This window comes from Chroicocephalus ridibundus, chromosome 1 (assembly GCF_963924245.1).
Source record: "Chroicocephalus ridibundus chromosome 1, bChrRid1.1, whole genome shotgun sequence".
Lineage (NCBI taxonomy): Eukaryota > Metazoa > Chordata > Aves > Charadriiformes > Laridae > Chroicocephalus > Chroicocephalus ridibundus.
In genome coordinates, this window is record NC_086284.1 from 64,687,312 (window position 1) to 64,831,490 (window position 144,179).

Genomic DNA, 144,179 nt, shown 5'->3' on the forward strand with positions numbered 1-144,179 from the left:
AGGTAATGTAATTCCAAACACACCCTTTAGAACACTTACACTACCACTGCGTTTAACAGCGATGTATGATTTCGATTGCCCTTACTTCGTGTAACCATCCTGAATTTAAAAGGCTTTATTTTTAAAGGATGGAGCTGAGGCATTTGAAACCACTAATTCAAAAATCTCAGTTTTCTAGCATATACAGCTATACCTTAAAAAAGTAAAGTTCTGCCGTCAGTTATCTGAGACTGCTTCCTAATTATCTCACTATTCCTAGGATATGGCTGCTCAGAAGTGAGTTCCCTGAAGCACAGAGCTACCTGGACTAACTTAACCTAGTTAGCTCAGACATCATTACCACTCCAATGGCAGCAGTCCGAGCTAATTTCTCTTCCTCAACAGAGCAAATTGCTCTTAACTTCAGCGGAGATAGTCATAGAATAAGAAATTGCCGGTTTCCATAGACATGGTGTACAACCTCTTCTTAAAGTTAGCTTTTAATGTGGCCGCAGTAAATCATCATTAGCATTTGTATAATATACTGGGGATTTTTCAAGTGGTGACAGGTTTTCAGGTACGCAATAAAACTTTTTTTTTTTTTTTTGCCTGTGCAGGGATGAAATGGTGAAGCAAAACTGAACATTTACAAATTATATCATTCATGGTACTGAAAGATCAAGTAGCAGAACTAAAGAGACAAGCAGATGCACTTAGAAAAAAATCAATGCATATGAGATATTTCTTTGATGACACATGCCTAGTTTTAGACTCCAAAGAGGTGACAGGAGAGGGAGGCCAGCTGCAGGGATGGAAAAGATGAGTGAAACAGAGATAAGGCACAAGAGAAACAGGATAATATAAAAGATAATGATTGAGTAATTGTGAAGACGGTTATTAAGAGAGGAAGGAAGCATGGCAAAAACAGTGAATGCAGCAACAGTTTCTAATATATCAACTATTGGATATCATAGATGGTGAATCAGAAGTTTTAATACAACACTTGAAAATAAATAAGAAGTGACAAAACAATGTAATCCAGGCTACAATATTTTTCACTAGTAGCAAAATGAAAACAGAGAACACTGAGAGAGAGGTATTTCAAGGCAGAAAAAATATGGAAGCAAAAACCCTGTGAATTTTTCCCTTTAATTAAATCTCATCTTTGTTCTTTTGTCTCAGTCAGGAATAGTTGCTGCTTATTACTGAATTTTATTTTCTTTATTGTATTGTTTTATCATTATTATTATTATTATTATTACAAAGCTGTGTTCAATTAATAGCTGGGTTTTTTTGCGGGCATATTGCTGCTAGGAAGCATTTCATAGAGAATACCTTTGTCAGCAGGTACCCTCAGTACCAAATTTAGCCCTCGGGTATTGGCCTCCCATAGATGGATAGAACCACACAACCTCAGTGAAGGACAAGTCTGACCAGGTAAACACTCCACGGTGTCACACACAGCCACATACCCATCAAGACACCAGGACATACAGCACACCTTCATGGCAGAACTGTGTCACTGAAAGCGAAAGGGGAAGTACTCAAGAAGAATAAGTAGAAGGCACATGATGGAGGAGGGCCAGTTCCACAAAGCCATAGCCAGGGAATATGTCTTCTAGTGGGAATCCTGTTCACATGGAGCCTGATGAGAACACATGTTCCACCTGTATTTGCACCCAACATCACTAACTCTCAGCGCCTCCAGGATGACAGCACAACTGCTGTGGTGTCATTGCAGCAGCTACAAATTGCAGAGCGTAATTGAAGGGTTTGCTCAAAACAAGAGATGTGAAAGATGCACCAAGACTTTTTTTCCTATTATACCTCTTAATGAACTTACAAGGATAAAAAAAAAATAAATAAATCTTTATGGATGTGATAAGCCTTGCATTGCAGGGGAAGGAGGGTGGCCCACAAGAAAAGTTCTACTTCCAGCTTAAGGTCCAATAAAAGACTTTGTCTCCAGCACAGATCCCGACTTTATCGTTATGGAAAGAGCTGTAATTAAATGCATCAGAAACCATGGCCCTCTATATAGAATTAAATCAAAAATATCATATCATCCATGAATCAATCTTATTGAATTTTTGACTGATATAGAACAGAAATTGTCAACATGTGCTATGAGAATGTTTGGTTTTCCAGCAGAAAAGTTGATTGTTGGCTGAAAGCAAAAAAAAATGTTAGACTTATGCAAGTCTTTTTTGTCTTACTCTTTTCCCTTCCTCTCTAAAGTAAAAAAATAAACAATTTTTTTAAAAGGAAATTATTTTCTTGATCTAATTCAAACTACACCTAGCATGGAGTTATTAATCTACAAAAATAGGAAAGCAAGCAGTGAAAGTAGCTCATTCTTTTTCATATTATTATAATCACTTTCTTGGCTTCTCACAGTTAATTCAGCTGTAGATAATACCAAGCATGCAGGTGTCGGTTGATTTTTCTGAAATTTCTAAATGTTCATTGTATCGCTCATACTGAAACTACTGGATAATTTGGTCCCCCACACCATTCTGAAACTCTGTAACAGCCATTGTTTGTCTTTCATACAAATGAAGCTTAAGCATCACATTACCATGGGCTTCACACACTGCAAGTTGCATTTATAGTAAAGGAGACTGAAAGTTTAAATTGTTTGAAAGTACAGCTAAAGCTGCAAGTTTTCCAGCTGAAGAGAACTTTATCTTAATAGTTAAAACTCACACCTGTTCAGAGGGCCACGCCAGGTCCTTAAAATGAATTTAAGCCCTCATAATATTGCTGTAAATTTAAGCAATAACTTATCATATGAGCCTTGATCTGGCTCTAGACCCAGGAATGAATTTCACCTGTGGTGAGTGTTGTGTGAAGGGAAAAAAATGTATGAGAAAGATTCTGCAGAACTAAGCAAGCTGATAAGTTAAACAAGAGGATTGGCAGAAAGCCTGCTATGATTGGTCATATTGGATAAACAACGTGAGAGGAGTAATCTGAGATATTTTAAAAGCCATTCTAAATCCTTACCTAGAAACAAAGGAGAGATATACTACACTTTCTTTGTGTTAGCCAAGAAGAAGGAGTGAGGATATCGTTCTTCCATTCATGCCTTTGTCGAGGCTCTGAATTTTCAAACATACTGAATTAAAGCCAGAGGAAAATCTGAGCTCTAGAGATACAAAACAAACCAGTGATAAAGGAAAAGACTGTATAATAGGATAGCTATTAAATACTATTTTCCAGCAATTAATATCATAACAGATACAGCTCTAATAGGATTAGAAAAATATAGTTTGACATGGTATCTCTGTGATATAGAGTACAAAAAACCAAGGGCTATAGCTGAAGAAAACTAAAAATGTTGAGTTTTATAAGCCAACCAAATAGATTAATAACTATCAAAACAACAAATATTTAATGCAGGCAGTAAAAATCTAGTAGCAGATATCTAAAACCAAGTTTAAAAGGCTTCATTGATCTAGTATTCAAGCTGCAAGGCTGCTATTTCACACCTTGTCTGTGCTGCCAACTTCTGCAGGGATTTATCTGCTTACATGACATGAGTACTTCATGTCTTTACGCGCCTCATCACACAAACTACGCATCCGCATGCAGGTTGTACATTCATTTTCAAGGTTTTACACGTGATTGGTGCCTGTAACAAATAAGTGGATTTGAAGTAAAGGTTAAATGAATTATCATATTTATCTGGGCCTCTGAGCTGTTACCAGACCTTCCATAGGCTAGCACTATGCCTAGAAATGCATATTTCGAAGTAAAAGGTTAAGAGGTTTATAGAGAGAGAAATAATCCAGTAATCAACCAAGTTATTTGATAAGTGAGGCGATAAAGACACTTTATCCTTAAAAGTCAGGATAGAGGTAACATGGTTTGTAAAATCCTTTATGAAACTTGGGAATGTTGAGGGTTTTCTTTAAAACTTCAACTCTCAGTGGGAAATGCAATTTAACTTAACAAGGTAATATATATGCTTTTGAATGACCTTCCTTTTGTTTTACGGTGACATCAGATATTCTGACATAAGACTAGAGCCAAGTGGAATAGAAAGCAGACGGGAACTCTTGGTAGAAATTCAGCAGATTTTGGAATTTAGGTTCACGTTTGCAGGTACTCAAATATGGATTTCACTCCAGGAAATACAGCATACAATTACAATATAACTGTCCAAACATTACTCCCGTATGGCAACCATATTTCATTCCCTTATTATGCATGATTTCTGAAACTAGTTTCAAAGCTGCACTCTAGAAATGGCTTCATTCCAAGTCATTGTGTGTTGGATATTACTGAATATAATAAAGCCCAGTTACTGCTGAATATGAAATGGCTGTTATTCATGTATTTGCTGTGCTAGTGACAGGCTTCCCCTAAATTTGTGGTTAACCAAAGCAAAACTTGGTGTGTGATGCAAGAAAAACGTGAAGTAATTAATTACCTAAAGCTTATGTGCTATCAGCAGTGATAATAAAATGCCTTGATTCACACTTATAGAGGCTCCATCTTGTTGCTTAAATTTAAAGCCATATTTTGAGGGCGTAATTGTAGTAGTGTTCATTAGATAGAACCAGAGTCATCCTTCATCCTGCTGTACCTGAGCAAAGCTTGGAAAAATGAGCTCTAACTAGAAAAAAAGTGTTGCAACCTATCATAGACTAACTGTACGGACCTTTTGCAGAGTGTGAATGCATAACATGAAAAAATTATAATAAGCTACCCGTTTTTGCTTGATTTTAAATATTCTGCATGCTTTTTTATAAATGGCTATTGTCCTGAAAGGGAAAAGTTGTGACATATTGTCCTCCTTTTCCCCCAAGTATTTCTTCAATAAGTTTTAATTAAATACAAGCATATGAAAATTACAGGAGCATGGGCATGAAAGCACATACAAGTTTACACACTATTTTTTAGGAGAGGCTCAGTACACCTGCAAGTGAATGATAAGGTCTAATTTGAGTGTTCTAATTTCCATCTAATTTGAGGCTAAACCAATAAATAAATGAAACATCAGTCGAAGTAAAATTACATACACACTTCCTGGACCAAGCTGTCTTTTCCTCTTCAGCAAGCGATAATGCTCCACAGGGATAACAGTAGTTAACTATTTCAGCCATGCACAATGGGTAAAAATGACTGAATTGATATTTCTGAATGTTAGTGTTTAACTTGATTTCACCATACGCCACAGGATCTTATTGGATTTAATTATGACTTTGCATCAGAAAAATTAAAGATTTTAAATCTTCCAAGTAAAACTTTCCAGAGTTCCCCTAAGGGAATCCCATCGTCATTATTATTGTTTTTTGACAGGCCCACTGTGTGAAACAGACTTATCATGTCATTACTCCAGGACATTAAATTGCTCAGCGGAGTGAGCGCATTCCCCTCTCGGTGTGTTGAGTCATGCAGCGTCTATGCAGGGCTTGCAAAATTCCTTTATCTCCGGTAACCTCTGTGACCCACCCCGGTGACTGACTGGCACCTTCGCTGTGTGGGGTTAGGATACCTCCGGGCTTTCACTTTGAGGAGCTTTTGTAAACTGTTCTTTTAAAAGCTGAACAAAGCCTTCACAATTATGAAGTAATCCAGAAACCTTTTCTGCCTTTCTAAGTTCTTGCACAAGAGCCTAGCGTCAAGGAACCCATGTGCCTAAATGAGCTCTATTACAAAAAGAGATAAAGATTACAATTGTAGTGTTTAAGCTGACCTGTGATTATCTGAATTGAATCTGACACAGATATGCTCCATGCTAAAGGTTGCAGTGGCCATTGGTAGATTACTAAACCCTGGCAACTCAACAAACATTTTCATTTTAATTGTATCAAAATGATGACCCGGTACAAATCTTCCCATTTTCATCATCTGGGCTGGAAACAGCGGCTGATAATGTTGTCAGTGAAATCAGCTGTCCTAGCCACAAAACTGGTAGCCCTGGGCAATGGTGGCTTCTTCCAATTAGCACTTTGCTTTGCAAAGTTGGGCCATGCATAAGTTGGCACAAACACCGATTGAGCTAAATCAGATGAGACTGAACAGCCAAACACGTGAGAAGAGATGGTATTTATCCTGACTCGTTCATAAACTGAAAAAAAATGGCTTTTTTTTTATTTTTAATAAAACAGCAATACAACAATCTGCCTAATAATTATGCCTCAGGGAATGGGTATATGCACGAAGGTGTGGATTTGATTAGTTTGGACTTCATTTTTTGAAATAAGTGTTCAAATACAAACCTAAAGAGGAAAGAATTATACACCATTGCCTAATTTTTGGCTGTGCATGAAAGATACAAATTTAAAGTATGAGACATATGTGAAGTTACTTATTTTTCAATCCATTCTTTCATTTATATCCTTCCGAAATTACACAATATTTTACTGTGTGAGCACACCTGAAAAATTAAGAGACAAAGGGAAGATAGTGGTTCCGTGCCTATCCACGATAGTTGCATATTGCCTTAAGAAAAAGAAGAGATATTGCACAAAACAAATTAACAAAAAACAGCAGCCACAATCCTCCTGTAAGAGTAAGGTAACGTCAGCCTCCAGCCACACAGCACTGAAGGGCTTTTGAATCACATGATTAGTCTTGTGGTAATGTACATTTGTTTCCTTGAAACAAGGTGGCACTAATATATACTACTGTGACATTTTTGGTACCAAAAAAAAAAGAAAATATTTTTGGAAAAGTTAATAACAAAAATGTAATAGAATAACCAAAAAAAAAATATATATATTGATCTGTTCTATACCAGGTGTATAAGCTACTGCAAAATGAGTAAGGAATCAAATATATCCAATAGAAAAGGACTACTTTCCACCTTCCCAGCACCCCAGATCTTAGTAGTCAAAAGCTTCAGGATATTTTCTATTAGCCGAGACCAGATTTTAATATCTTTGTGCCGCACCCTGTCAACAGCCACACTGATTTCAAGCCGCCTGTACAGGGAATAAGGAACTAGGAGGACATGAGGTGGATTTCCTCAGAGAAATTGCTCCCTGCCTACCAACATTTCCCTCTGCATTTGTCCTGCTGGATCTGTACAGCATCGTCCTCACGTACCGAACCCATCCCACCCTGCACCCCAGTCTCCCTGCCCATCCTTCTCCGGGAATACCTTCCCCTCGGCACTCCCAGCTCTTCAAACTCCTAATCTCTTGATGAAACTGTTCCTTGCCGCAGCATTGCACTATGATAACTAATGATGAAACAGTTGTCAGGCGTGACGGTTTTTCTGGATTCTGTTTCCCTTCCTGAGGCCAGCATTGGTGGAAAAAGCAAAGTGATTGTCATGACATTTCTTATTACTTATAAATACAAATTATCAGATCTAAGATTAATAGAAAGTTATATTTTATATATGATTTCACTGCAAAGGATGATTTTGGGGTTTGGTGATATTGTTAGGTTTTTTCCAAATGGCAAGCAAAAGGAAATTTAGAGCATGGACATCTTCCTTAGCTACTCTGTAGCATTTTGCATTGGTATTTCCAAAAATACATTTACACTTAAAATGGCACAGTGTTTTTCCTTATTTTATTAGTCATTATACTCCTGGCATTTTCCTTCTGAACTTTCTTGTCTAAAAGTTTCCTCAAAGGCAGCCAAGTATGCAAGTTCCCTTTCATTTCTTAATTCCAAAAGGGAATATGGTAAGTGCCTGCTCTGCTTTTTATTAATGCATAGTTTACAGTGGAGATAATCCACATGATCCAAGGAACAAAAACACCCACTTCATGCAGGTGTGTGGGCATGGCTGAGTTTCACTGCAATGCCAGAAATATAACACAGGCCTTGAGATTTATGCTCACTGGATAAATATGCAATCCTGCAAATGATTTTGCATCCAATATATCACTAATTTATGAAAGTAAATAAACAAACAAAAAGCTGGCACTTGCCACTTAGTACAGTCTTTGAAAAGCCTTGGTACAAAAATGATTTATCTTGCTTAACAAGGGGGAAATAATTCCTAGTATGCAGTTGTTAACACTTCTTATAAACCTCTAAAACAATTTTTTTTTGCTCAGTGGCAGAAGAAATCTTCACAGGTTTTCACACAAAATCTCTAAGCAGCTATCCAAGATCTGCAGGTTTTTTCCTCCAGCATTCTTCCTCCTTCTGTTTGCTATTCTACTTGGCTTTGCTCTTATGTGTTAATACGCGGTGCCATACTACAACAAAAAGTTTAATCAAAAGCATATAAATTTGCTGATGTGACTGTCTATCAAACACAAAGGAGGCTAGAGCGGTCTTTGAAGAAAACCCACAACATTCTGTAGTACCTCAAGCATATACTGCACTGGAGGACGTGCATACTTCGTTATTGCATCTCAGAAACAAATTCTCCATATCCTGACATAACGAGAGAATAAGAATGGGGAGAAGAAGAAAAAAAAAAAGAGAAAGAGTAATAACTGCTTGTTTCCTGATCTGACCTGGTTCCTGCATGGTACTGTCTCTCCATCTACTCCTGGGCACCTGCTGCTCTGGGAGGGGTTATTTGCTCAGGTGCAGTGGTGTGTGAGCACAGGGAGACAGCCCAGGCCGCAAGATACTGTGGCTTTTTTTTTTCACCTGCACCCATGCCCTACCTAGTGAGCCTTCTTATAACTAGAAATACTAGAATATTAACCTTGGGTAAAGGCTGTTTGAATGCAGCTTTATTGTTTCTGGACAATGGCTCCAAGTATTCATGCCACGCAATACCCGATATAATAAGTATGGCCAGATCTATGTTGCTTTTGTGGAGTCGTACCTGCCTTTACATCACATTTGACTGTACCTACTGAGGTCTCAAACCAAGGTTTCCTTTCACCTCACCAGACCTTGCATGTGCATGGCACAGGGGAAGAAGGAGAGGCTGGTGATTGCCAGCAGCCAGTACAGTTAATAGAAACCTTATTGCCTGATTTACAGAGCAGCATAGTAGTCTTTTGACACTGCTCTCTCTCATCTTCAAATGAAAGTGTTGGAAAGACAACTTCTACTCATTCCTTTTAATACATTTTAACCTTGTGCCTTACTTTGCCACGCTTATTTAAACTTACTCCGCAAGTCCTCCTATTGATGCTATTAAAATGTCAGCATACAGTGATTAGGCTACTTTGAAGATCCTTCCTGAAAAAAGATGGAGCAATTTCATTTCTATACAGACAAAAAGCCTCTTCAAACAAATGCCCAATAGAACAGGTATCATAAGAAATTATGTGGGCAGATAATTATGTTAATTTATTATTATTGTTGCCTTTTCCTGTTCCTAAACTGTTGCTTATTATGACAGACAAATAATTTCCCCCTTAACAAACATCAAATAATCTTCATGTTAATAGATTTCTAAATTAGAGGTGCTCACAATACAAGAAGCGTTGCAAACAATGCATGACCGTGTGTTTTGGCTTACAACTGAAGCAAGTATCTGGATGTCACAAGGACTGACTGCAGAAGAGCAGGCCTTGCGATGTGTGGGAGCACATCAGACAACTGGGGAAAGGTTTTTTACATAACGTATGTGGGTAAGAGTGTATAACCACATGATGGTTTTGTTAAGTCTCCTCCATCTTTTATTGTTTACAATTCTCCAGTGCTATATCACATTTCTGATCAGACTGCAGTACTTCTGAGGCAGGGTTTGCGTCTAGCTGATCCATCTCCAAGGCATCTAGGATACTACAGGGGTGTCGTAAGTACATAATTTTAATCCTTTCTTCTCCCTAGTCACATTCTCATCTCTGTTTATTAACTGCCACTCTTTAGAAATCCTGGTCTTGAAGATTTGCCACGTCCCTGTTTCTCTGTGGTGTTATACGCTGCCTTCAATTCAAGCAACTAAATTAAGTCAATGGCACCCAGCTTCTCTCTCTAGGCTTTCACCTGCTGCTTCAAGGCAGAAAAAAGAGCAGTTCTCCCCAGACTGCAGCTGTAGGCTAATTATCTCTGGTCTGTCAGCAGAAAATTTAAAGAAATACACACTTTTACTCTTTTTTTCTTTTCTTTCAAGTAAACCACAGGCCAAGTGTTCTCCATTTAATTTTCAATTTAACCCCACTGACTTCAGAGCCTGTGCATAATAGCTGAATTTAGTTGGGTAGATTATGATTCACTTATTTCTTCTCCCCAGGCACTAGATGGGGAATTCACGCACCGCATTTGGGTCCCTGGATTCCACTACAGAAGTCAGACGCCTAAAATCGAGGTTTGAGCATTGCCGTGCCTACAACTCTTCCTGCATCTGGGGCACGGAGACCTACATCAGCTGTGCCTAAGGCTGCTTTTCCCTCCCACACCCCGTCAGACTGAGGTTTCCTGCCCCACCTTAGCAAATAAATGGATGAAGGGCATTAAAGACACAGAGTCTCTCTTTCCCTCTTTCAGATTACAAACATTTGAGATGGTGCCTCTGATTTTAGGGGAAATTCAGCCTCCTTTCAAGGGACTCAGAGTTTTTCTAAAAACAGGAGTTTGATAAGAACTCTAGATGTATTAGCAAGATAAGAAGTTTATTATTGCTTTTTACAGCAGCAGGAAGGAATTTTAAAAAAAACATTAGTTCAGTAGGTGACAGCTTCCTTTAATGACCCACTTAAATATGAAACAATAATGTGACCCAAAGTTTACACCTGTACTATTTGAACACCACTAAAAGAAGCATATGGAGCAACGCTGAGTTCTCTGTTGACCTGGCAGTAATTTTATTCGTGTTGCCATGGGGAATATACTACTCATTAATTAGTTTACTCATCCTTAATATTTTTTTGCATTAGCTTGTAAATAGATATTTCTAGGTTAAATCAATCATTTGTCAAGGATCTGATGGGTTGGCCATGTCCTTGTCGGAGAAAATGGTTAACACTGCATTAAGCAGCTAAAAATTGTCATCTCTGCTAATGGAAAAGAGATAGGAATCTGTCCAAATCTCGTGGAACTAATTCTAAAATAACAAGACAAGCCAGGGAGGCTTTCATACACTTCTTTTCCACCTTGTAGTGGAGAACTGAAAGCAGTTGTAGACACCTAAGCAACTGAAGCCCCTGGAAAAGACATATGGCATAGGATACATCATGCGACTGCCTGGATGCAAAATACAGAAGACATCTGAAAATGTCATCTGTGAATCTTGACTGTTGGTGGGAACATCTCTCACCCAGAGCTAAGCTTTTTGAAGTGTAAGGCCTCAGCTGTTTCCTCGGCACTTCCTGCTGACATCCTTGTCTTTGATGCCAGCACCAGCTCTGCCTCTTTTAGAATAAAGTATGTGTCTTTAACATAAGGATAGATTTTATTTATTGAACCTTAAACAATGTTTTTTTCTCTTGCTCTGTTTTTCCAACTGTTTGTAATGTCATTTGGTTTAATAAATTTGGGGTCGTGACTGTTTTAAAATAAAGTCCTCCAAATGCTCCAGTGGGATAGTATTTTCTTCAGTTATTGGACACTTTGCAAAATTGTCCCTGCTGCCTGACTGTTCAGCTCATTCTGGCTCTTAGAGGTAGAAAATGCACAAGTTGAATTCATAAGATATATTTACAGCAGTCTTCCTTTCTGCCTTTACTCTTGTTGAGAAAAAGAAGGCTATTGATTTCCTATTACTTATTTTCCACTGTTCTAATTTTAAGCCCTTTGTAGTTATATGAACCTCAGAGGATCTAAACCCACAGTGCTGAAGGGGTTAAGCAGGTTTTTAAGCAAAGACAATATGTGTCCAGACTTGTTGAAGCTTTTAAAATTCCATCTAAAAATCAGTATACAGGAGTCAGCACCGGCTCAGCCACTGAACATAGAAAGCAGTGCTTTGAAAAGTGCACTTTATTGTTCGGGTACTCTAAAAGTGTATTTTTAAACATCTGGAGGTCCGAAAGCTGTACGGCTGAGACTGTTCATTACGGGAGGAGGCAAGGGATGACAAGCAGCCGTGGGATCAACAACGTAACACCTGGTTTCTGACCTAAAGTGACTAAGAAACTGAAGATCTCATCATTGGCAGCCACAGCTCCCCTGCAACTTGATCTCCTCTCTGATATATTTGTCTAATGCTCTTTTTAGGCCTCCTGTAGGCTCTCGCTCCAGAAAAAAAAATCCCTCTGAGTTCTTTCTGTCCTTGTAGGAACTGGCAGATAGATGAAAAACAAAATATGAAAGACGGCAAATGGATCTCGGCGGGGGGAGCCCCTTTCCCCATGTAATGACCAGCCAGCATGCCTGTTGCTCCAGTGCAGAAATTCGTCTTCAAAATCACCAGGCGTCTCCTAGACCTCATGGATTCCCTAATTTTTCCTCTGCCTTATAGCATTCACGCTTCCTGCTACAGCGGTCTAACGGCATCAAATGTTTCTCGGTCTGCCAGAAGGATTGCTTGCAAGCACCGTACATTTGTTCCAGTCCTACGCACTTCCGTACATTTTTTGGTGTAGACGTGTACAAAGTCAGTGGGAATTATGCCTGCGCGTGCGAGAGCCGAATATGGCCCTAGATTTACTGTGTCATCCAGCATCTGTAACACAATAGCCTTTGTCACAGTGCCAGTGTGAAGTGCAAGTGGATTTCAAACAGCTGTAGCGCTGCCATATGCTGCCCTTTGGTTAAGCCATGACTTAAAGTTCAGCTTCCCATTTAGAGCAAAAATTGACAGATTCATCTTTTTGGGATCTTCAGAAGCAGTCAGGCCCTCCGCTGTCCCTTTCCTCATCTAAATCCTTCCGATGGGCGCTGATGACGCCTCCCCTTGATGTTGGACCCAGTGGATGCCTTGATTTCTGAAAAAAAACCCAAACAAACTCCTGATGGAGTTCACTGTCCACCATTAATGAAGTGTGTGGGATCTCAGCCCAAGCCAAAAGCTCAGAGGAGAGTTTACAAACAGGCACGTTGCCAGTAAGTCCCAATCTCCCACTTAGGACACGTGCCAAATTGGGACAATGTAAGGATCAGAGCCCTCAGACAAGATTTAGGCTGTGTAGATGGGCTTGCAGTCCCTTCTGCAACATAAGCCATGCCCTCCTCGTTAAAGGGGAATTCCCTAAATGTCAGGTTTTGTGATATCCTTGATCCGCCTCTCTTATTGAGCAGTGAAAGGATAATGCCACTACACATAACTGGTGAGGCTGGGTGAGCAGGGCTAGAGCCTGACTCCCTAGACCACAGGCTCATGAATTTTAGTGCATTAGAGGCTCTTCTGAGCAGTAGCTGTTCAGCTACCAAAAGTGATAAAACTCCAACAGAAGAGAACAACAGACTGAAAATACCTGACAGGGCGCTAACCTGAAATCATATATCCATATGTCTGTTCTGTGTCATGCTGGCCATGTATTTAAACCCGGGACTCCTACCCCCCTGCTGTATGACGTAAACTGGAAGGCAAATGCTTGTTTTAAGAGGCTATGGACTTGGTGACAGTCCGGCTGCTAGCAGGGACCCTAAGTACGCGGGAAAGGACCCAGCCTTTGCTCAAAGTGTGGTCCGTCTACAAAAGCTGGATTGAGAAATAAAGCAAATTGTTAGTACAGGGGTGATTCACGTTGTCTGGGAGGAAAAAAAAGGATTAAGATGCCTATGCGAAAAAGGCATTATATGCAGCAAGTTGGAAGATGCAATGACAGAGCAGTCAGAGATATATTTCCCATTAATGTATTACAAAAGAAACATCCTGATTTTGCTGTAGAGAAACATAGGTAGAAACCTCTTAAGCTTTGTGACTGCACACAAAAAATACAATCCTCTCTTTCTGGATAGGATGCCTAAGAGATGCTCAGCAGTTTCAAATCCTACTACTATTAATGGAAGCTTAAAGTGCTTATCACCAGCCAAGATGTTTTACAGGAGCAATTTCCCACAATGCTGTGGACACAATAATTGGCCATGATGGCATCCAAACCGTTTCACATGCAGCTCCTCATCAGCTCTTCTGAGATTACACTATAGGAAAAAGCCACACAATCTCCACTGGCAAACTATATCTATTCTCCTTCTCTTTGTTTTTAAAGGATAAAGCAGAACTAAGGGAGAGTTCAAAGTACAGTGAAAAAAATTGTTTGGGGCATGGAAAATATGCTAAATGGAAATATACTGTGGAGCACGGGCACTGTAAGAATGAGAATGAGGTGAATGAATTATTTTTTTAAGGTAGAAATATGCTAAGGAGTGATAGAACTTAGGAGCTGATTTCTCTGTCTCAGAATAAATGAGTAGAGAGAGTTTCAAAGGTGGAAAGCTAAAAATTGATCAAAGAAAACACTCTTTTATATGATGTGTGACTGAACTATAAAACTCACCTCCACAGAAAGCCACTCAGGCCTAGAATTTAGGAATATTTAAAAAAATCAGAATTTGAACACCAGTTAAGAGTGCTCAGAGATCTGATTTTCAGTGTTTTTAAAGAAAAAGAACTTGGTACACTCAACAATTTTGTTTATCTTAAAAAAGCTGGCAATAGGTAGGATTTTTGCAAGAGCCATTATTTCTAAGAGACTTGATCATTTGATGAAATAGGTCTTATATTTTGCAGTGATTGAATTCCCAGCTGATTTATGGCTGTCAATTGGTTAGTAACCAGGGGCCAAATTCTTCAGGGCACTGAAATCAGTCACCTGCATCAGTGAAAAACTCCACTTCAGGTTTAAGAAATCGCGTTTGGGTCAAACGCTGTTCTAGGAGCTGGTAGTAATGTTAAGTGGAGCCGTCAAATAATAGTGTAAGCCTTCCCAGACCTCTCTCTACAACCCAGAAACAGCCTCTCCTGAGAAGCCAGAGCCCACCTCCGGGTCTGCAGAAGATGCTGCTGTGATAGTTGCAGCCGTTTCTCCCTGCCTCCATGATTCTCACCACCTGTGCAGCTTCCAAGGGTTTAATTAAACCAGACCCTCCTCATTGTTCGTTTCTTGCAAAGCACAGCTGGCGGAGCGCTCAGCGGCGGTACGGCACACCAAAAGCCCTGGATCAGCCCCCACGTGCCTTCCTTACACCGTCAGCCAACTTCCAAGAAATCTTTTGATTTCCAAACTGTTGCTGTCACAGCCGTGTGCAGAAAGCTGAACGACTGAGCACCATCGCTCAGAGCTTCGGCCCTGGATTTATCACAGGCTCGGTGCCGCTGCGAGGGCTGTGCGAAACTCCCGTCTTGTGCAACACAGAGCAGCTCTTCCCTTTGAGAAGGAACGATCAAAGCGCCAGGGACTGAGGCCTCGCCACCTCCTCTCCGCCTCCCTGCAAAAGCATGAACAGCCCAGGGTAATCCCTCACTGCTGGTGACTGAAAGAGAGAAAATACAATCAGCCCTTATAACTTTTGCGAGCAGGGATGAGGCCTTTCCGGACCAAGGTGTATTGGCGTTTTGATCTCTCAGTAACGTGCCACAAGTAAAAGGTGACAGTATTGCTCAAAGAAACTCATGCAAAAATAAGTCTGCCCAGTCTCTTCTGCATGTTCGTAGGCACTGGTCTGTTAATGGTGTCTTGAGTGAAGGGATGCTGTGGAAGCGCTTCAAGTAGCCAGCTACACAGAAAAACAAAAGTGTTGTATAACTTGATAAATATAGTTCTGATGCTATCTTTGAAATATTTAGGCTGGGTGAAAAATCTGAAGGAAAAGCGTCTGCTGTTTTAAAATGCAGCACTAGAAGGGGGTGGAGGGGAGCTGGCAAAAGGGATTTATGTTTCTCCTGCAGGAACAATGTCTTAGTATAAATCCCTTGTATTGTGTGTAATCACATAGGTTACACCTACCGGTGGCCAAAGCATCCAGACTTTAGTTTTATCACTGCTCGTCATAAGAGACTGAAAGGACAAAGCTACATAAATAAGCCCCAGGCTGGCTGCCACCAGGCTGGTGCACCGACACTAAAACCAGCAGCACTTTCTGCTTCTCAGTGTTGAGCTGACTTAAGGAAATAAAACAAAACCAAAGATTGGTTATTGCCAGAAGTTATCCATTTCAAATATGCTTACTCAATTTTGAGTGGCACACCAATCAGTGTTTCTTAATTCTGCTCAAATGGTGTCTTCCAAAGAGAACTGTTTACACTTTTCCGAAAAGAGATTTTAATAGATTTAATATTTATTTTAAAATTGCAAGAAACAAGACAAAATAATCTGAGATATTCTTAGCTTAATGTATTGATGAATGGAGATGTAAAAACAACTGGATTGAATTAAGCTATATTTAAATTGTATTTAGGAATTTTACTGCATGCTATTTTCCTTCAGATGCAATTGAATAAATACAAAAGGAAGAGATAAAGCTGCATAAAAAATCAAACTAAAGATGATTGGAAAATAAGGGGCTTAGAAGAAAACATACTCCTGGTACAAGGATCGCCCCTGTTTTCCATCAGAACACTTTTTTTTTTTTTTCATGAAATAGTTGTCACCAGCTGAAATCCAGAGCCGGTCATACAAAAGGAGGAAAGACCAGGGCAACATTTGAAAAGAAACTCACAGTGAGCAACAAAAGCTTTGTCCAGAAGTGAAAGCTTATCTGGGAAGATACGAAGGCCCAGAAAGGGCTTTGGGAGTGACAGGGCTGGCGTACTGAGCAGGTGATCGGGGCATGGCATCAGGTTTGTGATGAACAGGCTGAAGGAAAGCAGCCACCATTTTCCCAATAGTGGAAATTTGAGAGAAGAGCTTCAGACCCAGCAGCATGAACCTCTACAGCCTGAACACTGTTTTGAGGCCTGGAAAATTCACATGCGCTTTGTTGGTTATGTACAAAAAAACCCCATAGCACATCATGAAGGAAAGAGTGTGAAGCAAAGGCAACACATGCAACTATTTTAAACTCTTGCATCATCATTTCGGCTTCCCCAAATCATGAGATTTTTCACAGTGACAGACAAAGGCTTCCTTTGCATCTTCTTCTGCCTTCCGGTCTCACATCTTCCAGTATTCCTCATGATGATGAAGGCTAAAATGCTATTGCTTCTGAGTAATTACTAAATTGTTCCTGTGATCATATACATCCAACAGCTGAGTTTAAAGAAAGCCAAAATTTCGCAACTTGAATTACGAGATTTGGAAACACTGGGAACGTGGTGTGTGGGGATGAAGAGATAACGTAATAATGTCAGACAGCTGACCTGCAGGTTATGCGTATGGAATAGAACTGAATGCAGGAGTAGGAAGGAATGACTTTATATGTTAGAAGAGAGGACAAAAAGACACATTAAGATGTGAACAATTTTTATTACATATTTGCTAGTAATCCAACCTACTTTCAATGAACAGATACAGCAAATTGCTGAAGATGTTCGATAAAATACAAATTACAATTTCTATGGCATTTAATAGCAGTCTCTTATAAAAGCATGTCATTGTTGGCATGTTTTTGAGTACAGTCTTCATAATATTCAGGGCAACACTCTTATAAAGCACTTTCTCATAGCTAAGAGGTATAATAAAATCTGTGTGAGTATTGCTTATGCATGTGCAATTCTGAACTGTGATAAGTAGGATCAGATATCAAACTGAACTATGTTAATTTACATCCACTGAAGGTCTGATCTAGAAGCAACCATTCTCCCACCCTCAGTGGATTCCCCATACTATTAAATTAATTGCACTTCTTCAGCAGCCTAAGCACATGAGGCTCTGTCAATGCACTTATGAAAACACAAGTCCTGTTCCAGAGGTTAGGACAACTATGCACAAGGTTCTCTGCTGTTTAGACTTTTAATAGTCCTACAGCTATTCAATTCTTTGATCTCTTCTTCACAGCATCCCAGCTTGCAGAAAACACTGAGTTCTGTTCTCTGTTCTCCATCCCACGTAGGCTCTTTCTCCTCTCAATGTCTAGCAGAACAACCTGGCCTGATCTCCCCACCTGCTCGAAACAACAGCCAACACTTATCAAATACTACACTTATTTGCCTTTCATCTGTCAACATTTTTCTTCTGCTTGCAACAGAAAATTGCTTGTTACCTGTTCTTTACCAAAGCCTTTACCAGAGCTGTAAAGGCCCTGGCTCTCTGACTGTCTCCATAGCTGGGACTGTCATCTTGGTCTGATTTCTCCCCAGGATTTTGTCATTACAGATATCCCCAAGCCTTCTCCTCAGGAAGTCACTGCCCTCTCACACATCTTCCCTCTCCTCACCTCCTTCCTCTGCTCCACAGGCCTTTCTCCAGGAGCAGCCACATGCAGCTCCCCTTCCTCATCCTCACTGTGCATGGGCAGGCTCTTGCCCCTGTTTCTCAAGAGTCACCAGCCCCCCTTTGCCAGCACCTCACCCATCATCGGCAGAGCCAGGCACCGGCAGGGATATCATCTACGCATTACGTACAATAGGAACTCCAGTTCCACCATCAGCCCCATGATTTTATCTGTAGGGTGGCTCTTATGGGTTGCATTATGCCTTAATTAAGCATCAAAGTATTTCCATGAGTCATGTGAAAGACAGATATTATTTTATTTCATAGATGATAGCTCAGTCAGCTGAATCTAGCACCATTCGGATTATGAATGGCACAATCATAAATACAATGTGGTATATCCTCCAACACTCTTCTTTTTCCAAAACAAATATTACTTGATTTCTGATCAGATGCTTCATGTAATGACATGCCAACTGTATAATGAGTATTTTTTGGTGTTTGTAAACCCTGGGCTTTTTCCCCACCAAAATTTCTATTGTGGCTATGGGGATGGAGAGTGTCTCTTAGAAAGACTGAGCTTTCATTTTCCTTTATTTTGTTAACCACTACACAATTTTAAGCTTTTCTGCAAAAAAAAAATTTATGGCGCCCATAGAATCAAAACAAGCGTGCTGCTGACTGAGTGAGCATTTGATCAATGCATTGCAGCAAAGTTAAAGGGAAAGGCTAAAGAAAGAGGTATAACGTTTTAAACATAGGCAGTAACATTGTTATGCTTACTTTGTGAGGCACTATTTTATGTAACAGATCCTTATTCTGCTCTAGATGGATAACAACTGTGAATTATAATTTTATTTTCCACTTAGCGGAGCCTATTGACTTGGACTTAGTTCTTGCCAGGGAACCAGTTTCATAATAAAGGCAGTAAATTCTGATTTTGTGCTTGTTTGATAATTAATGGTGCAGCGTCAGCAGCAGTACAAAATACAAGTATGATTATTTTTTCCTCTGCAAGTTATAAAAGATGGGTTATAAGTCAATGGCTTTATGCTGAGTGTCTAAGGCACGTATCATTTACTAAAATGAGTTTAGCAGACTCCGTGGAGGTTCTGCTATGTTTGTGGAGATATGTGTGCAAGGCCCTCCCATTAACCCAGCATCCTTGTCCCCAAGCCTAACTATACAGATACAGTTACACTGGCAATCATTTTTCTCCCCCAGTGAAGACATTGTTTATAGCAAGACTGTTTTTCCCTTATTGCTAAAACAGTGACAAAAATAGGTGTGGGGGGGTGTCAGTATACATGCTAGTTATAAATATAATATATTTATAATTATAGAATAAAATATGTTCATCATAGATGAAAAAAAGAGGCACAGAAATGAAAATGCCACGTAAACTTGACACTATCAAATTATTCCTCTTATCCCCAGGTTCCAGAATTTACCAAGGACTAAAATAAAAACAATAGCCTTAGCCTTTATTAAGCTAGAGTCACAGCTCTAACAGATGTCTGTATCAGACAAGCTTTTAGAGGAGTCCAGACCTGACCACCTCACAGCCATTAACGATGTGGGGACCCTCTTGACAAGGCACCGAGATCAGCAACTGAAATCCCCCATGTGCAGCACGAAGCAGGGAGTGAAGTCTCTCCAGCATGTGCCTCTGAGTACACAGGACTACCTCCTTTGAAGTGACTTACAGCTGTAAATGCAGGATTAGGCCCAAGTGATTTACTGAGAAGTCAGAGGATGCTCACCACGGGCACTTACGCTTTCTGATGGACCAAGTAACTCTCCCAAGGACACCTGTGTCAGAGTCAGGGGATGAACCAAAGTGCCACTGTGTGACTTTTCCTCTAAGGTCAACTTCCAGCACAGATTCTGTAAACTGGACCTGTAAAATGAGCTCCATCAGCAAGAAGCCATGCTAACCCTACCGTTCCACAGGCTCCAGGGCTTTCTGTACGTCTGGTTTCAGAATGCTTGTGCCATTGCAACCTACAAAGTGCCTTTGCCATACAGTAATTTCTTTTCCCTGATTATTCAGAAAAGAAAAAATAATTTGACAAATGGGAATTGCGTGGCCAATACTACGAATAACTAACTGCCTTTCTTCAATGACAATTCTATGACAAATTGGCATTTGCTGTTGAAGTGACAAATGCATCTTTCCCCTCTGTAGATCTTCCCACCTGTTACTCCATGGATGATCACGCCATTTGTACGCTGATCACGCCATTCATACGCTGCGAACAAACTGAAAGGCGCTTCACTTTCGGCGTTACTGGGCTTTGTCAAAAAAATGAAGGTATTATTTATTAAATGAGAGAATCATTTATCTTATCTTAGAGCAGTGCAACCACAGATCTTCTATTAAGGCTTCTGTCACCTGCACGTTGGCCCCCATCTCCCTTAATTTAAGGCACAGTAAAGCAGGGACGGGATGATGCACGGGCCCACTGAAAGAACCATGCAGAGATGTTCTGACTTTGCAGCATTTCTAACCCTTTGCCATTCTCCCAACATCTTCCATCCCGTCGCTTCTTGCCCAGCCCCTCCACCCCAGGCTTGCCATTCCCCCTCCTCAGGAGCAGCAGTGACAGCACCAGTGCCCAGAAGGCTTCCAGTATATTTTTTTCTCTGGCTCTGCCCAGAGTATAAATCCCCTCCATAATGTCTGGGCATTACTTGTATGGTTGCAACCTCACCTCCCAGATCATCCAGGCAACCTGGCTACTGCACCTGACTGAAGCTCACTGCCTTCCAAGAGCATAAGACCCGCCCTGTGTTTTTTAAAATCTGATGATATAGGTAAGGGAAAATCTGGGAAGTCGGTTAACAGAAGCCAGTGTATTATAAGGAGCTTTCTTTCCTATAAATCACTAGCAATCAGGGTGGAGAGATGGGGAGGGAGGAGACAGAGAGAGAAGAAAGGAGGGAGGAGCAGAGGAAAGCAGGCTTGGTGGCTTTCTGATTTATTTTCATCTTTTAAAACAGAAAAAAAAAAAAAGGCAACACAAAAGAAGAAAATACTTAGAAGGCAAGGTTTCCATAGGAAAAAAATATTTTATTTTTTTAAGAACAAATTCATTTTGAAACAGATGTGGAATGTGATTTTCATAATTTTCATTTTCTGGGAACTAATTGCAATGTGGAACTAAAGCAGATTTCAAACTTATGACCGGCTAGTTTTAAAACAGAACAAAACAAATAAACAAACAAACAAATAATAAAAAAAAAAACAAACAAAAAAAAGAAAGAAGAAATTATTTATAACTCAACCATAATACTGTGTTACTTACAAACTGGACAAAGAAATTCTTAAATAAATATTCATGGTACACAATTTCAGCACAAATATGCGGCAATTTGGCAACCTTTTATACCATTTTTTTCCTCAATACAGTGCAAAGGGGAATGACACTGCCTTTAAACAAGCTGTAGCTAAATACATTGCAAAATTCAAATTTTATACAAAACATCTTGCTCGGACTTTATAAAAAACCAACATTGCTCTATATACACAATCTGGTTAAGAAAAGCCTTTTTTTTTTCTTGTTTCCATGTGGTTTTTTTTTTATTATTATTTAAAAAGGTGAATAAGGCTACTGTAACACCCCAAATCCATATACAGTAAATCTGAACCTATTTACAGCATCTTCACTTAGACATGATGGTGCAAATTCCAAGTCGGGTGACTAGGGATGATCATACAAGCAAGGCATTTACAGTAACTTTTCAAAGCTGGACCAACGTCAAATAAAGGAACAGTTGGTAGATTGTCATATTTCTGCACCAGACACAAAACAGACGCACAGTACATTTTTATTTTTTTCAATTGGTTGCAGGTTGCTCTTGAGCAAATCATCTGATTATTTTTTTTTTCACAGTTTAGTACATAACTAGAATGTAGCCAACCGATGAAGCGTAGATTTGATTTAATAAAAATCAGGATCAGTAAGCCCATCTTTTCCCTTCCTCCCCCTCCCCCAAAATAAAATCTTAATGACTTACAAGAGAACCTTGTATGGATGGATTCACAGAAAGGAAGGGTTGTTGAAAAGAATTACATATGTACTGTAGTTAGTCACCATGGTAACCTTCCACAGAACCATGGGTTGGGATTTTTTTTTTTTTGTTTTGTTTCTCTCTTTTGGACCAACATCCCAACATCATTTTCAGGTTCAGGAAACAGAGAGAGTGATCATTTCTATGACAGATTTTTTTCTTTTTTTTTTCCTTTTTTTTTTTCTTGCAGGTGCTCACCAGAGGTCTGAGAACCCCAAAATGCTGTTGCTACATTTTCTTTCCAAATCAGAAAGCAAAGTGTTACCATAGTAACATGACTATGTTAGAAATGTCTATTTGCATAGCACATATAAAAGTAGAGGTTTTTTTATTTCCTCCCCAGGGTGGGAGCTTCAGGGGAATAGCCATGCTAAAGAGAAAACTTTAACCTGAACCCCCCCCGCTTCCATGAACCTCAACGAAATCTACAGAACACATCAGCCCATAAGGCAAGGGAAAACACAACACAGAAAATAAATGCCGGCACACCTTGTCATTGTTAAATACATGATGCAGTAACGCTGATTTCCTGATATTTTGGGCCTTATATTTCCTAGTTTTATCTCATGAGATGCTTTGGATATTTTTATTTTTTTTTTAATATGCTCCCATTCTTTTTTTTGGATGGCTCATGTTTTTCCCAGAAGCAGTTTCTTTTTTTAAAAAAAAAAGTGTGTATATATATGCATATAAATGCATATATAAACATATGTATGTGTGCATATACATACATACACACACATATATATGTAAAATGATGACAAGTTAAGACTATTTAATTGCCGCAAATGAATTTCACATCTTCTGGTGTAGATTCTGTGCAATCTCAAAATATATATTAGTAAAAAAGCAAATCAAAACAAAAAGAAAGTAAGAAAGAACGAATGAAAGAAAAACTCTCACTTTATATCCCTTGTGTTCTATACACCTATTATAAATAAGACATATCTTCCTTCTCCATCTCAGTGTCATAATTTATTTTATTCTTACGAACTGCAAGAGGTTTGCCATATGTGCTTTAACTTTGCAACAGAGCACCAATGAACTGCTGTGTCAGTCACAGTACCGACACTCACTGTGCAGGGACAGCACTACAAGAAACCAAAGTGTCAAAAGGCTCAGTCAGAAAGAAATTCGGTTTTACTTTTAGAGATGAGAAAGGTCTTTTTCACAACTTTACCAGTGATAGAATTACAGCTCATTTGACCCGTTGGCTTATAATCATCTTGGTCAGATTTGGCTCTCTGCTATTTTCTTAAATGCTTTCCCTGTGTTTAGTATAATGTGATAGTATAGCAGCTGAGTCTGCTTAAAAGTCATCCAACGCAGACTACGTTTTCGCTACAGCTTCAAAGCTGTATATTTTATTGCCAGTACCGCAACAGCCCTGCCCTAATATATCCTCAGCGGCCTGCTATTGTCTTGTCTTCTCCAAGCCTGTTCACTTACTAACAATACCCCTTTGTTCTACTGTATTGAAGGTACTACATTTTTTTTCTGCACACTGGTATTTGATAACCATGAATTCCTTCAAACGCAGCCCTAATCCACTGCGCGTGTTATTGTGTCTCCTACTTGCCTCTTAAAACTTAGCATACCAAAGTGCTGTGCTACCTAAATGTGATTGTTTTTTTTTTCCTTTTTTCTTCCCAGCTTCTATTTTTGAGGCAGCAGTATTCAGTTGCAACTGCAGTCAGCCCTTCCCTCCACCACCCAGTCCTGCTCTTGACTTTGTTGACAGCCTAACTTTTTTGGCTGGAAGGCTCCTTACTATCAAACACAATTTCTATAAACGCATTACCCATTCAAGTGAGGCTGCTGTAGCAGATGGATGGAGCGTGGATCTCCAAACATTAATGTTCCATTAGTGATTCAGGAGGTGGAGTGAAAGGAAATTTTATGTGAAGGATGGCAGAGCCTCGGATAACAGAAACAAATGGAACAGTGACGGACTAAAAGCAAGAGAAATTTAACAAGTCTTACTTAGACACCAAGGTCTGTGTGACAAATCCAGTACGCACTGAGAGAGACACACAAAAGTCAGAAGATTGCATTTCAAGCTTGATATATCCTAGAGCACCTTCCCAGGATGCCTAGAGCTATTAACATCCATGGATCACTCCATCTTCCCTTGGCTTTTGTACATGCCTGAACGCCTGCAGCACATGGCTTTGAGGATGATGAATGTAACAAGAGTACAGCAATCAGAATGGGCATCTTCTACATAAAAGTCTTCCAGCTTTTAGTGAATACTTTATTCACCGAGATAGGAATTCTACAGACTAGGTAAGCTGTCCAGCTCGCGTCGGCTCCCGGAGAAAGAGCTGTCGCCTTTTCCCCCCCTGTGCTTGAGTCAATGCTAGCGCACAAGGCGTCATCACAAACCCCAACAGAAAGCATTTGACCAGTGAGTTTCCTCTCCGACTGAACTGTACCACAGAGTTGGTTGTGTGTTTCTCAGACCTTGTAATAAATGTTTGCTGGGCTCTGAGGAGGCATCTCTTGAACTATGTACACTGGATGTCCATAGTCGCCGCTGACCTTTTCATAGTGGGGGCAAAAGACACTGTCTGCAGTCCTTAGAGGAATGATAATGTCACTGGGCTCAGAACCATTGTTGTTGCCACTGCGTTTTGGGGTGGCTAACGTACTAAGTGAGAGAGTTGTCGTGTGTTGCGGGGAATGCTTCCTGTGTCTTCTCCGGTACTTCAACAAAAGAACGACCAAAGTGATGATGATGACGATGAAAATGATGCACCCTGATGCAATCCCTGCAAATAAGGCCACCTCTGAACCCAGTATACTGGAATGCCCAGCCTTACTGCCATCTGTGCTAGATCCTGGAAAGAACGGAAACACAACAGACAAAAGTTATTGCCATCCCGCGACCCATTTACGCTGCTTAAAAATGTGTGGAGTAAGCAAGACTGGAAGAATTAACTGACAGCTAAACTTTGACAAACCAATTACCCTGTTAGATAGCTAAATGCAAACAGCCGAAGTCAGCAATCAATATTAAACAAGACTTTGTGTCTGTTGGTCTCACTTTTGTGCTGCTCCCAAACCACCCTGTTTCATACATCATCATCCATCAGCGGCGAGGACTGGCACTGACAAGGCAGCCTTTGATGCAGACCGCATCTTTTAACAGATGCCGGCCAGCCCCGGGCAGCAGAGAGGGGTGGGATAGGACTGCGAGGGGAAAATAACACAGGGAAATGAGAATTCTCAGGACAACTGGTACTGTTCAGTGTCACACCATTCTTCTGCTATTTTATCTTTCGCATATTGATTTGAGCTAAACCGTCCTTAGTGCCTCATTATGTGGACTCCTCTTGCTTGCGCATGAAGCAAAGGAGCTTGAGGCAGTGTAGGAGATAGGTAAAATGGCTATGGCATATATCTGTTTGTATTAACTTACATTCACTTAAAAGAAAACAACACCATTTGGTAGTTTGGTAGTCAGGAAAGCTCACGTGCTGAACAGCCTGTTGAATATTTGGTGCCACTACACTGTCATGTTATTGGTCACGAAAATTAAATGAGTGCTCACTTGACACTTTCTCACTTGAAAATTTGAACTGACTTCCCTCTCTTGGTGCTCACTCACAGGTGGAAGAGCGCTGCAGATGCTACGTCCACATAACTGTGAACTTTTTCCTACTGGAACCCTCATAGGAAATGGCTGAAGCCTGCCCAGTGACTGCCATATCAAACATCCATTAGCCCAGTAACTAATGACAGAGCTAGCAAGGAAAACTTGCAGCCATTTTCGGGAACCCCAGAATCAACTAACAGGAAGTTTTGCTTTGCAGCATTCCCAATTCAACAAATTTTCTTCCAGAGACCTTGGGTCTTGATAGTTATTTTTTTTCTTGTTCACCTAATGTCTGAAATGCATCCTGAAGATATTTGTTTGGAGCTATCTGTTTGTCTTAATTAGGTAATTATTAAAAAAAAATAAATCTTTAAATTTAGTGAAAGACCATCCATTCATATGTAGACTTTATATGGTCAGTTAAAAGATCAGGACATTAATTATAGATGCCTTGAAATAAACTTTATAAATGGCTGTCGAGAACCACTTGATAATGTATTATACGGGAAGAGAAAGACAGAAAGACTCGTTCATCTGCCAGAGTACTAAATGCAAGGCAGCATTTACCATCGTAAAGCTGCTTAGCGAATGTCCGATCCAAAAACTTTCCTGTAAATGAGTGATATTCTCACAAGATGTAATTAACTTCTACCGCAGAGTGGAAGAGGGGAGAGAGCAGCCGTTGCCAAAATTTACAGCTCCCAGACACTACCCACCAGAGCATGAGAACTGGCTTTTGCTTCATCTCAGTACGAAAACATTCATTTTTCTAGCACTTTAACGGTAAAACAAAATGTGGTTGGGGACAAAGGAGAAGACTCCACTAGAGCCCCGTCCCAGGCACGAGCCCTGCCGCACCCACCTGAGTGGTCCTTCACAAAGGGGCTGGTGGTGGAACTCTTCCCGTTGGTGCCAGCTTCCTGCTCGGGGCGCTTGGTGGGATCCGTGTGCCGGGGCAGCCCCGCTGAGTTGGGATCTGGGGGAGAGAAAGAAGACTCATGCAGCTTCGGCACTTGACGGTACAGAGCCTTGTAAGCCAGCTCTAGGTACCTCGTGAGACAGGAATGGCTTTGAACAGAAGAATCTTTATGCAAAGGTCTGGGAGATATAAGTACGTAATTTTCCTTTTAAAGCAAAATGGTTATTAGTTATTTCAGAGGTTTAAATTGTGAGGCCATCTGCAGAAACTATAGGGACTCCTGTAATTGGCAAGAAAAGCTTTGCAGATGACATTTCAGTTTAACTGAGGAAGTTGATTGACTACTAAACCAACTTCTACTCAGAAGAATAATTCTTTCTTCCTGCACAATAGGTTATCTATATGTGAAAAGAGACAATGAACAAAAACCTCTCTGTAATCAGAATTCATAACAAGCAAACTATAGAAATATTAGCTTCCCTCCTTTCATGTATTTTAAATAATTTTGAACAGCAGAGTTGTGGCTTTTGTTTTTAAAATAAAAATAAAAATGACTGAAACACACTACTCCCAGGTGACCTTTCCTTCTAGGGATCTCTCCAGTGAAGAGATCTTATTACGCTAACCCTCCTCCTGTAGAAATCTGTCAGTAGCCGAGGAAGAGAAAACAGGCTTTGCTTTCAGACTCTAAGGGAGGAATGACCACACTAGGCTCGGTCGGCTCTCTGCTCTACACTGCTAAAAGAAACCCAAAAACTATAAGGACACTGAGACTGATCAAAGTGATTTCATGAAACAGCAGATGGTCTTTACCTTGTCCAACTTTCATGAGGATCTTCATGGTTTTTGTCTGGCACACCCCTCCCTCCTGGTTATCCAGGCCCTCCAAAGACCCATTAGATGTTGCTGATTAAAAAATAAAAGAAAATAAATAAATAAATAAAAATAAATAAAAATCAGGAAATCAACAGGCAAAGTGATGTGAACATGAGTGTCTGAAAGCAGAAATCTTTCAGTCTACCAGGACCTGTTCTTGTTGCTCGGGCTGACCTATGGAAAGTTGTGAAATGTTGAAAGCCAAAGGAATGAATACATCGGTAAGCCATACAATATATACAAATGGAGGAATGTGTTATCGAGGTTTCAAATTTACCCAGCAACCTTTTTTTTTCTACGCACAATTGACTGACTGACTTGGACAAAAACACGGCACCTTGCTAAAAGGTGATGGAGTCAGCTGAAAAGCAAGCCCTGGCAGGCTGAGAGGAGCAGAGCACTGAAAATTCACCCTTTTTCTTTTTTTTTTTTTTTTTTCCCCCAACAATATCTTTATAATCACCACGTTACACCTGCTTCCTCTATTACAAATCTCCTGCTGGAAGAAATGAACGCATACAAAAGACCCAGGTGAAAGCTGAGATTCTGCCCTGATTGGAAAACCATTTAATATTTTAAAGTACAATCTCACTTTTCTCAGCATTGAGGAGCCTTGGTGGGGGCGGGTGGCGGGGGGGGAATACGCTCTATTCTCACAGAAACCTTTTAGCTCGTACAAACAAACGGGTGCTTTCCCCTGCGTTTATATTGTTCTCCCTTATCTAGGCGCTGGCTGGAACCGGGCGTCCCCGCCGCCAGCTGACGTTGCAATGCGATTTGAAGGCGAAGCACAACTCCCCTGGAGAATCCAAAACGTTGAGTCACAGTCTAGGGGTGCCGCCCGAGCCAGCTGTTGGTTGCAAACCCCCAACAGCTGCTGGAGAACTATTTGGTAGCTCCTCAGCCCCGGGCATCGCAGCCACTCCACACCGCGCCACCTCGGCGTGTGCGTTGGATGCCCCGGCCACGGTGGCAAAGCAGGCGCGTCCGCCAACGGTGGGCTCCAGCTTCGCTATTTAGGGAACCCACCGGGGGTTTTCCTACCCCGGTTGTCCCGGGGGTGCACATTCCACCGTCGTTTTTTGGAGCTGTTTATCCAAGGCCCCAAAAAATGCACGTAGGAGCGGGTGCGCGCACACGCGCTGGCAGCCAGCCACCAGCTGGAGAAAACAAATAGAAAATGGGAGATGCCGGCGCTCGTTGCTCGCCGTGGCCGCGGTGAACTGCTTAAGCAGCACTTTCCTGCCTCTGCCCCTCTCCTTTCAGCTCAGGATCTAATTCAATCAGGGCTTCACACTGTTCAGATCTTTGTTTTTAATTCTCACTCCTTCTCTTTCGCCTTCCTTGGGGATTTCCTTTCAAACGCAGCCTATGTATATTTCCTTTTTCCTTCACAATGTCTTCCTAGCCCCATGGCACTGTTTTTCTTGCTCTAATCTTCTCTCTAGCCGTAAAGATATAAACCCCATACCGCTGAACCCTGCTTCCTAGCCTTTGATCTACTTCTTGTTTTTGTTCCACTTCTGCCTCTTTTGTGACTAACTCGAATTACGGCCACCATACAAACTTCCCAAATTGTGCTTTCTTTTCCTAAAATTCCCTTCTCCTCATACGTGGTCCCTCCCAGTTCCTCCCCTTGTTCCCTCCCCCCTGTAAAAACATAACAATGGCTGTCTGTGAAACTACGTCTTTTTTTTTCCCAACTTGCAAAAAAGACTTTTTAAAATATAAAAGAGCGCAATGAGTAATTTAAGATAAAAGCCGATCTGAAATGTGCCACTGCATTGCCAGGCTCAGAAAATAATGGAGACATATAGTTTTGTTTTCTTTTGTTTTTTTCCAGAGGGAAAAAAAATCAATACTAAGAACCAGTTCTGGACATAAATCAAATGTGTCTTTGCTGAAAGTGTTTTTTATGACCTATTTGCCAATGTACCAGCACAAGGACAAGGCAAAAAAAGCAGTAAATAGAAATACCAAAGCTGAGCATCAACTGAAAGTACAACTAATAAACACTGACTTTGACTTGCGTTTTTCGTTATTCTTCGTTTGTTTTTTAATTGAGGCGATGGGGGCGCTCATCTCCTTAAACACCTTCTACTTGATTTTAATTGAATAGAATGCTGCTTCTTCTGAACATCAATGCCTTTTTATTCTTTAAAGGCCCAGCCGTTTAACCCATAGAGCAGGAGACCTCAATAAGGTGCAGAGGAAGCAGTCTGACCTCAGTACAGAATAAGAAAGTAAGACGGCAAAAAAAGAATGCAAAATTACTTCAAATACAGTCTCCAAACGGGAAGGCCCAGATGTACAATGAGTCTGGTTGTGTGCCTACGCGAGCGCAATCTGCCTTGCTTGCTCGCTAAAAGAATGCTTTCATAGCTTTGATGTCAGATGAATGAATTTGCAGAAGTATTCACTTTTTCCACAGTTCTTCAAGGGGTTTTCGGAAAGCCTACGTTATAGCTCAGAGTACAGACTGCTATGTCCCAGGGAACGGGGAATTTTCAAAGAGGAGCATTTCAGTGACAAAGGAAAGTTTCCATCTCAGCTTCTCCCTGTAATTAAACCGACAATTACCCAAGGCCACTGGAGGAAATTATTTTTCAAAATTCATTAAGACTATCGAAACATAACCTCGCATATCCCTAGTGTACCGGGAAGAAAGTGGGTAGTTTTAAACACATCATTTCAAGCTTTGAAAAGCTGCGCGGAGAAAAAGAAGTAATCTGGGACATCAGAGAAAACACAGTTTCATATTGCTAATGCCCCTTGACAGTTGAGTGTGCAGAAGTCAAACAAGGGAGCGAGTACAAAATATTCCTCAAACACTCGCCGCTGCCTTCCTATATTGATCTCCAAATGAAAATTATACCCCCTATCATGTAAGCTCCTCCACCGTGCTCACTCTTCTGCAGCAAAGTGACCCTGCACCTGGAGCTCTGCTCATTCGGAAAAGATAAGACCAAAAAAAAAAAGTGTCTGTGATAGGAGTTTTGGGTATAAACACAGAAACGTAACACAAGCTTCTTGTGTCTGAAACGGAAATGCTACTCTCTGGTGTGATTACATGATCAAATTGTAGACCTTCCATCCAGTTTATTTTTATATACATATACATCAATAAGAAAACGTTTGAGTTGTTTTTTAATATTTAGGTCTAAATATGGATATATTTTAGAGGCAATTGCTCACACATGAACTGCCATACATGGCCCTGTGCTAAGACGACTAGATACTACTTAAATATTAACATTAATAAACATAATTAATGATTAATATAAAGTTTCTCATGAGTATTAAATGTTCTCAGGATCCCACACCGCTTTATATTAATACAGCAAGACATAGGAAACTAAAAGTAATCTTGCTAAACAGGCAGCAAAATATTTTTAAATCTTTGTGATGGACAGGTACCTGTGATGTTCTGAGACCTGTCCTGTTCCTCTGGTGTCAATCACAAAACTAATAATTACAGTCAAAAACGCACTAAATTATTCAGTTTATCCACATCTACAAATAAACACATACAATTGCCCTAAAATCTATTAATTTTAAGACTTTCTGACAAAATCATAATAATTTATAGGCAGTGTTTACAGCAGACAGTCAAAAATTATGTTCGAGCTCCATATAAACGCTGTGTGTCTGCATTCCTTGAATATAACAGCAGCTGCCATTTTATAAGGAATATTAAGTTTGGGTTTTCAACTTTCAGAAAAACTGACCTCTTACAAAATTATAGTTAAGAGTGCTGATACACACTCGCTTTGGAGAAACTAGAATACATTTTCAGTTTCATAAAACACTGCCTAACATATCATCTCACTTACACGAGAGGAAATGAAATGATTCAGACCAAAGAATTTCATTCCATCTCTGCCCTTCCCTTCTTTGAAATATAGAAATTATTTTAAAAAAAAACTCAACCAACTGAAAAAAAAAAAAAACAACAACCAAACACCCAACCTGTAACTCAATGTAAATCAATGTATGATGATGATTTACATTTATTTGCTTTTAAAACTTCACAAGTGTTGTTTATTGTACAAAATGCATTAGTCATAAATGCAGAGGCAGGGAATCAGTGAGCGAAACAGAGTCAGCTGACAAGAATAGTTCCTGGCTATGATTCTTATACAGTCCCCATGGAGAGGAAGTAATATTGCATTTTAATATGTCTTCATTTGATTGTTATTACTCTGCCTCCCAGGAGGCCAAGTCACTGCATGGATCTTGGCTGTTTTCAACCTATCAGGTTGGTAACATTGCTCTAATCAGATGGAGAATTAAGCTGCTGGATTTGTGCCTGTATATAGCTTTTCATTCACAAAGAGATTAGAAATGAAGGCACAGTCACAAAAATTCAACTTCCTTCACTCCTAGAAACACACATTACAAAATGAAAAAATGCCATCGCAATTGCTTAAAAGAAAACACCAGCAGACAAAACCCTCAGCCTCTTAATTCTGCCACAATTATTACCCATACTTTTATGTTTTAGTATTATGAAAAACATTACCTACTCGCAAATTAAATGTCATATCCTTTGAACCAACACAAGTTTATAGCACGTTTATTTCTAGAGCTTGAATATGAAATGGACTACATAGCTGAAGACAGAAATTATGATCGTCGTACTTAATTTTCCTGTGAAAACTAAATGGACCTTAAACCACAGACTATAAGAATGAATGAGTGATGTCAACTGATGGGTGAGAGCAAAATTGGTTTTGTCCCCCCTTAGTGTGGTGGACAATACAAGCCATTTGGCAATGCATCAAAGACACATAATTGATGAGGTCATCAAGGATTAATTGCTGCCGGTTTGGATCTGTTAATAGAAAAATAAGAATTACAGGTTTCTTTGGGGTTGATCAGTACTGTCCAATAGTAGTGATTTGCACCATTTTTTTTCTTAAATGCTGCTTGAATTCAGCATCAAAGCATACGTTTCTCAAAATCAGCGCTAAATAATATCAAATAATCATACCCATCTCTACTTTTCTCCAGCTGTGCTTAGAAACAGAATGGAAAAGCCTAAACAGCAGCAAAAAATCAACAAAAGCTTTAGATCCAACAGTAGGATGAAGTTATTCTTAAAGCAAAGCTGCACTTGATCACATATGCACTCACAGGATTACTAAGTGCATGTAAAGCTTTTGAGGGTTTTTTATTTTATTAAGTAATAGAACACTATTTTGGCCAGGCATCGTGTGTTTGTGCTCTCACTGCTTTCATCTGCTTTTGGTCCTTTTAATGACTCTTTTAGTAAAGCACTGAATAAATAATTCTTCTTTCCCATAAATTATCTAAATTTATGGGACAAGTTTAAGAACACCAGAAATCACACACTGCGAAACCACAAATCACAGATCACAACACGGAGGTTGTTTCTAGACCAGCCAGGGATGCAGTACAAGGCAGCTGAGGTAATAGAAAGAGTGTTTTAATTAAATGAAATTAAATTCCTTTTTTTTTTTTTTCTTCTTAGTAGCAATGCCAGATCTGCATGGAGATCTGAAACAACCAAAAAAAATTGTTCAGGCCACTCACCAAAGAACAGGTAGCTTGGCAAACACTACGTTGAGTGAGCTGCAGAGAGTTTATAGAGAAGACAAATATACTAATTTCAACTACTAGCAACTAACGGTTTGCCCTTGCTTGTAGTGACAAAAAATGAGACTGGCACTGAAACCTTCACTTTTTTAAAAAATTAAATTGTCTTCCAAAATTTAGCTATCAGCAGTCCCAAACCTGGACGACAAGCGCTAAAACTTAAATGCATTATGAATAGTTGGACAGAGTACTGTGATTGTGTTGTCTGTGCTTCTATGGACAGACTGAAGGCCTCCTCTCTTTAACTCTCTGTGCTTGAACAATAAAATCACATCCTAACTTTTCTACTGATCTTACAGAGATGAAGAAAGGATCTTTCATAAAAAAAGATAAAAACCTGCTGAATTTGCTCAATTAACATAGTGTAGGACACCGAGACAATCATGAAAAATGTATTAAAATGGTTTACCAATAATTTCCTGCTTTTCTAACATGTCTCGTTTTTTATTTGTCCTACTTACAAAACCAAGGTGGCAGCAGAATTTTAAGGAGTTTCTCAACCTAAAGACCATTCAGAAATTCTCATTAAACTAAAGCTTATGGAGCGTTTATAAAGTCTCTTGAAGGCAGCCTTTTTTCCCTCTATCCACACATGCAGCAAAACTTCTATCTGAAGGAAAGGAACAGAATTCTCCCTTCTTCTTTTCCACTTCTCATCCTTGTTGTTTTTTAAATTAAGCCCTATGTTGTACGTCTCAGGATTCATATCTAAACAGGATCCACAAATTATATTCTGCACAGAAAGTAAGCAGCAATGCCCTCCCCAGTCAAGCTAAAACCAGAACAAAATGAAGTAAAATAAAAAACAGGCCTCTTCTTGCCTGGAAGAAGGCAAAGGCTCTGCCGTGAAACTTTGTGATTCACTTTTCTAACCACTGCTCTAAAATGTGTCTTGTCCAAATGTGAATGGCGTGTCTTGTGGTACTTGGATGGGACTCGTGATATAGGGGCCTTTATATAATTCCCCATAAAATTCTCCACTTGATTTCATATGGCACGAAAGGGACAGATTTTATTACTGTTCCAATATTTTTTTGGGGGGGTGCAACATGGAGGACACAAGCAAGACAGAGCCAACGAGTTCTGTACTGTGATATACCTTGGTATATAACAACAACACAAAATAGGGAGAGAGTTCTTGTAAAGTTTCCCCCCTTTCCTACATTTAGAATTTTTCTCTGAATTCCAGGGAGACATGGCATCTCACAACAAGAATACAGGTGGCAAAAAAAAGCCCTTTATGTCAACAAAGTCTTTCCATCGAGGGAAAAAGAGACAGCGAGCAAGACGGAATTGGAAAGTATCAAAAAAGCCATGAGCTCCAACTGGTTTCTGCTGCCTATCATTTTAAAAACGGCACCACTTTATCTCTGGGTTAAGGAATACCACAGCTGAAGTCTACTAAACTGTAAACTATTTGCTGAATTATTATCCATTACAGAAGGTCACAGCATCCACCCACCCACAACAAAATCCTACTTGCTTCACTGCTGGCAAGCGTCCCTTTTCCAAATTCTCTTGGAATGATTTAGAGATCATAAAAATAAAAAATAAAAGCATCTCAATAGTGTATCACTATGAATGACAATTTAAGTCTTTCCTTATATTTAAGCATTTCTAAAAGTATTTCAGTTCTATATTTCACATACTTTGAGACATGTTGTCAGATAATGATCTACTGCACACATGGTTGCTTCTAGTTTACATAAACAAATTATATATTTGTGAGCGCTGAAGTAACTGTGGCAGATGTAAGCCCACTAATTATGATGTATTCAGCGTATATCAGAAAGTATGCATCTAAAACAGATTACTAGCTAGTTAACTTCAACAACCACAAACAAGTATTTTACGTAAGCTCATCCTTTCTCCCAGCACACTACTGGCAAAAGCCTCTCGTGGATGGGGAGAAATATCTCCCCACCACCACAGCAAGCTTTGCTTAACAGTTCAGCTGAACAGAACTAATAGAATTAGTTAGCATTGAAGTTACACTGATTGTTGCTAATGACAAGCGGCCTCACTGGAAACAAAAGCAGGTTTAACGTTAAATGAGGACCTATTTTCGGTATCATACAATCTCAACACTACTCTTCAAGGACGTTGCATCTGCCTTGAAAATCTCTCTGGTTTCTGTCTGTAGCACTTGGATAAGAAAGGGTTATAGTGAAAGTTCATATTAAATAAATAACAAACCTCTTGCTCATTCTACTGTCACTAATTGCATGCAATGATATTAATGACCCAGTAATTGCTATACGAGTAGCACTGAAGTGGAAAACATCATTTTGAGGCAGAGTTCATCTCTAGGTGGTAGGGCTTCACCAGTGACTGAGTTAATGCCTAGTGACAGTTTAGAATATAACACTATAGATGAGAAAATGTGCCAGTCTCATGGTTATAACAGTTTAGATGGACATGACGTTATTTGCTTTGACCACACAGAGTCCAGAAGTAAACCCAATAAAGTGGCACAGTCAGAGTTTGCCCTATAGATGAACCTCATTCCTTTCAGGGGAGATGCTCTGTACTATAACAATCTAGAGCAATTTTCCACATGTTTGCTTCAATAAAAGAATACCTTCATCTCCTGCTTTTACATCAAGCACAACAAAAGTGTGCTTTATTGCGAAACACAAAAAGCTATTTACATCATCTAACTATCCTTCAGCAACACAGAGTTTGGCACCTTAGTACTGAGATCAATTATGATACTATTGGATGACGGTGCACTTGGCAAAGATGATCAGAAGTTAAACACTGTTTTGATTGCAGTATTCTTAAGTTTGTGTTTGGAACTTTAAAACACCCATGGAGTAAAACTTAATGAGGGAACATTGCTGAAATAAAGCAATCCGGATTTCCAAGGTGCTACAGGACCTCTAGTTCAAATACTTGCTCTAAGAAATTAAGGGGTTTAGCTGCTTTGGAAATTATCACATAGGCACATCTTGATCCATTTTAAGAAACTCTGATGGGATGGGTATGTTAATCCTCCAGTGCCTGGAATTGTGAAAAGTCCTAACTAGACAAGAGAACCAATACTTTTAATAATGACGTTCTTACAGTTTTTACTATTTCACTACTGTTTTAATAGTATAACATTATTAAGTTGTTAGGGTTTTTTTTATTATTATTTTGCAACACAAATTATTAAATTAATGTCTTGATTCTGCTACTAAATCTGCTGTGGCAGCCTCTGGACAGCAGGTGGAATCAAGTTTCAGCACAGGCTGGGGCCAAACACCTGGAAAGCAGCTTTGCAGAAACGGCACTGTGGGTCCTGGTGGTTAACAAGTTGACCATGAGCCAGCACAGCAAACGTGCCCTTGCAGCAAAGGTGGCCAACAGCCTCCTGGGCTGCATTTGGCAGAGCACTGCCAGCAGGCAGAGGGAGGTGATCCTTCCCCTCTGCTCTGCTCTGGTGAAGCCACAGCTGGGGTTCTGGGTGCAGTCGTGGGCTCCCTAGTGCAAGACACACATGGACTTACAGGAGCAAATCCAGTAAATACCCATGGAGATGATTAAGGAACTGGAGCACCTGTGTAAAAGTAGTGGCCGAGGACCTGGGAAGAGAAGGTTTAGGGGGATCTTGTCGATGTGTATGAACACCTGGGGGACGTGGGGTAAAGAAGAACGAGCTGGATTCTTCTCAGTGGTGCCTAGTGACAGGACTAGAAGCAATGGACACAAACTGGAATACAGAGTTTCTGTTTAAACCTCAGAAAACCTTTTTGAATTTGAGGGTGACTGAGCACTGGAACAGGCTGTCCAGGCAGGCTGTGGGGTCTCCATTCTTGCAGATATTCAAAGCCCAGCTGGACACAGTCCTGGGCAACTGGCTGCAGCTGAGCTTAATCGAGCAGGGGCTTGAGCAGGGGACTAGACCATCTCCAGAGGTGCCGCCCAAACTCAACCATTCCGTGTTGTGCAATCAACTGCACCGTTGTGGTCTAATGCATTTACGTGCTAAGGTGAAATACTTGAAAAACAAATCCGTCTCAGTTTCCCTGGCGGGATTTGGATTCAGACTCCTGTTTCTCTCACAGCAGCTCAGTGAGCACATAAGGGTAAGTCTGCTGCTGGGGTTTAGTTATTTTTGCTGTCTTCATCTACTGAACAGAAAACAGATAAATCATGCTAACAAAGATCCGAACATGCTTCTTAAAACCAGCCTTATCAGCTTAGTACGGACTCTTCTCCAAGAACTGCTAAGACTACCTTAAGCCTAATCCTGCTTTTACTCACAGAAATATTTGCATGATTTCCTTGCGACTGAAAAAAAGCAACTGGAAGACTGCCCATTAGGGCTTAGTTTTATAGCCTGATTTATCAGAAATAAATCCTGAAATATTCTTCCTCCAAAGTTTCCAGGATTGACTGAAGTCAGGAAAGAAAGTCCAAACTGACATTTAACCCTGTTTTTCAACCATTTCAACCCTGTGTTTTAGCTAATGCACTTCTCAGACAAATGTACACTTCCCTCCAATCCAACTATGTAAACACTTTAATGAGGCAAACAATTTCAAGTATTTAAAATCAATTTCATTAAAGTCTTCATAAACGCCTATGCAGTTCCTGGACTTTTATTTTGGGACTTAAAATACTGTAATACGTAACCAGATATAATACAAGCAACTGCATGAAATAAAGACTGATCATCCCACTTGATGAGATAAATGCTAATCACCAAACTTAGGTACAAAATGCAAGTTAAACGTCTTTCAGTATGCTAGCGCGCTTCTAAGTTTCAGTTTAGACAGATGCTTTCCTCATAGCGTGGCATGTCTCCCCAATACACACCCCCTTGATTTAAACAGTTACTCATAGCCTGCATATAAAGTATAAAATACACACTCAACCCAACCCTCTTCTTCAGGTAGTCCTAATAAGGATGTATACGTAAATCTAACAACACATAAAACTTGTAAAAGATCCGTGTTTCAGCTGTTTTTTGCAAAGCTCTTCAAGTGTCCCTTATTGTTGATATTTATACTACAAAGACTTCTAAGTGACACTATTGTGTCTTTCTTTGTGAATGTACTGTCTTTCCAGTATTTATAAATTGTTTATGAGGAACTAAAAAAAAATGGGAAATACAAATGTTCACTAAAAATATTAAACAGCTTCCTATGAAATTTTAAAACCTGTTTAATTCATGAGTATTTCCTGAATAATTCTTTCTTCCAGTCTGAATAATCATTCTTCATTTTCATCTGATTTCATATCTATTTGCAATACTTGGGGGGTGTCGGGGAGGATAAATGTATTTTTTCACAAGATGCCATCAATTAACAAACTGAGCATTCCTATCTTTCATTTCCTTCCCTTAGGAATAGAGAAATGATAACAGATTTCCTGCTGAATTATCTCTGTCTACTTTAAAGGAGATAAACGGTCGGTATTGCCTAGGTAATGGCACCGAATATGAACAAAGTCCATCAATCTAAAATAGCCTTATTCTCTTACAAGACCTGTGTGGTCTGGGACAAAACCCCAAAGGACCATGACTCCATTAATCCTGTAGGTCTTACACTCAGTCAGAAATCTGAAGCTGCACAGCCACTGATTTTTTTCTCCAATAATATTATTTGTATGAGCTGTATTTATATTTAATTCAACAAGAGCTAAGTGGTATTGCCGAGATATCCCTTAAAAGACTCTCAGCAAAGTCAAAGACTGACCTCTGGATATCATTTTACACTAAGAAGAAATCATTTATCTAATTTTCCGAGGAAGGAGGAGGAGAAAGGAAAGAAAAAAAAAAAGTGATCTTTGTACAACTGGAATCGTGGTGGCGGCTATTATCACATACGCTTTCATTAACCTCACCACCACCAAAAAATAAATAACAATACATTCCTGCACCACAGTGTCTTTAACAAAAAGCATGGAAAACGTCTTTGTTGCAAAAGAAATGGAATTGAAATTCTGATGTTTTGGCTAGTTCGGAATTAACGCCTAAACAAAGGAAAACCTACTGTTTCCTTCGGGTGGCTCTCGCTGGGTGTTCGGGAGGTTGTAGGGGGCTGCGGACTGAAACCTGCCTCAGAGAGGTGTCAGAATGCCCAGCCAGACAGATTAGCCAGCGCTTAAACTGTTTGGTCAGAGTACGAAAATAACATTTTAATGTAAATCTATTTGGCCACGCAAAGAGATTTATTCTTCCCAGCTGGGCCGTATTTCAGGGCACAATCTATATTGTCCTTTAATATGTTCTTCCTCAGACAGTTATTGCCCTTTAATTGTAACAGAATGACAAAGTGAAAACATAAAAAGCCTTGTGATTTTTTCAAACCCAGCTAATGCTAAAGTTTCAGAATGACTGTTTGGATTTTAAAAGCCACAGTACTATTAAAGCAGTTATCCAAAATGTAGTGCTACTAGCCAGTATAAACCTTTAAATCAGTCAGGGATCAAATATATATGTATGTTTTTTAATATAAGCCAGAGGCCAATTATGTAAGTGGGTCACTTGAAAAAAGTTGACAAAAAAAACATGTAAGGAAAGCTGCATATTCCATTTTGCCAATGTCAAAGCCAATGAGCGTCATTAGCTCGGCAAGCCTGGTTAATGAGGTTGCAGGCAGAGCAAGCATTTTAGAGGAAACCTTTCTAGGACCATTCTGTAGCCCCTTCCCAAGCCTCAAGCCGCTCTTTTACAAATTTCAAACAGGTGAAGGCTTCATTGCAGGTGACTTATTTTCTAATGCTGATGATGGCAGCCCATAATCTTCATTTTGCTTATGCAAAAGAAGAGATGAAGCGAGCAGAGTATGTGCTTGCTTGGCCAAACTACCTCAGGAGCGTGACGGTGGCTGGAAGACAAGAGGCACTGCTCCCTTCCCCCCGGCGTGGCTGCCCGCAGGCTTCCCCAGGGCGCTCCCTCGGTGCGAACCCAGGGTACCACAGTGCTCTCCATGCCCTCTGACTAAAGGCCAAGTTTGTTGGGAAGGGTTCAGGACAACTCCTGTTCAGCAAAAGTAAACAACTTTGACGTATTAGATATGCTTGTACTACACCAACACATCTCCCTCCCGTACAAGAAACGCTGCATCTGAGAGCTACTGAAGCAGTTACACCATGACCCAAGTACTTGCAATCAGTCCCCTACTATTGAGAAGATGCTCATTGCTTGTTCGGAGCAATCCATAGCAGCAGAAAATTATACTTCATTCCCTAACCATGCAAAGACATAAAAAGACTCTTGAATGCAAACATCAGAGTTACAAATCTGCACACCCTTCTTCTGCTTAACTTTGCCCTTCACACAGGTATTTATGTTGTTGGGCATGATGTGTCTTCCTTCATGCATATGATTAAGGATTTCCTTAGAGACTTATGATATGTTAGCTAAATGGTCGCATATTTTAGGATAATCTAACATTAATACTTCTGAGATCTCAAGTACATTTGACCTTCTCCAGTTCTGCTTAAAAGAAATCAGGTAGCTGTAGGAAAACGAATCTATTATTTTCCTGGGAACGAAAAATTGATGATAGCAAAGAAGAGAAAAGCAAGGACACTCCGTTACATCATTTATTCACTTTCCAATACCACTCAGTATCACCTTTCCAAGTACTGCTGTTCACAGAATTAACTCTTTGGATCCCAATATTCATACTGAGGAATATCTTGCCAAGAAATGGATTCAATTATTTTTGGATTAAAGTACCATTAAATGTGAAAAGAGGTATCAGAAACTCAACTACATTTTTATTTTTTAAAAAAATTGTGAATTGTGGAATAAGAAAAGTTTCATCTTTTATATGCTTACACCTAGGGAAGTAGTAAGTAGAAAAGATCTCCTTCTGCTATAGCCATCATGAATACATCTGGATGATATAAAAATTATGGCTTGAAAAATTCCTGTACAATCACATTTCCCTAAAGGTACAGAGGGTTCAGGAAGCTGCTTCATCCTGTGTCATAACTCCACATCCCAAAATTACTAACCCCCTAATCTGAATGGAGATTTTACTGTTTAATACAGCTCCACAAACCACATCCTATTGCCTTAGAAAAACAAACCGTGTTTTCAAATAATGGCAAGACGATAAAGGTACATGACAATGCACAAAACATTTAAAGGGATGACAACAGCCAGCCAGCATAAACAGCGTGAGATTAGGCTGCAGACGCAGCCATAGCGAGCACTGCAAAGATGCTGGGCTCAGAAAACTCTTGTCTCAGGTTTGTTTCATGCCCCTTAGTCAAGGGAAATACAAGATCTTAAAATAATTCAAAATCAAAAGCTGGCACATAAAACGCATCACTGCCTTCACTTCATAGGACTCCCATTCCCCCCCAAAAAAAACAAAACAAAACAAAACAACAAATCAAAACAAAACTCCAAACTCCCAAATAAACAGGGAGGGAAGAAGGAAGGGAGGGAGGGAGGGAGAGAGAGAGAGAAAGAGAGAGAAAGAGAGAGAGAGGGGAAAGGAAGGAAGAAAGGAAGGAAGGAAGAAAAGAAAGGAAGAAAAGGAAGGAAGGAAGGAAGGAAGGAAGGAAGGAAGGAAGGAAGGAAGGAAGGAAGGAAGGAAGGGAGGGAGGGAGGGAGGGAGGGAGGAAGGAAGGAAGGAAGGAAGGAAGGAAGGAAGGAAGGAAGGAAGGAAGGAAGGAAGGAAGGAAGGAAGGAAGGAAGGGAGGGAGGAAGGAAGGAAGGGAGGGAGGGAGGGAGGAAGGAAGGAAGGAAGGGAGGGAGGGAGGGAGGGAGGAAGGGAGGAAGAAAGGGAGGAAGAAAGGGAGAAAGAAAGGGAGAAAGAGAGAAAGAGAGAAAGGGAGAAAGAGAGAAAGGGAGAAAGAAAGGGAGAAAGAAAGAGAGAAAGAGAGAAAGAGAAAGAGAAAGAAAGAGAGAAAGAGAAAGAGAGAAAGGAAGAGAGAAAGGAAGAGAGAAAGAGAAAGAAAGAGAAAGAGAAAGAGAAAGAAAGAGAGAAAGAGAGAGAAAGAGAGAAAGAGAGAGAGAAAGAGAGAAAGAGAGAAAGAGAGAAAGAGAGAAAGAGAGAAAGAGAGAAAGAGAGAAAGAGAGAAAGAGAGAAAGGAAGAAAGAAAGAAAGAAAGAAAGAAAGAAAGAAAGAAAGAAAGAAAGAAAGAAAGAAAGAAAGAAAGAAAGAAAGAGAGAAAGAGAGAAAGAGAAAGAAAGGAAGGGAGCAGTATCGGAGTCAGTGGGAGACCCAGTGCGTTCCCCTTTCAGGCCTGAGCACACCAGTCAAATTACAGGTCAGGGAACAGGGATGTATGCAAACTATTTATGGCCTGATTTGCGTACATGATTAAGACGTATTATATTACTTATAAAAATGACAGTAAACATTTTGACTACCAGAACTTATATCTGACAAGGCTGTGTCAGGTCATGAGCTTTTGAGCACAAACTGTTAAAATCCTATCTAGCTCCAGTATCTCCGTAAAATGGTGTCCTAGCTGAGCCCTGGCCTAGTTTTCTACCCCCTCTTAGTGTTTCTGAGACCGACATCACTGAGTTCATTGTTTTCTCCCTGAATGATAGAAAAGCGAGAGTTTTAGCTTCAGGATGACTGGGTTTTCAGGGTGGTTTTTGGTTTCTTTTTGTCTGATCTATTAAAATGTATGGGTACCCCTGCTGCAGCTCGGTTAGTATGCTAGCAATATAGTGATAAATTAGCCATTTGTTTATGCCAGAATGAGCAGGGAAAGTAATATCCTAAGGCTCTCCAGTATTACTGCAAGGCCAGTGTGATTTTTTTGAGGCATTAGGCTGAAAGCTGAGCAAGTTCTTTCAACCAAACTGTACTGTAATCTTCCAGGAAATGCAACGTCTATTATGTCTTATTGCTATAATGAAATAATTATACAAACCTAATGAAAATGAGACATATTTAATAATTCTCTAGGTAAATCCATGACACAGATATGACAGAACTGACAGGGTATCAGAAAACTCCATTTGTGCCCATAATTTTCAGGTAATAATTGTAACAGTGCCATTTGTTCCACTACCGCTAGTCCGCTGTGGATGTTTTTAAAAGCAGCACTAAATACTGAACATATTTCATCATTAAAGCCAACTATTTGAGCATGGTCATTTTTATGCTGCACATTTTCACTGGAGTCACTGACAACTATCTCTCAACATCTGATCTTCCAGCTTTTACCCTGGTAAATCTCACTGGATTTCAGCAGGAAGTTAGTCAAAGTTAATGCTGTCTAAGTGGGATCAGGTTTTTGTATACCCCCTGACTAAACAGAGAAAGCACCTAAATTAAGTGATCATTTTGTCAAACCTTAAAAACAAAAAAATGGTGTTTTATATCCCCACAACTGCTATTTACTAATTTCTACATTTAATATTTAATACAGTGAATTCTTTCTTAGTTTCTGTGACATACAACCTGGTTTGTACACAGTGTGTACCATTATGGATATATCTGGGAAGTGAGCATTAATTCATATTAAATGCATTTCCATTTTAAAAGTACTTGCTCAGAGCACTTGTAAAATTACAAATATTTTTAACTAAGAAATGACGAAACATTCAGTGCCAGACGTTATATGAAATAGTTATCAGCCCTTCAGTTTTCAAGGAGGTGGCAGAAGTAAGAAACACCAGTATCTAACTTCATTGTGACTGCAGGAAAGCCAAAGCACAGAATTTGTCCATCTCCTACTAACTGGTGATCCTTGCTCAAGACATCAAAAGTCCCCATGGGGCTAAATGAGATCCACAGGCCGTAGTACTACAATGACAAAACCTAAGCTAATGAAAATTGCTGTTGTACTGCCGAGGTCTCAGCTTATGTTAACTCCTGATTCACATCATTAACTTTACACATCATAAGTAATTTGAATCACTAAACACAGCGGTTACCTCCAGACTTGCTTTCAGCCATAAGTCCCTTATCAGACTAAAACTCACACAAAGTTTATATTGTTGGACACAGGCCTGTGTCATGCACATTCTTTTTACAAGTCCAGGACCACAAAAAAGGAGGAAACTCAAGATCATGCTAGTCTAGGGTTTGCCCAAGAACCCTCCTAGCTAACGTATGGACAGAGTAGGTGTGTATTGCAGCTATGCATGCTCAACTAGAGCCCCACCAGTAACCCTTGTGGGGAAATTACACTGTCAAAGTTGGCACCAAAATGGCCAAAAGGTCACTGCAATAATCCCTGCACTACTTGGAGCAATGGCCAGCCATTTCACATAGGATGCCTCAGCTCAGAATGGCTGGGCCACCTTACTCTTACTCGTGGCATAAGGGCACCCACGGGCAAGGCCAATAGCGTGGCACATCACCAGAGCTGTGAGCAGGAAACACATCACGGTTTAGCTGCACACAACCTTTAATGTGAACACAGGACACGATATTGTGCACAAAAGGAGAAGCCCTTTACAGGCACAGAAGTACAATCTAATCTGGTTTACACAAACCAAGGAAAAAAGAGATAGAGGCACCAGAGCGGTCAGGAATAATGTTTAAAATGTGCTAGCAAGAGAATATTTTCAGGGAAAAAATACAAACCCATTCGCATTTTTCTTCGTTTGCTTGTAATGTACAAGACAACATACAAAAGAATGAACAATCATATTTAAAAGAATGAAAAATTGATATTTTGAACTTACATATGACGTAATAATCTTTGTTCTTCTGAAATTCCAGGCCCCAGAGATTAGGACTGAACTCTTGAAACTTGATGGTAAACTTAACATCTTGATCTGGCTTGGCACAGTTGAGGAGAGGTGTATTGTCCTTTTTAATAGCACAGCTGTCTGCTTGGTCTTTATCAACCATGTAGACCTTATAATATTCATACTGGCCAACAGTTTTAGAGTCCACCTTTGGGCATATAATATCCAGTTTGTCTCCTATCTGTGGATATAGTACCAACCCTTGTCCAGGAAGGAATCTAAAACAGAAACAATAAGGAGGGGAGAAAAAAAAAAAAGGAGAGAAAAAAAAGGGAAAATGTGAGACACTTTGTAAAATCTCATCCAGAAAAGTAGCAATTGCAGTGGACAGAAAGGAACAAACACACAATTTCCAAAACCAAAATGACAGACTGAGCAAACCAGATCTTAATAGCTTGGGCCTGACTCAATTTAGTATCAACAAAATGTTTACTTAGAACTTGGAAATTACAGATGGATTGCGTTTTATAGTCCTTATCCCAGTTTTGGGAACTCTAGTAGGTTTTACGTCTCTGGCAGGCACTGTTGTTTCTTCCACATTTGGCCACTTACAACAGCTAGTACAACGTCTGATGGGCTACAATCCTGGTTTTTCCGCTTTTGTAACATTTCTACTATTCTTGCACATATTTTGCTAATTTTGGACATGGGAGAATGACAAGAATAATCTTTCAAACCCCTCTGAGCAGCTACGTGGGAAAGGAAACATCTTAAAGAGTTAACAACACACTAGGATTCTGATCGATGTTACCAGTATAACACAAAGGAGCATCAGTCACTCACCAGGATCACACTTACAGACCTGGGGTGGACGGACATCTACCTGACCCAAGGACCACGCATGCTTCTGATAAAACACTTTTCCAAGACGGTGTGACCGCTACACTACAACGATTTCTTCTCCTCATAAACTCCACCATGACTGTCATTACTTTAGCTCTTTTTTCCTTTCTTGTGCTACAAGTGAAGCACGGATGTGCTTTCTGCCTTAGCAGAGGTGAAGGCTTCGTGCACAAACCGGCCGTGAGCCAGCGCTTGGGGTTAGACTCGATATTGTATCTTTCCTACTTGTATTAACTAATAGGCAAACTTCACCATTTCTTCACCAAAGAAAAATATAAATAATTACTTATACTATTGATTCGTCCACAAAATGAGGAGCCTTGTTCTCACAAGGACAAAAGCCACAGCAGGTCTGTTTCTTGTTTTTCTCCATAAGATATGTTGGTCCCAATTAAGGCCAAGAAGTGTGTGGTTTAGAACGACAGCCAATGACATGACGTCCTCGAATGCACAGACCTAAAAGCCTGACTTTCCTTCCTCTTTCTCCTGCCTGCCAGCCTTTTCCAAATATCTTCCTTAATGGAGAATCGGCCTGAAAAAACGACTGAAACAATTGCCGCCTAATGAACACCGTTCTCCAAGTGCTAGCATTTAAATAGCACACATAGTAAATCCAGCTTATTTACAGGCAGCCTTCTTGGAAACTAAATTAGAGTATTAAGGCCCAAGTAGAACAAAGCTGTAGGCGTCGGTGACCTCCAGCCTCTGGCTTGGCTGAAGGAGCCCACCAGCACACAGCAGTATTGGGGCAGAACTTACTAGCTTAGAGAAAAGGATGACGCAACGCCCCAAATTTCGAATCCATCGTTTATAACCGCTTGCTCCCACACAATGCAAGTTTACGATCTGTGCTAATTGAACGGGATTATTTTCACTCACAAAGCCTGTGCAAGAATTTTATTTGTTGTGAAGCAGCACATAGCAGGACAAAGACATGTAATTACAGATTTAGGGAAAAAGAACAATGAAATGTTATGGCAAGAAAAGCGACTGTTGATGTATAAATCACTGCGCTCTTTTGTGTCATGCAGTGTAATTTCCAGACTGCAGAAACTAGGCTTGGCCATGGCTGTTCAAACTGAGAAGCACTGGAGACAGGGCGAAGCTGCACCTCCTCCTCCAGTTTTCGGACATGCCAAAGGAATGCAGTGACTACCACCTCCCGAAAGCCGAAATGGTGAAACAAATGGAAAGGTGGAAATGCATTCTCTTCGGAGTGACCGGCCTGGTGAGGGAGGACGGAGGGAGAGGCCAGCTCTGCAAGGGCCACGAGGAAATGGTGGGAGGAAGACCCCAGCCAGCAAACGTTCCCGAGGGAGCAGCACGGATCCTGACTCAGGCTCTCCTCTGGGATCGACTCCGACCAGGCAAAGGCAAAGGGACAGAGTTTCTGAGCTAACCTCCGCCACCTGCGACTGACTTTACCACCTTGTCTGACCACAGCCCCATTTAACTTTGCTCCTGTGCAGCAGTGTTGTACCACAAAGATAAAAATTACTTGTATTCCCATCTGCATGCCAGGACAAAGGCTGGTCACACTGTGGGATCCCACCCCTGCAAATATTTCTTCTTGCTAGTGATCCTTCTTCATGTAACAGGAATGTGTAATAAGAAACACATGAGATTTCTGATCTTTGTTTTTGAATTCATCAATTTATATTCCCATGCATAATAAATATGAAATTCATAAGGTTAGAAACATGCACCTGTCTGTCATTATCAATAATATGACCTAAAAGCTGCCCTGAAAAACAAGAAACACTGATTATAATTTTAGATTTTGTGTGTGTACGTATATATGCGTGTGTGTAAGGAAGCAGCGGCGGTATATGTTCTCCATGCAAACCCTGAGCGCAAACAGGATGGGCTGAGAGACGGCGTGCCAGGCAATCCTCGGAAACAGCGACCGGAGAGAAAGCACGCTTGTGTGCCTTGGTTAAGTAGCCAGGAATTGCCTCATAAAAGGTAGAGGACACAACCACCCCCAACAGACAGCTAAAACACATTTTACAAGAGCTTTAAAGCGACGCACTTGACGCACTCGTTAGACTTTATGGCAGGGGAATATTCTCACTATGGCTCTGAAGTCTGTACAGTTTGAGAACTAAACTCAGTAAATCTCCTTCCACTTGAGTTTCTGAACTTGTAGGATCTAACGCTGATGGGATTAGGAAAGAAAAAAGGCTGGAAATGAAAGGATTAATCTGAGAACTTGATTGTATGGAAATTTTTTCCACCGTTTGCAGTTTCGATCATGACCTTTGCGAGAAAGATGTTTTTCCAATTTGCTTTCCTTATTTTCTTTCAACAATAAAGAAAGTATGGACGAAGGGAATTCACCTCATGCATTTCAGTTCAACCACAAAATTTACAGTGGCCGATTAGTAGTAGGCATGATTATTATCCCTGCATTTGTGTAACATTTTTGCTACTGTATTTTCATAAGGACTTTAAATAAATCATTTGCTGTGTACTAAGCATTTTCTGAAGCTATTGATTAAATGTCAGGAGGATTAAGACTACTGTTTTATGATCCTATTTTTGAAAACATTATACCTGGGGAAAAAAAAAACTAAAAATTACGATGTACATTTTGCCTTGGTAGAGGTTAACAAAAACTTCAGGATTATTCCTGAATCTTTATTTCTGCAAGTGCTGATGTAGCCTTAAGCATTCTGGAGGAGCACCAACACTTAACAAAACATTTGCACGGTGGCATCTGTAAAAATGAAGTTAATGAACAGGCTTTAAAAAAATCTGATCAGAATGTGCCTTCAACTAATTAAAAAACCTCCCTTCCTCGCCCCCCAAACAAAAATATAATAAAGACGGAGCAAGAGGTTTTCAGAATCCTGTGGCTGATACGGAGGAGGCTGCGTTACTGCAATGGTTGCTTGGGACACTGACACGCTGTTTGAGGAGTCAGGATAGCGACAGCACTGGAACCATTGCTTTCCATAAAAAGCTAACTTCCTAATTTCCGCTTTTCAGCTCTGAATGTTCTTTACTGGGAAACCTACATATCAGTATAGGCCCCTGTACCCCAGCAGAAATTTAGGAGAAAAGCTTAACGAGTTCCACGACTCATTTCTGCCATCAGTCAGATATAATGAGACTAGTGCATTTGAAGAATCTTGCTTGCAATTAATAATCCTCGTGGTGCTTACTGTGAGAAAGCACAGAAGAGTATATTAAGTACAGTAAAAGCCGTACGATGAAATTTGTGCACTTTTGGATACAGAGGGCATTTTTACTGTCAGCCCAAAATTGGTGTATTGTGGGCGACATCTGACATCTGTGCAAAGCCCAGGGATGTGAATCCCTCCCACACGTCCAACTAGTCATGCAGCTTATCAAATAACAGCAACACGCAGAGTTCCCAAACCTTGTTAAAAATAAGTATCGTATCAGACCAAAAATTCACATGACACAAGAACAGAAAATAGGAACACAGGACTCTGTTCCCTACTGCACTAATTTTCTGTACCACGCTTATTTTAAGGCTGAGCAGTTCCTAGCACTAATATACCCTTACTGCTCAAAGTCCTAGACAAGTTAAATAAAAAATAAAATCTATATTATACACAGTTTCCAACTAATTTCTTAATAATCTACTTCTTGTTTAGAGAAACTTGGCACATTCAACCATTTTAAATTATAATGGAGTATTCCTTAACGATAACCATTCAAAACTACCTAATTTCATAATAGTAAATTCTCAAAAAAATTACAGCTTTGTCCGTCAGCGCTCTTTTTCACTGAGAATATTCTATTACTCCTAACTACACATACGTTTCTGAAACTGTAAATAAATTCTTAAAGAGATTTAGTTGATCAATACTGACTGATGTAAAAATTGTGTCCTCATGCTTTTTCCAACTTGCAAAACTATATATGTACGTACATACTACAAATATATATATGCACACTTAGCTTTAACTATACCCTAGTAATTATAAAATAAATGCAATTTTAGAAAGTGTATTAGTGCTTGTTGAGAGTCTTCTATATTTAACTGGGGAAACGGTGCCAAATTTCTGTGCTTTAATACCTTACCTGAACTAATTGGTGTAGGCAGTTAGCTTTAAATTAATGTAACAAAAATACGCCGAAAAATGCAAACAATAAGGATGCTTCTTAAAATGCAGCCTGAAACCTTCTGTTGGGGAATCCTACCCACTTAACTTTATGAAGTTTAACTACCAGCCTGACTGTAAAGTTATTCATTGAAAAGTTTTATTAAGGAAAAGTCATGAATACTAATAACACAGTATGCTAGTCCGTTACTTGTACAAGTGCAAACTGAAACAGAATACAGAACAGCATTCGACCTACAAGCCCTTACTGTTTAAAAAGACTGGTTATTAAATAGTACGTGTATTAATCATCTGGCTTGAGAAAATAACAACATTCATATTTTGAATATCATTTTGTCCACAGGAGAAATATGTAAGCAAGCCAAAAGTCCAACCAGATTGATGCAAAGCAAATAAAAGTTCCAGGAAAAAGTCCTAGTGATTTCAATGAAGTAGCAGTGGGCAAATCACAGCCTGCTGAATGAAATGAAAACCAGTTTACTGACTCCCAAAGTCTTTGAACTGAGTAAAATTCGAAAACATAGGCCAGAGCTCTCTGTAAGAGTCCTTTGCTCCGTACAGAGCTTTCACACTAGTCTCTGTCACATTCAACATCATATACAGAGATATGCCATGTGGATATAAAGTATACACCCAGCTGTAAACCTGAAATGCTTTTTTGCAGAAGCAGTGATTTTATAGGACTGATCTCACTCCATTTTAAATGGATTAAGTGAACGTGAATTCAATGAGAAGAGGATCAGTAAATGCTGTGGAACAGACAGAAAAACAAGCTTCATCAAAAAAGATTAATGTGGAGTCTCTGTCTCAAAATGGGTATGGAATTTGGTTAAAAAGAAATGCACTACTCTTACATGAAATCTCTGCAAGAAAAATTACCATAATTTGACACAGCAAGACGACAGACTGGCTTTATACACAGACTGGCAAATGAAACTTTGAAAACAAAAGTACAGCATTTCATATTATTAAAATTCTTTTAAGTGAGTTTTGGAAGCTACTGTTCTTTGCCAGTGCAGTGTTATTACATTATTTTAATACTATAACACAGTTTTACAGAACATGCTAAATAGGTATGTTTGTGAATTTAAATAAAATTTAAGAAGTTTAATCTGCTGACGTTTATTTATATGTAACATTTTTCCATGCAGTTAATGAAACTACTCATGTAAGCAATGGTTACTTGCATTAATAGGACTTGCAGGCTAGAAACTAAATGGAATTCAAACAAATAAATAAACAAATATATTCACGCTCATCCCTTAAGATCTTTAATGGTAAGTACCACATTATACAAAGCCAGATTACAAAACAGTGTAGCACAAGTTTCTAAAGCTGCAGCTCCTGTATTTCTCACTTCCATCGGAAGGAAGAACCTCTTTTGGGGGCTCGAGCTGTCCTGCAATTAAGCCTGCAGCGAGCCCATAAATGCTTTGAAAAAGTCCCCTGGAACTGTAGCTAAATCTCCATCCTGGGGTTTCTGGGACCCCCTTGTCCTCCCCCTTCCTCACCTCCAAAGGAGCCCATCTTCTTTCAGACTAGCCAGGGGGAAATGCTTGCACTGCCCTGAAAAAGGGAATGGTCAAGGGTTTATTTGGTTTTAATGACCATCTTGGATACAAAATGGCAGTGGGGCCACCATTTTGTGTGTCACAAGAAGCCATGCAAATGGACGCCACTCTTGATGCCTTTTGCTGGACATATTCTTATTGAAATCAGTTGCAAAACTTCCCTTGACTTCAGCAGGGCAAAAGAATGCAATACGTTTACAACTGAAATCTTAATAACCTATGCAAGAGTGATTCTGCAGCATTATGATGTTTTCTCAAAATGTTAAGTACACAGGGAACGAGGAGCATTTATGAAACTTCAGCTGTTTCATTTAGCAATTCATCGTGTTACCTTTTGCAAAATACTAGAGGAAAGCATTTAAAATACAAGAAAGGATTTCTAATAGGCGTAAAATAAGGATGGGCTGAGAGTGCATACACTTCTCCCCAAAGAAAACGTTTTTTTGCACAGACCTGCAGGATTTGACGGTCAAATTGTACCACCATGTCACAGTCTTAAAGGCACAGAGCTTCCACTGCATAGAGAGACACTCACAGACACCACCCCTCTTCAACGCAGGGCAGAAAATGCCCTGACTTGTCTCCTAGAAAGATGTGTCATGAGTTTCCTTCCCCAAATAACTCCTGTGACTATTGCTGTTGCACAGAGAACAGACGCTCACTTTTTCGCTCCGTTCAGCTTAGGACGGTCCCAAGTCTAAAGGTGCCTTGCACTTGAGAGCACAAGATCTGCAGCTAAGACACCGTATCCCTTTCACCCTTCACGTATACGGAAGGTCACCTGCAACCCGGCACCAAACACATCTGAGTGGAGAGACTCCCTCTAAGAGAAAATCTGGTTCCTTAAAAGCTGTGATGTACGAGGTTATGGATGTGATCTCATTCCGTAGAAAAAGTAAATAAGCTAAAGGAGGTGCCGCAAGCTCTTATTTCGGAACTACCCCAATCCTGGGCTCGGGCAGAGGCAGATGACTTTGCGATTCCTGTCCAGGGGATCGTGACATCTCGAGGTGACCGTGGACTCGGGGGCGCCGGGAGGTCCCTCTCCCCAGCCCACCCCACCCCGAGCAGAGGCAGTGTCCAGCCTGCAGTGTCCCCCCTCTGGTGCACAGCTGCCAGAAGGGTTTTGCTGTAAGACAGCGTATCTGTTTCAACTGGACGCCATCTCCGCCTGCAAGAGATGGTGTCGTTTGGCTGGAAAGCTGCCCTTTCCCTCGCTGCTTGGCTCTCGTTCGCAGAGCAAGGCAAAAAACTCACTTAGAAAACGAAAATCTTCAGACCAACTTGTGCTTCTTTCTACCTCTCCGTCCCCAAGGTAAATCCAGGGTGTGAAAGTGGATGCGCGGTTTTCCTCCCATAAAAGGGAAGCACGTTTTCCTCTGCCCTAAAAAACCCTCTGAGAGCAAACACCTATCTGTTAGGTTTTTTCTCTACAACGGGAAACGAGAGCTGGGCTTTTTGCACAAGAACATGCAGCCTGGCTTAGAACACTTACTACACGAGTAAGGCTTGAAATGCTGAAAAGATGTACGATTCGATTTTTTACCAAGGTTGACAAAGGAAATTTTTTTTAAAATATAGATTTTATATTCAGTTTTCATACATGACCTCCACATAAAGCACTATTAATAGCAATTAACTTTTTGTATTATTGTGCAGAAAGCAATTACTGCTCTGCTAAAAGTACTTAGAGCACTAGAGAATTCTGATCCATTTACAAAATCAATTCTGGTTACCACAAAAGAACCGCTAATGTGCTTCAGGACAGCCTCCTAACTAAGGGAAAAAAAAAGAAAAAAAAAAAGGATGGATATGACCAATGTTCTATTTTAAAGTGTATTATATTAACATTTCATCAGCATTTACAGAAATATGAACCCTCACAACAGCGCTGGACTTACTCAGCTTCACCAAACAGCAAACTCCTCAAATCATTGCTTGCTCACTGTCTCTCATGCACAAGCATGGAAACACACACAGGCACACTCTCCTTTTTATTGCATTTCAGCAGAAACATGCTTTCTACGTAGAGTTTAAAAACTGCAAGTGGCTGCAGTGGAGAGAGGTAGCCAATCTGAATAAACGGCTTATTCCAAGGAATTTCAGAAAGAGAAAACACTCACTAGGTGCATTGTAATTAGTTGCTCTTTCTAGTTACCTCTTGACAAATGATGCATGCGGGTCTGGATGAGAGCCCAACTCTTGACCCATGCCACCACTACACGCTTTAGTACTTCAAGCAGAAACCCCTAGCCTCAGCTTTCTTTTCATTTTGTTTTTCCAGAAACGCAGTGCTGGTAATGCACAACATGAGAACCAGACATGATTAGCAAAGTTGGAATTCTTTCAGAAGTGCTTCGTATAGCTATGTCCTAAATATATCTGAGGAAAGCTTCCTGCCTTCGATTCCTTCCAAATATGTAGCATGTTTCAGGACGGGGTTAAAGGACAGAACATGGAAATACACAGAGCAAACATTGTTCCCACAATGCTTAACGATACGCTTTGGCGACATTTGTAAGCCTTTCAAACAGAAGATAATCATGTGATCATTATTTTAAATACGAGAGATTATAAGCCTATTGAGAAATGCAACTTTTGCCACAAAAAATACCCTTAAAAAATAAACATTTTTTGGATAGCACTTTACTGCCCCCTTTTGCACTTTAACATTAGAACAGGTTTCAACATGAACATACACGTCTGAGAAACACGGTGAAGATATGGAGTAGAACGACAGGGCATCGTGTTTGCACACTAGTAGACTATCAGGCACTGCTTTGGGGACATCTTCCACTTGGCTACACTGCAAACAAATGGAACATCTAGCTTTCATTGTCCCTAATCTTCCACGGAAGAGATCAGTAATGGATGGTTTAAATTACCATTTTCCATTTTAATCTGCATGTATATGGGCAACTGGGAAAAAAGGGGATATTGCTCGTTAACAGTAGTTGTCTGTAGCACAAATTTTCTAAAGCAAAGATCATCTGCAACTTGAATTTGGTTTTATTCATCAGGAAGAAAAGAATGACAAAGGGCTTTCCAGTCTGAGGCCATTCATGTGTTAGCAATGCCTAACTGAAAGGATGGGTGTATCCTTCAGAAGAAACTTCACAAACTGGCAGGCAAGAATATTTTCATGAAAGGTGAAGACAAGAAGCCTAGACATTCAAATACCCTGCAAGCCTACAGGCACAAACCCGTTCTGCAACTCCACGCTGCAATTACAGTCGGTACAGAATCCATGCATGTCTCTGTGTGTCCACATATATCTACAAAAGGTAATAAATCTATAGTCTAGTGGCCAGTTATTTACAAAATACTAATTCATTATGACAGAGCCAGAGGGGGACCCGTCCTGCCCCAACCCTCAGCTTCCATTTGACAAAGTCCATGTGCTGCTGTGTACACTTATATTTAAACTTAATCCATTTTCCTCTGTCATCCTACAATTACAATACAAGTCACAATAATATTAAATTTCACTGCCTACAGCATTGCACAATTGAACCATTACTGTAATGAAAACTGACTCCCTTTGATATTAACACTGGTGTTTTCTCTCATTTGCTAGCCACGAAATACAGGAAGAGACCAATGTTGTTTTAATTAAAGAATTGTTGTTCAAAATATGCTACTGGGAATATTAAAGTAGTTCTTTTCTCTCGCGGCAAAGATAATCAGGTATTTATATGGTTTGGATTTGGGGGGGGGGGGGAGGGAGAGAAAAATAAAAAAAATCTGTGCCATGAATTCAGCGTAACACAAAACCACTGCTCTACTTGACTTGTGCTCACAGAGGCAGGGTGTGCCAAACCCAAGAAAGATGGCGCTTTGTTGAAAAGATGCAGAGCAGTAGTTAGCATGGAACGGAAAGGCAAACCAAACCATGTGTGCTTCTTAACACAAGTCACTAAAGTCTCTTTGCTTTTAGAAAGCTAACAGAGAGCAGCTGGCATTTGCCAAAGAACTACTTTTCAAAAAGGGCACTGTAAATCACAAGAAAGAAACAATAAAACCAGATTGTTCTATTGCGGTGCTATTCTGTGCTCTTCTCCACTGTTCCTATTACAGAAACAAATCTTATGTCAGCCACAACACAAGAATACCAACCAAAGTTTGCAGTCTTCCTTCTCTTAAATATAATTTGTTCGCACCTGTACAGTCTTGTTCCAAGACATGCTCCAAGCAAAGTCTATAAAAGAGGGCGGGGACTGTCTTGTTACTTGATGAGACATTAATAATCAGCGATCATATCTCACATTCAAAGAAAAACTTTCAGCTGCTTTGCAGTTGATAGAAAATATATTATTGCATACCATTTGCCTGCATAAGTAAACACTGGAAGTAGAACAAGTTGTTAACTCACAACGTTCAGGAATAGTTATGCCAAATCAATAACAGCATTGTATGACAAACCAAACCTATTTTGGCAAATCATTGTTATGCAAAGATTTTCAGAACCCAGTTACAACTTTCTATCAGTCCTATACCGCATCCTTTTTCTCTTTATATTATTTCAGATGGGAGAAAATGACCTTGAGCAAAAATCCAAATGGGAGATCTACAATCTCACATTAAAGCCAACACTCAGCCACTCACAAGCATGGAGATCCTACGTTCTTACATTAAATACAAACTTTTCCGAAGTTTGACTGACTTTCAGAAGCAGAATAAAACCGGGCGGCCACGGCCACCTCCAAGGCAGTAGTCATACCTGACCTACCAACAACCAGCTTCTGGCCCTCTTTTTGGCCTACCCTCTTCTTGGCCTCTGCAGGTCTGAGACTCTCACATTAAGCTAAACTGACTCTGGAGTAGTTTAAAAATTCCTGTAAAGGTCCAGAAGTGCATTCATCACTGGATCAGACACCCCTGCCCTGGGTGGAAGAGTCCACCAGAGGGGTTCCGCAGACAGCTGGTGACAGCGGGAGCTCCAGCCACTCCATTTTAACCCACTGACTATTGGCAAGCTACGCAAAAATTAAGACTCGTTACAAGTGCAGACAGAACCATAGCTTCTGACATCATTTTCTGATATAAATAAAAAAATAAAAAAAAATTAATGAAGCTCCAGAGAGATCTGTATTTGTCCAACCTCAAAAAACCTTTTCACTCTGGCCTTGGTTCAAGATAGCTCATGCTTAAATTCGTCCCGCTTCAGCAAAAACATTCAGCATTCAGCACATGCCTAACATGAGCTTTTTTGAATGAGGACAGTTTCCTGAGTCAGGCCCTAGGAGCAGAATGTCGTCTTGCTCGCCTTGGCTGTCACACACCCATCCACAGAATGGAAAATACTACAATAAGGAATAAATTTATGAAGATTCAGCTTTTGTTTTTCTTCCAAAAGTGCCTGAAAACTGTCTGATCAAAAGTAGAAGGAACCACAATTACCACTAAAAATTGTCTCTTTTAAAATATTTATCACGCAGACTAGTGATCTCGCCTGCCAACGTGACCTTCCCTGGTCGGCTAATCTATATAGCTTGGAAATACCTCGGAAAAAGAAGCCCCCAAAAAACCAAAAGGTCAACTGTTGTGCAGTGATTAAGCTAGACTGCTTCTGAACTAAACTGAAATTAATTAAACATGAAGAAAGCAACTGAAGTGTGGACAGTGAATGCTACGGGACTGTAAATCCTTCAAAAGGAGTCAAGATGTTCCCAACTCCAAATTTACACTTTTATCCAGTCAGGTATAGAAACGAACTGCTGCTCGGGCGGTAGGTAAGCAGATGGCAACCACCAGCAAAAAACGAAAACGCGAAAGGATGCACCACTCGAAGAGTGAGAAGCGCAGTTACGTGTGCTTTCACCAGTGCTCGCTGCATAGGTTCCTTAAACAAACTGCTTCAAACTTGCAGAACATCAAAAGCCAGATGGGTCTTCCTGAATGAATCCGCAGGCAAGGAGCCAGGATTCCCGTTTGCTGCAGAAATAGGCCTGGACTTGATTTGAGTCTTCTCAGCTCTGACAGGCTGGAGTCTGGCAGAACTCCCAATCCAAAATAAAATAGCATTCAATTGCAACTGGGCTTTAACTAATAATAATAACAATAATAAATTTTAAATCCTTCTTATTAGCTTGAACATGCACTTCCCTTTACAGTGCATTGTTCACCTTTCCCGCCACTGTTCTTTGCTTTGGGTACCTAAGTAAATGCACTATTCAAACAAAAGCTAACAAAACAGTGAAAAGTAATTTGCAGCAGCACAGATCTTTCAGCCTAACGTATCATTCCACTGTCTAACCTGTCCTCCTGCGTAAGACAAGCCATATAATTTCTCATTTTCTGTGGACACGTGTAAAACTTGATTATGCTTTAAAGGGTAGACAGCCCTGAATCCTACTCAATAAAGTTCTGTAAATCCTATTTTAGCCATTAACCACCACATATTTAAAAAGAACACTATAGGTAGAAAACCCATCTTATGATTATGTATAGGCCATACATTAGGAATGATTCACCTAGCAACATAATCCTCTACCAGCCTTTATCTTTTCTGGCTTGGAACCTATGTTTAAAACCAGAAGAAAGCCTAGACTATTACATCAAAGTTTAAATCAGCTGCATTATAATTATCGTGCTGATACCGCAATAAACACTGGGTGTTGGCTGGACAGGATTGCCAAAAAAGATAGAGGTCCTGCCCTTATTTGCTGTCATTGACAATGTATATAATCACAGCAAAGGAAAGTTCTCTGCATCACAGTTAACGGGGGGGGGAACTGGATGTTCTTTTTCCTTGAGTAAAATGATGGGTTTTGATCGTTGTAAGAAAATTAAAATTCTGCCTATAATGAAAAAAACAATTATAATGTAAAGCCCTTGCAGGCTAATGTAATACTCACTGAAAATCGCTGGAGGTATTTTCATGGAGTTGAACAGGAGCTAAACAGAAGCCTGGAACATGGTTATCTACTTGCAACTAGAAATATAAAATACTAAATGGCATTTTTTAAATATGGAATTTAAAATTATCTCTTGCAATTCTGCATTTAAGTCTGCTCGAAGACTTTTGAAAATCAAGCTCCGATTAAACATGAATTCACAAAAAAAAAACCCAACCGTAAAATACCAAGCGATTCAAAATGACACTGAAGACACTGGAAGTTTAGGGAATGTCTGTGTGCTTTATAGCTTGAGTTTTGAAGATCTAGCTGTCCTTGGGGGCGGAGGAGCAACGGCAAAAGTGTTTTTTGTTCTGCCATTTTGTTTTCACACTTGGCTTTCTGAAACATGCTGAGCGCAATGTGCTTGTTTTCTCCAAGCCTCTGACTGCTTTGGGTTTGGGCTCCCCCCCCCACCCCAGTTAGGGAACAGAAGCGCAAATTGCAAAACCTCTGTGTTCGAAGTAAATCTTCCAGTTAATGTATGTCAGTGAAAACTATTTCAGGAGAGGGGAACCTGCAAAGGATTCCCTGTGGGAACTGGGAGCCCAGGATGCGCTCCATCAGGAATTACCCACTCCTTCTTCTGCGCCCTGCCAAACCTACCCTGCCTTATCTGGTACGTCTCTGAAATGTGACATGACAGGCAGGTTCGAAAGCTAAATGTTGGATAATGGTGGGCAAACAAAGGACATCGGTTTCTGCATTATTTCTTTAATTACTTTAACCCTTGTTCGAACAGAAAGCATAAGGCCAGAGTAATTCAGCTTCTCTCTTTGTCATTTGCCTGCCATAAATATGCACCAGTCTGCATTTGAAAAGCTGAAGGAGGCCGCAAGCTTGCTGGACATTTATCATGCTCTGTTCCCTGTTAACAAGCAAATACTTTAGTTGAATGGCCCATTAGCAATCATTGTCAAATGCAGAATGCAAGGTGCTTGGATGTGACCGGCCTGTAAATTAGATGAGGGTGCCCCTGCGCTTTGGAGAATTTCAGCAAATGAATTGGATCTTTTGATATAGATTTGTGAAGGTTAAGCTGCAAGAGAGGAAACGTATCTGAGCACTTCAGGCCCCGTAGATTCTGCCAATCTGTTCAGCTCCCTATATGCACTTGTTTATTTTTCATTTGTTAAATCACATCAGCAGCTTGACAGTTTTGGTTCTGGAGTTCCCTTTTCAGTCAGAATTGTGAAGCTTTCCAGCTTACTATGGGGTAGGATAAGAATGATAAATTCAAGCATGTAATTAACATCTTTATAAAAAAAAAAAATGAAAAAACCCAAAACTTAAAAAGTGTCCGAGTTACTGCCAAACAAACAGCATGAATTCCATTTTGCCGAGCTCATCCCAGGCTCATTCCCACTAAAGAAAGACACAACTGTTATTGTAGGCTTCAGTGTTTTTTCCCCTTATGTCTAGACTCTGACTAACAAATGCAGAGTGCTTTCCCCCCCCCCTCAGCAGACAAATGAGCAGGCAATAAAGTAAATATTTCGTTTGAATCGTACCCCTGATTTGCAGTGTAATGCTGACTTTAAGTTGTGGGTGTTTACGGTTGTCAGTTGGGTAGAAAAGCAAGTCTTAACTATTTAGAAGGCTCTTTAAGAGAAAAGGCAAGGGAAAAACCCAAGAAGCTACACTAGGAGAGATGTTTTACTACCTTTACAGCTGCAGATCGCTTAAAATAAATGACAAAACAATGGCTAAATTGTCTGCCGGCTGAACTCAAGGGGGCTGACAGCAAACTCATCCCAATGATTTTAAGGTGGGGAGGAGGAAGGGGGGGTAAGCAGATGCTTATCTCATCCATTTCTATATTTCAGGCCGCCTTTCGGAAATAAATACCACCTAGAGACTAAGCCAGATCAATCTGGTTATCTGCAGCTTTATTGGTAAATAGGAATGGATGCTGGTTTGTTTGTGGTTTTTTTTATTTCTTTTATATTTTTGCAGGATGGGAAACACAAGAGATGCTGAAGCATCACCTGGCCAGGGCACAGACAATGTGGCGTGTTTATCTTTGCTGCTCCCATGGAGTGGGAGATGGAAACCACAGCCTGAAACACAGCTGAAATCAAAAGGTCTGTGTTTTCTTTCCAGATAACCCCAGTCCTACCTATCCCCTCTGCTCTCTGTTCCCTGCCAGCATGCTCCTGCCCGAAGCCCAAATAGATTAAGGCAACAAACCCCAAGCGCGGCTAATTCTTCAGAAGGGCTGCTGCTAGGGCAGGAGTTAAAAAGGAAAATCTTCCACACCTAACAATTGCAGCCATCTCAAGTTTTAATCGGTCCCCATCTCGGCAGAAAGCAGTAAATGAAATCTATCTTTACCATATTATACGCCACCAATGAGCAAGAACTGAGCAGCTTTTCTTTACTGCTTTAACCATCCCAAGCCACAAGTAGGCCTTTCATACTTTCTAATCCCGGCCCCCAAGTTTTGTGCGGTTCTCACATAATACCTTACAGCCCGGAGCAAGGCCCTTAGTTTCTAACACCCCTTTCAGAGACGTGTCATTTCTAACATCAAGCTAATCTATATGTTGCCATGGCATCACCCTTTATCTGCCTTTACATCTTATGAACTGCATGGATTTACCACATTATTTTTATCTGAAAGACAGAAAATGGTGGTTTTATTGCCATACAATCAGATTACTGCTGCTAGTTTCTCTATGCCTTTTTACCATACTTCAATCAAAAGGGATCAGTTTCTTTATACTCTGCCCTTGATTTACATTACATCTGTAAAGACCTAGTCTGGGTTGTAATCCCCTTATTAACTATGACCAGGGTTGATTTGCCTAAAAATAAAAGCAAATTGTGTCAGACCTTTTCACTTTGTTTTTGATTCGGAACTACAAAATGGATTACTAAAGAAATCTTCAGAGTTCACACGGCTGGTATAGTACTGAATTTAAAATGAGAATTAAACAAGTTAAACATGGGAGCTGTGTCAACGGTTTACATTTTCCATCATGGGAGAAAGGCTGAACTGCGTTTGTCTTTGTGTTCTCTGGCTTTAAAGAGACAATGAAGCCACAGGAGTTTTTCCAAGCTCTTCTAACACTGTCCATTTGCCATCCTCCCTTCCTCTGCTTTTCATGCAACTCCCCCCCCACCCCCCAAAAAAAAAACCTCTCCTCCCTTGACACTCCCTCCCCGCCCCCAAAAAAAATTCCCCTCACTCAAGACAGAGTTCTGGTTAAAAGTCTATATTCCGTGGCACTGCATATTTTAATCAAAATATTTCAAGCAGTTTAACATTCCTATTGAAGTTTCCACAACGCCTCACAACGAATGAGCTCATAAGCAAATCCATGTAGATGTATGATAAATGACCAGAAAAACAGGTTTCTTTATGTCAGCAGCCAAGGCAGGCAGACATTAGGCACACAGGAATAACATTTTAATCACCATTTTTTTCTCAGAAGAACACTTTCTTCTCATTTGCAACAAGCAATTTCAAGTAGTGCCGGTTGCACGACACATGAAGACCAGATTAAAAAAATATATATATCTAATAATAATTTAAAAAAGCCCCAGAAGCAACCCTGGCTCTGGCTGCTGCGCAAGGCTGAAAGGCCTGTCTCTGCCAGCATGTCACGGCAGTCACCTCAGGTCCTCCGCTGACTTCCCATCACAGGAACCTTGGCTGAATTTGAGATGGTCCTGAACATCACACCTAAAGCAACGTGATCTCCTTACAATTAAACATGGAGGGGAAAAAAAAAAGGAAGAAGAAAGGAGGGAGGCATTCTTGTGTGTGGGAAGAGGGAGAACTTAAGTGATTTTCGCTTGACTTTTAGTCACTGCCTTTCTAAAGGCAATTACTTCATTAAACAAAGTGAAATAACGTAGCACAGCTTACAGATAACATGCTTTAAGATAATTACTATAAATAATATAGCAATTATACTCCACGTATAAAAGGCTGGGGAAAATAACCAGCTCAAGAATTCGGCCTTCCGTTTGTTCTGAATTCATTTTGCTAATTCACTTTGTGCTTGGGAGCCCTGGCTACGAATGCCAGAGATATCAAATGGACTGGAAGCCACCACTCACTCCTCGCATTAGCATGCCAAGTGTCAACAGCCATGTTTTGGGTACAATTTAGGAGCATGTGTTTAAATCATTTTAACCTTCCACTCCTGTTTCTTCAGCTTGAAGCTGTAATTGCTGAGGTTAGAAAGTGCGGTCCCGTGACATGGGGCTCCCAAATAAATTCTTGCCTAGCCGAGAGGCTCCCAAACATGTTGTCGTGAGGTATCGTTTTAGCAAGCTCTTTGTGCTCCGGCTGGCTCGCCTGTCCTGTGAAACAACGGCTGTCCATTACCTACAGTTTATCATCCTGACAAAATGTGAGGAATGTGGATGTGAAAGCACTAACAATTCCACCCCTGGTGCTTTCTCCTTTTTTCCCCCCTCTCTATATTAAACCCGACAAGATTAACCCAAATGCAAACTGCAGAGCATAGTTCAAGGGGCTATTCAGGCGGCAGTGAATGTGCATTTGTTTACCTACAAAAATAAGAATTTCAGATACAATGAGAAGCAGTCTAGTCTATATGCTACTGAATAGACCATTTAACAGGGTCATCAATTGTAGTTTATTTTATCAGTTTCTGACATGTTAGCATTCATTCAGAGGCGGGCTGTGAAATATCCCATATATAACTGGTTATCGGAAGCAGAGGAAAAACAGCTATATAACCTAACTTAATCAGTGTCAAACGCACCACTTGTGAGGATAACCTTCCGCGTGTCTCTAGGGAGAACCGCTTGGCCCACAGCACGCAGGGAATAGCGACTCTTGAGACATAAGCGATGGTTTTTTTGAATGAGATTTCTCTCCCCTTTGACTAAAAGGCGCCCCATAACACTACGTGCCGCCCTGCGTGCCAAAGGCGGTGCTGAGCCCTGGTGAGGTGAAACTGAGGTAATCCCTGCTATCTATATACATTGTTTATTTTGGCAGAAACAACACAGGCAGAAAGTCCCCCATTAAAAAGTGTCAACAGGAGTTAAGTCTACAGAGTAATTTTTCTCTGTGTTTTCAAGATCACGAGATCTAAGGTTCTCCAGATGAGAAGTCTGTAAAGTCTACCAAAACCATCTGCAACAATGACGTTTAACCTCCCAAGCAATAAAGTGGCAGGTATAATTATTCTATGCATGTCACTTAAAACACACCTCTTGTGATTTGACCGAGGCAATGAAAGCAGATCTCTGAAAAGGGAGAGAGGGGGGAACAGGGGAAGGAGCTCTGTGTTCAAACAGCTACCGCATGCTCTCCATCCCAGACACCTGCTGGAAATTATAACCTCCAAACTTCAGTGCAAAACCAATTCAGCTTATACATTCACCTTAACCTAAAATTTATTATTTCATACTCTATATTAACCTGACTAACAACTTCTCCCAGCACTTAATTGCCTACCTGTGCAGCAGATTTATGTGTTGAGGCTCTGAATAGAGTTAAATGCACAGCTTCCCTGAATAAATTAACCGGCACCACAGATAGTTATTATTTCAAACCTAGAAAGGATCTTTATTATTATACTACGCCAAGACCCATTTCAGCAGCTTACTTCTGCAGCTAACATTCAGCTTGAATCCAGTGTGAGGACAACCTCGTCTAAGGAGAAATTATTCGGTATCCTTCGGGCAAACAATTGTGACAAGAATTAGTAAGAAATCCTGCTCAGAGAAGTGGAGCTGTCTCACCGGCAGCAATATCGGTAATGCATTTGTAAGCTCCCTCAAACGACGGGCCTCCAAGTGGCCTATAAATCACTAGCCCCAGCAATTGAAAAGACTAATTTTAATAGTGTACTCCTTCACTGTGGTGATTAAGCCTCAATGAATCACTCAAGAAAACTCAATTACATCAACAGCAGAACCTATTTTTAAGCGTGCATTTAAGTTGAAAAAGTAATTAGATATTATCATTAGATCTACCATTAACAACATTCAAACCTTTTTTTTGTAATCAAATAGTTTAGAATTAGCCAAATGGAAACACAACTTGTATTTGATAAAGGAACCGTATCCCCAGGCACTGTAAGATGGGTTGAATTCAGCCGCTCCGGATACTTTCATTTCACTGATGGCTAATAAAAGCTACCAAGGTAAGTTAAAAAAAAAAAAAAAAAAAAAAAAAGCGAAAGCAGGTTGGAGCTGGCAGCGGAGAGGCCAGAGCAGCCTCTTCTGCATTGGAAGAGTGACCTCTGTAGGCATAAACCCATCAAGGGCTGGGGATGCAAAAGCCTTCCCCTTCCTCCAAGGCTCAGAGCCTGTTTTCCACCAGCACAGCAGGCCCACTAATGCAACGCAACCCCGGCTCCCAGCCTTTGACTTTCGAGAATTCAAACAGCATTATAAAGCCCGCTTTATAACCGGCCAGGTCGCTTTATTCTCAGATGTCACGTCGTACCTCTCTGAAGCCAAAGAAAAGCTTTAGCAATGTAGCATCATAAAAGTGCAGAGCCAGAGACTGGAGCTAAACTTTGTTTTATTTCAACTAGCTTCCCACCTGGTGCATATATAAAACGATCATTTGTCACACAATGCTAGGAATAAAAACACTGAACTGAGCAGTCCACAGCATTCCTGTCAGTTTCCTTTTTTTTTTTTTTAAAAAAAAAAAAAAAAGAAAGATGGGAAAACTTTTATGCAAAGGAATCTTACAGAGATATAGAAAATATGTCCATTATTGAAAAATACTGGCAGAAATCTGCAGCCAGTTTTCCCTACAGTGGGAACAACGGTAGGCAATGATGACTGTAACGCAAGACTACTTGATAAACTTGAAATGCTACTCCCAATTCAAACTTTGAAATCTTCAAACTCTTGGAGATCCTGCCACCTACACAGAATTAATCCCTGATCCAGGAAATACTCCATTATTCTTGTCTCATCACCACCTAACATTTCCTCTAAAAAGTCCCCCGGGAAAACAAGACGTGTACTTACTGGATTTAACAGGAAATTCTAAATTCAATTAGCACAATGCATATGGGTTGCTTTTAAATATATATAATTGAATATGTAGCATGAGTTAAAAGAAATTTTAACCCATTTCTGGTGTAAAACTTCCTGAACTCATTACAGACTATTTCTTCCTATCATGATTTTTGTTCTCTAAAATAGTGGGTTTAATCACAAAAGTTCAAAGGATTTCACAACTGAACAAAGCCAACTTTTATTTTGCATATCAAAAATGAAAGCAGACAAAAAGAGAAGTAGAATTAGTTTTTCGTCACTGACTCTGATTTCTCTTTAGAAAGACGGCCCACTTCCCAAAAAATTCCTCTTCCCAATAGCAGAAATTTTGTATGTTTAAGTAAAGTAGTTTTGTGGGTTTTTTGTTGTTTTTTTTTTAAAAGGATATGCTTCTGTTTTAACAGTGTGCTTTGATAGTGAAGTCCTGGGAACGCATGTACTTTTTTGCCTGGATTTGTTAATGAAGAATGACACTAAATGGTTGTGTGATGGGTAATGCTTAGTTCATTACTCACTGACATGTGCCTTGATACCATCAACTCCACAACCAAATTTAGCCCTGTTATAAGCAGATGTAACTTCGCTGGAGTCAATGGGATGAGTTTGCATCTGCAGACGGAGAAGTTGAAGAGGATCACCCTTCCCTGGCAGCCCAGCGCGGCCCGGCTCCGCCGACCTCCGCCGCTGCTCCGACCCCGTGCAGGCGGCGGCGGCGGGGCGGGAGGGGAGCCCGCACCCCGCCCGCAGGTTTCAGCCTGCTGCTGCCGCCGCCCCGCTCATCCCGCTCCGCCGCCCCGTCCCGTCCCGGCTCCCCCCGCCCCGTCCCCGTCCCCCACTCCCTCCCGGGACCCTCCCGCCGCGGGGCAAAGCGGCGGCGGGGCAGCTCCGCCGCGACACGGACCACCCGCCCCGGGGAGGGCCAGATCCTGCTGCCAGCCCGGGCTGAAGTCCCCGGCGGCCGCCGCCGCTCGCAGTGTCCCCCGCCCCGTCCCCGTGGCTCCCGGCGGCCGCGGCACCGCGTGTCGTGTCCGTCCCCCCCACCCACCCCGTTCCCCTCCCTCAATTCCCGCGCAGCGCCGCGGAGGGCAGCGCCGGCCCCCGGCGGGAGGCGGCGGGGGTGGGGGGGAGCGGGCTGGAAACTTACTTGGGGTTGGAGGAATTCCAATATATGGGGTCTAAAACGATGGACCTCGCCAGTGCAGTTCTGCATAAAACCATCGCGACTCCCCAACAGTACTTCCAGGCGGAGGCGTCTCGCCTCCGCGCTGCCATGGTCGCAGGCGGCACCGGGTCCCTCCCCGGAGCCTCGCCAACTCCGCCGTGCGCGGCTTCCCCGCACCTGAGCGGCGACAGCAGGGCGGGTGCCCGGTATCCCAACAGCCGGGACGACGGATAGGGAAGGAAGAATATCAAAATTTAAAAAAAAAAAAAATAAAATAAAAAAAAAAAATCACACGCGAAGGGTCGACGATGCACTTGGTGAGAGCTGCAGGCAGATCTACTGAGTCATGTATGCCGCTCGCATGTGGGAAATTCTCCTGCGAGGTAAGATCCACGCTACCTCCGAAGTAACGATAGCAATAATAACAAAAAAATATGCAAACGCCTCAGTCCTTCCTCTTACTGGGGGTCTCCCGGCTGCCTTGGAAGATGCCACTCAAACTGCCAACTCCCATTTGGATCCAGTGCGCCATACACGTTCACAGTGTCTAAGGCTCGCGTGAAAAGGAGTAAAAAAAAAAAAAAACACAACATAAAATAAAAGAAGAGGTGGTAGGAGAAATAAAGGGGTTGGGGGAAAGGGACACAGCCTCGGCAGGAGGCTCCTCCTGTGTGTCTCTCACTGCTCCCTGCAGTTTGCAATCCGCACAGGCACCAGCCCGGGCTGTTTCGGGCAGCTCGGAAGCAACCGCGAGTCAATAAATCCACTCCGAGAGTCAGCTCCCCCGGTCCCGGGGAGGCGCATCCGCAGGGCTCCGGCTTTCCCGGGGGAGGCACTGCTGTCCTTGTCGCCGGCAAAGACCCGGGAGCGGAGCAAGGAAAGAAAGAGGGGGCGAAAAAAATAATAATTAAAAAAATAAAATAACAAAAAACAAAATGGGGGGGGGGGGGGTCGCAGCGTCAAAACGTCCCTCTCTCGCTCTCCCGTTGCGAGATCCGCAGTGCGCGCCGCGGCGGCAGGAGGAAAGCCGGGCGTGGGACTTGCGCGGCCGCGCAGCCCAGGGCGGAGGAGAAGGAAGGAGGAGCGGCGCCAGCCGCGGCCGTTTCCCACCGCGGCGCCTTCAGCCCGCGATGCCGCCGCTCCGCCGGTGCTGCTGGTGCTGGTGCTGCCGCCGCGGCCAGTCCCCGGCGCAGGAGCGCGGCCGGCGGCAGCGCGCCGCCGTAGCCATATAAGCGCGGCCCCGCCGCCCCGCCGCCGCCGCTCATAGGGCCGCCGCCGGGCCGCCGCGCTGGTTGGGCGCCGCGAGTGTCACTTACCGCCGCGGCGGCGGGCGGGGCCGCGCCGAGCCCAGCCGAGACGAGCGGGGCCGGCAGGTAACACCCCCCCCCCTCCTCCCCTCTACCCCGCCAGGCCCGGCCCCGGTCTCGGTCCCGGCCCCGCCGCACCGCGGGAGGCCGCCGGGGTGAGGGGGGTGGGGGCAGCCCACTCGCTCTTAGTCACGGCGGGGCCGGGCGGGAGGCAAAAATATAAAATGCAATAAAATAAACCTCCCTCTCAAAAAAAGTCTTTGCTGAAATTAAGTGTTTTTCAAGTACAGAGCGGGGAAGAGCCGGGGCCGGGTCTCGGCTGGCGCGGAGCTCCCCGCGCAACTTTCTGCGGGTGCCCCGCCGGGGGAAGCGGGGGCCAGGGGGCTCTCCCACGGCCGGCCCCGGGCTGGCACTTCCCACGGGGTCTCGGAGTTTTCAAAGTTTGTCAGGTTACGCGACAATTAGCCACGGGCCGTCCCCAAATAGAGACACGCGGAGCCCCTTCAAAGGGATGCGGAGCGGCGCGTAACTAGGGGCGCGGGGGCCGGGTGCGGGTTCCCCGCCTTTCCCTGTGATCGCTCAGCGCTTCGTCCTTCCCTTACACACTTTTTTTGGGGGGGGCGGGGAGTATTTTTCGGATCCGGTTCTTTTTCAGACACCGCGCATCTCGGCGGCACCTGGCCCTTTAATTTCATTTTATTATTAATTTCTGGCCACAGGGAGCTACCTACAGGCAGCGTTGGAGATGCTTCCCCGGCGGCTCCGCAGGGTCCGCGCGGGGTGCGGAGGGCGCCGGGGGGGAGGAGAGGGGGGGGCGGGGTGTGTGTCTCCAAGACCCCCGCGGGCGCGCCCCGCCGCCGCGCTGGGGGCCCGGCGGCTCCCGCGGCACTTCCACGGGGCCACAGCTCCCACTAGCGGCCAGCGCCAGCCCTCCGCGGGTGTGTGGGGCGGGGGGGGGGTTGGTGGGGGGGTGGTGCAAAGCCGTCCCCCCCGGTTGTCCCCCCTCTCCGGGGCTCCTTCGCGTCCTGCCCTGCCCGGCGCCTTTGCCGTTCCCCCGCAGAAGGCGGCGGGCGGTACAGCTGCCCCGGCTGGTGGCTCCGGGCCGGGGAGGCGACACCGGCGAACGGTCCGCGCCGAGCGCTGTGGGTACCGTGGTTCCACGCCGGTGGTAGAATGTCGCAGTCGCCCCTGTAAAATGAAGGGGGTTACCGAATTTCTTCCAGTCGGGATTGCTTGCCAAAATAGTATCTGCAGAAAGGATTAAAAGTTAAATCCCAGGAAATTACGGCGCGCTCTTTCTGTCATTTCCCTACCTTTTAGTTAAGGCATGCGAAGAACGCTACAAAATACCGTAATAAAGAGCCAATTTCGTATAATTTTATTCCCGAAGAAATACGGGCATTTACTTAAAAATCGGGTTAGTGGTGATGCTCGTTCGGCTTTTAGACGAACGCGGAGAAGCCCTTAGAAGGAAAACGACTGGCACTGTAATCTACTTCCCCGATCAATTTGGGAGAAAATGATCGCTTTCCCCCCGTCCCCCCTTTTTAACTAAGCTGGTGTTCCGGGCGTCGCCGCCCTGCCTGGCAGAGCCCGCTCGTCCCGCTCGCGGCAGAAGGAGAAGGAGATTTGAGGCGCGCTCGATGCCCCATAGATTTTGTGTTAATTGTGTTTGGTAGTTCTCTAATGAAATCTACCACTCAAGAAAACAAGGAAATCAGTTTGCTTTTCACACAAAACATCGAAGACGTTTTAAGTAAACTGCTTAATTAAATTTAATTTGCAGTGAGGAAGGAATTGCAGATCCGGCGACGCAATTTGGTGGAAAAAGATCTGATTCCCAGGACGGAAACTTAGCACTCAAGTGGGAGACAGAGATTGGGTATCTATGCACATCGAGGGGCATCAAAGGAGAGCTTCGCCAGCGAGGGGAGGAAAGTACTTAATTATTAAACTTTTAAACAAATGTGTGGTGTGTAGCCAGTCGTGAGCCAGTGTAAACACTGAGCCTGATAAATGCTTCTAGCAACAGAGACGTGTAAAATAGGTTTACCTCAATTTTGCAGTGCTGCTGCTTCTGTTTGTTTTGAAGCAAAAGGTTACGAGCGGTGTTTTGTAAAAGCTGTGAGTAAACGGTGACCTCTAACTCTCCGTATCCTCGCTTTAAGTAAACCAAAGGAAATGAAGAGCCCTGGTATTGTCTGAAAATATCCTCCTGTAGCTAAATATATCACTCGACTTCCATTGTCCAGCGGCTAATCATTTTACGTAAATACAGCTGTTTTACTCTCCTCTCCGGCATCCTATTGATGCACGCTGTCGGAGTATAAAAATCCGCGTTAATAAAATCAGTTTTAAGTAAGAACCTAGAGAAAAACGGGAACTTATCTCCGAGATAACTCAAACAACAAAGGTTAAGACATCCAAAGAAATGCCGGCTCGGTGGCTACCCCGAAAAGGTCACCCAGTTTGCCCGAGGGGCCGGTCCCCGCGGCTGTCGTCGGGACCGGGGGCGGGGGGGGTGTCTTTCTGCGCCGCGGAGTTATTTGCGGGGCCGTGCCGGGAGGCGGGGGCCGGGGCCGGTGCCGGGCGAGGGCGGGCGGCGCTCGGAGGGACCGCGGCGGCTGGGAGCCCCTCGGCAGCCGCGCTCCCTCCGGTGTCTCCCTCTCCCGCTGCATCGGCCTCCGACTTTCCCGTCTGGCTTCCAAGGAGCGGCGGGAATCGCCACGGACACGGAGAAAACGTGAGAGTACGGGTCGGGGAGAGGGTTTTTAAAGCAAAAAAGCCCGCAAATATTAGGAAGTTAGCAATCGGCTTTGGCCGCAGCAGCGGCTCCTCTGGGGGCTATTTCAGGAGGAGGTGCCGGCAGATATTTCGGGTTTCGCGGGGAAGGCGGTTTCCTGGCAGACAAACTCGCAGGGGAACAGGCTTCTGCGGGGAGGAAATCCTGCCGCGGCCGTGGGAGCCGCGCCGCGCTCCCCCTGCGCCCGGGCGGCCCGGCTCGGCGGGACGGGGTGGAGGGATGGATGGAGGGAGGGAGAGGTGGAGGAATGGAGGGAGAGATGGATGGAGGGATGAGCGAGGCCAGCGAGCAGGTGAGACCCGCCTTTCCCTCCACCTTCAGGGAAAAGCGGGGACTTGGCCATTTGCACCGCTTAAACCTTTATTTCCTGTACTCCAGCCGGCCTGACAGCAAAAATCGGGTTTATCGCCGAATAACTCGTTTCGGCTTCTTTCAGACAGTAATTCCATCGATATTGGCTCTGACCCTACGAAATCTATAACAAAAAGGCAGTTAATTTCAATGGGATCAGGATTGGGCCCACAATCCCCGATTCTCTTTTAAACGTCAGTCTAAACATTGGGGAGCAAGAATACAGGAGACATGAAATTTTTTATTCAGTGGAAAAGCTCCCTGTCATTCATCATTACTTGAAAATTTACCGATTTTGGAAGCCGAAAAGAGATAACTCCATAGATACAGTTACTGCTAAATTTAATAAAGATCATTTAATAATTATTGCGTGATTCATGCACGCTGCTTCAAATGGGTAGTTTATTGTTTGTACAAAAGGCCAAGTGTGCTGGATACTTGAAACAGCTCCTAAAATATCATTCACACTATAACAACGCACTTTCTGCACTTACAGTAGAGTATCTATCTAGATGTTCATTTGTCTTCTCCGTGTCTGTTTTGTAACGGCAATTTTGGTTAACCATCGCTTCTTAGAAAATGAGCTTGGCTCCTCCTGAGCACAGCCATAGAATTCAAGCAGCCTCGTAATAAAAATCAGAAAAGAAGTTGGTACATCCTAACCACGCATTTTAATTCGCCGTTTGACTCATTTTTATACCAATTCTCAGTATCACTCCGTGAAAACAAAAATTATTCCATTAATTGGTGGTCTGCAATGAGATATGGGGGGTGGGAAACATGACCTGGGATCAAACCCCTGCTACATGACCAGCCTTTTGCAAGGGTTTATGTCCCCTTGCGCAGGTGGCTAACAAAACAGTGGGACGGGGAGAGGGGGACAGCCCTGAAATGCACGCATTTAGTGGTACTGGCATGAAAACGGAGCAGAGATGCGTGAAAGTCATGGTTCAGCTCCAGCTGGACTGGCCTGTTGGTCCGAAACCATACCAGCCCCGGCACTTCAACCATATCCTCCTGCCTTGGAATGAGCCTCAGGCACACAGGCAGCTCCCACAGCTCCCTCCTGAAATAAATCACCTCTGCCACGCAAACCAAAAAGTCATTATCAACCTGAATTTTACCTGAACTTGCACTGCGCTGAGACCCGACAGTAACAGAGCTAATAATTTTCCTCCTGCTTGCCAAAGGGACAACACATCCTCAAATACTCTGAAAACGTTTAACGAGATACTTCATGCAGTTAAGAGTGAACCACAACTAACACATAACTAATATTTGGGGTACATGCAAAAAACGGCACAGAAACTCAAAAAATCATACAAGGGCACGTTAGTAGCATGAAAAAGAGGGGTTTACAATCTTCAAGTCAGCAAGGGCAATAGGGTGAGGTGTACGAGGTGGCACACAGCTTAAGAGAAAAGGAGAGACAATGAAAATAGATCCTTCTTTTTCAAGACAAGATAGGAACGGATGAAGTATTGATACTTTAGTAAGGCAATACCGACACATCTGTCTACATGCAGGTACGCAGTTGCTTGGCAGCTTAGACGTCTCACCAGCCTCACTGTCTCTGCTTTGCTAAGCTTCAAGGACACCAGCCCTCCAATACATTTCACATCAGTCAGCTTTCCACTTGCGCTTGGAAAAATGATGGCGATGAACATGGGAAGTTCAAAGGGCAGTTCAACAAATCTACAAAGTAACAGCACGCTGCTAGGACACTGCTCCAAGGCCTTCCACTCTCTCCTGCCTCCGCCCGGTAGATGCAGCGTTTGGTATTAAAATAATTCTCCAGGATGTTTATGATCAGGGGTTGGGAAAACTCAAGATCTCTTCTGTCATCATATAAGGGAAGTGAAGATCGCTCAGGGCATGTGGCAACAAAACGACGACTCCGTGGGGGGAAGGGCAGGACCACCCCCCACCCCACCCCCACCCCCCCAAAAAAAAAACACAACCCAAAAAACCCCAAAACAAAACACAACAAACAGAACCAAAAATTGTCTAACCAAAATTTGCAGTTGAAACTTCAAACTGTAGTGAAATAAAAATTAAACTCCCAACATGATTTCTAACAGGAATTTCTCTAGGCAGGTCAATGCCCTCACGCAGACCCACCCGCACAGCTCATACTCAGTTTAATCACTACCTAACTGTCACTCTATATTCTAACCCGCTTTGCATCACATAGGTATCGAGTCTTAAGGCAATGTAACATCACAAGTTCTTATCATCCGATGTCAATTTACTCCCCTCCCAATCTGTGTGCACCTCTTTATTTTCCTAGAAATAAACAGTATCCCCGAAGTCCTACAGTAATTTTAAGAAGAAAACCCCAGAATAATGCAAATGTGCCGTACCAGGTCCACAGAAAACTATCTAACAAGTTCAGAATGCTTTAGGACAGTAAAGAGACAGTGGTTTCTACCAACTGAACTTCTGCCCCAACAACAACAAAAAGGAAATATGTAGCTGTTTTTCCTTCTTTGACAGCAGGGGGAAGGAAACACAGGTACGAAGGTACGGAACGGCAGAAAGGGCAATCTAATTGTGATTGGACATTTTGTCCACACAGTAGTCCTAAAGGTGTGATTGAAAATAACCTCTCAAAGACTAAGCCTATGCAATGTTAAGCGTAAAGAACAAACGCCGCTATTTAGCAGCAAATTAGTGACGGAGAACAAAATGTTTGATACCACAGCTGCACATATGAGAACTTAGCTTCTTGCTCTTGGAAGAGGAGAGGAAACAAAAATGCATAGGTCTGTTTTGAGTATTGACTTTTAATAGCTTGTTTCTCATAAGGGAACAGGGGACGTTTTCTGTTTTAGAAATACAGGTATCAGTTGAGCTTTAAATACAACCTGCTCCTGCCAACAGGTCATATACATGATTTATTTGGCTTCAGCTTTTGTTTTTATGCATTAAGCAACCTTCAACCTTCTTTTGTAATACAATATATAGACAAATTTAAGTACAGTAATTTACTTAGGTAGGTATTTTACCGTCTTCACATTTTTCTTGACATACTGGACAAAGCGATACACAGAAGTCTGCCCCCAAGCCCAGGTTTCATACAAAGCACGTTGAATACTGCTTTCAGTGGCAGACTCAACTTGCTCCCACATTTAATTTGCCAAATCTATAGAAATAGATCCTTTGGGAATGTCAGTAATTATTTCCAACTTTGTCCAGTGACATTCAAATGCTCAGGCAACTACTGGCAACTTTCTTTTTACGGTTACTACAGATGTTGCATACCGACAGGAACAAGAAAGTTTTAGAACTGGACAAGCTACAGTAATCCAGGTTTTGGCAGGAGAATTATATACAAAAAGGGGACTTTATATATAGTTTTCAATCTGTAGTTTCATTTTTTCAAAATAAAACCTGTATATATAAATGGATAACATTCATGATCTGTATAACAGTTGCTTTCTGGTTAAAACAATATATTTAGACAGAATCTCACTTTCTGTTTTTCACTTCGAGTATGCTAGCCGGTCCAGTCCTTTGGGGAAAAAAACTTCCATTTTTAAATCCTTTAGGATCCATCAGATTCATTATATGGTAATGACTTTAACTGATACAATATAGTATATTATGAGGTGAACTGAAAGGGATTAGATATCGAGGTATTGGTTTGGGCGCAGTAAGCCAAACAGCTGTTTAAACATGATACTACAGCTGAAATAAGTCTCTGTCAGAATAAAAACCAACATTCATGAAAACAGCAGCAGCCATCAAAAACATTCACAACTGCAGGGATTTTTTTACCATGTGTAATTTTGCATATGAGAAGCCACAATAGTTAAAAGCAAAATTAAGGAAAAAAATACCACTATAGTCTTGAATTTAGTAATGTGAATTGTCACTCTTATAGCTGTTTATAGAAGTGTACTAAAAAAATTTACTTAAACATATGAATTTAAGACTTTCACTTTATTCAGCAAATTGGTTTATTTACACAATGGGGAACGCTGGTTGAATGCTGTCAACGTAATAAAAACAAATCTAACAGAGACAATACTGAACTCTCTCTATGTATTCATAGCAGAAGTGACAAACTATTTCCTTACCTGTATCAGGAACATCAAGAGCAACAATGGGACAGTATCATAGGACACTGATTTAACAATAAACCACAGAGGTCCAGTAATACTATGGCAATTTACTCATGTATTTACTGACTTTTAAAAAAAAAAAAAATAAAATTAAAAGTCAGCAATACCCAGTATAAAGTTCTGTCAATTATCAGAGTCAAACTCTGATGCGTAGGTCAGTAAAACCTTATCAGATCATCCACAATTCATAAAGTGACCTGATCTGCTTCAGGCCACTAATACAGAAACAAAATTGATGAAAACAGATTACCCTCTAAAAGGCAACAATGATCTGATAAGGGTTTAACGTAATGGAAGTTTAAAAAAAATTAAGAATTGCAGAGCACAGCCCCTATTAGAACAAGCTAACTTTCCAGACTTTCAAAAAAGACAAAAAAAAAAAATTGAGAGAAAAAAAAAACCACTTCAACATGAAGCTACCATACAAAGTTTTTTTGTTTGTTTTCCTTTTTTTGTTGTTTTTTTTGTTTGTTTGTTTCTTTTTTTTTCTTTTAAGAGTTCAGAGTTGCAATTTAATCCTGGCTCTTTAGTGAGAAGGACAGTTTTGGCCTAGACTTCCCTTTGCCCAGGATAATTTTTTGCTCTTCCTTTTGCTGACGTTGTCTCTCTTGTTCTAGTTTCATCCTCTCCTCATGAATCTTTCTTTGTTCTTCAACAATTTTCAATTGTTCTTCAGCCTATATATGAAAATGGTAGAATTTAGGCCAGCATATTTTGTAGTCATAAAAGCAATTTACAAGTCGCTATTAACTTCCAAACAGGTCTAATCCTGCATAGGTATGTAAGCAGTTCTACCTGAGCTAGACACCATAGTTGGTTTCAGTGAAACTATTTATAAAACGGTTATTTGAGCTAAGTTTAGAAGAAAGACTGAACATTTTCTACAGCTAGTGTATCAAAGTCTTGAGTGCAATGTTTTTCAGCATTGCTTTGCAAACAACATGTTACGTTTTAATTAAGGAAGTCAGTGTATATATAAATTCCCCTGACACGTGTCAGATGAAGGCACAATTTAATGAAGTAACAGACCTTCACAGGTCCTCCCCACTCCAAAACCCATCTAAAAACCTCTCCTAATTCAAAACCATCTTTACTTGATTTCTAACAAATCAATCCTTACACTGTCTTATGGTTCTTACAGCTCCTCCAATGGTGTCTTCCTAAAGGTGTTCATTATGTCAGTTAATACCTTAAATTTTCTATTTGTCCTGTTTCCAGCATAAGAGGTTGGGAAAGGAGTAAAAGAGAAAGAGCTCTACAGCAGATGTAGTTCAAGCGAACATTTTTAAGAAGCATCATCTTTACCTGAAAAAGGTGTAATTACTTGGATAATTGAAACCAATAGATTTCAATCAGGATTCAGAAGAAGCTTAGTTTAGCTTATCATCAATTGATTAGAATCAGCTAAATCATACTGAATGTTCCTATGAGGCAGGCACCTGCTTAAGTAGGCTTGGAGACCAACATAAACTAGACTTTCATAACTGAGACATCTTAAGTGTATGCTGAAAGTCCCTTTCAGCACTTCTACATCACCATGATACGAGCCTCAAATCCAGTTTGTACTTGTCCTGCTCAACAAAACAGAATTAGTCACTTCTGTTCTAGAAGCTGAACATGTTTGCAAACTTACTTCAACCTTCCCTGTGAGATACTGTTAAAAACATACTTTTCAATTTCTGAAAGCAGCTATCTTTCTCTAAATTAACTGCACCTGAACAATTTTTTCAGACTAGTGTTACTGCTAAGGATCTGGTCTCTTATGCTTGAGGAAAGGAGAGCAATGCTACTGACATAAACGTCAACAGACAAGATAAATTCTAGAAAGAGTCGATTTGTTTAATTGTGTTGCAAATCAGGCAGAGAGACCTGTACTCCTCTACAGAACTGTTAACTACATCTTCACATACCAGTTTAGCCTGTGCTTCTGCAATTTTTCGATTATTCTCTTCCAGTATTCGCTCTAGTTCCTCACGCTTTGCACGCTCTTCTTCCTAAAGGGGAGGACAGGGCAAGATGTTAGTAAAGTAAAATACTCATTTATGCATGTTCACTAATCTTTCTCAGAATTCTTTTGTGAACTGACTTAAAGTGGCAGCTTTACAGCCACCAATTTTGTCTCACAACGGTAAATTGCGCAGCCACTAAATCTGATTTCTAGTACTCAATCTAAGTCATCCCGCCCAGTCCAAACAGCAACCGACTAAACCCTCCCTAATCATAGAATCCTGACAATTTATTACTAGAATTTTAATATCACACAAATCAACAAGGACAACTACAAAAACTGGATAGTATTTACCAAATTAAAAAGTAATATAGAAAATATAAATAAAGTGAATAGTTTGTCTCACCAATTAAGTATACCTACGTATTTCTTTACCTATACTCCTTTAATCAGCATTAAAAGTTGAATATTTACTGTCTTGTCCAGTGTCCTGCAGAGTGTGCTCCTCGGCTGCCATACGCGCCAGCTTCCTCTTTAAAATGATTTGTACTGTTAGCTTGGCAATACCTGCATCAGCAGCTCAACCATTTATAAAGAAACAACATACAAGGAAGGCTGAGCTGAGGAATGCAGATGTTTATGATAAGAAGGAACAAAAATATGTAAATCATTCCTAAGGCAAACAATTAATAAGAAAAATACATTTACTGTTAGTGAAAAATACAAATGGTAATCCATACTTCATGGAGCTATGGGCTTCTTTCATGGGGAGAATGGACTTAACATTCAATATTTTGACAATTTTAAGACAGCTGAAACTGTCATTTGCAGTCTGAACTTGGAATTCAGGAGTCCAGGGAAGGCAAGATCAGGAAATAAAGCCTTGTAATTGTTGTTTTCTTGGTGAATTTTATGGAACTCTGTTATGCAACTCATAAATATGAAGACTGCGTGAAAGTTTTTGAGGTGTTTCAGTTCACATAATATAGATCCGAATTATTTTAGTATTTGGAAGATTTAAAGTTAGCCAGAGGTTTGTGTCTGTGTAAGAAAAAAAAGTTAATACGAACAAAGCAAGCATACGAAGAGAAAACTTCTTACTATGACTAGTAACCAGCTACTAGCTAGCACACTTCACTCCAGGCATGGAAGTTTATTCTGCATTATAAAGAACCAATGGGACTTCTTCACATCACATTGACAACGGCAAAAGTACTTTTGTTAAAAAAAAGTCATCCATCTGATCAAATGAAGACGTCTGTACATGAAGCATTTGCTGACTATAGACATCTAAATTCAACTTCAATTCTTACATAGTCAAGGTTTGAATTTGCAAAACGAGTGTAATTTAATATGCTTAATATTTGTTGGAACTCAGTGTTCTGTTTTTTTTTTTTCTTTTAATTTAAAGATATTATGTGACAGACAAGTCACATTTAGTATGAAGGGGAAAGCTTCATTGCTACTGTCTTTCCTTTTGTAAGCCAATCAAAATATTAATTTGAAATAAACTGTGTAGGAGGTACAGAGTGAAAAAGACATGTGAGACTTATGACTATTCAGCACAAATTTCCTTTATGGTTTAAAGTTTGTCTTGAAATTTCTGGATCCTGGAATGATTGGTGCAGGCAGGCATCAAAGCCTGTAGTAGCAAATTACTGTCTCACAGAAAGACATTTTCAGCTTCTGCTCCAGCTGCTGATTAAAAAAAAAACAAAACCAAAAACCCAAGTCACATGTTCAGCTTGACTTCAGACAAGGGCAACCTGCTCTTTTATAACTTCTAGGGAAAAAAAAAGTAGTTGTTAGTAGTTATTAAAAATGGATATAATGATTTGGACATAGATCCTTCATGAAGACGTGGATGGGCTTATGCTCGAAGTCCCAGAATTAGTCCAATGTATGCTCAAGGAAAATGTTCATTTTAAATGAAGAGTAAGAAACCTATTTGTTAAAGACAGGTACTGCAGCTCACTGCTGGACCCTGCTTTTTGCCTGACTGAAGGCAAAAGCCTCTTACAGTCTAGGTAAATAAAATGAAACAAATGAAGGATACATAATTACAGATTTTCAATACCCTTCCCCAAAAATGAAAGGACCGCTGATAAATCCTGCAGCCATGGCAAAAGTTTCAAACAATTCTGAAATATGTAGGTCAGTTCCATTAAAAATCAAGTATCCTTGTTCAGGTTTTAGGAGAATAACTGTTTAAGTATCAGTGAGCTCCTCTGAATAGGCTAGAAATTAAGTTTCGCAGCAATGCAAGTTTATATGAGAAGGGAATTAGATTTGCTGTATTCCATCTCTTTCTGAACCGAACAGGAGGCACAAACCAACACTGAAAGTTTTGCCATGGACTGTCTCTACTTTCCAAACGACCGAGCGTTACCTCTCTGGCTTTTTGTGCTGCAAGTTCAGCTTGTCGCTGTCGCTCGAGTTCTTCGAGCAACTGTTTTTCCATGATGCGCTTAGCCTCCTCCACCCTGCGGAGAACCTCTCGCTCAATCTCATCCTTCCTTTTCTCCAACTCTTCTTCTACACGTTTAGCCACAAGCTCTTCCACTCTTCGAGCAGTTTCTTCCTCTATGAGTTTCTCTTCAATTTCTTGTTGACGACTACAAAATGCAAACAGCAGGATTACTTTTTAATCAATAAAAAATGGTTGCACTGAAACAGTCTTTCAAAAACACAGCATCAGCCACACTACTGAATCACTTTTATAAAGTTTTATACCTTACAGACACAGATTATATATTTAAAGAATGTTTTGCCCTACATCTAAGGAAAGTGAATATTCAGGCAATCAGTGTTCCTACCACAGGGAACCCATTCAGACCATGCCGTATTTAGCATCTCTCCATATCTCAAGACACTAAGCTTAAGAAAACAGCTTATCATACTACTTCCCGAACATTTTTAGGGGGGCGAAAGAAAAGAAAAAAAGTAAAAGACCCCACCCAACTTTGGCCATCCTTCAGGAATCTAAATGGTCTCCATTTTAAGCCACATCTTGTAAAATCCTCTCTTAAATCCACCACCTCAGATTACTAATCTTTAATAACTAAAATAGAAGACAGAAGCAATTAAATTTGCATTTTGAACATTTTAAACAAGAATTCCAAGTGTTGTATCTGTAATCTAGTTATTCAATCATTTACCTCATCAAATTTCAAATACCTCACCTCTTCTTAGGTTACTTATTGCAGCACTCTTTTTCTACAGTAATTATCAATAAAAATACCAATACCAAGCACTAAATAAATCCTTGCAACCTTTACAGTTTTCCATGTTCTTAATTTTGGAAGTATTTTCAAATGTCTTTTTGTCTTTATTTTGTTTAGCAGTAACAGCATTATCACTCAGCCTGATCGCTGTTGTTAAGTTTTCATTAAAAAGGACACTAAAAGATTAGATCAATTTGCAAGTTTATTACAAAAGGAAGAAAAAAATTCTTCTGGGTAGTAATCACTAGTACAATATGGCAATTAGATATCGAAAGGCCAACAAAAATGAATACTGTATAGCTATGTTTCATATAATATTGCTTATTTAGAATCATTATGGGCTTTGAGGAGAAAGCTGTTATTTTAGCCTTGAAATTGTACTTCACAGAATACTTAAAATGGAAGTTCAATCTTATAAACTTAACTTCTGGTCTGTCAGCACCAGAAACCCATGATTTAGAACAACTACTACTGTTGTAATATCCTAATATCATGTCATTTTCATAATGTTTGCATTTTCTTATTTATCTTGAGAGATAAATGTTATTTATATTGAGAGATATAAAAACGACCTTTAAAAAAGGGAAAAAAGTGTTACAGGTTTACAAACTTTTAGTCTTCCTAGTGTACAATTTGCAAACATGCAACAGGATATAATAAAGATTACTAATCTAGATAAACACGTGAAACACAGAGGTGAAAGGCTCCCAAATTCTCCCTGTTCATATATCTTCTTTTCAAAAGTGTGCCAAAACAAATGGGTAGTCCGTCTCCTTCAGTAAAAAGTTTTGGTACCCCCAACTTAAACATTCAGCCCCAGAAGACAAATTTTATTCTTATGTTCCTCAAAAGATAGCAAACTTATCCAGTGGCACATTAAGCCAGCATTCACTTTTCCTAAAACAACACAAAATACCTTGAGGTAACTTCTGTCAGAAAAACACAAAAACAAGACTACCATAATCCAGAAAAACGCATCAACCCCATTCTGGTAGCATGCCTCTGCCAAGCCACTACTACCTACAGTCCTTTTTGGATGAAAGGTAGAAGAGGGGTCAAAAGTTTAAAAACAAATTTTTGAACACCCTTTATATACTAAATAACCTTTTAATTTTAAAAGTTTTTCATCCCTTTTATGAGTATCTATTTAGGAGCAAGTACTCTCACCTTCCTGTACTGATACAGCTTAGCATACATAAGTGGCTGTCCTACAGGAGTAATTTTTCAGAAAGCTCAAATTCGCATGTTTTATTCAACTATTTTAGCTTTACGTTTAACATGACGGAAATCTAGAATAAAAGTTAGATAACTGAATAAAGATAGTACATAGTTACAAAAAAACCCAAACCCTGACACTCATGTCTGAAATTTTCAAATATCCTCAGCAACTGACAGGTACTCTAATTAAACACTGTGCCTGCACACGTTTAATTCTTCTCACCCCAACAAATTCCATTCAAATGTAATTAAACCAAACAAATATATCTTTTCACATTCATAGGCAATGACAGTATTACAAAGATATAATAACTGTTCAATGTAAGCAAGCACATTTCTTGAAACACTAGAAATAGAAAGAAGTGAAATAGAATAAAGTAAAACATTTATTCTCAAAGTTCATTTGTAAGACTACCTTGTGCCTATGGATAAAGATCACATACTTCCAAAGAACAGCTTTGAGTTTATCAAGAAAAATCAAATTCTAAACAGATGAATAAATCTCAATTTATTCTGATTTAGTCTATAGTTTATACCAACTACTCCTTGGTTGGTTGTTTTTTGTTTTTTGTTTTTTTTTTTTTAAATTGCATGAACTTACAGTATTTTATAAAAAAGTATAAGCTTATCATCCTGACCTACTGAGCCATGACTTCAGAGAAACAGGTAAGTCATTAATGTAAAAATATTTTTAGTATGCTCCATTTACTTCTTAAAGATTAATTTTAGAAAATCTGCAGAAAACAAACTGCTTACGTTTCAGCAGATTTCTGGCGAAAAAAATGTCACATTTGCAAGGCCTTTATAGAAAAATAGCATTATAGAAAGAAGCAGAAGTTAGGCCACGTATTAAGATTTGAATAGACACAAGAAGAAAAAGTCACTTTCAATCTAGTTAATTCAGTCAACAAGACTTTCTTTCCTTCACTAACGTAAGTATATACCAACATATATAACACAATTTACAGATGGTTTACTCCAACACCATAGCCTTCTAGTCTATTCAGTTTTACTGCTTTTTCTTTTTGAAATTTAAAGCGTATTCTAGAAGCACCAAAATTCTATACCAAATCTTTTCCAATATTGTTTCTCTCTCAAAAGTTTACTGTTCTGTTGCAAATCACTCAAATGCCATATTGCTTGTATACAGACTTCATCAGTGTTTTAAAATTTCAAAGCGAACTTATATTTCAACTCTATTTTCCACAGTAAGTTTTCTATACATGTTGCTACATCTAACATTTGAGCACTCCACAACAAAAAAGTGATCAACTATTTTAGAGGTATTATTTAAAGGTTAATTATAAACACTTCATTTTCCACAGGCACTTGAACAGATTCCCTCTTTCAACTTTTAAAACCTAGACACAGACTAACCATAAAATTCTCCACTAGGACTAACACCACTTAAAATTTGAAGTTAAGTAATATTTATTTTCTTATTTGGGTAACATTCTCTCTCTTCAATCTTTAAATCCATTTACATAATACTTAAAACAATACATATGAACTAAAATAGCCCAGAATAGTAAGATAAACTATTCATTGTATTCTCAAATTGTTCAACGCATTTCAATCCTTCATGCCAGATATGCACGGAATATTTTTATTAATTCAGGTACTGAATAAAACTATAAACTCAAAAAGCTTCAACATTTTCATGCGTGTTTGTGTTACTATACAAGTTTTCAATGACATTGCTGTCAAATTCTGAAGTTAGCAAAGGAGACTACTGAGAAACAAAAATGAAAGTGACGACTCAGGATGATGATTAAAATTTCGTTAGAACAATATCGCTGAAAAAAATTCAAAGCTCCCCCTGAGAATTAACAGAACCACTTGGCTTCACACATAGAACCAGGTGCTATTTCTGGATTCAGTGGTCCAACGAGCAAGGGTACCATTCAAGGATCAAGAATCACTATATCACAACTGTTAACACTGTTGTTATCTCTGCTGCATAAAGGTCTCTTTCCTCACTTAACAATATTGCCAAAACATCTTAATGCACGTTCAACGTTCATTAAAATCGAATCATAGAATGGTTTGGGTTGGAAGGAACCTTAAAAGATCATGTAGTTCCAATCCCCATGCCAGGCAGGGATACCTCCCACTAGACCAGACTGCCGAAACAGAATTTATCTCTCTCTGTAGACCTCATAAATAACCACGTTCCCCACAACGAGAACTCAAAAACGTTTTAAATGAAACAAGTCACCGAATCTCGGTACCTCAATTTGGCAAGAAATTAAAAAAAAAAAAAAGACCACTCAAAATCCCAGTGTTAATATAATCGTTGCGTAGTATTCCTTAAAACCCTAAATCGAGCAACTCCAGATGCCTCCGCTCGACGCATAATAAGCTCCAGGCACGGGAGGGGAGGGGCAGGCAGTGTGGCAGCGCAGCACAAAGCCTCCGGGCCGCGGAGGCCTCCTCTACAGAGGGAAGTTTCCGACCAGCGCCGGAGAGCAACGGCGGGCGGGCGGCGAGCGGAGCCAGCGGGCGGGGAGGCAGCCCGGGCGGGCGGCTCCCAACGCACCTGAGGGAGCCGGGCGTTAAAAAAGGGAAGGATGGCGGGAAAAGAGACAGAAGCCAGGCCTCAGCGAGCGCCTCAACGCTTGTACCCCAGCGGCAGACGGCCCCCGCCGGGAGGAGGAAGGCAGCAGGGCACAGAGCACCTCCTTCCCTCCCCCCTCCCCTCAGCACCCCCCCACCCCCCCCCCCCCGCCCCCAGCCCAGCCCTGGGGCTCACATTTTCCGCTGCCGCTCGAACTCCGCTTTTTTCTCCTCCTCCTCCCGCTTCTGCTTCTCGTCCAGGCTGCTGCGCTTGCTCACCGTGCGCCCGAAGATGTCGATGCGGTCGGGCGGGGAGGAGGCGCGATCGCGCTCCCGCTCCCGGTCGCGGCGGGAGGAGGGGGCCGTGTTGGAGCGGGAGCGGGACCGGGACTCCCGGCGACGGTTCCGCTTGCTCTCCCGGGACTTGGAGCGCTTCCGCGCCCGCTCCTTCTCCCGGGAGCGGGACCGCGACCGGCTCCGGTTCTTCTTGTTGTGCTTGGAGCTCTTGGTGTGTTTGGAGCGGGACGAGCTCCGGCTGCGGGACCGGCCCATCCCGGCAAAGGAGAGGAGAGGCCGCGCCGGCGACCGCCCGACCACCCCCCGCCCCCTTCGCTAGCGGCGCCCGAGAGAGGTGCGAGGAGGCTCTGCACGCATCGGCGCCGCCCGGGCGGGCCCCTCGTCCTCTCCCTTTCCCCTGCTTTGCGCTGCGAGGAGAAGGAGCAGGCCGCGAAAGCGGGAGCGAATCCGGACGCAGGCAAGATGGCGGCCCCAGCAGAGCGGTGACTCTCCTCTTCCGCCCCACAATGCACTGCGCCGCGGTAGAGCCGTTTGCTCCCCCCCCCACCCCCCTTTTCGGCGTCGCTCCGCAGGTGCACGAAAGCACTCGGTAACTTTCGGCAACCAATGGCAAGCGGCGCCCGAGGAGGGAACCCCGGCAGGCAGCGCTCCTGCCCCGCGCATGCGCGCAGTGGTCGCCGCTGCTGCTGGAGCAGTTTTGGGGAGGTTATTTGGCGCTGGAGGGGGCTGAGGGCGCTGGGGTTGGGTGTTTCGCGGCGGGGGGAAGGGGTAACCGGTGTGCTGGGGGTTGCCCCGGTCCCCGGCGACGCCGGCAGTGGCCTTATACTAGTTGCGCTGGTGGCCTGTTTGCCGTTGGTGCGGTGGGGCCGGTCACGCCTCGGCCCGGCCGCGGTAAGGGCAGCAGCTGGAGCCCCCCCCGCCCCCCGGTGTATGTGGGTGTGTGGAGGGGGGCTTTCGGCATGTGGAGGTATATCTAGCCTGGGAGGCTACCTTGGAAGGCGCGTAGGGGCCGCGCCGGGCCAGGCCGGTGGGTGTAGAGCAGCCCGTGGGTGTTTCCCCGCTCTCCCCGCGTTTGCAGCGCAAGGGCCGCCCGCAGGAGCCCGGTGGGTGCCCCTCGGCCCCTTTGCCGGCGGTGCGCGGTCCCCGGGGCTGCAGCCTGCGTGGGCGACCCCGCGTCCAGTGCCGCGGTGCTGCAGAGAGGAGGAATTACCATGTTTTTCTTTAATTGGAAGTCTTTTTTTTTAAGCTTTGATTTTATTTTTTTAATTGGTTTTTGTTTGTTTTGACGTAGAGGACAGAGGGAGTCTGTCACTGCACGTTAAGGAAGTTATGAAAAAAAAAAAAACTAAAGCCCCCAATAAATTGTGAAAATCAGTTTTTCTGAGTCTTCTGTTGAACCACATAGTCACTGGGATCAGTATCTTTGTCTAACCTTTAACATGTCATAGTGGCTGTATTTAGGGTGGGTTTGCGCGTTTTTGTCCTTTGTTAACAACAGGTATGTAGGCAAAGGACACAGGTTCAGATCAAGTGGAGAGTATGAATTAGTGGTTAAGTAGGCATCTCTGTATGAGGTTTGTATCCCAGTTCTGCCATGTAATTGGTTTTTTTCTGCCATAACAAAGTTTGCTACTGATGTTATTCTTGATTTCGGGTGAACTGGTGCAAGCTAGTTAAGCCTGCTCTTTGCTTCCAGTGGAAATTAGCTCCTTGATATCTTTCACAGTTTGTGTTTGCTTTTTTTTTTAATAGGTCTACATTTTTAGTAAGTTTAAGTACGTTTTGCAAAACATTGCTTTAGTCACTGGACAAAATCCAATCTCATCTCGAGGCCTTTTCATCTAGTTATTTTTTTCTGACTGACTTGTCTTATTTTTCTTGAAGGACGACTTTCTTATTTTGAAATTCAGACTCTAATTAGTACAAAAAAATAAATAAAATTGAAGCATCTTTCTGACAGACCACTTTGCGAGTAGCAGCGGAGTAATGGACACTGTGAAACCTGCATGGCAGGAATTCCAAAGTTACAGACCCTGGGCACACTTGTTTGTCTCTAGCCCTGGGGAAGTTCATGGAACAGGTAAGCTAAGGAAGTTGACAATCAGACCTTTTAGGTCTGGACAGGGTAGGTGAGTTTCTAGCTAGCATAATTTCAAGAGCAACTTGGCTACAATCGAGTACTGGAGCTTTTAAATTCATATGATGCAACAGGTTCTGGTTAAAAGCTCTATCATAATTTTATTAGTACTACGTTCCATATTGGAGGTACCAAACCTGGGCTGGAATGTAGGGGTGGGGGAAGTGACATCACTAATCTTTTTTATAGTCAGTTATAAGTATAAATGAGTCTTTAAAATATTCACTGTAAGCTGAGTTTTCTCCTCGGTAAATCACTATTAACAGAACCTATATTTAGCACCATGGTTGTCTGAAGAAATAGCATTTTGAACTGCAGAGTCCTATTCCTGTTTAGTAATACTGATTTATCAGAACTATAAAATGCAAGATGCAATATTTTATGAGAATAATTCATTATGATAGAATGTGTGGAATTAAAAAATTATATAACGTAGTATAATAATATATTCTTCCCCAATCCATTATTGTATTGCTCCATCTCTGTTTGTTTTTTTTAAACTGAATTAATAAGAACACAAGATTTTTAATAGCTTATACTAGGTTAAGGTCATTTGTCCACTTACTTTATTATTTATGATGACTAAATTCTGGTACTTCTGGAAAAAGGTCCTTTTCCTCTTAAAAAATAAATTCCTGAGGGCTGACAAATTTGTAGAAGAACAATTCCTGTCTGTGATTTCTTTTTCACTTTGAAAATTGGTAGACTTTTTTAATCCTATCACCGTATTTTTCCCAGCTTAATAGTAATAAAATATTAATATTGAGGGTTTTTTCCCCCTCCCAGGTGTAATTATAATTGATACGGAATTACAGTACCAGAAGGAAGTTTTAATAAATTCTAAATTTAAGAACCTGGTTTCATCAAATAATTTCATTTCTTGTTTTCAGTTAATTGAAAAAGAAGATGGTCATTTCCCATGTCAGTTCCCTTTCCAAATTTTCAATACTTTATTAAACTTGTGTAATTTTTTCTGGATTAAATAATATTAGAATTTTTGAGGTTTTAATCACATGTAAATCCGTGTGTTATTTTATTCATGGTTTGGTAGCTATACTTCATTTCTATGCACTCTTGTGTTTTTGCATTATTTTTCTCCATTTTAATATATCTCAGTATATTAAAATGCATAATTTGCTTCTTAAAACAGTTGCCTTAGTGTTGGAAAACACCTTATTTGACAGCCAAATGGTGGTATAATTGAAGCACCTCACCCCTCTTTACCTTGGCTGCTATCATCACATGGAATTTCTCAACCCGTAGGCATTTGGGGGTAGCCCTGTGGAGATACTGTGTTCTGATAATCTCCAGATCATACCTGCTTTCACTTCCACCATTGCTTTTGTCATTAGCTGGGTCAAGAGGAATCTTGGGAAATTAAAGGTAGATTATTTTTGGTTTGTGTTAGTTTGGCACAGCTGGATGGAAGATCTTTGTAATAGGTCTAAAATGGAAGAAGTCTGGAGGGTAAGCAGAGAAAGCAAGCAAAAGCATAATTGGGTAAGGCGTTTGGTATATAATTTACTGTCACCTGGCATAGTCTGGCTCACAATAGTAAGGGCAGGAGTAGCACAGAAGAGCTAAGTTCTTTGAAACGGGAAAAAAAAAGTGGTTTAAATGTGTTGGTTCTTTCAAAGTAGCTATTTCAGCCTGAGTTTATTACAAGGTCAAAAACTATGTATACAGGGTTTGGTGGTTTTTTTTAAAAGTATGAATCAGTGCTGTGATTCATGTCACATACATCACAGAAGCTATGCAGGTGTAGATGTTGCATTACTTAATCACTTTTTTATACACCTAATGCCAAGGTTGCTTGTTCTGCTTATGCTTTTTCTGTCAGCTGCTTTGTTTCTTTTTTAGCAGCTCCATGGAGTTCTGAGCTGCTAAACTGCAGAGGTGGGGAGATGAAGCATCTGGGAGACTGGCAGAACAGCTGGGAGGAAGGCATGGCAGGAGCATAGAGCAATCAGCAGAAAGGGAAGTATCTTCTAAAACTTGAGAGAATAAGTCATTAAAACTGCTGCTGCAAAGGACTCCTTTGAAAAGGGAAAAAAAAGTTTAAGTGAAAGAACGGAGAGGAAACCCTGTACAATGAGAAATTAAATACATGGAAAGGGTTTTCACGTTGTACCTATACAGCCAGGCTGGGTAGATTGTATACATAAATATAGTTATTAGCTAAAATACTTGTCCATATGTTCAGATGATAATCACATCCTTGGAAAATGAACAATACTGTACAGAATGCTGTTGAAAATGTTTTGTAATTTGGATAGGAAAAAACGCATAGCTTGAGAAATCGGGACTAGTCAGTGGATATATGATAATCAAATAAATTTAAAACAATATCAACGTTCATTTCCATGTAGATTTAATTTTAGAAAATAAATAAAATTGCCAAGTCATGATCAGCATGGGAATTGTTTTAAAATGACATTAATTATCGATGTCAGATGACATCTTACAATTTTTATTTTACGTAAATCCACTTAGCGCTTTATTGATGTTTGGACTACTTTCTGCTTTCTACATGGAAGAAGGGAAAAGGAACATTCATTCGCTTGCTTTGTTCACATTGCCTACTCCACTTTAAACAAAAGCTCTTAAATACTATTAGGAGTGGTGATTGTAAGTTTTGATCACAACTTGAGATGCTGATCTGCAAGCTGTGTATCCATAACAATTCATATGCCTTTTTCTCATAGTGAATATTTTTTAAATAATAATTGATACTGTATGGAGTATGCAGATTTAATATCACACATAAGTATTCATATCTGGATCTAAGACTTGGTTCATTGAAGACTGACAGTAGTAAAAATCCAACCAGCCTTCTTCAGCAGCTGCATGGAGCTACTTTAAGTCCGTAGGCATATTCTGATTCATCTGAAAGACTTCATAGCAATTGTAGTGTTTGGTATGCGTAACTAGGGGCTTAAGCCAATGAAAAATGAGTTGAGGTGTCATCTGAGCCTCATGAGGGACTGATCCAATGTGAATACTTGGATAATTCCTTTAAAAAAAAAAAAAAACAGAGTAGGAACGGACACTTTTTCAAAACCAGGTTGCTCATGATCCAGTGGTTAGCATAGTGGTTAGACTAGTTGGACAAGCAAGAAAATTGGATTCAGGTGTGTCCTCATTCATATCAATGTCTCTTCCTTCCCATGACAGTATGTTAATCACCAGGCCAGTGTCTAGGCTGGAGGAAGGTGGGAAGGGAGTTAGGGGCTATGTCCCCTTCTGCTTCCTCAGTTGAAACAAAGTGGATTTCACAGAAACCAAGTGGATTTCACAAAACACAAAATAGACATGTTCAGATGCAGAGGGCAACATGGCTGTAACCTAATGACTCTGGTACTCTGGAAGGGGGACATCGATTTGACTCGGATTCAAAACCAAGCTGTTGAATAGAGACGTAAATTTTATTAAATAATCATGAGAAAAGAAACGGGGCTAATCTTGAGAGCTCGAGCACAAAACTTGGCAGGTGCTCTAGCTGCCTGTGTGTTGCATAGCACGCCCCCTCCCATGGCAGCTGTGTTTCAAAAGGGGTGAGACATTCTCAGTTCTTCAAAGGCTACTGTAGGCACTGCCCTCAGGAGAGGACTCCAATTTTTGTCTCCTAAATAGATGGAGATGCCACCCTTGCAGTGCTGACTCGGGCACCTTGGCTTTAACGGGGCGACAGCTGCACCTCCCTGTGCAGCGCTTCCGCTTGGCTTGGTGACTCCTAGTTAGCATGTGTATTTTATGAATTGCTAATTCCTGTTTAATTTTGAAAAACTATTTGGATGAAATACTGTCTGTGGAAATTTTATATCCTGAATATTTTGCATATTTTATTTGTAACCAGATTTTTTCCTGTTCCCCCCCCAATTTCTTTAAACATAGTAATATGTCTAGCAGTACCACTTTTTCCGTATGAATATGAAAATGACTGGGAATGATTACTTTTTTTGAAAAGTAGTCAAGAAGCAACTTGTTTATGATAAAAATAGGGTTACAGGTATGGGAAAAGCATCCTACCTACACTTAAAAATTAAATCAATGCTACAACAATTAACGGAAATTGACCCTGGAGCATTTTTGAACATTAACAGCTATTCCGTTAAAATTTTATCAAAAAAAAGTCAGATGAAACCTTTTTCAGTTTTTCTTACCACTATACAAATTGATGAACCCGAAAATTAGAATTTGTGCACATTAATGGGCAGAAATAGCAGTTATTATTTTCCTAAAATGTTTTGTTAAAATGTATAAGACGTTTGCTGTCTATATGGCCAGGCCAGTTTAGCAGGAAGTCTTCTGAGTGCCAGGTTCTACCTCCTGTATTCATAAAAGTAATGCTTCATTTTGCAAGTTGATTCATTAATTCATTTCCCTGACTAGCTAGGTTAAAGGTTGAGGTAATAAAGCATTTGGGTGTGATGCAATTTTATTATACAGTTTAATTTCAACAGAAGCTTTTAAACTTTTTTAAGTTTTTGTGAAAATCTCATTAAAATGGCAAAAGCTGAGAGACTGTACTTGCAGAGGTATTTCCTAATGATCTGAAGAGAAACAAAATACTAGAGAGAAAACAGACACTTTGAAGTCCATCCTTCTGGGAGTTTTCATTGGAATGTCTCTTCACTCTTTTTTGGTGTTGTGGCATGTGTTTGACACTATTATTGTTCCTCATGTCCTTATTCCTAAATTATATCGGTAGTACTTGTCTGCAGATGGTCTGATAATTTTTTAACTGCAATGATGGCAATTGTGCAGGTCAAACAGAATTGTGTTTTCATAAGTGATCTGTCTGTGTCCTCTCAGCTGATGATCTGCCACAGAGCTATAACTATGACTTCAGCAATGCTAGAACAGGGCTGCCTTGATCAATCACAAAGTTCTGAACGCTGGGCACCCTCAGCGTGCATAGCATCTAACCCACTGCTTATGTAGTATAGTGTCACACTGTACACAGCTATACACTCTGTAGAATCTTTGCACAGTGTATTTAATCTGCCGTCAGCCTTGCTGTGCACTGATTTCAAAATGGGCTTGGGGCCTGGTTTGTTTGCGTCTATGTCAAAGATAGCAATGTGTTAGAGCAGGACAGGCTTCCAAATGCAAGGACTATCTAATGCCTATGTGTACGTCTCTAGAAATATAGCTGACATCAATGTGTATGTGATTACTGGTCATTAACAGTGTTTTGTGTTGGTATACAAGTTTGATAAAGTTTTTTTCAGTTTTCTATCACAGATGCTAATTACAGCTTTATGAATTCTTGGGATATAATCTCGGTAATGTGGTAAACAAAGTAAATGTGGAAGGGAATGCACTCATCTTTCTCCTTTATCTCTTATTTGCAAGTTATTACTAAGTTTTGAATGGATGAAGCGTATCCTTCTATGGTTTGAACCATTGCAATGCACAGTGTGGTGGTATATTTGTGTTTAAACAGGTCTCTGTGTTTTACTTTGTGTTCTGTTTTTGGAGACAGGGAAGCAGCTAAGGAAGAAGAAAAAACCGCCCATACCATGTTTAAAAAGTGGTGTTTAATACAGCATTTCTTTAAATGTTTTAAGTCAGGCACTGCGGATTGTGAATTAGGGTGGCAGAACGTGGTTGTAGTAGAAGAACCAGTGAATAAATCTACAGTAACATTTCAGCAAGGATAAAGGGTTGTGGTTTTGTTATTGAAGCGAGTCTCTTGAACATCAGTTTGATTGCAGTGGAGTGATCTCAGGCTGGGTAAACTGGATTCTTTTTGGATAAGACTAAAATAAAAACTGAAATATGGTACATTCTGTTTGAACATAAACACTTTTTTTACCGTGAGGGTGATCTAGCACTGGCACAGGTTGTCTGGAGAGGTTGTAGAGTCTCCATCCTTGGCAAAATTCTGGACATGGTCCTGGGCAAACAGCTTTAGGTGGCCCTGCTTGAGCAGGGCAGGTTGGACTAGATGACTTCTAGAGGTCCCTTTCAGCCTGAACCCTTCTCTGTTTCTGTGAAATCAAATGATGTATTCTTGGACTCCATCTGCTGTTGGGGTTTCAGTCTGCAGGACTGGTCTAGAGCTAGTAGAACATAAAGCACTTCCCAAAAGCATGTAGCGTGGGCATCTGGTTCTCAGCAGCCAGTGTCTTGGTCTTTCTAATTCAAAGTGCTACTTGCTAATGCAGACATAGCCACTAATGTCACATAAAGCTGAGTTAGCAAATCCTTTGGTGTTGGCTTCTTTGCACATAGGTGCTGCAGAAAGCGTAGGCCAGAAGTTGACACAATTACTTTGTATATGGAATCTATACAGACATAGCCCCTTAAGCCATTTTTTTTGCAAGCTAGAAGACTATGGTATTTGGCTGCCAACATCTGATAGATAGGCACTAGGCCCATCTGAATGTATATAGCATTGGAATATCTAGCCAATCTGAATTTGTAGACTTTCCTGCTAGTTGGTTGATGACTCAGCACACCCTAGGTTGGTTGATGACTTAGCACACCCTAGACTCTCTTTGTTTAGCTCCTCATTGGACAGTTTGTATTCCTTCTGATTTGCCAAAGGTAAGTAGGAGAAACGAGTGAGGGAAGGGTAATACTGAGGTTAAATGGTGCAGGAAGCATGGGAAGAGATGAAAGTATTGCACTAGATGGTGGGGGAGGATGTACGTAGCTTAGGGTTGGTGTGATGAAGGTTTGTCTGCACACTCAAGTCCAGAACTCCTGCTGTGTATATTAGGCAATGAAATAATCCACTGACATGCTCCAACTGCTCAAAACAGGACTCCCAGGGCAAAATGCCATCCATGCTTACTCACCAAGCTGGATAGCATTGTCTGCGATTTTTCTCAAGCTGTTTCTACAAATATTCAGCGTTGGTGATGTAGAGAGGACCTGGACTTCTCTAAGATGCTGTACTTCAGGGAAAGGTGACTTTGCTGCATCTGTATAAAAGTGCTACTGCAAAGAGCAAACTTTAAAAAAGTCTGGAGCTTCCCTCAGGCGTGGAGCCAAGAGCAGGCTTGCAGCTGATTGTGAGACATCTGTCATCAGCAGGAGTTGCCAGTAGTGGAGCTGGGGGCTACAAATGAGAGTGACAGAAGTACATGATGACCTAGTGAAAGAAGAGGATTTTCTAGGACAAAAGGTAGTAGCTCATGATAAGAAAGCAAAATAAACTACATACCTGAAAGAGGAGGATCAGGTGTGGGGGTGTGGAGGGGTAACTAAGGAGGACGAAACCACACCAAGAAATAAGCTGTGAGCGAGTAAGACTGGGGACAGGTAGTAAAGTGCGTGCATTGGTGAGAAAACAAGTAGGAAGTGAAGAGCAAAAAAGCAAAGACATGAAGGATGCAAAACCCCAGAAAATACTACGTTAAGGAAAGAAAAAAACCACAAAAATGTATTTTCGATACTACTTTTCTATATGGTCTGTTGCTAATGTTGCCAGAATGAATGTTAAACAATTTAAATGGAATGGTGTCTGAGATGAATTCTCTTCAGCTGTACGTCTCCTAGGCAAATGTGTGAGAACTGCTGATCTGTTCGTCTTGTTCAGATCATGTGAATGCGAACATAGCAGAGATTTGACTTGGTGTCCCTGTCTACAAACACAGAAGAGAAAAAATGGAAAGAGAAAGCCTCTCCTGGGAAGAAAGGGAGTGATCCCATTATAAATGAGAGTCATACAACATCCCTTCTGGAGGCGTGTTGAAATTTCCCATGGGAGGAAGAAGAATAAACAAAGGTCGGTATTACTAATAAAAGAAAAATAGTTGGCAACCAAGGAAACAATAATTATTTGATTGCAGTGTCCTGAAAAGCTAGCAACAGAAACAATACCAGTTAAAAGCAACAGGCCAAACGCATCTCACTTGCAACCCTACCTGTCATTACACCGAGGATGTGTTTGCCTTACTGCTCCGAGAGCAGTGCTTTGCCAGCAAAATAAATATGCCCTGGCTTTTTGGCTTTGCTGCGTTACTCTTCTTATGACCACAGTGTTCCTGAGGGTGTATTGTGTTTAACTTCCCAACACTATTGTGAAGCAAGCGAGGAGTTGCTATTATCTCTGCTTCTCAAATGAGGAACAGAGCCTGCAGGAGAGCTGTGCAAGGGAGCTTCCAAATTACAGGCCAGCAACTTTTCTTTGCTCACTTTCTGCGGTGGCAGCAGCAGTAATGGAGTATTAGTACTTGGAGGGCATGTATAATGTTTTCTCCTGGAACAGTGAATTTTACCTACCAGAAAGTAAATGACCAAGCTTGCTATTGCAAAAAAGATACCTCCAAATCATGACTTCAGGCATTTTAAGAAGGCATCCATGTAGTCTTGAAAAATACCTTAATAATGACATATTTATGTTTATACAGCAGCAAGACCCTATTTAAAACCAGTACAGTTTCATTTTAAGTTCAAACTGGCAAAGCCTGTTAAGGCCGAATTGTAGCAGGCATTATTATTTCTTAATGGAGAGGTACATGGTGACCTAGACAGAAGGAAGCTGTGCAGTGCGCTGGTCACATTTCCAGTCTGGCTGATGATGCAATCACAGTCCTAACTGCACTTCCTCAGAGGTGACCTCACTGAATGGCACCAGCTAGTTTAGCTTTGTCACAGCGCAAACAGTTGTCCCACATTCCCAGTGATTTTTATCTCTGCTAGCAGCGTATCGCTGAGTTGTGGGATGGTTTGTTTGTAGTTCACTGGGGGTTACATAGAAAGCACTGTGCTATGGCAAGTATCACTTTCCCAAGCCTGAGTGCAAGCTGGAAGTGCTTGAGAGGCAGTACTGGGGTAAGAGTCCAAGCTAATGCTGTTGCGAAGGGTTAGATTGTGTAACATAAGCTCAGTCCTCTTTTGGCTAGACAATGGAAGGGCGTGGGATGTTCCCAACGCACCAATTACTGCCCTTCTGTAAGGGCTGTAGCACACTGCTTTTCATCTGCAGGAAGACAAAGCCATTTGGCTACATCTTCTTTTCTGATTATTTTTTTTTCCTTTGTGTCGTGGTTTGGGCCGGACTGGCCACGCTTTGTTTCAGCAATGTCTATTTCGTACTTTAGCTATTAACATTAGGGTAGGTCTTCAAGAGCTTCAGGGTCTTCTCCTTTGCTTTTTTTATTGCTTCTTTGACGTTTTTTCCTTTGTATCTATGTTGGGCATCACTACCCGCCCCCCCCACCCCCAAATGAGATCACGGTATTTTTAGGATTGTTACTTCCTCTTAGTTACCTTGGAGAACAGAAGAGAAAGAAAAAGATCACTTTGAATTCTCGAGCAATTTATATGGCTGTGTATGAAACTGACTGTGCTTCATTTTATAATGTTAATTTATGACAGGAATTTATACTACGAATGCAGGTAACTGTTCTTGTTTCTGCCATAGCTCTGCAAAGTTAGATAACAGCAGTATTTTCCAATGAGGTTGTAAATTTATCTTTCGTTAGACATTTGTATGCAGCTATTTAAAAATGTCAACCTCCTGAATTAATATGAAAGCAATCAGTTCAAATATGCTGGTTTAAACAGTGATCTGAAAAACAGCACGTAGAAGTGAGAATTTCTGAAATACTTTTTTTCCCTTTTCAGCGACTGTCTTGCTTGTAAGAAAAAAAAAACAGCCGTGTATTAGTTTCCTCTTTTGGTTTCCCTCTGTGAAAAATGGTGATAACAATGCTTCTCAGTTTCTTTACAATTCTGTGAGATGTGTGAAAGGAAAACGCGAGCAAATAATTCAAATATTTTACGATAGTGTTATACGCAGTTTCTTTTCCTTTGTCCGTAAAGTATGCTTGAAAATCTATTTTTCTTCTTGCCTGTTTCAAGATGGGATAAAGAGTTTTCGCTATAACAAGGTACTTTGGTTATCACTTTTGAATTGAAAAGCCCGTTTTAAGAACTCCAGAGAGACTCATGGAGGTTGGCAAAAGGATTTGCACTCGTGCTTGTGGATGGTGGTCTAAACTGTGTGCGTTACAGATGAATACCAACATGATTGTATAAATATTACATTAGCATGCCCTTCTAAAAACAGTCGGCGAGACACCCTTGGATTGCCCTACTCTAGGATGCATAAGCGACTACCACTAAAATAGGAATAACCTAAATAAGTGCGTATTTGCATGTGTGCTCGCTCAGAGCTCTGAAGGGAGTACTTTGTGCACAAAGAGATGCTCGAACAGTGGGTTGATGGTTTGGGTGCCAGTAGATGGCACTGGAGAGCACATTCCCCAGTTCCACCGTCCAGTTCTGTAGCATCAATAACCGCGGTGTGGCTGTTGCGACCGAGTTCTGTCTGAAGTTCTTTGCCTGGTGTTCTTAAGGAAAGTTAAGCCAATTTTAAGCCCGCTGCTAAAGCGGGGCCTAGGGAACTTGCATTAGAAAACTCTTTCTCTGTGAATTGTACTTTCTCTTTTTTTTCCTTCTACTGAAGGTCACCTGCTTCATTCTAGTTCTCAACACCTGTTTTGCTTGTGCAGTATTTTCAAAGCATAGACGATTTTAAATGAATGCGTCCATTTGAATATATAAAAGGCTGCAATGAGAAGAATTGGAATGGTACAATTAGAGGAACCCTGCTTCCCATTCTGAACAAAAGCCGCGTTGACAAAAATCTACAGGAGCAGGTCAACCTTTGTTGAACAACATTCCATTTCCTGTTTTATGGGCACTACACAAAATGCAGTCCCTTGCCTTTGATGGAAATAAACGAACAGTTTGTCAGTCCCAGTGGAAGCAGAATTCTTGAATGTGCCTAAAGTTCCATTTTATAAGAAAGCAAATAAGAATGAGAAGTCCTTGGTGGCTAGTCTGACGCCTCTTATTACTGGTTTATCAAACCACCTCCACCCATTCCATGCGGGTAATGGACTCACTCTGTCCTTTTAACATAATTATTAGTCTAGACTGGAGACATGTCAGGTTAATATTTCCACAGAGAAGGGTTTTCCCCTTTAAAACCAGATGGTGGCTTGAATCATGGGACTAAATCTGGAACATGCTCCTAAAAAGACCACAGTTTGGTCTCATTGGCAAAGATGACTACGCTGGGAATCACTCCCAGAAAAGGAAAAAACATGAATCAGATATAAGCTGGTTGATTCCCTGTGGAAAGGATCTAGTGAAAAAGTCTTGAGAACAGCATAGGCTAAAGGTTATTTTATGTCAACCGGGAGTTTAATTTCATATTTGGCCTTGGCCTACTGCTGTACAGAAGTTACTGTACCCAAATACCTGATTCATTTCTGGGAGCGTCAGGTAGTACTTTTTGCTAAACTGTAATGAAAACCATGCGTGATTTGATTAGGTTATCTATCTGATACAAGCTGGAGAAATAGCAATGTGAAACAAATGCCTTCAATTTGCCCTGAAAAGAGAAAATCATATTTCATCCATGGTGACCTCTTCAGAGAATGGTCTCTTAACAAAAAAAGTAAAGGCTGTAATTCATGCCTCATTAGCACTTCTTATAATACGCTTTCACTCATGACTTACAATAATTCCTGCTTCAAAGCTATTCTGGGAAGTCAGGAAACTTGCAAGATAGGGATTTCTGTGCTTATATCTGTACTGACCTGAAAAGCTGGGAAAGGTGGTCATTCATTTTTGGTTATGGAAGCAGAGTTTATCAAAGAAAGTTTCAGATTTTTACAGAGTGTCCGTGAGCATTTATGTGTCAAGCTTGCACTGGGGAACTACAGTTCGTCAGCATTTCCATTATGTACCTTCATTTTCAGTGTTTTGTAATAGTAACAGTCCCTAAAATTTCTTTCCAAGTGGAAACTTGGCACGTAAATTCTCAGTCCAATTATTTCTGTGTAAATTCTGAGACAAATCAGTTTGTCCATTTTTAAGTTTTATGGGAGATCATAATTTTTTTTATGGCTTCAGATGCTTTATTACATTCTTGTAACAGTGCAGGAATTCATTAAAAAGAATACTTTGTTGAAATGAAAGTTTTCAGTACCTACTGTTAACCTGTGTTTTTTGTATTTATTTATTTGTTTTTTAATTTTTTAATTAGAAAGTAGTTACTGTGCACCTTGTCTTAATTAGCATATCACATAATTCACAGAAACAGATTGTCTTATTATGGACTGCTCGGCTCTCTCCTGTCAGTGATCTGTAAATAAAGGACTATATTAAGTGTTAAGTGTGTGAGAATAAGTGTTCAGTTAGGCCCATGCTAGGAAATGCCTTTGAAGGTAGGCTAAGCTCAGGTAACACATTGCAGTGTTTTCTAACTTAGACCATTTTCCAAGCTAAAATCCAGGATATCTTTCTTTTTTTTCTTTTTTTGCCCTTTTTTTTTTTTTCTTTCTTCTCTCTTGCTTTACCTAGCTGGCGTCCACTCTCAGTGCCCATGAAAATTAAACTTGCCTAGTTAAGTTAAGTTAAAGAATATTAACCCACACCCTCATAAGGTGAAGAAAGTGAGGTTAGCTCATGTGTGGACCAACTCATTTTTTTAATCTAGATACATTCTTTTTTTTGTAATAGACAGTAATAGAATGTAATAGCAATTGCTTTAAGATCTTTAAATTTCTTTAAAACTCTATTTCAGGAGAAACAGAGTATGTTTTTAAGGGTGCTTTCTGTCACTGAACATTGGTGCAAGATTAGATCCTCATAAATAAAAAATACCATAATTCTAGGTACTTGAGTATGCCAGCTTTATACTTGCTGGTAGTTGGATATGAAATATTTTAAGACATTAACGAGGTAAAAATATCTAAAAACTTATATTCCATATAAAGCCTAGAAATTGACAAGTAAAAGGCTATCATCCTACTTGCTGCCCACAGTTCTTTGTATGATAAAACCCCTTCTTAAGCAATACATCCACAGCATTAATGTTAGAGCAGAACCGCCGGGAAGTTAACAATTCACAGAAACAAGCACTTTTCCCTTTATTGTCCACACATTTGAATCCACGATTCTCTGAAAAGCTTATTAACTTCCTTGATGAACAAATAACTTCATCATTGGGTTTAAGTAATTTTTATTTATAGAAACAAAGTGTATTTGTAATGCCAGGTAGGTCGGTAGATGCAATAGCATATTTAAAATCTCTAGACTCTTTCCTGATCAGAGCATTTTCTTTGCCCATCTGATCTCTGTGCTTCATTTTAATAATGAGTGATATTGGTAGCAACAATGACAATGAAAATAATAATGGATCTGAACAGAAATGCAATGCTTCCTTCACAAAACTATTTAAAAGCAAGTGTGTTCAGAGAACAAATGCACTCTGATACTGTGGTTTATAGTACAAGTCTTTTAAACGCACCTAAATCCTTGTGAAGTTGGGGAATTTGAACGTAGGATGGGTCTCAGAGGGGCAGGTGTGATGACTGGCTGGACACCCATCTTTATAGCTGATGTTAATAGGCTCTGTAGTTACAAAGACCTATGGGAACAGCACTTGGAATGCCCCCACTGAGCAGATTCTTGCAGAGACCAAAGTTAACTATCCATCCATGGCGATTCTGCTCGGATCTAATGCCAGGGAAACACCTGTGGTGAGTTTAATGATGACTCCAGCATTACTACTTAAGATGCTGGATTTGACTGTTCCAAACGCTTTATTGCTGTTATCATCATCATTACACAAAGTTCAAAATCAGGCCTCAGACTGAGTAATCCTGCACAGTTCCAGGGGAGAAGTTGCAGGTGAATGTCTGTGGCTGTGGGCGTCAATGTTTCCTCTTCTGCTCCTCCAACAACCCTTTTTTAGCTTGTATATGCAATTAGGTTAGGCTGCCATAGTAGAAAATGAAGCCAAGCGTCTTGGGTTTAGGAAAGGCAGAGGCTGTTTTCCCTAATTCAGACCCAGAGAAAATATTTTGCCTATCAGCAGAGGGGTACACCACTCATCCTAGAACCCTAGAACTTTCTCCTCGATCTTGTATCAACTTTAGTAAAATTTTTGTTTAAAAGAGAAACGATTGGTTTTGTAGGACTCTGTCTCGGTAGCATCATTATAACCCCATTTAAGCCCTAAATGAGCATCATTTAAGCAGGACCTCTTCTGGCTGTGTGGTAAATGCATTCCTGAGCCCTCCCTTGGCCATGGCAGCCTTACTGCAAATGAAAGAGTGAGAGAATCTTCACTGTGATTGACATCAAGAAGGGATCATCTCCCTGGGGCAGTGGCTGTGGGTTACTCACTGTTATCCTTCCCTGCTGGACTGCAAATATGTATAATTATAGAGCTCTGTGAGTGGAGAGACATTCTGGCAGTATGTTACTTGTGTCAAGCCACAGGGGTTTCAGATTTTCTTGGGTAACCTTACAGTAGTATCTCTGAACTGGAAAACCCTGATTGAAACAGAATTATTCCAGTGAAGTGATTTATTCATTTGTAAAAAAAAAAAAAAAAAAAAAAAAGTTAGAAGAATACAATGTGACTGAAGAGACTCAATATTTTATGTAATGGTTTCTTTTAATAACAATTCTAATGCAAAGCATGTAACTTTTTAAAAATCTATATTAGAGTCACGCTGATTTCTTGTGAAGTCGTGTAAGAACAGGAGCATACGAAACATCACAGAGTAGGCAAGTTCATTACACAGAACTTGGTTCTTGGCAGTCGTCTCAATTAAGGGGGTTTATTGTTTCTGAGGATGCCATTTTCGAGATGTTTACTGCAATATGACAACCTGCACAAGAAATGAAACCTTTCTGTGGCTCGGATGTTTTAGCTACTATTGGACTACTCGTGGTAAAAAAATAATGAAGTATTTTTTCTGAAATCATTTTGATTTTGTAATAATCTGAAATCGTAGTGCTTTCATAGCCCTGCTTTAGAATGGAAGATTAATTAATTGTTTTTGGTTTATTGGGATATATCCTAACGTATGTGTCTTATATGAGTAATGCATTGTAATCAAACTAAAAACGTCCCTTAAAATTCAAATATTTCTGGACACTTTGTGTGTGGTTTTGGTGGTTGTTGTTGGTTTTAGTATTAATTAATTGATGGGTAGTTTAGGGGATTTAACTGTTACTTTATTCTTAGTTTAGAACTTGGAATGGAGGAATTCTCATCTAACTTTAGGGGTCAATTAGCTGATGAGAAGAGATGGAGACCTGCTGAAGTCCTATCCTAGGAAATGTATGGCAGTGTAAGTGGGAACCATTCTCCCTGGCAGCTGCCTCTCTCTCTTTTGCCAGGGGGGTGTGGTTGGTGTCTACACAACTGCCTTGAGCAGCATCTTAATTGAGGTTTGAATCCCCCTTCAAATGTACAGAAATCAGGGGACCAGTTTAAAAAGTGCGGATTTAAAAAATAAGAAATATTTGGCTCTGGCTTTTTGTTGGTTGGGGTTGTTGTATTTTTTTTCTTGCATGCGTAGAGGGTTTTTTAAAAATGTTTCTTAAAAGTTTCCTGGGATAGAAACTTTTCAAAATTAAACCTGAGGGGTGAAGTATCGTCACAAACACTGGGGGCTATGTTTTTAAGAAAAGTATATTAAATATCCTATCAGTCATGATGAAATTGTGAAGACTGTCAGTACGGGTAGGCAGAGACAGCTTTTGAGTTGACCATGTAACTGTGACATGTTATTTTTGTCCTCATTGCTATCATTCTTACTGATACTAGTGGTGTTCTCATTGCTAGTAGTAACGCATCATTGCAGACCTTATTAAGTTCAAGGGCAGTTGGACTTCTCTTTTTTTCTTGTGACTGATTCTGCAAGAAATGATCTCTTGTTGTGAAACAAATGCCCTTTTTGTGATAAGGTTTTTGTTTGTTTCTTAGTTGATTGGGGGTTATTTTTTTTTCTTGGTCAAGCCTTGTGTCAAACCTAGAAGGTATCTGTTTTGCGACCTTCAAAAGCTGAGTAGAGCTGTAATGTTACAAGTTAAGTGTATATAAGGTCTTTTTGTTAGGTTTTCTGTATAAAGAAATGTTGCCTCTTGTCCATTCGTAGCAGAATCTTAAGGGAATTAAATACATTTGCAGTATGGTATGCAAAACAATTAAACCAACTGACATGCGGCTTGAAAGCCTGGCTGAAAAGATTACTAAAACATCTCTGAAGGTATTTTTGGACTTCAAAAGTATTGCAAGGAGATATTCAGTACTACTACTGAGAAATTATATCACTGTTCATGAACTTTATATTGCACGATAAATTAATACTTTATGACATATCATTATTTTTAAGTGCATGTATTGAAAAAGCTAACTCTGCAAAAAACAAAACCTGAGGAATGCATTAAAAGTTCACATTAGTGTTGTCACCAGAGCTAAAGGTCTAGTCTAGGTTAACTTCTACTCATAGAAGACGATCTGCAGGGAACAGAGCTTTATCTTGATGCCTTTACCAATATGGCTTTTTACTGTTTCCTCTAGTCTTGTGGAAAGCTATGATGCAAACTTCCTGTCTGGGTCAGTTTTGACACTCATTTTATGATTGGAACTGGTGGAAATAATGTCTAGTGTCCTTGTTCCGGTGGTGCAACTCCAGGTGATATTGAATGTGTCATTGACTTCTTCATGTGGTGGACGGTGCATACTGGCGCCACAACTGTCCAGATCGGGAATGCCGTGCTGCGTGATTTCACTTGAGGTGTACCTTGCAGAAGCCGCCAAAGTTAGAACAGATGTGGGACTGTTCTGAGGGATTTTCCTCAAAAATACTTATCTCCAGAGGCAAGACTTTGTAAGAAAAGACCTATAATAAATCTCATCCTGTCGATTTTATGAGGGGAAAGGGCAATCCAAGTCAAAATATGGTATATCTCTGCCATTTTTATTTTTTTTTTCACAAATAACCCTAATGATTGATGGCTTGAACAATGAAAAGAGAGTTGGCAAGCAAAATAAAGTCAAACAACGTCATGGTTCTGTAAAAAAAAAAAGCCAAATGACTTTACTTTGTATAGTTTTCCTGTCCTTACTCAGAAGAAAAAGTGTCTTTCGCCAAGAAATATTTAGTAATTGGGAGGGGATATAAGACTGGAAGGCTCTTTTGTTATCCTTTTTTACAGTTCTTTATGGAAAGTGTGAAGGGTTCATTTGGTAGTGGTTGTGCTGCACTAATTTTTTTTTGTTTCTGGAGATGGAGGCAACATTGCTCATTTCTTTCATACTGCTATGGTTGTCTTTCTTGTTGTGCTAACCTTTAAATCTTTATTCCCTTATGACGCTGCATGCGGAACATGAAATTCATGACTTCATGTGCTTCCATATCCTCTTTTTGCCATTGCACTTGGAAGCAAATAAAATTTATGGGTTTTACGCTTTCATATTTAATTTTCTTGTAGATTTACATTGGCAGAATTTTGCAGAGGGTTTCTCTACTTCCAGGGTTGAAATTTGCTGTTCCCCTGAATGAAAATGAAATTGTTTTCCTTCATCTGTTTGCAGAAAATAAATAAAGAGAGGGATGTTAAATATGAACACACACAATTTCCGCTCTTATTTATTGAGACCTGAGTGCATGGCCTGCTTTACATGGTAATGGAGTTAATTAAGAATTTGGCTATTAAATGTAAATCATTTCTTCCCATTAGGTGTTTGTAATTTCTTTTCATTTGTACAGAGTCTCTATAGCATTGTAAACAAGTGAAAAGAAAAAAAAAAAGAGCATTTAAAAATAATGATATCCTACTTTTATAAAGCACAGTTCTTCTCAAAGAATTTTAAAAATATACAAATTTTCAGTTGTGAGGAGTGTGCATCACAGCTGAGGAAACATATAGTTTCAAACCACCTTTCCCCTCTTATTGAGTGGAAATAATGCAATTGTTTTGGGCAAGCCACTTCCTCAGGAGAAAGCTGCAGAACAAGGAGCTGCACAACTGCAGTCCCTGCGCCATCGCGGTGCAACGCAGCAGCAGCGTCATTTCGCACCACCACAGGTCTTCTTGTGCGGTGAGGACCTGCTCAGGAGCCTCTAGGTCATATTTAGAGCACTTTTACAACTGCCTTATTCTGGGAAGATGTTTGGTGTCAATCATTCGGAGCACCGCCATTGCTTCATTGTCTAGCTGCTCAGCAGCGTGCAGCAATGTAAGGTGGAAGTGAAGAATGCCTTGTCCACCTGAAGCTGGGAAATGTCAGTCCTCTGGCCAAGCTGGTGTGGAAGCTGCCCTGCCACTGAACTCCTGGGACAGCAGTACAGTGGAGGCCGGCACTGCTTTTTTTTTTTTTTTTTTTTTTTAAGGATGCTATGGGAGAGTCACCAGTGCTCAGGAAATCAGTCTGAAAACATGGGCTAGTCTTAACCAAGGGACAGTCTGGTGGGCTCTGCTGTGCCATTCTGCATTGGAAAGATGAGTGCTACTAATGCCCTGCCTTTCCTGTGGCACAGAAATTAAATAAAATGTATGTATTTATTAGCTTTTTTGCTCTGTTTGTTTATGTCCGATATGTGCTATTGTCTAAGTTGTAGCATAACCTGGTGCTACCTCATGTATGGTATTTAAGAAAAGACTGCTTTAGGTTGCTATCTGTATATTTCTCTTAGGTAGAAGCTCTTTTTGATTTTTTAAATTTTTTTTCCCCCTGGTAGTATATTTTCACTGTGCATTTCAAACAGCGGTGAACAATAGCCCTGATTACTCCACACAGACTGTGTCCCTTCAGAATGTATTATCTCAACAGGGACTCAGAGTGAAAAGAAAGCTATTTCCTCGCTTTCTAGCAATAAGTCAATGGACTCTTAAGAGGACAAGCTTTGCCACGGATGCAATTCTTAGGCTATGAGCAAGCAGAAGATAAAAGAGATCAAAAGCTTCAAATTCTGGTGAGGGGGAAAAAGCTGCTGTTAGCAAGGGGCCAAAAGCTATAGCAACACAACTATTCTCTAAGAAGTGAAAACTTAAAAGGAAGTTTTAAAATGTGTATCAAACAAAATCTAGTGTATGTTCGCCGTGGACAAAGGAGCATATGTAAGCTCACCACTTTCTATGTCTCAGTGAAAGATAAACAAAAATCTTGTTTGATTGGTCTCTTTTGTATTCTCCTAGTTACATAGAAGACAGTGGGGGAAGGAGCAGCTAAGAAGCTGGAAGGACTCTGCTCAGCAAAACTGTTTTTATTGTTCAGGGAACTGAGTTTTAACTGCTGGGTTGAATTAGTATATAAAATATGGCTTTGCAACAACTTATGTTTTATTAGAGAATTATGTTTCATTTGATCACAGTTCTCTTTTTAAGGATCCACAACTTTAGCTGACCTAAACAGCAACTGAAGCTGAGGGAGACCACTAAATTATCCCTGGTACTGAAGCAGCATTCAGGCTGTCTTTTGAAGTATCTCATATTTCTTTCTTGCTGTACATAAAAGCGTTTACTGCAGAGGACTTTGCGGTTTGTTACATTAACAAACACATTAAGTTCTGAAGATGAAATCTATCTTCCTAAAAATGTAGAAGTAATTATGTAATTCATTTACATTTAGATATGCAATCATATATAATTTGTGAGTCCTTATAGGCTTCTGTGCCGTTTGTACAACAGCAGGTTGTTGTTACATACACCCAGGAGATGCAGTTCTCATCAGTGGAATATATGCTGGAATTCAGAGATAGCACTTCTCACACTGTTCTTGTAGGCAGCATTAGGAGTAAAATCTTCTAGTGCAGCAATGACAAGAAGAATTATATGGTTGTGACATTTTGTTCTCCCAAATTTTAGTTACAGTCTTGTTTTCTCTGGCAGCAGTGTTGCCAGGTCCTTTTCCATTCTGTATGAGGAAACGATGGAAACTACCGTGCATCTGAGATCCTAAATTTGGAGGGAAAATTCTTTTCAATTAATTGCCTTTTCCCATTTGAGGGAAAATGCTTCCCAGTTAATTGCAGACTTTAGGCAATGGTAGCTGACTGTGGAAAGAGAGTCAGTCTCCAATATAGATATATGAGAATGTTACCAGAGGTTTCACAAGAACTTCTGCATGTTGCACACAGACTGTGAGAGATAGTGAGCTATAAAATATTGATTAGGACTCTACGCCCATTGTGTTTTGTTGTTTGTTTTTTTTCTTTTCTCCATTTGAACTGGATTAGGTGATGCTATTGTTTGCGCCTTTTTCCTCTCCCTAACATAAAATATTTTATAGCCATGTATCTTCTGAGACACTTGTAAAGCCTATGCATGTACAGATACGCACACCAAGAGTCTAAATAGAAGTTGGTAAATACGTGCAAGATTTTTTTTTTCTCTCTCATATATGCATGTATTCCTCTAAAACAGATTGCATTATTATTTGAGACTGAGTATCTCTTTCTCAGATCACAGAATATTTTGTTCATCAGAGGTTCAGCATTAATAGAATGATAGAATGAGAATGACAAATCCCTAGTTTTGTGTTTTGTTTTGTTTTTCTTCATTCCGCTCAAATGGCGCTGGACAAATTAGACTGCAGCTTGAGGTCCTTTTTTGTTACTTCAGATTTGGCATATTTCATTTTGTGCTACCACAAATCCCAAGCTGTTCCTTAAGCCTTCATAAACATAGCTAGACCTTTCATAAATCCTTGACAAAGACTCTCACATTATCAGCAGGGAAAGTGATCTTTTTCTCCTGTTCTGATATCTGTATGCCTTCTACAGCATTAATCCCTTAATTTATTAAAGATAAAAATGCAATAGCTTGGTTAAGTAATACAGGACACATAACAACATTGCTGGTTTATCCTTCTGTTTGGCCTTATTGATCTAATTACAGATTAATTATCCACATGGGTGCACTGGTCTTCTATACAGTATGTAGATCCATTTAAATCTGCATTCCTCTAAAACCTTTGCAGAAAAAAAATGCTTATGAGTCAGAAGTCTCGCTGGCATTCATGGTCCAGAAATTCTTAAGTTCATATGCGTGGAGCAATTTCATTATGGTGATCAGCAAACAGTGCCCTTTATTAATCCTGTGTTAGCCAAATGAACTAACTTGGGAATTGGATTCTTAGATTTTCCAACCTGTATCTCAGGCTTCAGAGTGTACAATATGCAAGATTGAGATGTTGGACTTGCAGCGTCCCTCACTAGGTGTCCTGTTACTTTAACATCATCTGAATAAATATAGACTGTGGAGCATTCCGTACCTAACAGTACGGGAGAAGGTCTGTTTTATTTTCATTGGCCTAAGATTTGTTTCAATCTCCCTTGTATTTTGGGCTCTTCCCACCCATTAATAATAAGCAATTTGGTCACAACCCTACATTTCTCTGTATCATGTCCTTTTTAAGTGTCTCCCAACAAGACCTTAGTAGTATCATTCTGAGGCTTGAATATTATTTTAATTTTAGTCCAGTTTCTTTTGCTTTAATAAGGAGAATACATCCTTTGGCTTTAATCAGGATTTAAGATGGTTTTATGTAGTACATAACATTCAGCAGCACTTTCTTTTGACATTCTTCAGTACCTACTAACTTCTTACCTACCTTCAGTACCTAATTGCCCATTGTTGAATTGCCTTCAAATCAGAAGTTTTTCATCCTTGCGTCATTTTGAGTTAGGTTCTTCAAATTTGGCTAGGACAAAAAGCTACTGTATTAAAATTGTCATTTTGAAATAATGTTTGCCGTATTAATTTTTCTTTCTTTTTGATGGTGAAAAGAATTTACTTAAATTCTGACATACTTTTCTCAACCTTTTCACCTCTTTTGCTTTTGTGGGTAGTCACTGGAGTAAGCTATCCTCTGAGTAGCACTACATATGGTTTTGGGGTACAGTACTGGAGATGATTAGTTGGAGCAGCCCGAAACAGAGCCAGGGACTGAAATAACAGTTAAGCAACATAGATGATCAGGACTAATGCCTGGACTCCCTTCCTAGCTTTCCTTTATTTAGCACTATACCTCCATCCCTTGAAGTGTTTACAAGTATGATGGATGTCTTTCCTGAAGATCTCTTACAGTTGAAGCAGAAGTTATGAATTAGCTGAAAAGATATCTGTTAAGAAACTTTATAATAATTTATGCATTAAATCGGTCTAAATAAATGCTATGGTCCTTCCTAGCTTTAATATGCATGAGCATATGTGTAATGACTGCGTTGTCAGCAAAGCATTCTCAATAATAAGGATACTTTATATTTCTCTCTGAAAGATTATGATTCCTATATTTCACAGATATTTTTGACAACTTGGAATAAAAAAAAAACCCAACTGTTCTGCAGTCTCCTGTATAGCTATAGCGTTAGTGTTTTGTCTATGGGGTTATAGAATTGCATATGATTATCCTTGGCTTCTGTACGCTTTCCTGCTGGGCTGTACTACCTCCTAGATGCATTCAATTTTAACTTAACTGTTGCGGGGATATAGACTGCAGCTAAAGAAACAGGGATATTTGTCCTCTGTTTCCTCCAGTAGTTCAGTATTGCAGATGTTCTTCCTTTTCACGCTTTTTGTTCAAGTCTTCAATTCACTACTGTTTTCATCAGCTGTGTGGCTTGTTAGCCTATTCTATGTCTTATCTTTAATGTCCAAAGGTATTGTTTAACTTTTAGTACAGTTCCTGGGTTGTTACAATGCTACTGTTTGTATTTTCCAGGCTGGAGAGTTTCATATCTGTGGCTTAAATCATGTAATGACTTATACATGCCTTTTATGCAGTGGAAATTCTTGCAATTTCAGTGGGAACAGTCACAGGGTATTAATTTTATGGAGTGACAAAATGTTGGTAAAAGTTTACTATTGGTAAACATTGGTAAAGCAGCATTTTTGATAATGAGACAATATATTTCTGGAGAGCTGTAGCTTCAAGTACTAGAGGCACTTCTATCCTACTGTGCCTTTTTTTCTTTATCTGCAGTTGCATATTTTTTATCCAATATATGAGTACTCCTTTGAGTGGCTATCGTTTTTGAAACACTGCAATGGGTCTCTGATGAGGTAGACGGGTAGTCAGCCTAACCATATGGAGAAGACCATGGTTGTGCCACTGACTTCAGGAGGGCCAGGGCCCAGCCCCTGAACTTTAGTGGTTCAGTGAAATGCTGCTGTGCAAACCCCTGCCCTTTGACATTTATCAACTGCAAATTCTCCAAACTGTCTTGGGCTGTGAACCGTGTCAGTACTCAGAGTGTGGGTAAGTGGCCAATGTAATTGCTGCCAAGAAAACTGGAAGTCCCAATCCTTTCTCCTTACTCTTTTGTACCCCTGCGCCAATATCTAGCCATACGGTTCCATCCCTTCCCTTGTGTCAGCTTTTGCAGTAAGACAATTTGTCTTACTAGTCCGTCAGGTTTTCTTCTGCTGTATTTTTCTGCCAGATTAGTAAAATGCATTGGCTTGCCAAAGGATCTGATGACAGCTTACTTTCCATACTGACAACTGTCTGAGAAAAGAGCTCTGCAGACAAATGGTACATCATCTCTGAGGCAAGCTTTCCCACAGCCAACTTCTCCCCAAGAGCCCAATTTTGGGGAACACATGCTGGATGTAAGTAAGAGGCAAAACACTGGTCTGCAAGATTCTTGGTTGGAGAGTGCTATTTTCCTACTGGAATTTCCCTTGTGGAGCGAAATCACTTCCTCAGAGCAATTGGATAGTCAGAAAAAGAGGTCTCCGTCTTGATTTGAAGGTTATCCCCTGAGGGACAGCTGTTACGCCTTTAGTGCAGTTCTCTGCTGCTTAGAGCCATAGGCTCTAGGTGCTACAGCACTATTCACGAATTTAGAGAATGTCTTTGGAGGGTCTTTACAGAAAGGCTTTTTGCAATGTTGCCTGCCTAGCCTGGAATCTGTTGCAGTGCAAAGCAACTTAGGCCTAATTTTAGAGTGGAGATTGCTTGGAGGAATAGAGTCCTGTTTACTGCTACTGAATGATTTCAAGATGACTAAGGACATTGAGTATATAGTTTGGGGGCTGGCAGTGAATGCCTGTTCATCAGCGGTGACTAAAATAAGGGGAGCAATGTATTTGCTCCAGAAAAAAAAAAACCAAACAGTAGGATTTTTTTTCGAAATTATTTTGAAGGGAATAACTTCTTTTTTTTTTTTTTTTTTAATATCTTTGCCTTCTAATACACAATCCCAGAGAACTGTGATTCTCCATCATGAACTCAATTTTCTGTCCCCAACATAAATATCCCTTATTCCCTTCAGGGTAAAGAACTCTGTTTCTGCGGCTGTGATCTATTCATACTGATCCAGTGGAGGATCCTGCTAGGTATGGGACATCTGTGTCCTGAGACATGTGCCCAAGAAATAATGGAGAAGGCACACTGCATAGAACCATCTCCTTCAAGTGATGTTTAGGCAAGCTGAATTGGCAGCTGGGAGAAGACTGAGCCTGCAGTGTGTCTCCTTGCTGCCAGCTCCTGCGTTGGCACATGAACAAATATGCTGTATGAATAAGGAGCCCAGACCATGGCCTAAGTTTCCTCCTTTTGTTGGGAAGTGCTGGCAGTTACTGATACGAGCCAGACAGAATTTTGTGTAGGTCATGGGCATGCCGTGTTGCTGGCACACAGATGGTGGCGTGGGGATGGGACCAGCCTAGGAAAATCTTGCTGGGTTAAGACTCATGGGAAGTACTGTCCCTCAGGGTGTACCTCTGTGGAGGTCTACGGACACTCCAAGAGCCTGAAGGGGAAATAGTCTGCTCCATTGTAGTTCCATAACTGAGACCCTTTTCAGGAATAAGTCCACTGTGGCAATGGCCAAAGGGAATGAAAAAGACATTCCAGAAACAGAAATTTTGTGAATTTGAAGGAAAGTGTTTCGTAGAAACTTTCATACAAGACATCTTGTGATGCTCCACAGACTATGAACTGAGTGAAGGCTGCCCAGTGGGGAAGCTTCAGGCAACAAAATGCCAGAGTTTCAGAATACTTCACCTGGCTGGTCACCAAACTGCCAGCCCGAGTTTGATTCCTGCGAAATGAGTCTTTTAACAGAAACACTTATTTTGTCTTTTGGATGAGGAAGAGACATTCCTAAATGCTGAAAATAGGATTCTGGTTTCCTAGTCTTGGTGGAATCAAACCCTTTTAGAATAAAACTAATAGAGATTTCATTTGAAGTTGTTGTCATGAGTACCTTGAAACTTCAGATAAACATCTTGCCTCACGTCTTAGTAGTAATCCAAAAAGATCACCGTTTCTCATCAGAGTGAGGTTGCCGTTTTTCTAATTTTAGGTGACATCAGCTTTTGGAACAGAACTAACTTATCCAGAAAAATTGATTTATTGTTTTGCAGCAATACAGCCTTTATATTCTCTTTTGTTAATTTATCAGCAAAGCTTCCATTGTTTTTTTACTGATGATAAATTACACTTTTTTATGGAGTGCCGAGTCATAGTAATTTCCTTGTTCCAATTTCATTAACTTCCTGGTAGTATTGTCTGGAGCAACCAGATGCTGATGTGTAATCCAACTGTTTCCCTAGTATGTGGGAAGCAGTAAACTTTTTGTTTATCTCATAAACAGTTCTGGCTATATATCTTTGGCTGTTTCTTTCCCATGGCCAGTTTAAGATTGGCATAAACTGTATTCTCGTTGGGACCACGCCGTGCCTAGAAACAGGGACAAAAACATCCTAGACTTATGTCATTAGTCTGGTTCACAGAAGTTTAGTGGCTTTGTTTGTGTTATTTAATCTGTCTGTGTTATGTTATTTTACATATAATCTACACATGAGCTGTCTCTGAGAAGCTGGAACTTTACGGTTGATCATAAAATTGAATATATTTTTCTAGAACCTTACCTAAAATCTTCTGCAAAAGGGGAATATTAACATTTAAAACCAATGGAAAAATATTAAACAAGATATAGCAGAGAGACATTGTCTTAATTCTCACAAAATATGGCAACTGCTAAGCCAAAAATAACAAGGTAATAATTCTGAGCGAGTGCTGTAAGAAATAGTCAGGCATTTTGCATGTGTTACAAATATTTACTGTTAAAAAAGTGATTGTGCTAAGCATCAACCTGTATTTGGGTACATGTATGGATTTTATATCAAATCTATAAAATACTATTTCAGATTAACACTTTTGTTTTTCCTTTGGACATCTTGTTCAAAAAGTTTCATAAGGGTTTTTGGGCTAGTCTCAAAAGGGTTTGAAGTCTTGAATTACTGTTTTTATTGGTGTAGCCAGTAATATCAGGGCCGTAATCAATCAACTATGCATCATATTTGTAAATTGTTCCAATATTTTGGGATACAATATCTTTATTTTCCTTAAAATTAGTTCAAAATACATCAACATCTGACATTCTGTCCAAGTTATTCTGTCAAAGTTGGATATTTTTAGCAACCGCACATATGAGTAACTATAAGCAGCTATTGCAATAAGATGTGTTTTCATTTCTAAGTGTTGAAATGGTTACTTGAAAAGAGTGCGGGGAAAAAAAACAATGCATCGTTCCTGATTTGGAATTTCTTTGCTTTATGTACTTTGAGACAGATTTTATGGAAGACCATGCTGATAAAGTTTGACAGTGCCACTTCCATCGAGGTATCCTTACTTGAGCATTCTCGACCCGAGTTACAATTTGAAATATTTATTTTTTTAATTTTTAGGCTTGCTAATAATGATTTTTGAAAGTTAGATTTTGAAGGTTAGATCCTAACAATTTGAATTTGAACTCCTGAATTATATTTGCAGGGTTGGTGTTATCTTATTCCATGATTGTGGAGCTCCCCTTTGCTTTATTTTAACTGGCTCAGAAATAGGCGCTCTAATCTTTGCTTACGTGACCAGATTGAGATTGGAATTCAGGCTGATTTTTACAGTGTGGCACATTTATAGTGTTTCTTTTAGATGAATCGAGATTGTGGAGTTGGCTACAACTATATATTACTATGTATGCAATATAACCACTTGCGGGTCCAGATTCAGTACTGAGGCATATATAAATTAGGCACTGGAATTCTTCCATTTTGCGTGCCCAGATGCGTGGTGGGCCAGAATTATTGGACACCTAGCATTCCTATACAATGTGCAGAGAGATCCAAGTGCCTTAGAAAGATAACTATGCATATGCAGTAAGGTTTCCATCACTGGCAACTACGAAATGGGAGCAGGAAGGAAGAGGGGGAATAGCCATCTGCATGAAAGGCCACCTTGGAAGAATGTAAATGGACTTTGGAGCTTGGGAGCTTCTCAATGTAGTTTAGACATAGCTACTGACAGCCTGTGTGGCTTTGCAGAGGGCTTCCAGAGCTAGGAATTAGGCAATAGTAAGTACAGTGATACATTTAAAAAACTTTCTCCTCTATTACCTGTTTCTGGCTGTAAGTAGGCACCTCCATCAACTCGGGATCCAGAGTTCAGAAGCCACTGCTAAGAGATGTTGTCCACATATGAATACTGGAAACAGCAGAAAATAATTTACAGCATATTTTCTTAAGTTTGTAGATTTTTAATGACTTTTTGTATTGTAACCAATACTGTAGGAGCCATACTTCATGGCTCTCTTTCTGATACTCTGAAAGTCAGGATCTTTGCTGCAAAATAGGCTGAAAAACTTAAGAATGCTCTTTGTTGCCCAGGTAAGTTTAACTATCCTGACAGTTAGGTGCCAGCTCAATTTGAAATTGCTAGTTTGTACACAGGCCTTTGCGTTGCCCTGCCTTTTGCTTTAGATGCCTGCATCCTCACTTGGATCTCACTCTTAGTTTTATCTACAAAGTGACATAAATTGGCCTACAGAAATACTGGAACTGGTTTCTCGGATAGATAAGCTAGTCTGGCTGGAGCATCTCCATAACACAAGTATACTAACTCTGCTGATTTGGATAGTTTATTTAGTTAGCTGTCTTTAGACAGAACTGAATCATGAACTGTAGAAGTATTCTGCTGTATCTAGAAATTTTGAGATTGGAAGCAACTGCAATTCTACTAGGGCAACTAGAGCGATGCCAAAATAGCTATTATTATGTAAGTTCAAAATTTACTGCTTGCAAAGTAGTTATTAGTTTGGTTTGTAGACTGTCTGCCAGAATGGGCATAGCCAGTGGAAGTTTTTACTATTGTTTCTTTTTGTTCCAACAATGAAAAAGCACTAAAGATATTGGATTTAGTGTTTTAATAATGCTTGGGGTTGAATTTTTTCATTTAAAACATTTATTTATAGTTAATGCTTCTGTGTCTCATAAAAGTAGTAGTCATGAACACCGGAGTTACATGAACTGATGTTTTCATTCAGCTCCAACTATTTTTATCAATGTTATTTATACACTTATTTATATACTTATTTGTAGGACATTTGGTGAAAAATATCAGATATTTCTTAAAAGTAACAGCAATAGGCATGAAAATATTTCAATACTGATAGTAAACATTTTACTGGAAGGAAGGGCACATGACTTGTATTAACAAAAATAATTACTACATTAGATGCAGATCTTTCAATTTTACTAGTAGAAGGTAAAATTAGGAGACTCACATACTGTGATTTCTAATCTCTTGATATTTTCCCACATATTTGTTTTAAAATTGACTGAATCGGACCTTGTTCTTCTAATCGGATTAGCATTGCAGATATTTTTAAAATTTTTAATGGCAGGGGGGGTTGGTATCTTCTAACCTAATTTGTAACTTTTAAAATAATACAATTGTTTTATAAAAAATAATAACTGTAAATAATAAATAATTGCTGTATTAAAATTTTCATAGAGCTGCTGCTTAACTTTTTTATGAACTGCTTTCATACTGCTTAATCGTCCAGTGCTGTAGGAATTTATTAAAAAATGCATAGTCTTTATTTAAAGGTGCTCCACTAAATGGACCTGATTAAAGACAATGGAACTGCAAATCTGGGTGTTTTAGAAAAGTTTGTCCCCTGCCTATAGGGAAATTGTCACACTGACTGTAAGAAATTATGGTTTTGACATAAGAAAGAAGTTCGATGTACGCAGTAAATGAGACATCTCTTAGTTATCTTTTCTGCTAAATGCCTAAGTAGGGCTTAATTCAGGCATGTAAATTTGAAAATGTTTATATAATCTCTCTTTTTCTCTTAATATTATAATACTTTTGTACACATTGAGTTGCATGCCTCTGTCTCATCTGATGTGGTGGTGAAGTTTTAGCATCTCTTCCAATGCTTGTGGTGAGCACTGAAGGAAATAAGGTGGTCGGAGCCCGGTCTTTGTGAGGGAACAAAGAATGTCGGGAAACTGGAAGGGAAGGTGGAGACAGTACTGGATTGAATGTGTAAACCTGCTGAAAGTTTTGAATGCATGCAATAGAAAAGCGATTTTATTTTTTCTTCTGTTGGCTGGTCATACCAGAATAGAATAAAAATATAAAGTGCTTTGGAGCCACCTTGCATTTTCCTGTCAGTTTTCTTTTCTTTTTTTTTTTTTTTTTTTAAAAAAAAGTTTGCTGCCTAGAGAGCTGTTTTGCAAACAAAAGGGGATCAGATTAGAAGGTCATAATAGAACTGAGGAGAGGAACTCAGAAAATGCCCCTTGCTGAAGACCGGCATTGTTAATTGCCTCTCCCATTATAAAATTCTGGTGTCTGAGGAAAGCTGGAAGAGCTACAAGTAGTGTTTTAATCTGTCTTCAAGCAGTGGGTGCCAGCAAGGATAGAAGACAGCCAGCAGTATGTTTTTTGGTTTTAGACTTTCTTTTCTGACACCAGCTGGCACTGAAGCACTTGATGTGTTTAACAGGCAGGAAGGATAGCTATGAAATGGTTTAAAATAAGTTTGAGGAGTACTGAAATCTGTGTAAAAACTAAACATATGAAAGATGTTTCTATATTTGATAGGAACTGTAGATGAAAAGCTGAGCATTTGTGACTGTTTAGAGGTTGAACATCCTCGATTTTGAGAGGCTGAATCCCTGGTGATAGGCCAGATTTAACTGCAATCTGGAACAAAAATCCCCAGAAAATGTGCTGTTGAGATATCCAGAATTAACCCTTGGCAAAGCAAGCACAGTTATATTCTTCGTTGGTTTGGGGACATGGTTATGACTTGTAGCTGGGCTTTGTTTTTTATTAATCCTTGTTCACTACCTTAATACAGAAATAAAGTTTATTATTTACATGTGTGGGTAAGATTTATTCTTGCTTTGTTTTGGTGTCTTCAAATGCTGTGGAGGGTCTGTGCAAATTCACAGATAGAGAAGGACCGTTTTGTTTAACAGTTTTTTGGGACTTGAATGCCTTGCTGTTACTCTGCACTGTCTAGCCTTTCCATTTTGGAAAAATGAGTATGAGAAGGTAGTTCTATAAATCTAAATAAAAGTTGTCTCAAGTGGTTAGTCCACCTTGGAGGTATTCTAGTCTGGCTTTTGGATTTCATCTGGTGTTGAGGTTATTTGTGTCTCTAACACAGTTACCTGCAAATTTTGACCCTTGTACATATGCTAGATCTCTCAGCTGCTGATATGAGGGAAAATGCAATTTTTCCTTTGTGTGATTTTCATACATACATTTGAATGCAAGTGTGCAGGAGATTTATAAGACTGAGCTTGGAGATATTTTGTTTGGCAGTAACATATAGCATGCATACATATAAACTGAGGTTTACATTTCTGCCAAAATAAGACGTGCCCATAGTTTGTATCAGAGGTAGTTCCAGATTTCCAGCCAAACCAACAGATTCACATCATATTTTTCTGAAAAATCCCATCATCAAATGTAGATGGGAAAAAACCTGTAGATGGCAAAAAACTGTTGGTTTTGGTGTGTTGGTTTTTTTTAAAAAAATACAAACACAATAATTTTTTATGCAGTCTGTCGCCATAATGAAGAGAATCACATGTAAAACTTGTCAGATAGATGTGAAATATGTAGAGATCTGATGGTGGGCTGGACTGAGAAAGCACTCCAGCATATTTTGAAGAACACTGGCAGCTTAACTAAAAAGATTAATGTTTAACTGAGTTGTTGTTTTTTTTCTTTTGCAGTAGCTGGAAGCAGTATATGCAACATGCTAATTTGTACAGGCAGTGTGTATGAGGGAACATCAGCAGGTGCACAGGTAAGTAACTTTGTACTATCTATGGAGGGAAAGTTATTTGGTAGTGATGGGTAATTCTGTTCTGCCAGCTCATCAGCAGGAGGTCTGAAGTGTCATCCCACCTCTTCTATTTCTCACAAAATTCCAAATAAGCATTCACAAACTAAGGAACAGCTGAGCAATTTTATGATTATGTAGAATAAACTATTAAAAAAGTTAATAAGTGCAGTTAAGATAATCAGTCATCAGAATTTACAAACATTAGTTTTTAAAAGGAAAAAATAACAGGCTATAGTGGTAATGAATGCATTTTTAAAGCGCTCGTGTTGATACTTGATTGTTTTTTCTGATTCTTCTTCTAAGTGTGACCCGATTTGCGTTGAAGAAAAGACATTCAGACAAAATTATTTTCCCCCCTTACTTTCAGCTATGAAGTAATAGTAATATTTGGAACAAATAAAGGACGACCATAAACTATGCCCACAGAGCTGTAGATATCACTGATTTAATGGGCTGATAAGCATATATGGTAAACACCTGACTAAGAATATTCCTCACCCTTTGGACTATTGACTGGTGAATATGAGTGATCTGCAAACAAACTGATAAATAATGGAGATCTTAGGGTTTTTTGTAGGCATCCTTAACTAATGTAGGTTTTGAAGGCTTCTGGTTTTTCTTATTAAGCATTAAATGCTTTTCTGATCTTACTGCAGAATGGCTTGTGATGTGTGAGAAAGGGGAAGACCTGATGTTTCAATCTGTCTGCTTTAACTTCTATTGCATGTTTATTTGCAGTGTTTTGTGAGACTGCAGTCATCTTAGTCCCCTTTGGCAGTATCACTATGGTGTCCTGTAAAAACCTATACCTGGTTTAGGACGAAAAATTCTGAAGACACAATATGTTTCAAGGGAGTTGAAACAATACGTTCATTAATGGAGCGAAAGCAAGAGAATATGCTGGGCATGAAAACATGAAAATAGGAAACTTGGCAAATGGTATAAGGCATCCGTACAAAGCTTTAAGTAATGGCATTTGGCACTATAGTTTCAGAACTTCAGACGAAACACTTACAAAAAGAGAAAATTATCACTTTTTGACAAGGAGGGGAATTTTTACCTTGAATTAACAGTGAACTAAAGGGGGATAATAGGTGTGAATTGAAACTAATTGGTGTTTCAGATCATTGAGCTGCTTGAAAATAACATGTGTGGTGAGAACTGTAGAAGTTAAGTCTCTCTTAAATGCCTAATTAAGCACAGTTCTGTCCTGCACTGGAGAGAAAAAATGTTATGTCACTTGCTGCTTTGTACTCAACTGACTGATTTAAATGGACAGTCAGTCAAAAGATTTAGCTTCTCTGTGGTGAAGTTCTCCTTCTGATTAGGCTGATCTACTGGTCCACGAAGGGGTGATGCCCTGAGGCATACAGCTACAGGCATAAAGATGGGCATAAGTATAATCAAAGTTGTCCAGAAAACATTGTGTAAATCATAATGAGCAGGTGGTCGGCACAACTGATGGGCATTTTCGCGTGCCTGATTAATGTGGGTGCAGAAGTCCTGTAGCTGTGGCTTGATTTAAGCACACACATATGTGAGTTTGGATATGACAAAGACATTGAAAATGAATTTTTCACTGGAGAAATACCCATGAAAAAGCATGGAAGAACCTCCCTTCTACTTCCTTGAAAATGGGCTGACAGTTGATTAAACCTATGTAAAATAAATTGGACAATTTGACATGTAATATCCTTTGCTTTCCAACAAACTATTGAGTTTGCTGGCCGCAATCCAACAGAGAAAACAAAATGTGCAGAATAAACACTGTCTATAGCAGGTGGAGGTAATGTCTTATTATACACAAATGCTGTTTTGTGTTGTGTAACCTGGGGACAATTTAGCAGACAATTTTGTACTTAGAAAAATCATGGCTTGTGCAGAAAAGGAGAACCACGGATAATGAATTGTCTACATCTGAAAATACCACACTAGATCTGAAACACATGTCCTACCACATTGTCTTATGATTTCAAAAGCAGAGGAAGGAAGAGAGATTATTAAATTTAATTTCACTCCCTCATATCACTTTAAAACAGATGTTTAAAACCAAAAACTTATCCCTTCTTTCCAGTGTTTATTCTTAAATATTTTAGTACCAATGTTTTGTCACTCAAGACCAAACATACAAACAGTGGCCCATATTCATTGTGCAACTAAGAAAGAAGTATTGTAATTTTGTGCATGCAAACCTCAGTTTAACTGAAAAAAAATAAAATGCAAACAAAACAAAACGCCGCTGTAAGAAGCATGGGTTGTAGGTGTGTGCGTGTATGTGCGCAGGTGTGGCTGGTTGGCCGCAGGGGAAGCTGATCCCCGAGGCTTCCCTTCCCCAGTAGTTTTTTTACCCTCATTTCCACACAATCAAGTACTGCTATTTTCAAAGGAATATGGGTTAGCTGATGTGTCAATTATACATTTAAGAAGCCAGGAGTCATCTGATGTATTTTTTCAAGACCAAAGCATACAGAGTTATTTCTTGCAGAGTTTAGGTGGTTGTGAGCAAAACTATTAAAGTTTTCAGACTGCTGACGTTTTGTGCAAATGGGTCAGTTGTCTTCTCATTCCTACAAAATTGGAAAGGCAAAATTATGTGAACACTTAGGTAGGAGTATGGAGTCCAACAGACTTGACTGGAGCACTAGGCCGTACCTCTCCGCATCACCAATAGATTGCTGCAGTTCTGTGTTTCCAACTTTGAGATGTAAAGGAAGAGGAAACAACTGGTTTCCCATGCAACATATTTTGCTGATTTCATCCAGTTTCATAATTATCAGCTATAGCACTTTTTCTTCCAAGTGATTTATAAATACTGACTAATTTGTTCTCACAATTGTCACAACAATCTGGATTTTACTCTCTCAGATTAAAAAATATCACTGCAGACAAGGAAACAAAGTCAGTCAAATATTAATCAAAGGATTCATTTCCTCTGTGAAGTCAGCCTCAAAATGGCATTAGATCTCACCTGGGCAGTCCGTATTTCCAGTATAGTTCTAGTCACTAGGCACTCGTTCACTTGCTCGTTTTCTGTGAAGCTGGTTTCTCTGGAACCTTATTGCCAGAGGAGAGGAAGTTAAAAGGAAAAAAAAAAAGGAAAAAAGAAGCTTTCCACTGTTAATGCAGCTGGTTTTGTAAGTTCACTTCAGCTTCTTTCCCTTCCTTTTCAGTTAATGTTTTGCTCTGCATATATTCAGGTGGAAATGTTTATAGAAATGATCTTTTCTTAAAATTTATGGTTATCGTCTCAAGTGTGGCATGTCTAAGTGTTATCCAGAACTTTCCATTCAGGCAAGTGCAAAATAGCTGCTCTTTTGTTCTTTGTGACATGAAGGGGATGAATGAGCCGAGAGCGCCGTGCTCAGCCCAAGCCCTTAATGCTCATCAGAAGATCTGGCGAAGGTGTCCGAGGTTGTGGCTTCCCAGCCAGAGAGACCTGGGATGTACATCTCCGAGGCAGAGGTTTTCCTACTGCTCTCTGCTGCAAGGGCACGACTGTACTGTCTCCCGCTCCAGTTACAGCTGGCTGTCACAGTTTAGCCTGCTGAATGGAGTGGGACTGCCCGTGGAGAAGACGCTCGTTGTAAGCACGGCTGATAACAGTGGACATGAAATGTGGTAGCTCTCCTCGAAGATCCTACCTCTTGGTACCAGGTCAGCCTAATCCTATTTGGTTGGTAAACTCTCGTGGAAATGTAATGCAACATATAATGATGATATTGAAAGTCTCAGAGTAGTTTTTGCTCTTAGCGCTGCTCTAATACCCTGTGGAGAAGTATTTTTTTTTTTTTCTGCCCTGCGCATGGTATGAATTAACTCCATGGGTAGAGTTTCAAACACAAATAAGCATTTAAAAGCTTTTTTCTTGGCAAACGTAACGTCGCCTGTGTGCACATCCATGCGATGGGATGTTTAGCAATCCAATTTCCATTTTGCTTTAGTGCTCATTTAATAATCACAAGAGCTTTACTTTTTAAACATTTGCTTAAATTCAAATATTAAATATTAGTGAGATTTTAATCCGAAAATAGTGTAAGAGCAGGTCTACTTTAATTTTACTCCAACCTTGTGGTCACCTTGCAACTATCACATAGGGAAGCCTGAAACATTATTAGTAGCTATAATTTGTGACAAGCTTATCTCTGAGGAACATTACATGAAGTCCAAAAATGTGACTGCCTATTGTCTGCAGGACAAAGAGTTAAACCCATTGACTGGGGCAAGAGATGAGGATGGCTATTAAATAGCAATGTTTCAAGGTTTTACAAAGCTACTGTAAAAGATTCAAAGCAGCTAAAATTTTTAATGTTTATGAAATTTGTACAGGACTTTAAAATGGAAGGTGCAATTTAATCGATGGCATGCTAATACAAATTAGCAGTTTTCAGCCCTTCCTCCTGAAAAATGAGATATTCTTTAATAATTGACTGAATTCTCCAGCACCCTCCACCTCTGAGACATTGTAGGTTATTGTCAAAAGATGACCGGAATACAGAGCCACTAAATATTTCATCTTAATGATAATGTATGCTTCAAAAGGTTTGAACTTTATATCGAGCTTTGAATTGACTTTTGATAAAAGACATACTGGATACTCTCTTTTTTTTTTTTTTTTTCCCCACATTAACTTTGTGCCAGGAGCAGGGGTCAAAGCTAGCATTTAAATTCAGACTTCTCTATTTATTGCTAGTAAAATGGGGATATCAGGGGATTTATTTATTTTTATGGTAATTTTTAAAAGTTGTCTGGATCAAATTCAACTAATTAGGTGTATTTTTAAAGAGATAGATGGGATGAATGTCAAAAATGTTGCAAGTCTGTTGTTTAAGTGAAGTATGTCCTATCCCACTGAAGTCAGAGGTAATTTTACCATCCCTAACACTTTGAAAGTTTTTTTGCTGTACTCAGCCGAGCACCCAGCTGGGTCCTACCCAGCTACATGCATTTATTAGTCAGAGAATCAGCATTAAACACAGGTGACATAGGAGTCAAATGTCTATCATAGTCATATGGGCTGTATTTCAGGACAGTTTAAAATGGGTTTCCTAATTTTCATGATTGACTACAACACAAAACCAGGTATTTCCTGCATGTCTAGAGTTGTTTCTTCTTTTCTTTATTTTTTAAAGGAATTTCAGAAAATTTGTTGAAGCTTAACACGGACAAGTCTCACCAAGTTCTGTTTCAACAGCATTTTACAGTCGCAGTCCTATTGTCCAAAGTTGCTTCTGTATATGAAGCAGCAATTAATTTATATGTATTAAAAAATAAAAAAAAGTGAAGGTAATCTTTCAGGCTGTAGGTATTTTTCTCGATATATTGCTTTTTCTCCTGTTATATTTATTGTATGTTTTTCACTGTTGAATTTAAATCTTACAAATACACAAAGTGCTATGCATGCTTTAATATTTTTTTTCAGTTTATAAACCTTTAGAAAAGGTCCTAGTTAATCTTGCAACATAATCTTACCCTTCACACAGTTCTCTCTTTTGGAAGACTTTCCATGGAAATGACCATGATCTCTGCTGTTTATAAACACAGGTATTTGCTCTTAAACATTGTTTTAGGGAAATAGGCCCTGCGTTTGCCCCAAATAGCGTGGTTAATTATGACTATTCTAAAAAATAGCTATCTTCAGGCATTTACCCAGCGACTGATTTATAACTTAGCAGAACGGAAAAAATGATACTGTTTTGTTATGTTATTGCGAGGCCTAAGTGCCCGTAGTGATTTTTCCCTCCTTGAACTGGCTGTTTGAGAACCTCCCTTAAGACTGATCCTGTTCAAAACAGAGAAATGAGTTCAGAGAATTTGGGAAAAAAAATGGCAATCCAACCATTTGTATGCTCCGTGCTGTACCTGCATCTTTTCGGAAACCAAAGTATGCTTTACTGCTACTTCCATCAGGTACCCGCATTGTTTTCGCACCAGCAAAATAGGATGAGATGGTTCTAGCGCATTTTGTGCCTCACCTACAGAGCTGTGGGCCACGCTGCAGTCACACTCAAGCATCAGTGAGAGGAAAATACATTCAACAACGCATAGGCTTGAGCCGTGTGAAACAAATAAAATTTGGGCTTTAATCCCACCTTCATTAAAGCTGATGTCAAAGTTTTTGCTGCCTGGAGTGGTACAGGATGGAGCAGAAAGAGGAAGTTTGGGACTAAAGGATGATGACAAAGTCTGTGAGAGGTAAACAGGAAGTCTCAATCATGGAAAGAGAGGCGAAATGGAAAAAAAAAAAACCTCAGAAAGCACAAAATGTTGTTTGCTTTGCAATACTTAACTGAATGAAGCTTGGAAGCTACAAATTTGCTTGATCAAGGCAGAAAAAAAAAAGAATGGAGAGGATGTCAAAACACATAAGCTGCAGCAGATCAGTGGATGTGCAGCTGCTGCAATTAAGCTCTTTAAAGGGCATGTGTTAAGTTGTAAAAGTTTGAAGTCAGAAATGTTTATTTTGCACAGTTATTCATTGTGCTGGGTGATGAACACGTGTAGCACTATGCAAACAAGCGTGTTTTCTCTGTTGGTCCCAGCCATTGACATAAGTGCTGCGGATGGTGAATTCCTTCATTGCTTGGGGTCTGTGGGAACAGGGAGTGAGGGTCCTGCTTGTTCTCTAGGCAGTGGAAATGGAGTATTTCTTGCTGTCCCCAGCACAGTGACAAACTGAGTTATTCTCCACATGCCTTAGGAGAAGACATTTCTTACCTCTCCTTTCTCTCAGTGCTATATACTATACCCAATTGCAGAGCAAAGTATGGTGCTGTAATAACACTCATCATAGTATATTAGTTGGGTATACACATATTACATTCAAATTACCTTAATAACTTTAATCAAGTCTGTAATTAATGTAAAGCATTAAAGAATGCACTTAAGGCATTACTGTGTGTTTTTTGTTCAAGTGTAAGCGGTAGAAAGGAGATTGAGGAGGAAGGCAGCGTCAAGGTTAAACTCAAAGCTTCGCTAAATGAACAACTCCTGATCTTCCAAATATTCCTCAGATGTTTCATTATAACCGTTGACAGTAGTCCCGTTGCTTCTCTCAGGGTCAGTTGTGAATTTGAAAGTACAGCAATGAAGCACAAAGTATCAGGATGAAAAATGGGAGAGGAAAAAACAGTGACCCCTTCTTTCAGCCCTCTGGCAAATACATATTTGCTGTTGGGTATACCGAGAACAGCACGAAAGTCTCTCATGAGAACTTTGTGCGAGGAAATGCACCGTGTCTGTCACTAAAAGAAAAAAAAGAAACATGTCATCGCTCCAAGTGGTATTGATTAAAACAATAAGGATTTCCTGGTGCCAGCAGTTGAAACAACTGTGTGAAAAGTAGTGAAGAGGTATTACCGCATTGTTGCAGCTTTCTCGGGAAAATTCCAAATAAACCGAAGGATTCCTGTCAATATTTGTATAAGGAAACATGCTGCCGCCTGATTCGGAGGCACTTCACACACATGCATGGGCACACGCCCCCCTGCATGCACAATTCTTGAGAAACTTTATTACAACTGCACAAAAAAAAAAAAAAAAAAAAAGAGACATACTCGGAGTTTAGTGCACTCTTTCTCATGCTAATATTTACAACATCGATCTCTTATTGTCGGTATTTGATCTACATTTCTCCCAGCTCCGGTCAATGGAAAGCACAGCTGCTGAAGCCCCATATTGTGCAGGCAGCGTGCCTTTGTGTTCTGCAGCTGGGGAGTTCTCATGTCCACAATAGCAAGTCTGAGCACACTAAATTAGGAAAGATTATTGTTTCATTTATTGACTACACAAGTTTAAAACAGCAAGTATATCGTTTGTTTCATGTTTTATTTGTTAGGGTCATTTTCACCAAAAAGCTGGGCACATGGACACAAATATAGGGCAGCTGTACTTCCAGCCACCCCAGTAGGAAGAAAATTACAAACATTATTGGAATGAAACTGGATGGTTGGTTGCTTTCATGAGGCACAGCCTCCCACCTGCCTTCTCCCAGCCATCCATTTGTGAAGACTTGCTGCAGGTTTTTTTTTTTGTCTTTTTGCATCCAAGTTCCTTCCCGATAAAGTGTTTATCCTGTTGTACAATTCGTTTTAAGCGAAGCTGGTTTTACAGTGGAAGGGAAGACAAGCGACTTCCATTTTTGAGCTCAGTTCTCCAAATGTTTCTTTCATGGAATGGTCTATAGAAAAAGGAAGGCAGCAATTTTAGCTGGAAGCAAATATCACTTCGGAGTAACAAAAAAAGGGAGGGGAGAAAAGGGAGAAAAATCTATTTAACACTTTAGGATATAATGGTATTCAAATAATATATTTTTCTGCCATTTATTCAGTTGTGAAGGAACTCAGTGAATAATAATAGCTGCTGTCAAAGATATTTATATTTAAGAGGGTCTTTATGTAAAATCATTTTTTTTTATCAGGAGTGATTTTTCTCCAGGAGAAGTCTGCCATCTCCTAGCAACCGATATGGCTATCTTTTTTAACAGACGCTGCAATAACAATGGGTGCCTAACCTTTATATGGAAGCATTTGCACATGTACAATCAGAACGCTTACGAATGCAAACCGAGTTGTTAAAGCGCTCCAAGGGAGACACTGGTTACCACTTTATCTACTGTGCATCTCATCTACCCAAGACTTCATAATGGCAGCCATTTTAGCTGTAGCTGCCTACCTCCCAACGAGCTCCAAAACTAGATCTGCAGATGACCCACACCTTACCTTCCCTCTCTCTCCTCTCACAGGAGATGTGGGGACCCATTTCACTGTTCGGGTTTTATTTCCTTCACTCTCTTTCTGATTGTGTCACTCCACTTGCAGAGCAGTAACATCACTTAAACTTGCTAGGTAAAGAATTCTTTGGATTTCTAAGTGTAAACAATAGAGCACAAAGGCCTGTATCTGCAAATGGATAATTAATTTTAAATTAATGTGACTGTAAATTAAGTACCTCTGACTAAGGGTAGGCTCTTCCACTTTCTCCACTTGGCTGCCTCTGGGCTGTGCAGATTCAGAAGATTTAGACAAGAGGAAAATCTGGCTAACTATAGCGTGCCCATGCTCGTTTCAGTGATTCACACTTGCGTGCCTGAAGTTTGGTCTGGATCTTGAACACCACATAATGCCAGGAAGGAGCTCTGTGAAAGAAAAAAAGAAGAGTAGCCATGCAAAAAATCATGCATGTGGTACCCCGGGAAAGGTGAGCTCTAGCTTCCAGGAGCTCAGAGCTCTCCAGGATGTCTCGGCTACTGCCCAAAGGCTGTTCTGTAACAGGTTTCAGTAAAGGGCCTTCCAAATTTCTGCTGCTTTGCAGAAATAGAAGCAAACGTTGGATTGGAAAGAAGGAGCAGCAGACTGAATGAATCTTTGGGACATGTAACTGATACATGACCTCTGTTCCTGTTTCTAAGGCTGTTAATATCTTCTTAATATCTTGAACCATCCTTGAACAAAACACAGGAACAGTGTTGGCAGCAAGCATGTTGCTGGTGGTATGACCAAAGGAAACAAAAAGCCGTATCATTCCCATCAGCAGCATGACTAAACTGATAATTTCTTATCAATATACCACAATGAGTAAACCAGATCCAAATCAGAAAGCAAATGAGGAGCAATTACAAGTAAATAAAATAGAACTTTCCCTCCCTAAAGCTCTTTTATCAATTAAGTACAGTGAAAAGTTGAACTCCAACACCCCCAAACCTATAGCTCAGTCCCCTATTTAGCAAATTCGTAGGAAGTGATGATGAATCCCCAGGTGTGATGAGAAACAGAATGAACAGAAGCGTTCATTAAGCTTCTGCATTCTTCTCTGATTCCAGTTTATCCTCCTCCATTCTGCTATCAATTCCATTCAGAAGTGAAGCATCAGATTCATAGCCTGAAAATAAATACTTTTTTTTTCATTTGTGGTTGACCCAAAATCTGGTTGAAAACAAAACCATCTTATATATGCATTTTTTGGTCAAAATATTTGAAAGTTGGGAAAGAAAATGGAAATTATCCATTGTGGAATATTCTGGTTTTCCATCTCAAAACTGAGATGTTTACAGTCAATCTACTTTGTATTCCCTTTGTTTTTTCTCTGATTTTCACCCAACTGCAAATTCTTCTTGTGTACAACCTTCTAGATCCTTCCTTTAAGTCAGAATGTAGACCTTCTGTTTCTCATTTTTGATATCTATCTGTAGGTGTTTCCAAGTTGATTTAGCATGATCTCTGCTTTTTTCACAAAATGTAATGTTTTCCATTACTGATGCTTCATTCCACTGATAAATAAGACTATTGTGTTTGTTTATCTACAACTTCAGGATCACAACTTAGATGTTTCCTTATAACTATAAATATATAGTTATATATATCTTTCATCATATATAGATAGCTTTCATTAGAGGTTGGGTGGAGTGTCAGTGGAGTGTCTTGAGGAGGTATCAATACACACAGGTTTCAGACCCAGCAGTTCTTACTTTTTAAGTACATTCTAACTTTAGAAGTTTTTACACTTGCTTGCTGGAAAATATGTGTCCCAGAAAAAAAAGAAAAGGAAAACTGCAAAATCTTGATGTCAGGGAAGTAAATAGTAGCCAGCATTCTTTGAGAATCTGATGCATGTCATTTGAGTGCTTAACCACAAATCTTTAATTTAGTCCTACTAAGAGAATTCATTAATATTAAATTAATTTCATTCACTACATGAGTTATAGAATAATAAAACTAGTGAATAATTTGCAGTGGATAATTTACTTCAAAAGCGCATTTGACAAATTTAGCCTCTTTTTCTGTTTGTGGAATACCAACCACTTCTGAGAGGCCTCTGTTTCATAAGGATGTGAGATAAGAAAGGACGTCCTGGGTAATGGGGAGCAGCTATGACCTCCTGGGTAACAGCTCGCTGCTGTTGCTAGCAACCATGTCATATTTGATTTTAAAAGTAGTTAAGCTGCTATCTTCTCTGGCAATTAGAAACCTTCTTCTAATTTTCCAATCTGATCTTACCCAAGACTATTATTTTTTTTGATCATTCTTGGATGAACTTTGATTTTTCAGCTTTACTAGCTCTTTGTCTTCTCTAGTGTATACTCGTTTCTCAGCATCTGGTTTACTAAATTAAGCAAGCGTCATCTAAATCTTCTTTCTATTCCCTGCACCACCCTAGGAACTCTTTTTTCCATCTATTCAGATTTCTTACTTTTATTATCGTTGGACTCAATTCAGCTGTCTTTTCTAAATTCAGAGACCAGTCATGAGCAGTGGGTAAGTATTTAATAATCAATATTCAGTGCTGATACGTCTCAAGTATTGTTTTTATTCATAAGCTTTCTCTAAGCTTTTCTTTTTATTGTAGCTTACCTAAAATCTATTGATTTTACAGTATTCAGTGGGCTGGATCCAACTCATAATAAAAGGATAGAAAATGTCCCATTGTTTTCTCTTTTGAAGGAGTAATACTTGCCGAATTACCAGATGAGCAAAATTAGGTAATTTTAGAACAAATTAAAGATTTTTTTCTGGGTCATACATGTCTTGCCTAGGGTCATTACTCTAGAAATTATCTACTTTTATTATGAATTTGTGATGGGTGATGATTCAAAATATATACAGTCTTACTTCTATGTCTAGCCTGTCCTATGCCTACTAAAACTTGGTTTCAATCCTTCTGCATGTTCTTCTTGTCACCTGCTATAAAATTGCTAGGCGGCAGTGACTGGATGAATTATTTCTGACTGATTTCAATAGTATTTTGGTTGTGCTTACAAAATTAACTTCTTTGCCCTGTTACTCGCATCTGTAGCTACTCTATAATTAGCTGTTTCCTTTTCAGACATCCCAAGTGTCTCTACTTGATTTCAAGCTGAGTGAGTGCAGCACCTTGCAATAAATGAGGAAAAAGCTGCAAAGAAGAAATGTCATTTCTAGTGGTGATCTTGTCATCGGTACATCACAGACCAAGGCATAGTTTGCATTTGGTATATAGGGCCACGGGGCAGGAGAAGGTTGTGGTGCTGAGCTGCGAACACATGAAGTAAAGACCTATCTAAGGCAGAAAGCAGTTGTGCGTGGTTCTCTTCCTGTGCAACACTTCTTGGATCTCTGACTTGTTACTGATGTTGTCCTTGCTCTTTCCCTAGCTGTTTGCTATAGTTGCCTGCTGAAATCAAGTTAGATTTTTTATGTTTTATCAAAAAGGCAAAGGTGAGAAGATAATTAGCTCAGATTTTCCTGTGTAATCCAACAAACAAGGTACCACGTATCACCAGTGATCAAGAAAGCTTTTGACGAAGTGAAGATGCAATTTTAAGAAAACTTTTGTGCCAGTAAATGCCGAACGTCAGACTCTGCAGGTGACAAAATTGTTACTTTTTCCCAGCTGAAAGCAGAAGGAAAGCTGATCCTCCTTTCCTGGCTTGGGAAACATTGCTGCACCGGAGTGGGCTTTCGTTGTTGGCCGGTGTACTGAGAGCTCCCCCTCCTGTTTCATTCTACTTCTAAGTGCTTGCAGAAATCACACCTATAAATAATAAATTTCTGATGTCTTCCATTTTTTTCTGCAGTATGATATTCCAGTACAGAGAACACCTTTCAGCACCGGTTAAGTATGTTGCCACAAGCTTACATTGCAAGCCTAACCTAAGAGGATGGGGAGGAGGGGATGCTGCCCAAGATTTTTAGGTACAATTCCACATGCAGCCACAGTTTTCTCACGTTTGACTTTGGGCTTATGGCATTAATCTTCATTTTTAAGTTTTCTAACTGTAAGATGAGGACCGTAAAATTTCCTCCTGTGGAGAATTTCACAAAAATCTTGGCAATTTTATTTTCAAATTTTTCCATGAATTTTTAGATGAAAAAAAAAAGAAATATTTCTTGGACAACCAGATTTAAGAAATTTCACCAGCTCAGATTCAAGGAGGAGCACCGTGGAACCCCATGGAAAAGCAATCAGAGAGTATTGAGGAGAAGCAAGCTGTGACAAATGATATGTTGGAAAGCTGTGGGAAAATGGTATCGAAAGGGGTTGGATCCATGCTGTTGGAAGTTCTCAGCTGTTACTGTGTCCTCAGTATAGAAACTGAATGACGTCTTCTGAGGTGATGGTATAGAACGACACATATTTTGTGAAAGTCTTCTGAATTTTGAAAACAAAAGAAACAAGGGTATCCACAGCCACCTAAGATGAAGAGACAATCTTTGTTGAAGACTTTATTTAAATAATAAGCAATAATATTTTCATGAGGCTTGATATTGACATCATACAGACTCCTAATTCAGAAAGTGGAGAACCACGGATGGTGGAGTACATCCTCTGTAATGACTTGATTTCGCTGGATACCTCACAGATAATGAGCAACTTCAAGGAGCTGCAAAGGTTGCTAAAGGAGAAAAATTTCTAGCAATCATATCAGTAATTTTTCATTTCCTTCAAACAAAAGAGGATAGAGGACAGAAGATTCTGGAAATAACTTGCTGTGAAAGTGAAGGGATGAAAGAAACAGATACTTGCTTTTGTGGAACATTTTTCACTTATGTGTGAGAAAAGAGGGTTACACAGTTTGAATGTCAATAGAAGGAAAATCAGGAATAAATATCTGCAGACATATGGAACGTGCAGATTACTTGCAATAAGACAACATATGAATTTATAAAAATTCAAAGTGCTTCTTCCAATGGAGAAGGAGATTACATCTCTTTGGGACAAACAAAAACAGATCAGAAAATGAAAAAAAATAGTGGCTACAGAGTTACCAGTGCTTCTGACAGTTTCATTTATCCAGACAGAATAAAGCTCCGACCACTAGTTAATGAAATATTTAGACATTGTCCTTTAAAGCTAAAAGTTATGTTGTTATTAAAAAATATTCTCTACCATTTGATATGACATTTCACCATTTCTCCTTTCTTCCTTTTTGTATTTTACTTTCTTGTGTCCCTTTACCTTTTCCTTTTATTTACAAAACTCCCTATTCTGCCTGCTTTTCACTGCTTTCCTGCTATTCTACATCCTCCCTCCAGGTTTGTCTTCTGAATCAAATAGTTCCATTCTGTTTTCTCACAGTAAACACATTTATTGAAAAAAAAAAGAATTGAGGCAGGATGGAGGGGGCTACAGCCACAAAATCTTCCCTCTATCTGTAAGGTATGGAAGAAAGTACATAAGAACGAATTTCCAAGAAATATAACTAGGGTTAATGATGTTCTGGATCGTCTGATGTTTTATTTTTCAAGCATCCTTGCAATCCTTTTTTCCCTGATGAAGTTCTTCTGGAAAACTACTCAGTTAGTTCCTCATTGTGAGTGAGAAGACAAGCTTTTTTTTGCCTGGCTTTTTTCTCACTGAATTTATGTGGAAGACAAGGAAATCTTGAAAAAGAAAATCATTACTTATCTCTTAGGATTTTAGACATTCATATGCATTTTAAAGAAACTTGTATGAACAAGAGTACATCCCATCTGAGGGATGGCCTTCCTTAATCTTGTTTGCTTATATGGATTCATGTAGAGCAAGGAAGGAGTCAAGAGTTTTGTTTCATTTCTTTCTTTTTTCTTTTTTTTTTAAATTTCCAAACAGTCTCTGCTTTTCCTGTTCACTCCTGCTGTACCATTTTTCATAGCCTTGCAAGATTGCAAGAAATCGAGGCAACTTTTGGAAAGTTGTGGGAATGGGTGTATGGCAAAACAAAGTTTTGATGACACGAGAACTCGGCAAAATGTAGTCTGAGAGCTGACACTGGGCGCCTGCGAACCAGCACCGATGTCTGGAAGGAAGCAGGGCCTCAGGAAGGATACGGTGAGGCAGGGGCTTGCAAAGCTCATTGTGTCTAGAAGTGCAGTTGAGACATTTCATTGCTTTAAGATTGTGTTTCGGTTTTGTCTGCTGAAAGAAAGGTTATACTTTTTTGCTTTGGGACTGTTACTTCAGGCTTGATAGTATAGACTATGTGGGTTTCTGGCTCCTTCGTTGCTGTGAAGTAAATAAGATCTGAAGACTCCAGTGTCTCACGGGTGCTGGGGACCTTAAAGTCTCAGACTCTTAAGAACCAAGGGTCTGCTTTAAAACAACCCTACTTAAGGATAATTTCAGTAGCGAATCACACAGAAAAAAGGTATTCACATCCTCTGAATTGCCCGGCTTTTAGGTATGTTTCCCAGAGGAAGTGCTAGTACTTTAACTACTACTCTCCTTCTCTTACATAGTTCACTTTTTTCCTACAACTCCAGCCTACCCACCTGCACCACCGGCTCACACACAAAAAGGAGTGTTTCTGGAGCCCACTGCTGTAAGATTGCATAATTGCTCATGCAATTTAGTCAGCGGGGGCAGGAAAATGAGGCTCCTTCACTGCCGTTGTGTGTAGCGTATGCAGAGGAGTTATGGCTAAATAACAGCAGCAGCAGCCAGTGAAGCATCTGTATTTGTCTGGCTACTCAAATGGACAAAAAAAGAGGATTTTTTTCCTACTTCTTCATTAACGTAAGCAATTATGTGTTGTCTCTGCTGATTGCTATGTACAGATTACAGGTAACTCAGGGCAGAAAACCGTGAGAAGAATGTAAGAGACTGCGTCACAGAGTGGGAAAAATATACTGGAAGGTAGCTTTGGGAGGATGAGAAAGAGGAAAGGGAAAGAATTAGATCATTACCCTGGAAATTAAAGGGCAATTCAAGACCTCTTCCTATCAGCCAGGATTAGGATGGTAGGGGGAATGCTCTTATATGTTGCTGTTCATTTGTCTCCTTTTTGGATATATAATAATCGTCCATACTATTGAATACAGACTACACAATATACTTCTCCTATGTCTCCTTAAAAGCCATAACACAGGTGATGTAACAATGACACTTCTTTTCAACTTTGTGGTTTTTCGTTTAAGGCAAATGACTAGAAATGTTGACCTTGGGTATGCGGATCCTGACTCACGGTTTGTGACTGCATGCTTATTGCTATGAGTTCCAGTACGATGCACCAGCCCCAGCTGTGTTTCACAGGGTATGGCATCGGCACAGACTGACTTAATAATTTCCTTTAGCAATAGTGTCGTTTAGTTCCTAAAATCTTTACATTTGTGACATAGATTTGCATACATTTTACAAGAAATATTTTATATTTTCATTTTTAGTATTGCAATTAGTCTCTCTAAAATTGCATTTAGTTACTTTAAAAGTTTCTCAAATGACTTTCAGCAATCTGAAACCTATACAGATTAGCAGAACAGTCTCTGTGTGTTACTCGGACTGAGATTCTTCATATTGAGAGTAAGGAATGACTGTGGTAAGGCAGTTCAGTTAATATTTGATGACTGCCTGTGTTTTTTACCATAACTATTTTTCTTGTCACACACTACTGTAAATCTAGATGAACACATATAGTCTTATAAAAATAAAAACAACACTTTAAAATCTCTAAATTAAGCATCTAAAATAGAAAATGTTCAGCACTTCTTATGTCTTCCATTTTACTTTCCCAATTCATTTCCCGGTAAAAGAAAAAAAAAAAAAAAGAGCTTTATTAATAAATTCCATGGTATTCTTGTATTATGGGAACAATATATTCCTAAGTGCTCCATGCATTTGAAATTTGTCTCGATGTGGCCCATTTATTTTAATTTGGGTCTGTCAGCGGAAAAAAAGAAGTAATTAAACTTGTGACTAGCATGGAGAAACATTTTACGTTCTAACACTGTAGCTTGATACCCAGTAGTTTCTTTATATTTCTTCCAGTTGTCAGATCAAAGTCTCTCAAGTACTATAACTCAGCCATGCTTTGATTAATTACTTCACACAACGAATTTGCAAATTATATTTCTGAAGTGATTTATGTACTTTTTAACTTCAATCACACACCCCCTCCCCCTCGTTTTTTTGTTTGTTTGTTGGGTTTTTTTCTATTCCAATCTTTATTCACAAACATAGTCAGTCCACACCTTGGAAAAATATTTTTGAAAAATAAATGGTTATTTTATGCTTAACAAATTGGTATAGACAGAGGTTTCCAGTAAAGAGCGAGATCTTACCTGAACAGTGCAATTAAACAGAACTATAAGAATCACTTAAATTGCCGTCACCCATCAGCGCTCCTAGTTAGGTCCTCAGCCTCAATGCTTTATACAAATACATGAAGTCCCTCCCTAAAAATTCCCAGCTGCAGGTTTTGTCTAGGCTGGGGTTTTGTTCCCAATAGTGCTACTGGAATAGCTGAGCTAAGGCAACCTTTAAAATACATGTTGAAACCAAACATTTGGTTACTGTATTTAGACATTGGTAAATAGTAGTTAGGGAAGTAATAACTTGCCTGCACCAGTGATGTGCTTGTCTGGGCAAAGTTTAATATTTACATTTGTGGTTTCATTGTACAGTCTCACATGGCATACTGCTGTTCATGTTCAATCCATTTGCATTACATAGTGGTATCTAATCTCTGTCTAGTGGTGTTGTGTTTATAGAGATAAATATCCATGCCTTCCCTATGACTTGATCTGACAAGCTTCTGAAAGAGTGTTATGAGGTTATTTCCCTCACTACCCCTGTCTGATATCCTTAGCTCTGAATGTTTGAACAGGGAACCCATTCGCATCCTTTAGAAGTCATTTTGATCTAGATACGTCTTTGTTTTTTATTCAGGTACAAACCAAACAAGGACATGTGGGTGGAGGTAAAGGACCAGTAGTAGGGTCCTGATTGCAGATGTGTGACTGGGATACTGTCCCAAATACTCTCGTTCCTTCTCACAGCTGCAATTACATTGTTTTGTCCATCCATATAAGAAACTGCGCAGAGTGAAATGGGCTGAAGTCTTGCAGATCGAAACTATTCATTCACTCCCTGGCTTCCTTTTGAAGTACACTAGTAGCTCTCCGTGAGACAAAACTCAACTATCTTTTGGGGAATAGTTCACTTTGAAAGCCCCTTATTATAGGAAAAATAGATAATATTTTAATAAATTTGGTTCTTTGATGCTCCTGGCAAGATTTGCACTGTCACCTCAAATGCCTTCACATCATGCCCCAGGACCTGCAGCAACTTCCTTAGTATGTGACATATAACTGCCATATGTGCTGGTGGACAGAATTGTTGATCTCACAATATTTTGAACTGGGAAAAAAATGATGCACACAAAAAAATATTGCGTTCTAGGGCCACCAAAATGGGTGAGAGGGGAGACCCATGGGAAGTGCCATGCAGTGTGGATGAGGCCAGTCTACTCTAGATGAGGACAGCCAAGTAATGTATGTGAAAGCATGCTGCAGCACCTGCCCAGAGGTGAGCAATCATTCCCTGGGACAGAAGCATTTAGCCATATAGATATGACACAGTCAAAACAAGCTGTCTAGCCCAGAGTGGTGTCTCCAATGACAGCTAGCAGTGGAGGCATGAGGTAATGGGTATGCATTTTAATCAAATTTAGAGTGATACTTCTTGTATGCCTTCCCTGTCCTAGCTTGTTTGTGCTTTCTACCTTCAACATTAAATTAGAGCCGTTACTTCTGTGTCTGAACCTGGACATTGGTAGAGATAGGTCTATTACTATTTGTCAGGGAAAAAATTATAATAAATTTTCCTGGTCTTCCTGAAACTCTGTGGTATTCCAAAATTATGGAGAAGTTTTAGAAGACTGAAACCTTTCATGACTTCTGTGCAATAGAGTTTCCTATTATATTAACATTTTTGCTACTGAATGCTAATTTCACCTAAAAAATGAACTTGGACAACTGATAAGGAGGGTACGTCTATAGGAATACCCTTTACAGACTGCTTAATTTGGTCATTGAAACATAAGCAGAGGAACTGTAGTTTCTTTAGTTTAAGTCTTGCCATTGCCTCATTTAATACTGTGTTCACAGCACTTGTCAAACTTCATTTTAACATTAATGTGGGCTCAGCCTGTGTGTAGTTGCACAATGTCACTATAAGATAGGGCATAGCATTGCCTGTATTTTTTTAAAAAGCAAACCCAGCTGGCTCAGACTGAATGCCTGCGGTCATAAGAAGGAGCCTACATGGGCAATACATTTTCCCATGACTTTTCTGAAGGATACAAAATAGACAGATCCCAAGATTGTTTCTATTGCTAGGTCCCGAATCAAGAAATATGAATGTCAGCAAGCTAAGTGCCAGCTTTACATGAAATAACAGAGTCACAGAAGAGATCCTTAAAAAAACCAGATAGGTTGATTTTTTACATAGGGACCATTATAAAACTCTCTCTTTATGAAAAGAAAATTAGTGTCTCCATTTCTGGGTTGAGACTTGAGCAACCAGTGCACCTAGAATATTAATAAAGCATTTTAGAATGCTTATTATTAGGATATCAATGTGTCTTGTGCATTGAAGCAGGAAACCCAAGTGTGACGTTCTTCGGCCACGTAACAAGTGTGTCAAAAGACTACTATTATTGTAGAATAAATCAAAACACATAATACATTCCCTCATGTTTCTTAAAGGAGGATTCATTCATCTTGTGTTTGTTTTTCACTATGTTTATACGTATCTGTGATGATCTTTGTAAAGGATTTGCTGGGATACATGGAATGTACTTCCTTATAAATAAAAATGAAAAAGTTCAAAAGTAATTATTTCTTTGTATCTGTTATTACCTCTCTGTGTGTAAATTCCTCTCTTGCTTGTTACATATTGTCAAATCTACCTAAACATATTTTATTTTCTTTCCTTACTACTCCCAATAGCCTGGTAGACATTTTGCAATAGTTAGCAATTTAGCATTTTACGTAATTTATCTTGTTCTCCCCTTTCAGTTTACAAGTTGTTTCTTAATAACAGAAATACTCTTAATAAATGCCAAAATTAAGACAATATGCTAAACCCCCCAGATCTTCATATGTAATTCATAGTGATGTTTGATTTAGAAAAATAAAAGAATAATGGCAGAAAAATAATGCCTATCGCATTACAGAGTGGCCAACCACGTTACAGAGTAATGAATTATTGTTGCTTGTATCGACATTGGAACTGGCCTGGATTCAAATACACGTGTCCTCAGTTTTACCAGTTACAGTCCTTTTCCTGCAAGAGAAGTGTTAGCTCAACTTTTACACATCCTGGCTTGTCTCATGACTGTAGCATGTAAGGTTAAATGCATGTGTGAGCCTCTGAAGATTGATTCCTTGATGGTGAGGATGTGCTTTGATAATTTTCAGCATGTAAAATTAAGCTCTTGCATCAATCTTCTCCAAACTGGAATGTGTTAAACCCAAATTAGAGCTAGCCATCTCAAGCATATAGTAACAATCTGTTGAATTAATAGATGTTTATCCTTCTCAATAAAAATTTATTTCTTGTCTTCCCGTCAGAAGAAAATCTGATGGGATGCCTATTATCACAGAATCACAGAATTGTAGGGGTTGAAAGGGACCTTTGGAGATCATCTAGTCCAACCCCCCTGCCAAAGCAGGGTCACCCAGAGCAGCCTGGACAGGAACGCATCCAGGGGGGTTTTGAGTATCTCCAGAGAAGGAGACTTCACAACCTCTCTGGGCAGCCTGTTCCAGTGCCCTGTCACTCTCAAAATAAAGAAGTTTTTCCTCATGTTGAGATGGAATTTCCTGTGTTCTAGCTTGTATCCATTGCCCCTTGTCCTGTCACCAGGCACCACTGAGAAGAGTTTGACCCCATCCTCTTGACACCCACCCTTTAGATATTTATGAGCATTGATGAGATCCCCTCCCAGCCTTTTCTCCAGGCTAAAGAGACCCAGGTCTCTCAGCCTTTCCTCATAAGAGAGGTGCTCCATTCCCTTGATCATCTTTGTAGCCCTGCGCTGGACTCTCTCCAGCAGTTCCCTGTCCTTCTTGAACTGGGGGCCCTAGAACTGGACACAGTACAACATATGCAGCCTCACCAGGGCAGAGTAGAGGGGGAGGATGACCTACATTGTCAAACTAGATGATTATCCTAGATTATTTTTTTTTTAATTAAATAAAACTGGATAGTATTTCTTTTGAAACATCACCTAGTTAGGAGGGAGAGACCAGTTAAAGCAGTTTCTTTTTTTTTTTAGTTTGGCCTTTCTCATGCTTTCCTTCCCCAGAAGCTTCCCAACACTCCCATCCATGGGGATTTCCACTTGATTGGCTGTAGGAGAAAATCAGTAGGCTGGAGAATTAAGGCCAGTTTCTTTATTTCAATAGCAACATCCAAACAAGAAGTGGCTTCCACACTTTTGCTGGCACAACTATCAAACCTGATGTATGGGGGAAATCATCTGGTTTTATACAAGGACTCTTGTATAAATTGTATAAATTGGCCTGGTGCTGCTAAATGATTCTGTGCTGATTTAGACAAGCTGAAGATTTGGCTGTTCTTATCTGAAAGAAGAAAATGGATTTAAAACTCAAAAATATGAGCAGACGCTTATTTGTGCTGAACATGTTTTTTTATAATGAGTTTCCAAAATCCTGGAGAAAGGTTTGTTGGCTGCCCCCCCCAGCCTTAAGTGCACTTGAATGCCAGCGGAAAAAGTCTTAGGCCGTGACAGAGGAAGCAACTTATTGACAAAGCAACTCTTCTCTGAAGGACCAGAGAAAATAACCCTGAAACATCTGGTTTCCGTTTAGACCGGAAGCCCAGAAAAGTTGTCTTCCACTTCATTTCAGCATTTAGGATATGCAAGCATCTATTTTTGTGTGGTTTCCAAAAGAAGTGAAGCTTCTGCCGTCACCATGCTGCCTGTCACTCTGCTCACTTACATTTTTCTCTTCTTAATAACTTTGGAACCCACTGTCCAACTTCCAAATCAGGCAGAGAGGTAGGTGTATGAAAGATACAGACTTCTCATATGGTTCTTAAAAATAGCAGCCAAGTAGAGAACCTACTTAATGCCCTCACTGAGGATAAGGGATGGGGCATGAACTCATGCAATGATCAGAGAACTTGGGACAAGTATGTTATGAATGGCTTAACTGGAGAGGGAAAAAAAACCCCAAAACAAAGCAAAACTAAATCTTCTTAGTCATTGTTTGTAATTTTTTTGGGGGAGTCAAGAAACCTACACATGATGTTACTCACAGCTGACAGGCTGGTCCGCTGATGTCTAATAAGGCACAAACACTAACTCAAGTTTTTCTCACAGTTAGGATATATAATTGTCATTCTCATGCATGGACTACCCAGTACATAAAAAGTATATTTAAAAAATAAGTTGCTGCTTCATTCTAATTTGGTTAAAACAGCAAAGAACCACATGATACAAATCAGTTAGAAACTAGCCTCTTGGGGTTGGGAGTCTCATGTTAGATCAAGAGGTAGGTGTCGGTCAAAATTAGAGGGGTTCTTTCCATTTGGGTGTTTATAATAATGCCTGTTTCAGGATCTCTTAATCTATTTATGTTTAGCAATTTAAGTGCTTGTCCTTATTCAAGCCGCTTCCTAAAGCATTTTGTCTGTGTTGTCTTTTAACATTTAACCCACAACATAAAAGGAATGAGATACGCATATTTATAATCTGTTTCAAAGCATATCAGCACTGATTGAACTGCTGCGGCCCTCCAAGCTGCATATCCTCGCATATGATGAGGCACATTAGGCCCAAACCCATTTTTCTCCCTTTTTTGCCATATACTGCAGAGGGCTTTGGACAGGAACTGCATGGTTAGACTGAAACTTCATGGCCTCTGGGGAGAAAGGCAGACTAACATTAGACTGGGACAAAAAAATTTGTTTCTCGCTTCATTATTAGTCTTTTCCCAAGCTGTGGATTTTTTTTTTAATTTTTTTTTAAATTAAAACAGCTCATTTGAGCAAAGCTGTTCATATTTCCTAGCTTTGCACTTTTTATTTCTTTACTCCTTTGTCCCAGCACATTTTTGGCATGCGTAGGCAAAGCTGAGGCATTAATGCAAGAAGTCTTGAAGGACGGGACCCAGAGGTCCTGACCTCCCTGTACCTGCAGGTCTGTGTCACAGAGCGGCAAGTGGCTTTGGGCAACTCATCCGCTCTGTTGCAGCACCGGAGCTTGCATGTTCCCAGTGCAGTGCGGGGGTTTCTGCCTTCTGTGCTGAGTGAAGAAAAAGCAGAAAAAGGAGACCCCTGTGCACCTGTAGCCCCCTACCTTGGGCTTGCTCTCTCCGGTGATCTAGATGCAGAATGCGGTTTTGCTTCCATTTCCTCATTTGTACTAGGATATTATCTCTTTTTCTAAAGAAAACTTCCAATTCTGGGCAAATCTGGGGACAGGACATCTTTCTCTTTTCTCTCTTTTTGCGTCCTGTTTCCCTGCACATTTTTCTGCAGTTTTGTGGACGTAAATAGCCCATACCTTGCTGTCCCTGCCTTTTTGTTCCTCCCATGCATTGCTCCCTCTGTTACTCTACTACAATTGTTTGTGACACAGAGTAAGCAGTAGACTAGGATAAAGGAAAAATAACTTTTCTTTTGTAAGAGTTTTGGGGGTATTTTTGTTTTTTTTTTTTTTTAAACCTGGATGATTCTCTGGCCCGACTCACCGTGCCCAGCTGAAAGGACAGACTGGAGGAAGCTTTATGGTGGGGAAGTGATGAGACATTTAAGTCAGCCCTACCTCTGAGAGGGATGTGACCACAGTGTTAGAGGAGGACACTGAGAACTGCGTGCCTGCACTTGTTGAATTTACTGAGAAATTTACTGTGAAATTTATCCTCTCATATGGTGGACAGTCAAAATCTGGCCTTTATTGTACCAGTGCCTCAGATTGGGAAAATGTTTATACAACACTGAGCAAACTGATTGCTCAGAAGTTAATTGCAATTATTTTCTCCATTATCTATTATCTTTAAGCTCCTGCATGATATCTATTTTGGTGTTCATGAAAAAAATAAAATGGTAGGAATGAATGAAATTTCCTGTGTATGGATAATAAATACCTGCTTTGAAGGAAGGCCTTCATATTCAGATCCTGTCCCTTCTGTAAAACACTCCCCATGGTATACCATTATGTTAAACCAATAAAGAAGAAAATGGTATTCCACGCACATGTGAGCTAATAACAACTGGCATGCAGAACATAAACACCACAGTGGGTCACACTAAGGCAGACTGGCAAGCTGCTGTGCTAGCTTAGTTTCCAAATGCCTGAAGATAATTGCCCCGGTATATCCATGCAAAACTTACAAAGAAAAAAATAAGATTATCCCAAGCATGAAACTAGCTGGAAAATTACTCAGCAGTGTTATTGAAAACTCATTTTACCTGCTGTGATATTTAGCTAATATGATTAGCACCATTAAGATGGAGACTTCTGCTATAGTTTGGAAATAGACTCCAACCTACCTATCACGGTGGGAAATTTATTTTGTTCTGTAACATATCAGTGTTGCCTGCCTGCATGAAATCTCTTAAACATCCACTTCTACTTTCTTATATCACTAGCATCAGATTCAGTACTGATTCATGTGCAATGTATAGTTCAGAACCTCCACACTCAGTGAGAATGGTAAGAATAGTAAGAGAAGTGTTATTTCAATAATTAATTAGACAGAGTAAAGGTGAAATTTTTTTTTAAATTATTTACAATAGATTTGCATGCACAAAATACTATTTTCATGCTGAGCTCATTTTCAAGCTTTTGCATGGGTGAAGACTGTTCTATTTATATGGATGAAGAAGTTGAAATGCTGATGAATAGTTTTTATGGTTTTCCCTTTTCTTGAAACTATTTCCTTACACTTCAGTCCTCACTGACTGTACCATCATCCTGCTCTAATTCGGTAATTACACTTCCTTCTTTCTTACAAATTCTATAATAATATCAGTGATTGTAATAAAATAATATTATATAACTATAGAACCTGGGGCCTGCAGCCGTAACAAAGACCTCATGTGGCGAGGTCTTTAAAAAAAAAGCAGAGAACTGGAAATTAGTTTTCCGTTTCACAGTTTCTCAAGAGAATACATTGTAAGACAAGAGATAGCAGATAACACACACTTATGGGGAGACTGCAAGAGAACAATGATATCAAATAAAGCATGTATTTATAAAGATCAGGCTATCTCTGAATGAGGCAGTGTCCACTTTGATGATTTAAATACTAAAGCATCTACTGTCTTGAAGATCAGGGGGTTAACGCCTTTTTGTAAAGTGTATTAGAAACCGAGCATATATCAGGTGAAATCTTGCAGATTTAGTTCACGGAAGGTAGAAACTTTTCAAGACTGTTGGTATGTGTGTAGGAAATCTGGTTAGTGCTAGGGAATGGTTTAATTAAAGCACCCAAAGACTTAGGTGGGAATGAGGTACTCAGGCTTCTTGTACAAAAGCATGGAGAAAATTAGGCATCTTGGAATACAGGGAGGGAGATACCTGGGGTCAGTAAATGGGTGTAATTCTGTCTAACCAGTGGGAAGACTGTGGATACGTCTCAACTCCCATTCACTGGTTTTCTCACTTGCAGTTTCTAGAGATGCTTCTCTTCATGTGTAATCTGCAGCCCAGAATGCAAGCTCTGTCCAGGAGGCAGGAACATGCGACATTTTAAAGAGGAGTGCATTATTGTTTTTAACAGAGATTTAACACCTCCCTCTGCGTCTGTGTGTGTATATACACATATATAAGTAGACATGTGGTTCTGGGGACCAGAATTCAGACCTCCTTTTGCAAATCAAGTGCTCCAACTATGAGGGTACAGCTAGGCTTCATCTGTCGTTCTTTCCTTTCACAGAGTCTCAGGATCATAGAAAAACTGATGTTAAAAGGGACTTCTGAGGCCATCATCTCCAGTCCCCTGCACAAAGCAGGCTCAGTTAGATCAGGCCGCTAGGAGACTTGCTCAGTAAATTTTTTAGTATCTCCAAAGGTAGTGATTCCACAGCCTTTCTGGGCAACCTGCTCAGGCACGTGACCATCTCCATGGTATATTTTCGCCCCACTACAACTAGATTTCCTGTTTTCCAACTTGTGCCCATCGTTTCTCATGCCATCAGTATGTGAGATCTTCAGTGGCTCTGTAATCTCTGCATCCTTCCATTTGGAGCTGCAGAGAGCTGTAAGATTGTCCCTTCACCTTCTCCTCTCAAGGCTGAACAAACCCAGCTCTCTTGACCTCTCCTCATATGCCATGTACTCATCTTGCTGCCTCTCCTCTGGACTTGCTCTAGTCTCTCAACATCTTTCTTGCAGAGCGATGCCTAAAGCAGGAGAGTGCAGATGCAGCTTTACAAGTGCCAAATAAAGCGGAACAAACACTTCTTTTGACCTGCTGGCTACAAATAGCTATTGCGCACAGTGGCACTGCTTCAACAGCATTGTTTTGAGACTACCCTTATTTTGAATAATCTGTATCCTGGTGGTTCTCTACGGGAAATGATAGTTGTAGATTTGTATTATTTCAATAAGGGAGGCAACTGAGTCTAGGTTTTATCTTAAAGGGAAGCAGCATACTTTGTGCGGGTCCTAATGCTCTGTGTGGGTGCTAGGCATGCTCTGAGAATGCTTGTTGGATCGTGATGTCAAAATAGGTAGAGGAGCATCTGATATTTTTATTCTGGTCTGATTTAGGTAAGAAGAATATATTTATTGACTTAGTCCTGTGAAAGCTGAGATACCTCTGTGCATTTTGAACTACCACAAAATTCCATGTACTTACCAAAGTAGTTTAGGTAGCTACAGGATGAGACAGCAGCTGAAAAAGGCTTTTCAGAATACTACATCTTTGTCATATATGCCTATATTCTGCTTAAATCCAATGTTTGAGATACCTCTGATAGTTTTCAGCTTGCACTGCCTTTAGGGATATCTCAGAACACAGCTCCTATGCAGGCAACACAAATTTCCCCACAAAAAGGGCAAGAAACTACAGACTGACTATACCAAGTAGTCAATATGTGTATAGGGACAGGTAAGAAAAATATAGTATTTGGTGTGCCTCGAGTAGGTCACTAGGCAGCATCTTTCCCAGCACTTCT

At 40.2% G+C, this 144,179-nt stretch overlaps 2 protein-coding genes across 3 annotated transcripts; both read right to left on the minus strand.

Annotated features, from left to right (window-relative positions):
- Positions 1 to 21,171: 21,171 nt before the first annotated feature.
- On the minus strand, positions 21,172 to 67,619 carry EFNB2 (ephrin B2). Its single transcript, XM_063337388.1, has 5 exons — positions 66,373 to 67,619; positions 44,748 to 45,031; positions 27,461 to 27,553; positions 26,591 to 26,704; positions 21,172 to 24,970 (listed from the first exon to the last, which is right to left on the minus strand). The coding sequence occupies exons 1-5, from the start codon at positions 66,498 to 66,500 to the stop codon at positions 24,588 to 24,590; spliced, it is 1,002 nt and encodes a 333-aa protein (XP_063193458.1). The 5' UTR covers positions 66,501 to 67,619; the 3' UTR covers positions 21,172 to 24,587.
- A 7,158-nt stretch (positions 67,620 to 74,777) lies between these two features.
- On the minus strand, positions 74,778 to 84,748 carry ARGLU1 (arginine and glutamate rich 1). Of its 2 annotated transcripts, none has more exons than XM_063337401.1 (4): positions 84,121 to 84,745; positions 79,316 to 79,541; positions 76,889 to 76,972; positions 74,778 to 75,655 (listed from the first exon to the last, which is right to left on the minus strand). In XM_063337401.1, exons 1-4 carry the CDS (start codon positions 84,474 to 84,476, stop codon positions 75,491 to 75,493), a joined length of 831 nt encoding a protein of 276 aa, XP_063193471.1. In that variant the 5' UTR covers positions 84,477 to 84,745; the 3' UTR covers positions 74,778 to 75,490. The 2 variants fall into 2 exon arrangements, 1 of the variants encoding a protein (XP_063193471.1); XR_010071438.1 differs by having other exon boundaries at positions 75,590 to 75,655; positions 76,889 to 77,458; positions 84,121 to 84,748.
- Between the last annotated feature and the right edge of the window lie 59,431 nt (positions 84,749 to 144,179).

Coding starts and splice junctions, on each gene's coding strand:
- EFNB2 (XM_063337388.1), bottom strand. CDS start 66,500: ATGGCAGCGCGGAGGCGAGACGCCTCCGCCTGGAAGTACTGTTGGGGA. Junction 45,032..66,372: donor TGGAATTCCTCCAACCCCAA/GTAAGTTTCCAG, acceptor TTTCTGTTTTAG/ATTCCTTCCTGGACAAGGGT. Junction 24,971..26,590: donor CTTTGTGAAGGACCACTCAG/GTGGGTGCGGCA, acceptor CGTTCTTTCCAG/GATCTAGCACAGATGGCAGT.
- ARGLU1 (XM_063337401.1), bottom strand. CDS start 84,476: ATGGGCCGGTCCCGCAGCCGGAGCTCGTCCCGCTCCAAACACACCAAG. Junction 76,973..79,315: donor CAGCACAAAAAGCCAGAGAG/GTAACGCTCGGT, acceptor CCTCCCCTTTAG/GAAGAAGAGCGTGCAAAGCG. Junction 75,656..76,888: donor CAGAAGCACAGGCTAAACTG/GTATGTGAAGAT, acceptor TTTCATATATAG/GCTGAAGAACAATTGAAAAT.